The sequence below is a fragment of the Rattus norvegicus genome, chromosome 13 (assembly GCF_036323735.1).
Source record: "Rattus norvegicus strain BN/NHsdMcwi chromosome 13, GRCr8, whole genome shotgun sequence".
Taxonomy (NCBI): domain Eukaryota; kingdom Metazoa; phylum Chordata; class Mammalia; order Rodentia; family Muridae; genus Rattus; species Rattus norvegicus.
In genome coordinates, this window is record NC_086031.1 from 92,651,423 (window position 1) to 92,773,318 (window position 121,896).

The 121,896-nt window shown below is 43.3% G+C and overlaps 1 protein-coding gene and 1 pseudogene across 35 annotated transcripts; both read left to right on the forward strand.

Annotated features, from left to right (window-relative positions):
• Positions 1 to 18,734: 18,734 nt before the first annotated feature.
• Positions 18,735 to 18,831, forward strand: LOC120096462 (U6 spliceosomal RNA; annotated as a pseudogene).
• A 12,928-nt stretch (positions 18,832 to 31,759) lies between these two features.
• Positions 31,760 to 118,517, forward strand: Efcab2 (EF-hand calcium binding domain 2). 35 transcript variants are annotated; one of them, XM_063272146.1, is made up of 9 exons: positions 79,323 to 79,434; positions 81,599 to 81,797; positions 86,073 to 86,145; positions 109,949 to 110,028; positions 110,769 to 110,811; positions 110,907 to 110,973; positions 111,205 to 111,249; positions 111,706 to 111,733; positions 116,440 to 116,634. In XM_063272146.1, exons 1-8 carry the CDS (start codon positions 79,380 to 79,382, stop codon positions 111,729 to 111,731), a joined length of 588 nt encoding a protein of 195 aa, XP_063128216.1. In that variant the 5' UTR covers positions 79,323 to 79,379; the 3' UTR covers positions 111,732 to 111,733; positions 116,440 to 116,634. The 35 variants fall into 35 exon arrangements, with proteins under 35 accessions (XP_038946462.1, XP_038946473.1, XP_038946465.1 ...); XM_039090534.2 differs by lacking the exons at positions 79,323 to 79,434; positions 81,599 to 81,797; positions 111,706 to 111,733 and adding exons at positions 31,760 to 33,045; positions 64,819 to 64,903 and having other exon boundaries at positions 116,440 to 116,814; XM_039090545.2 differs by lacking the exons at positions 79,323 to 79,434; positions 81,599 to 81,797; positions 116,440 to 116,634 and adding exons at positions 31,760 to 33,045; positions 64,819 to 64,903 and having other exon boundaries at positions 111,706 to 112,148.
• Positions 118,518 to 121,896: the final 3,379 nt, after the last annotated feature.

The following is a 121,896-nucleotide window of genomic DNA, read 5'->3' on the forward strand; positions in this document are numbered from 1 at the left end:
CGTCCCAAAGTTCACAGCCCTCTCTGCTCGGCAGTTGCTGCTCCTTACCCCTCCTCCATGGCTTAGCACAGTGAGAGTGAAGGCCTGGGTTTACTTAACCGGATTATGGGCCATTTTCACCGTTCAGAAGTGTCTGGGTTGACACATGCCCATTGATGTCTAGTGACCTTTTTATTTAATCATTTGAGGGAGATGTACAAACTATTTTGAAGCCGTTATTTACATATGGAGGCTTAGATCCTGATTTATCTAAAGTTCTTATTATATTTACTTATTGGGGTCTGGAAGTCAGAGGACAACGTGCAGAAGTCTGTTCCCGCCCCGCCCCCCCATCACTCCAGTCTCAGGAGTTGAACTCTTACTTGACTGTCATGTACCTTCCCTGGCTAAAACCTCTCACTGGGGATTCTGACTTAACAGTTCAGCCACTTCAGAGGCCGCAGACTTCCTAGAGCATTAAAGACAGAGCCTATTCTATCTTTCCTCCCGTGATCCTAAGGTGGGTTCAGGTGTTGTCCACCTCGTATAGTCCTTTATAAGGTTGTCCGTTGGCCTCTTAACTGTGAATGTAGCCGTCGTTGACAATCTTTGCTAGAGGTTTTGTTTCATTAGCAGTTAAATAGCAGAACCACTTTTATCATCTCCTCTAAGGAGCAGGATCTTTCCTGGTGAGTTATGGCGTTACCCCGAGTTACAGTGCACCCCGGACTCACTGAATTGGAATGAAAAGTTGTATCCACACATCCTCCGGGGGTGACCAAGGGAGTTATTTCTGAATGCTTATGAAGATTGCCGTAACCGATGGGCCTCAGAATGCTGCAGTTCTTATTTCATTCATTCATTTGATGTTCAGGATGCCCTGCAGTACAGGCTGGCTCTGTGTGTCAACTTGACACAAGCTAGAGTCAGCAGAGAGAAAGCAGCCCCAGCTGAGGAAACGCCTCCACGAGATCCAGCTGTAAGGCATTTTCTCAATTAGTGATTAATAGGCGAGGCCCCACCCGTTGTGGATGGTGCCATCCTGAGATAGTAGTCCTGGGTTCTATAAGAGAGCAAGCAGAGCAAGCCAGGGGAAGCAACCCAGTAAGCAGCACCCTCCATGGCCTCTGCATCAGCTCTTGCCTCCAGGGTTCCTGCCCTGCTTGAGTTCCTGTCCTGCTTGAGTTCCTGTCCTGACAACCTCCAATAATGGCCTGGGATCTGGAAGTGTAAGCCAAATAAACCCTTTCCTCTGCAACTTGCTTTTGGGTCATGGTGTTATGGTTTTTGGTCATGGTTTATTGTAGCAATAAAACCCTAACTAAGACACCTCCCCTCAACCGTAATTTCTGTGTCCTTCTGCTACAGCCCCAGAAGACTCCATGATGCAATTCAGGGATCGGGGAAAGCAATTCACAAAATTTAAAATATAGGAAACTTAACGGGGGGGGGGCACACTTGAGTTCCTCAGCAATAAAATTCACAGAAGAGAAAGGACGTGAAACCTAGAGAGTCTAAGAAACAAGAGAGACTGTGAGTTCATGAAAGCCAGGAGCATTACACAGAGAAACCTGTCTCAAAAAGACAGACCCCTGCCCCCCAAAAGAACAACAACAACAACAAAACAAACCCCAGAGAGACATCACATGACTATGTCTAGATCTGGTTTGGACCCTTGTCTTTCTTTTCCTTAATTAATGGATTTGTTTATTTATTATTTTTTTGCAATGGTGTGGTACTTCACATGTTAGGGAAGTGCTGCACCCCTGAGCTGGGTCACCAACCCAGAGGATCTTTCTTTATTAACCTCCCCCCCGCCGCACCCCCACGCGCACTCTGCATAGGCCAACCAAATGGCTCAGGGGATAAAATTACTTGCTGCATAAACCTGACAATCAGAGTTTGATCCTTGGATCCCACAGAGAAAGCAAACCAACTTTCAGGAGTGCTCTTCTGACCTTCATATGTACACACCGTGGCCTATGCATCCCTGTACACATGCGCACATGAACACCCCCACAAAAAAGTAATGTGATCAAAAACTAACCTACAGGAGATGTCAAGGAGATCTCACAGCTGCCACTTCATTAAACAATTATTTTAGGTATGTTACTATGATGTAATAATGTGAAAAAAAAAGTCCTGGGGCTGGAGACGTGGCTCAGCTGTTTGAATCACTGGCTGCCCTCCCAGAGGACTCAGGTTTGATTTGAGCACCCAAATAGAAGCTCAACCATCTGTAACTCCAGTTCCAGGGGTTTCAATGCCCTCTTCTGACCTCCTGAGGGCACCAGGCACAGACATGGTGCACCTATGTACAGGCAGGCCAAACACTCACATAAAATAAAGACATTTGAAAAACAATTTTAGGAATTCCTCGTGAGGTTAAGGTTTATAGCTCAGTAGTACAAGGTAAGGCCTACCACGCTGCATTGGACCTTCTGTGATGCATACAGGTTGTTTTATTGTTGTGTTTTTAAGGACAGAATGTAGCCAGGATGACCTTGAACTTGTTATATAGTAGAACCTTGCCTTGAACTCCTGATCTTCCTGCCTCAGGTTCCTGAGTGCTGAGATTACAGTCATGCCCCACCACGCCCTACATGTTTCTAATAATTTAAAGACAAAAAGCTGAAATATCACAGATAAAATTATATCTGACTTTTTCCCCCTCAAAATAATGTAGTTAATGTGGATGCACAAAGCACATGGTGGAACCCCACCTGCTTCAAACGGACAACTATTGAAGGGGAGTAATGAGCCCAGGGAGGGGAGGCACTGGGATCCTTTCTCTCGTTTTATATTGCTTGAAAATTGCGAAAGTGGATAACATTTATTTTAAAGTGCAGAGTGCCTCAGAAGGAAGTCAGAGAGGAACTGATTGTGGCAGAGCCACACCGACTCCATAAATATAGTCTTGCCTAAATCAGAAATGTGTTAGCCACTGCCAGCTGCAGCGGGAGAGTCGGAGGGAGAGCCATGTGACTGAAGTGAGCCAGTGGTTGGGCTCCTCACAGCCCGTGCTGGGGGGCTATGCACACTTGTTCTTTCCATAGCTTGTGGAATTGGAATTGCCGTCCTAATACCCGATTTACAAAAGGAAGAGCTAAGAGCTGGAGACAATGCTCCTCCGATAAACTGAAGATTTATACCTCGAATGGACAGAATTCTGTCTGAAGCGCGTACATTTTTCTCCTTGCCGTGTGTGTGTGTGTGTGTGTGTGTGTGTGTGTGTGTGTTTGCATGTTCGAGCATGCACATTCTCAAGTGGGATGAAGATCACACCCAAAGCCTCCAGGAAGTTAGGTGCAGCCCCACTCACAGAATTCCTATTCTTGAATAAAGCAGCATAAATCTGTCTTAATACATGGCAGCACTGTCTGTCCATCCTCCTTAGAGTTCATCACAGTCATCCTGTGAGAGAGATACTACCACAAGCCCCATCTCACACATGAGAATGCTGAGATAGGGAATGACTTCAAGGTTATACAGCTAGCATGCTGCAGAGTCTGACTGCCAAGGGCAAGGTATTGCGGGGTGGGGGTGGAGAGATGGCTCAGCTAGTAAGAGCTCTTGTTCTTGCAGAGGACCTGGATTTGGTTCTCCCCGCTCTGGCAAGCTCACAATTGCCTGTATTCTAGTCCCAGGGCCTCTAATGCCCTCTTCTGGCCTCCAAGGGCACTTACACTGTGTTGTGTGCACACACACACAGCCAGGCCACACTCTCTTGGACTGCATTCTATTCTGTGGCCTCTCATAGTGTCTGTCACTCAGTCATATTGACACCTGTTACGTGTGTGTGTGTGTGTGTGTGTGTGTGTGTGTGTGTGTAAGTCAGAGGACAACCTGTGGGAATTAGTTCTCTCTTTCCACCACAGGGGGCCCTGGGCTCAAAGTCAGATTGTCAAGTTCAGTGTTAACTTTCTTTACCTGCTCAGCTATCTTGTGGACACTCATTCCAGAATACTTTAATCATCCCCAAACAAATTTGATATCCATGAGCTGTCAATTCTAATTTGTCCCTCCCTCAAGCTCCTAACAACTATTTTCTGTCTCTATGGCTTTGCTCTCTGGTACACATTTCATAATCATACCATCTGCCCCTCCATTAACTCTTCCTGCCCTGCTTATCAAGCCTTTAGTACAACAATGGCTGCTTTTATTGATTGGCTTCTTAACGTGTCCTCAGAGGACAACCTTCTCCAAGTACCACCCTCCAGCAGGCCTTTGGGTCAGACAGGAGCGAGAGGGCATAGTAGGCTGGGTGGATAGTTCTGAAGTAGCTGAGGAAGATAGAGGGAATGGCTCTTAACATTTCATTTGTTCTGTGAATGTTTCCCATGGGTGTGCGTCGGCACAGCACATGTGCAGTACCCAAGGAGGCCAGAAGAGGGCATCGGATCCCTTTGGACTGAAGTTACTGATGGTTGTGAGCCCCATCTAGGTGCTGGGAACTAAACCCCAGATCCTCTGGAAGGGCAGCCAGCGCCCTTAACCACTGAGCCATTTCTCCAGCCCAGAAATAGTTCTTTTTTTTGGGGGGGGGTTCTTTTTTTCAGAGCTGGGGACCGAACCCAGGGCCTTGCGCTTCCTAGGTAAGCGCTCTACCACTGAGCTAAATCCCCAGCCCCCAGAAATAGTTCTTAACTGAGACCAAAATTATAGATAGAAACAAATCAAGTATTATGCTTGTAAACGCAGTACACAGGAGGCTGACACAGGAGGATTGGTGTTTGAGGCCAGCCTGAAGTACCAGGCCAGGCAAAACTCCATAGCAAGGACATTTTCTCAAAAAAACAAAACAAAACCAACAAAACAACAACAAAAAGAAAGGATGAAAGAGGGTGTGAATGTAGCCAGTCAAGGGCTGGCCTGGCACGAGCAAGGAAAGCCTTAGTTTTATCCCCCATGCTGAGACAGCAGAAACAACAACAGAAGAGACACCATGATCACGGTAATGCTTATAAAGAAAATGTTTAACTGGGGCTGGCTTACAGTTTTAGAGTTTCAGTCCCTTATCATCATGGCAGGCGACATAGTGCTGGAGGACCCAAGTGTTCTACATCTCGACCAGAAGGCACCAGAAAGAGACTGAGTCACACTGGTGTAGTTTGAGTATAGGAGACCTCAAAATCTGCCCTCACAGTGACACACTTCCTCCAACAAGGCCACACCTTCTAGTAATGCCTCTCACGATGGCCAAGCATTCAAACAGGTAAGTCTATGTGGCCATACCTATTCAAACCACCATAGTCATCCTGAAAATTTTACCTGATGCATTTGATAACTGGAAAAGTCAAGATGTGGTTTGCATAAGTTAAAATTGTTTTGTTTTATTTTGTGTGTGTGGGTTTGTGTCTGTCTGTCTGTCTCTCTCTCTCTCTCTCTCTCTCTCTGTGTTTGTGTGATTTGTGTTATCTGTGTGTTTCTGTCTGTGTTTACATGTGTGAGTGTGTGTGTGTGTGTGTGTGTGTGTGTTTGTGTATACACCGTGGTATTTGTGGGGGGGGGGGGGACAGAGGACAACTTGAGGGAATGGTTCTCTCTTTCCATCATAGAGGTCCTGAACTGAAAAGTCAAGCTTTCCTTGCTCATCAGCCTCTCCAGCTCTCTGCAGTTTTTCAGAGGCAGTTATCTTCTAAGACTGGGGAAAAAGATGGGATGTTAACATTGTTGATCAGGGCAAAGCCTCAGCTTATAACACAGTAAACAAACCAGGAAGGGGCGGGCAGAGACGAATGAAATCAGGGGAGTTCTGTTGGCTGAGGAGGCTTAATGCTAACTTTAACTCTAGTTCTCCCAAGGCATCTCTTGGCCTTATCTCCTCTCTACCTGTCCTCCTGACCTCTGTGTCACCAGCACAGAGGCCATCACTTGATTCCTGGTAGGCCGTGGATGTCCCTGACATGAAGTGAGTGATAAACCTTAGTTCGGGGGCTGAAGAAATGGCTTAGTGGCTAAGAGTACAAACTGCTCTTGCAGAGATGACAAGTGTGGGTCCCAGCACCCATGTCAGCAGTTCAGAAATGCTGTAACAGGGAAAGCCAGGGAAGGTTGCTCTCTGTGGCTTCTGCAGGGCTCTGCTTACACATGCACAGGCCCACATGCACACATTCACACATGCACACAAACTCACACACACATATAAATGAAAAGTTAAAATAAATCTTTAAAAGTCACTATTTCTGGGCTTGGGGTTTTAGCTCAGTGGTAGAGCGCTTGCCTAGAAAGTGCAAGGCCCTGGGTTCGGTCCTCAGCTCAGAAAAAAAGAAAGAAAAAAAAGAAGTCACTAGTTCTGTGTAGAGATGGCACACCATCTACTTAGAACATCGTTTTTGTTCTAGCTATCTAGCGACCTTTGTTGTGGAAGGAATTCATATGCAGCTGATAACTGATAACTACAGCTGATAACCAATAATTACCCCCAGTATCTCAATACTCGTTATTTTTATTTAATTCTCAAAGTGTCTGAGTAGATTCTAGAAGCAACTTTTCCATGCTATCTAAGGTTTAAAATTACGTATTTTATTCTATTTACATGTATGCAAATGTGACTGTATGAGTGAATGTTATTTGTATGTGGGTGCCAGTGGAGTCCAGGAGAGGGCATCAGCTACCCCACTGGGTGGTTGCGAGCCTCCTGGTGTGGGTCGTGGATGCCAGTGCTTTTGACTGCTGAGCCATCTCTTCAGGGCCCAAAATTTTCTCTTTACTAAAAGATCGATTGATGAATAGTACGCAAAATGAAACAAAATAAAATCCAGCATGCTCAAACCATGAGGGAAACCCCTGTATTTCTATGGCTGGAAATACGGTTGAATTCTCTGTAGAATCTGTGATTCCCCTGAGGCTCTTTCTTGGACTATTTTAAAAAACCTTCTCTGGGCATCTATCTGTTTAAACTGTAAGGTCATTCAAGTCTTCTAGAGGACTGTGCAGGCAAATTCCAGTGTGAACACTTCCTTCATTATGCTGAACTGAAGGAGATACCCTAGGAGTGCTGTTGATCTCTTCTGGCAGACAAAAGGAGGACCACATACATGCCTTTGAAAACCTCCACAAGATGCATACATGTTCACAGGACCTCCAGCAAGACAAGCTTTCTGCTTCCTGTGGCACGGACATAGCATGAAAACGGACATCATCCGTTTCACTCTGCCTTGGAGCAAGAAGCCTGACTTACAGAGTGTGAAGGGTTGGATTGGGGGGTCACTGAGATTGTGCCACTATGTAAAGCTGTTACCTCCTTTCCATTTCAGCATGTTCATTAGAGTGTCTGACACTTTGCACAGGGGTCTCAGTTTACAGTAAGCAAACAGTTATTAGACATTATGGTCCAGCACCCCAACGGGCCCTTGACTATGAAGTGAATAAGATATATTCTCTACCCTGTAGTTATTCATGCCTAGTGGGGAAACATGCCATGTTACAAGCCAAGTGGAATGCAGAACAATGTGTACTTACTAGAGATGGACACAGCCTGCTACCCACACCCTGCTGGGGGAAGGAGTGCCTAGCTTTATCCATTTCAGCATGCAGATGGTTGCTTTTGAAACGTGGCCACTTTCTATAGCGCCCTAAGGCTGCCACTGACAGTTCTCTCCCTCTTACTGAAACGTAAAATAATAGTCTGTGTGTGCATGGGAATATTTGTGTGTGTGTGTGTGTGTGTGTGTGTGTGTGTGTGTGTGTGTGAGAGAGAGAGAGAGAGAGAGAGAGAGAGAGAGAGAGAGAGACCAGTGGATGCCAGGGATCTGCGTCTCTGTTTTTCCCAATGCTGGGATCCTAGGTTTTTATGTGAGTTCTGGAGATCCCATGCATCCTCAGCAAGCACTTTACTGACTGAGCCATCTCAGTAAAAAAGAGAATTATTTATTTTATGTATATGAGTACACACTGTAGCTGTCTTCAGACACACCAGAAGAGGGCATCAGATCCCATTACAGATGGTTGTGAGCCACCATGTGGTTGCTGGGAATTGAACTCAGGACCTCGGGAAGAACAGTCAGTGCTCTTAACCACTGAGCCATCTCTCGAGCCCCTGCTTCTTCTAATCAATTAAACACAATGGATGTTGACTGAAGTCATATGAGGACAAGGAAAGATGGTCGAGAAGGAAATCTTCCCCACTACCTTTTAAAAATGGTATTAAGCACATACTAAGTGTCTTAGTCACGGTTCTCTAGAGTCACAGAACTTAATGGACTGTCTCTCTATACTGAGGGAACTTATTATGGTGACTTACGGTCTGCAGTCCAACACTGGGCAGCTGTGGATGGGAAGACCAAGAGTCTACTAGTTGCTCAGTCCCATGAGGCTGGTTGTTTGAGCTGCTCTTCTGTAGAAGTGGGTTCCAACAGATGTGCTGGCAAGTAAGTGCAAGCAGGCGAAGAATAGTGAATCTTCCTTCTTCTAGCATCCTCATATAGGCCTCCAGCAGAAGGTATGGCCCAGATTAAAGGTGTGCACCACCATGCTTGGATCTGGGACTTGTTTTGTCCCAGGCTGACTTTGACCTCAGAGATCTGCTTGTCTCAGTCCCCTAGGACTAAAGTCGTGTGCTACCTTGCCTAGGCCTAAGCTTTTCATGGCCACTATACTTCAAGATCTCCATGCCAAGATCCAGGTCAGAAGCTTGTATCTCCCAGCCTCAAGATCTGGATCACAGGCGAACCCTTCAATTCTGGATTGTAGTTCATTCCAGAAGTAGTCAAGCTGACAATCAGGGATAGCCATTATACTAAGCAAATCTTTACCACTGAACTATACCCTAGCCTTTACTTTAAAAAAAAAAAAGATTTATTTATGTATTGTCTGTTTGTGAGTGCTCTATCTGCATGTATACCTGTATGCCAGGAAAGGGCATCAGATCCCAGGATAGATGGTTGTGAGCCACCATGTGGTTGCTGGGAGTTGAACTCAAGACCTCTGGAAGAGCAGACGGCGCTCTTAACCTCTGAGCCATCTTTTCCTGCTCCCATGACTTGACTTTTTATTTCACAATACTGTCCCACTAAATCACCCAGGCAGAACTCACTCAGTCACCCAGGCCAGTTTTGAATTTGTATCTCCATGCCTCGGCCTTTGAGGAGAAGGGATTGCAGGCCTGTACACACAGCCCAGCCGCAAGGTGATACCTGACTTGGGTCCCTCTCAAGTATATGAGCAGAGTTTCGGCAGCTGGAATAACAGTGGCTTTCCAGTCAGGATCAAAATCCTAACTTCAGACTCTGTGGGCTGTCTGTTACTTAACAGTTGGCATGTCCTGACAGCAAAGCACAGCTGACAGAAATGAACTTCATGGACAATAACATGTGCACTGCGTGCCTGCCAATAATCTAGAAGCTGTAAACCCCAAAAACAGCCCTGGAACATAGTTGCTGTCATTATCCTCATTTTAAAGGTAAGGAAAGAGAGGTTAAATTAATTGTCTAGCTGCAGAGATGGCTCAGTGGTTAGGAGCACTGCCTGCTCTTCCAGAGGTCCTGAGTTCAATTCCCCTGCAACCACATGGTGGCTCACAACCATCCGTAATGGGATTCCATGGAGTTTTACCCCGCCTGACTTTTCTCAGACGCCTCCGCAACTCCACCCTCCTCTGCAGGGCGTCAGATAATCTCCGCCTTTTGTGACAGGCATTGCGATTCAGAGAGAAAAGCTTCATTGTAAACAGTCACTTGAGAGCTTCCTGCCCAGCTAGGCTCCTGGGTTCTGGTTTGCCACTTATTTGCCATGGAACCTTAGGCAACCAATTTGTGTATATGAGTACACTGCAGCTATCTTCAGACACATACCAGAAGAGGGCATCGGATCTCATTACAGATGGTTATGAGCCACCATGTGGTTGCTGGGATTTGAACTCAGGACCTCTGGAAGAGCAGTCAGTGCTCTTAACCATGGAGCCATCTCTCCAGCCCGTTTTCTTTGTTTTGATATTGGTGCTGGCAGTCATCACATTGATCAGAGTCGCAGGCATTCACCTTCTCAGTGCTGGGATTAAAGGCATGAAACCACCATGCCTGGACCTCGCTCTTCCAAAGTAAAGAAATGTGTTTGAGATCTGATGCCTTTGTGAATCCCATTTGCTATTAAAGCACAAATTTCAATGGGAAAAAAAAAACCAAAAACCAAAAAACAAAAAACAAGCATGATGAAGATAGAAATAGTGTACACATCTAACTAATAATGTTGGGGTGGGAATTCTGAAGAGATGGCTCAGAAATTAAGATTAAGTACTTAGCTCTTGAAGAGGACCTGACTTCAGGTCCAACCACCCACATCTGGTGGCTCACATTCCCCGGAAAACTACAGTTTCAGGAGATCTGATCTCTGGAGGTACCCAAACACACACGTTATTAAAAATTAAAATAAAATTAATCTTTTAAAAAAACTTCCCGGGGCTGGGGATTTAGCTCAGTGGTTAGAGCGCTTACCTAGGAAGCGCAAGGCCCTGGGTTCGGTCCCCAGCTCCGAAAAAAAGAACCAAAAAAAAAAAAAAAAACTTCCCCAGGTAAGGGAATATAAAATAGTTGACTATAAGAAGATTATAAAACAAAGAGAAAGATGATCTGTTCTTCTTTATTTCTTTTGTTTCAATTTAAAATTTATTTAGGAGATAGGGTCTCACTGTGTAGACCAGGCTGGCCTTGAACTTGCTGAGACCTATCTTTCTCTGCCCATGGAGTACTGGGATTAAAGGCGTGTGCCACCATGCTCAGCTCCACAAAGGAAAAAATATTGTGAAATGAACGAAATGTCAAAGTCACAAAGTATGTTTCTGAGAAGAGGAGCGAATCATTTCCTGGTTCTGTGCTGACTCCCAAGGGACACTGTGGCTGGACTTTTACTATTTTGTGGTTCTTTTCCCCGCCCTTTATCCTTGAAAGTTTCAGTCCCTGTCACTGGATAGGAGAGAAAGAAGGATTGCGGGGGGGGGGGGGCAAAATGGGGGAAAGAAAGGTGGTGGGGACAGGGAGAGAGAGACAGGGGGAGAGAGAGAGAGAGAGAGAGAGAGAGAGAGAGAGAGAGAGAGAGAGAGAGAGAGAGAGAGATTGTTTCATCTTTGAGCATGGCTGCTGACAAACTGCGACCAATCCCCCTGAATGACCAGCAACCACTCTATCTACAGGCGACTAGCATTTATTTACCCTCTCTAAAACATTCCCAGAATCCCAAATGTCACATAATTGTAGAAACCGTCTGCAGCTGGCAAAACCACACCTCTGCTAGAGCACGAAGCAAATCCTAGTCAGCTGCTGGGAAGCAGCCATATATTTGTTGTTTTTGTTTTGTTTTGTTTTGTTTTTAAAGAAACGAAAATTCCCAGAATTCTCACTCCCAGACACAATGAGTTAACTTACCACCTTTCAACTAGAAGTTTACCCGCAAGGGGTAGAGGGGGGGGGGGCCCTGCTGCCAAACCTGACAGCCTGAGTTTGAGCTCTGGCCTCTGGGAGACATTTGACACCTAAACTACAGCCTGTGTCCATTGCTTGGGCTGGGAGAGTGACTAGCTGGACATCTGGCATCAGAGTGTAGGACACTTGGCCTCACCTTGTGACTCATTAAATGGATGGTGAGCCCTAATACGAAGGAATCCCAATGCTCCGTAGCCCGCACATTAGACGAATACCAGTTGTTCAGGCTGAGCTGGATTATTGGTTGGACCAGTTCAAGAAATGGGCACAGGCACACGGGCATCAGAGAGAGGTAGGTTTTCAAACACAAGGTGTGGTGGCTTGAATGACAAGTGCCCTCTATGAGCTGGGTTTGAACACTTGACCCGGGTTGGTGGGGCCGTTTGGGGAGATGCTGCAATCTTGCTGGAGCAAGTAGGTCAAGGTTGGGCTCTGAGAGTTCCTGGCCTTACCCGTTTTCGTTTGCTCTCTCAGCTTCATGTTCGTAGTTGGGGGCATCGCTTAGCATCCTGCTTCCGCCCACCTGCTGCTGTGCCTTTAGGCCATAATGGCTTCTTATACCAGAACTGTAAGCCAAAACCAAAAAGTCAAAACAAGAAACCAATGCTTTCTTCCATAAGTCACCTTTATGGTCATGGGATTTTATCACAGCCACAGAAAAGTAGCTTGATACATAAGGCAATCAAGAGTTTAGGCTCTCAGGACTGGAACTCACTCTGTAGACCAGGCTGGCTACTTTGTAGACCAGGCTAGCCTTGGACTCACAAACATCCATTTGCCACTGAGTGCTGGGACTAAAGGGTGTGCCAACCAGAGGAAGGTACTTTTTTTTCTCTGAGATAAGGCCTCATTGTGTAACCCAGACCGAGGTTTAACTAGTTATATTCCCTCCTCAGCCTCCTGAGAGCTCCTATTATAAACCTGACACACCAAACCCAGCCCCAAACATACCCAGGCCCTAATAAGAGTCTGCTTGTTTGTTTTAAGAATGTCTTTATTATCATTGTGTATATGTGTGAGATGGGCACCACTGCTTGTACCTGGAGGTGAGAACACAACTTAGTGGACTACATTTTATACATTTTACCCTTCTCCTCCCACCTTTATGTGGGTTCCAGGATCAAAGTCAGGGTGCCAGGTTTGCAGGGCAAGTGTCTTTTTTTTTTTTTTTAAACCTAGCAAGCCAAGTCACTGGTCCAAATGTTTAAGCTCTTTAACTTTTTTGTCTTTGTTATTTCTTCAGTCCTGAGACTTGAACCTGGGGCCCTGGGGCCACCAGGCAAGTGGCCCATCACTGAGCAGTTTTCCTCTCCATTTTTTTTTTCTTTTCTTTTTTTCAGAGCTGGGGATCGAACCCAGGGCCTTGTGTTTGCTAGGCAAGCGCTCTACCGCTGAGCTAAATCCCCAACCCCTTCCTCTCCATTTTTCACTTGTTTGTTTTGTTCTGAGACAGGATCTCCTGTGGCCTAGGCTGACTTCATGATTGTTACAGAACAGAGAATGACCTTGAACTTCTATCTTGCCTCCACCACCTGAGTGCCGGGATAATGAGAGAGAGAGAGAGAGAGAGAGAGAGAGAGAGAGAGAGAGAGAGAGATATCCAGTTTTGACATGTTAGACGACACTGCTGCAATTTTTATTGTCCCAGTCACTGCTATGATTTGGTCACTGTGACAGAGTCTGTGTGATGGGATTTATGAAATGCCAGAGGATGGAAGCTTGGGCTGAGTAGCTCAGTGGTAGAGCACTTGTCTTGCACTAAGAGGCCTCGGTTCTATCTCTGTTATCAGAAGTAAAAATTGAAAGCCCAAATCCTTGGAGAAAAGGGAGTCAGTAAACACTCAACAACTCGATGACTACTTGAGAGAGCCTATTCCAGAAATCTGAACTACGTTCTGCTAATACTAAGTATATTGTATAGTATAGTATACAATTGTATAGTAAAGGCATGGAATATGCCAGCGTCCGATGCAAGTTGGCTCATGCATTTTAAAGTGTGTTTGGAGAACCAATAGAAAATTACGCATTAATTGTCATGCACTATTTGTTTTATGATGTGAATGGGGATGGTGGGGGACAGGTCTGTGCACCCTCGCAAATGTGTGTGGAGGTCAGAGGAGATGCCGATGTCTTCCTCGATCCTTTCCTTTACGACATGGCCTTTTAGTGAACCGGAAGCTTATCTGGGGCAAGGTTGTGTGCCCAGTGAACTCCCAGGACCTACCTGTCTCTTCACCCAGTTCTGGGCTTCCAGCTGTGTCTGGCATTCAGTTCGCTTTTAGACTACATAGGATGTTTTCTGGGAAAACCACAGTGAGAAGGGAGGGGATTGCTTCTGACCTCACCTGGTACAACACAGTTTCTCCCTTGGGAAGTTTCTCAGGAAATGTAAGACTTTTTGCCTCCTTTCTCAGCAGCCTAAGCGGATAGCCAACATCTAATATGGCTATCCAAGAGCAACCTAAGTTGCTAAGAGTGTAGCAGGCTGGATGCCATTTCTGATGGGTTAACCAGACACAGACAGATGTAGCCAGGAGGGATTTTCTCTCAGGCCAGCAGCAGAAGCCACACCTGTCCTGTGAAATGACTACCAGCCTTCACACATGACACTCTGACAGCCGTCTGGGGGCTCTCTGGGGCAAAGGGACCTACTAGAGGAGCTGACAGTTGTCCAAATGCCACACGTGTGTGTTATTGCAGCAACCTCGGGGCCCTCAAGTTGAAATTGTCCGGAGTTCAAGGAGCTATGAAGAGGTCCATTATCTAACACGTGTCTCCAAAACTCTTTGAAAAAATTTCCCCAGGACGTAAAAAAGCAAACCAAACCACCACCAACAAAACCAATACCCTCACAAAAAACAACAACAACAAAAAAGAACAAAACAAAAAACAGAATAACAACAAAAACTAGTAATTTCTTTCTTTCTTTTTCTTTCTTTCTTTCCTTCTTTCTCTTGTTTTTTGAAAAAGAGTCTCAACTGGTCTGGCCCATCTGGAACTTTCTCTGAGACCAGGCTGGCCTCACACTCACAGAGATCTGCCTGCTTCCCAAAGGCCAGGATCAAAGGCATGGGCTACCACCCCTGTCAGCACCCACAGAGGCCAGAAGAGGATGTCAGATCCCCTGGAACTGGAGTTACAGACAGTTGTGAGCTGCCATGTGGGAACTGAATCTGGGTCCTCTGCAAGAGAAGCCAGTGTTCTTAGCCACTGAGCCATCCCACCAGCCCCAGAAATTGTTGCTGTTGCTGTTGTTGTTTAAATCACATTTGCTGTGGTGTGGTGGGCTACTTCCAATGACCTCATCTCAAAAACAAATACTTGAATAAGCCTTGGGGAAATGCACCTTTAGTTCCAGTATTCTCAGGCAGCAGAATCAGGTAGATCTCTGTGAGTTTGAGGCTAGCCTGGTCTACATAGTAAGTTCCAGGCCAGGCAGAGGGATATATATATATATATCAAGGCTTTGTCTCAAATTTAATAATATTTATTTGTCTATCTATATCTATCTCTATATATTTATAGCTTTTACTTATTATTTGAGGACGCATGTGGAGGTCAGAGGACACCTTTCAGAAGTCACTTGTTTCCATACAACTTGTGGGCAATGGGGATCAGGCTTGGCTGCAAGCATTCTTTTTTTTTTAATTGGATTTTTTAATTTACATTTCATTTCCCAGTTTCCTGGACATAAGCCCCCTATCCTCTCCCCCTCCCCTTCTTCTATAAGGGTGTTCCCCTCCCCCCAACATTCCCCTGCACTGGGAGAGGCGGGGTCCAGCCTTGGCAGGACCAAGGACTTCTCCTCCCATTGGTTCCCAACAAGGCCGTCCTCTGCTACATATGCAGCTGGAGCCATGGGTCAGTCCATGTGTACTCTTTGGGTAGTGGTTTAGTCTCTGGGAGCTCTGGCTGGTTGGCATTGTTGTTTTTATGGGGTTGCAAGCCCCTTCAGTTCTTTCAATCCTCTCTCTAATTCCTCCAACGGGGGTCCCTACTCAGTTCAGTGGTTTGCTGCTAGCATTCGCCTCTGTATTTGACATGCTCTGGCTGTGTCTTTCAGGAGAGATCTATATCCAGTTCCTGTCACCATGCCCTTCTTAGCTTCATTAATCTTATCTAGTCTTGGTAACTGTATATATATGGGCCACATGTGGGGCAGGCTCTGAATGGCTGTTCCTTCAGTCACTGCTCCAAACTCTGCCTCCATATCCCCTCCTATGAATATTTTTGTTCCCCCCTTTAAGAAGGACTGAAGCATCTTCACTTTGGTCTTCTTTCTTCTTGAGCTTCATGTGGTCTGTGGATTGTATCTTGGGTAATCTGAGCTTTTGAATTAATATCCACTTATCAGTGAGTGCATGCCATGTGTGTTTTTCTGTGATTGGGTTACTTCATTCAGGATGATATTTTCTAGTTTAATCCATTTGCCTATGAATTTCATAAAGTCATTGTTTTTGATAACTGAGTAATATTCCATTGTGTAGATGTACCACATTTTCTGTATCTATTCCTCTGTTGAAGGGCATCTGGGTTCTTTCCAGCTTCTGGCTATTATAAATAAGGCTGCTATGAACATAGTGGAGCATGTGTCTTTGTTATATGTTGGGGCATCATTTGGGTATATGCCCAGGAGTGGCATAGTTGGGTCCTCAGGTAGTGAAATGTCCAATTTTCTGGGGAACCTCCAGACTGATTTCCAGAGTGGTTGTACCAGTTGGCTGCAAGCACTGTTACCTGTGGAGTTATCCTACCCAGTTACTGGCTGCTTATTGTGTGGCTGCTTATGCCGGGCTCTGTAGAATGCCCAACACACTGGAAACTCAGAGGACGTTACAACCTGCAAGGAAGTATCATCCTCATTTTAACAGATGCAGAAGCTGATCGAAACTCAGAGGGGGCTAAATGACTTGCCCAAATTCATCTAGTCTACAAGAGGCAAGGATAGGACTTAAACTCGGGACTGGCTGTCATGCGTACCCACTGTGTTGTAATTTTATGCAAGGTTTTAATGGGGATGGCAAGACAAGAAGTCTATGCCGACACAGAATCATGTGTGAGGATTTACGGAGGAAACTTAGGCAAGTATACACATCCAGACACTTGGCAGTTAGGTAAGGATTATTTACTTACTTTTGAGATGCTCTTACAATGTCATTCTATCTGAAACTAGGACCAGGTTTGCCCAGCGGTTCCCCTTACCACCGTCTCTTTTTTTTTTTTTTTTGGTTCTTTTTTTCGGAGCTGGGGACCGAACCCAGGGCCTTGCGCTTCCTAGGCAAGCGCTCTACCACTGAGCTAAATCCCCAGCCCCACCACCGTCTCTTTAGTGCTGGGGGTTAAAGGCATGAATTGCCATGCCTGCCTAGTTGTTATTATTGTTATTAATATTGTTGTTATTATTAACCATTGCTTACAAAACTGGGCAATGGCAGTAGATTCCTAGTTTGGGGGATGGCGGTGTGGGGATCAGAAGTTCAAGTCCTTACCTACATAGCAAGTGCAGGGGCAGCTGGGATGCAGGAGACCATCACACAAACGACCCCTGAAACACGTGCAGTAAGGCGGGACGATGCTTTTCTCTTAGTGGGTGTCAAGGACCATTATTATTTATTTAGAAACAGCAGCACTCATGTGGCTCCCTAGTAAGTCAGTTGGCCGAGTTAAAAATAGGTTCTAAACACAGCAAGAGCAGAAACTCAATCTTTGATATCAAGTCATGGGAAGCCGGGGTAGTGGCTGCAGCTTCAAAAAGAGCCCGAGTGAATGGACTGTGCATTTGCATGAAACGAACTCACCTCCGGTTCAATTTCAGGCTGCCTTTCCCCACAGCAGGAAGAGCATGGCTACGCACAGGCATACAAATCACTGGGCTAAGATGATAAGTTACTATGTATCTGCACTAATGAATACCAACCTCTTAATGTTGAGGGTTGATACTAACACAGGCACGGAGCTGCAGTATTCAGGTCCTTGAATAATCTTTAGGTGGAGGACAAGGGACTTATTTATTTATGTAATTTAAAAAAGACTGGGTCTCAATATGGGGGGGAGTATGGTTTGGCCTGGAACTCGATGTATAGACCAGACTGGTGTCAAACTTACAGCAACGTTCGTGCCTCAGCCTCCCAAACGCTAGGATTATAAATGTGTGTCACCACACTCAACAACAACTACTGTCTAAAGTGTCTGAGGTGCAGATGCCCACAAGGCTAGGATTGGTAAGAAGCTAAAAGAGGAGAGCGATTCCCTATGTTCTCTGCCAGTCCCAGTGGTAGACTGGAGAGCTGGGTTAACACTTGTTCTGTCATTTGAAGCCCTGAGAGTTGGCATGGCAAGTAGGTGAGAATGATATCCACTGTGCCGGACACTCTCCAGAATCCCGCTGACTCTCAAAAACTGCCACTCGGTGGTCATAGTGATGCACACACACCTTTAACCCCAGCACTTAGGAGGCAGAGGCAGGCAGATCCTGTGAGGGAGAGGTCAGCCTGGTTTACATAATGAGTTTCAGGACAACCAGGAATACACACAACAATAACAACAACAAAACCAACAGCAGCAGCAGCAACAGCCCCCCCCCCAAAAGAACCCCTAAAAAAACAAAACCAACCAATCAAAAGCTGGAGCTCAAATTCTCAACCAGTCTCTTCCCTTATAAATGTGGTTTGGAACACTTGGTTCTTTTTCTGTCAGATCCTAGGGTACTTCAGCCGTGGACACACACATTTGATGAGAAAGCCATCAAATGTATATCCTTAGTCCACATAATCTTGTTCTATGGCCATCAAGAAGACATTGGCCAAGCCAGGTATGGGTACAATGGCACCTGCTGGTAAATCCCAGCACCTGGGAAATTGAGGGGGAATTGCTGTGGCCTCAGGGTTGGCTTTGGTCTACAGAGTGAGAACCTACCTTAAAACATCCTCCCCCGGGGTTGGGGATTTAGCTCAGTGGTAGAGCGCTTGCCTAGCAAGCACAAGGCCCTGGGTTCGTTCCCCAGCTCCGAAAAAAAGACAAAACAAAACAAAACAAACAAACAATCAAAAACATCATCCCCCAACACACCGACAGAGAGAGAGAGAGAGAGAGAGAGAGAGAGATTGTTATGATAGATGGGTGTGTGTTATAACTTAAATAAATAGCAATTAAAAAAAAAAACTTGTTCTGAACTAATTGAAGGCCTGCCTGATCTTCACAGTGAGTTCCAGGACAGTTTGAACTACACAGTAAGGCCCTGTCTAAAATAAAAAAAAAAAAAATCCTCCAATAAGAATACAGATAAAAACAGGAATGTATTTGTTGGGTTCCATAAAAAGAATATGAAGAAATATTTGAGAGATAGCGCATATTCTAAAATTGGAACAATACAGAGAAGATTAGCCTGGCCCTGTGCGAGGCTGACAAGCCAATTCATGAAGCATTCCATATTTAAAAAGAAAAATAGGAAGCCTTACAGAAGGACTAGGACAAAATTGATTTACAGATTCATGAACATTATTTTCTCCTAAAAAAAGAACTTGAAAAAGCCTTATACTTGTAGAGTCCTAAGGAAATTAAGAAAATTGAGAATACAATCGGGAGAGTGGGTGGCTAATAGTGTAAATTCAGTTTGCCTGCATTTGATCTTTGGAGGGGGGACCTCACTTCTCCACACAGTTTTCTGGATCCTTAAGTGGCAGGGACTTAATGTAGTCGTGAATGGTAAAAGTCCTTCCTGTATGTTACATATGGCCGGAACACACAGGACCCTAAATATTAGCTCTTACGACCTTCTGAAAGTAAGAGAGGTGGTAAGTACTGTTGAATGCCTGAGGCAGCGAAGAAAGAGGAAAGCCCCCGAAAGCCAGCGTTCCTTTTCTGCCTCCTTGTACAGGAATGGGGATACTCTCTCTGCTCTACCAGGCCGTCCCCATCAGAACCTACTGAACGCTCCGAAATTGTGGACCTAAAGGAATCGTTCCTCCTTAATGAAATATCCAAACGCTATTTGTTACAGCAATAAGGCAAGTAACTAAGGTGGGGTGTCACCTGAAACGGAGAATGGCTACAAAACGGGAAGCTCTCAGCCAGAACACACACGGAGTTTGGTCTCTGATGCCAGCATCATATACCACAGAAACAGTTGCTTAGATGATATTCCTTTGGTTCACTTCCTGAGAGAGTTGAGTAGGTAGTTCATAAGGTGTCTTGCTTTCTGTTGGGGATTGGTTTTAATGCTTTTTAATGGTTTTAAGAATCTGGCCCCCAAAATCAGTAATCTGTGTGTCCGGAGTGCTAAAGGTCCTTGTCCTCAATTGGTTTTTGATTGATCAACAAAGAGCCAATGGCCAATTGTTGGGTAGGTAGATTGAGGCAGGAATTGGGGATTTGCCCTGGAACTGGAAGAGAGGAAGAAAGGGAATAGATGTGATTCAGAGGGAGACAGATCAGATTTAGAGCTGCAGAAGGAAAATCATCCTAAATGTAGGTGAGAAGCAATGTGGCCCCCAGAATGGCCAAGACTAGGGGGGCTGCCCAGAAGGAGCCAGGGAAACAAAGATAAAATATAGAATTAGAGGGTGTTAAGCCAGGAGTGCAGGAAGGAAAAAGTGTGCTAGCGACAAGGAGGATTAGAACTACCCAACCTTTGAGCTAGTCAAGGCATATTTAACTGGTGTGTGTGTGTGTGTGTGTGTGTGTTTCATTTTTGAATCCGATAGCTCTTGGGCTGGTGTGCCCATGGAACCTGTTAGGAGCACAGAGCAGTTAGCCAACTACTCCTACGGTTTTCTATATGTATCTTTTTTAAAGTTTTATTTTGGGGTTGGGGATTTAGCTCAGTGGTAGAGCGCTTGCCTAGGAAGCGCAAGGCCCTGGGTTCGGTCCCCAGCTCCGAAAAAAAGAACAACAAAAAAAAAAGTTTTATTTTATGTGTATGAGTGTTTTGCCTAGCATGTGTGTGTACTGTGTGTGTGTCTGGTGTTGGCAGAGTCCAGAAGAGGGCATTGATCCCCTGGAACTGGAGTTACAGCTAAGGTTGTGAGCTGCCATGTGGTTCCTGGGAATTGAACCCAGGTCCTCTGGAAGAGCAGTCAGTGCTCTTAATGGTGGTTAGTTTCGTCAACTTGGCACAACCTAGGTCTCACTTCTAGTAGGTCTAAATCACCTATGGGTTTATTTGATTGTTTAATTAAGCTAAGACCCCCCACCCCTCTGAGGGCTACACCATTCAAATACTGATTTCTTTCTTTCTTTTTTTTAAAAAAAGATTTATTTATTTTATGTTTATGAGTACAATGTAGCTGTCACACCAGAAGAGGGCATCAGATCCCATTACAGATGGTTGTGAGTCACCATGTGGTTGCTGGGATTTGAACTCAGGACCTCTGGAAGAGCAGTCAGTGCTCTTAACCACTGAGCCATCTCTCCAGCCCCAAATGCTGATTTCTGTGTCCCTATAGCTGGTTGCAATCCTTATTCTAAGTATCTCCTGCCTCAATGTTGTGTAAATTTTGCTCCCCATTTATTCTCTGCTTTGTCAATAGAAGCTGATTAGCTAGTGACTGGGCAGGAGAGAGACTTCCAGCTAGGGGGAGGGAGGGAGGAGAAAGAGAAAGTGGGGATTAGTCATAGGGAGAGAGTCCAAGAGAGACCTTGAGAAAACACCTGTAGCCCAGAGAGCCAGATCAGTACTAAAATGCAAGAATCACTGGGATTTTGACTGGGAGGTAGCCATATTTGTTTAGAGGATTAAGATAGAGTAATACTGCTTGGTTGTTGTGCCCTTAAAGCTTGTTAAATAAGTCTAATGGTGCAGTCTCTATTATTTGGGAGCTAGCTGGGTTAAGAGGGAAAGAACGAACACTTATTAAAGAGCTACCTACAGCCCCGTGTAAAGCACATAAAGGATCTGGCAGGTGGGCATTTCTTCTTTCCGCTCTTGACTGTGGGTGTGACTTGCTGCCTCTGGTTCCTGTCGTCACTTTGATGCCTCCTCAGTGTTAGACTGCATCTACTGTAAGGAGAGCAAACCTTTTCTTCCCTAAAGTTGCTTTGCTTGGGTGTTTGATCGCAGCAACAGAAATGAGATTAAAACTGGTGGTGTATACGTGCCGTGCCAAACTTCTGGAGCTAAGGTAGGGAGACTCTCTCAAGTTTGAGGCCACCCTCTGTATTATAGCAAGTATAAAGCTCGCTAGAGGTATATGGCAAAGTCCCGTCTCAAGAAAAATAAATAAATACATAAATACATAAATAAATAAGCTGACTTAAGAGTGTCTTGAGATCATTTCATTTAAAATTAAGGAACACGGGCTGGAGGGATGGCTCAGCGCATAAGGACACTGGATGCTCTTGCAGAGGACCTGGGTTTGGTTCCCAGCTCCCACAGGGCAGCTCACAACCATCGGTAACTCAAGGAGATCCGAAGCTTCCTTCTGACCTCTGCAGGCATTGCATACATGTGGTGCACATACAAACATGCAGGCAAAACTCTCACAAGCATAAAATTAAAAAAAAAAGTTCTTTAAAAATAAGGAACACAAAGAGTTCACAATCTTTTTTTCTTTTTTTAAGAAAAAAGTCATTTAGAAGAAGATATTTATGGTCCTTCATTCTGCATAGGTATTTAAAGTCATTTAGGAAAGGTTTTCTAATTACGGGGACCTTAGCCTCTAAGTCACAGTTGCTATCCTCAACTGATTCCTATTTGCTAAGTGGCCATAATCCTAGGCTGGGCTCACACGGCCAAGATGAAGTACGGCACTAAGCCATTTCTCTGCTCACGTCTGAATCGGAAAGCGAGAGTTGGCTGTCTCTAGTCCAGAATACTGTAACAGATCTCCTTGTGAGTGAGACGATCTCAGTATGTGATCCAGGCTGCTCTCAAAGTTACAATGCTGTCCTCAAGTTTAAGATCCTGCCAGGGTGGCCATAGGCACTTTCAGTCCTAGCACTCTGCAGGGAGAGGCAGGCAGATCTCAGATTGGGCAACATATTGGGTTCCGGGCCAGCCTGGGGTACATAGTGAGAACCTGGCTTAAAACACAGACAATTAATTTATGATTCTCCTGCCCTTTGTACCCCCTCCCACTCCCCCATCCACCACCTGGAACCACAATGTTAGCAGAAATTCCATTTTTAGTACTCATGGTTTATTATACATAAATCAATTGAAGTTCAGTGTATGTGGGGTACCCCTGTAATCTCAGTACTTGGGAGGTGGAGGCAGAAGGAATTTCAGCCGTATATCAAATTGAAGGCCAGTCTGGACTGCATGAAGCCTTGTGTCCAAACAGCCCAACGACACAAATCTGTCTTTGGGAAGCAGTGGTGAGGGGCTCAGAAGTGGCATGCGTCGAATCTGTCCCCAGAACTACAAAACACTACTCATATGTCCGTCTCTCTATTACAACAGGCACATTACTTAACTCGAGAGACACAATCCCTCCTCATGGCATTGTGGTGTGAACAAGAAATCTGGTAAAGGTGTGACAACTGGGCTTTCACAGCATTGTGTGGAGGGTGCCTTACTCAGACCTTATTATAACACGGGCGTATTGCCTTTCTGTGGTGGAGAGAGAAGAAGACAAAGGAGGAAGAGGAGAGAAATTTTCTGTTGTGATCGACACCATAACTAAAGGCAGCTGACAGTTCCAGAGGGACGGAGCTTATCGTGACAAGACTAGACGTGGCAGTGAGGACTTGAAGCTGGCTGATTTTGTGTTCGTCCTCACACAGGATGTATAGATAACAGGAAATGGAGCCAGGCTATCACCTCCCAAAGCTTACCCTCACCATCCTGCTCCCTCCCTCAAGGTTATACCTCCTAAAGGTTGCACGACCTCCCCAGACAGCGCTCACCTGAGGAGCAAGTGTTCAAATCGATGAGTCAATGGAGGACACTCCTCATCCAAAACAGAAATTTCTTTTTATAAAGTTGGAGTTCAATGTAGAATAACAGTAAATACATCAACTAGTGATGTTTGCGTATTTGTATATTAGCAACTATTCTACAGGTATAAACAAGTATTATGTACTATGCACAATTGTTTCGTAATACCTTTGCCCTGCTGGCATGCTGTAGATTCACACAAGTACTATGATGTTATCATCATCATGGTGGGTGTATTACTCTTCACTCATCACGAGGCGACAGCAAATGCTCATCTCTGTGTTAGTCAGACTTCTCACTGACGTGACCAAAATCTCTCACGCACAAGTCTTTGGGGGGACACTTCCTATCCAAACCATAATGGACTGCATTATAATCTCATAGGATCTCGGTAACATATGGGCTCTGTCACTGTGCGGTGTATGCCTGTATGCTTCATTATCTAAAATTTTCTCCCTTTGTCCTGCAAGAGTCCCGTGCACTCTTATTATTTATTTCACAAACTTAGGGAAGAGAAATTAGTAGTAGTCCTAGCAGTCCTGAGCTAGTGGGGAGAGGAGCTGTATGAGAATGTACCCAGGACACCTTACCATCTCAGAGAGTCAAGAGCATTATGAGTCAGGGGCCATGCCTGGGGAAAATTTTCTAAGATTCCAGAGCTTTCTTAATGCCTGCTAGTCTTATCATACCAGTTCCTTTCTATAGACTAGCAGTGTCAATGCCTCCAAATGTTAGCAAACAGATACTTGGCTGTGGTTAAGGGCAGGAAGGAGAGTGGAGGTTAGAAAGGCTGGGATATTCTAGTCCCTTCAGAGCATCCCTCTTTATCTTGTGGGATGAATAATGCCTTCTCCTTGAGAGAGTAGTGAGCTAAGTCCCTAGGCTTGAAACATGGGGGATGGGGATGGGGATGGGGGGGGGGAGAATTCCAGTTTGAGATTTTGAGCAGAATTTCAGGAAAGGCTCCAGCGGTTGAATGGTAAACAGAGATGCTTTTCTTCTTGGAGAAGCCCCTTTGTGTCCTCTCTCTTCTGGTTTCCTCACCTGTAACTTAGAAGCCACCTTAATACAAGGAGTGTCTTATAGAGTTGTGATGAGGCAAGGCCATCCGTGTGAAACACTGGCCCAGTTCCTAGAACACTACGCATGCTCCAGAGAGTAGATTCCTGGGCCTGGAGTCATGTGAGGGTCACGTGGACAGAGTCCAAAGAAATTAAGCCCAGCTATATGTAAAGGGAGAGCTGTAGATTGCATCCATATTTGAAACTGAGGTTTTGGGTTGGAAAAGTTATATATCCAAAGTTTTACAGCTGGGCTAGGGGCATCGCTCACAGGCATAGCTCATTTTCCAGCAGTCTCTGGGTTCTGGGTTGGGTTCCTAGCATCGTGGAACCAACCAGCAAGCCAATAAAACCAAAGCGAAGTGATAATAGCCAGTGAGCAGAGTACTGGGATCCACCCTCAGATCCTTTTGCTCCATGAGATAAAATTTTTAGTTTTCCTTGGAGTGCTTGCCATCTCTCAATACAAACATTAACATGAACAAAACCTTATTTCAAAGATCCCAGTTCCGAGCTCGTCTTAGTTAACGTGTTCTATTGCTGTGAGAAGACACCATGACCGGGCCTTATAGAAGAAAGCATTTAATTGGGGTTTTGCTTACAGTTTCAGAGGTCGAGTTCGTGACCATCGTGGTGTGGAGCGTGGCAGCAGGCAGGCAGGCACGATGCTGGAGCAGTATCACAGAGCTTGTATCTGATCCAAAAGTTGGGAGTCAGAGCTCAAGAGACTGGGCCTGGCCTGGGCTTTTAAACCTCAAAGCTCACTTTGAGTGACACATCTCCTCCCACCAGGCCACACCTCCTAATTCTTCCTAAACAGTGCCACCAAGGAGGGACCTACCACTCAAACCTACGAGGCTTTGGAGGTGTCTTAGGATTCCAACTGCTGTAGAGAGACCCATGAACTAGGCAACTCCTACAAAGGACAGCATTTAATTGAGGCTGGCTCACAGTTTCAGAGATTCAGTCTACTATCATCACGGCGGGAAACATGGCGGGGTCAGGCAGGCACGGCGATAGAGGAGCTGAGAGTTCTACTTCTTGATCCAACTGCGGCCAGGAGAGGACTGTCTCCTCCACACTGGGTGGAGCTTCAAAGTGACACACTTCCTCCAACCAGGCCACACCTCCTAACAGTACCAGTCCCTATGGGGCCAGGCATATTCAGACGCCACAGGAGCCAGTCTCATTCCCGCCACCCAGGAGCTGCACGCAACAAAATAATAGTCAATTAGCAGTGTGGGTTTGCTTTACGCTTTCACGTCAGAGGGGGAAGCCATTGTGCAGGAGACATAGACATTTGTTCCACCTTTAGGTCAGCCACCACCCTTCATTTTTTTTATTATCTTTAATCCTTTTTTACAGTTCAGCCATCCTCCTCCTCCCTGTCTGCCCTCTGTCAGTTTCTTACTCTATTCCTCCTCCCCCCCCTCCAAGAGGATGTCCCCCCTCCCAAACCCCAGTCCACCAGCCTCCTCACTCCCTGGGTTCCAGTCTCTGGAGGTTAGGTGCATCGTCTCTCACTGAGGCCTGACCCGGCAGGTCCTCTGCTGTGTATGCATTGGGGGCCTCATATCACCTGGTGGACGCTGCCTGGCTGGTGTCTCAGTGTCTGAGAGATCTTGGGGGTCCAGGTTAGTAGAGACTCCTGGTCTTCCTATGGGGTAGCCCTCCTCCTCCTCACCTTCTTCCAGCCTTTCCCTAAATCAATCACAGGGGTCCATTGGTTGAGTGTAAGTACCTGCATCTAACTCTTTCAGCTGCTTGTTGGGCCTTTTGGAGGGCAGCCATGCCAGGCTCCTGTCTGCAAGCACACCATAGCATCAGTAAGAGTGTCAGACCCCGGGCCTCTCCTTGAGCTGGATCCCAAATTGGGCCTGACTGGACCTCCTTTCCCTCAGTCTCCCTCCTCCTCCCTCTCCCCCCCCTCTCCCTCTCCCCTCTTCTTCCTCCCCCCCTCCTCCTCTTCTTTTTTGTCCCTGCAGTTCTTTTAGACAGGAACAATTCTGGGTCAGAGTTTTTGACAACCACCCTTCATTTTTAAGGTCTGCTGCTAACTACTATACATTTTAAAACAGAAAATGTAGTGTGTGTGTGTGTGTGTGTGTGTGTGTGTGTGTGTGTGTGTGTGTTTACCAACAGAAGCTAGAAGAGCGCATCTGATCACTTGGAGCTGGAGTTACAGGTAGTTGTCAGCTGTCTGATGTGGCTGTTGGGGATCAAACTCAGGTCCTCTGGAGGAACTATAAGGGCTCCTAACTAGTGAGTCGTGGCTCCAGCCCAGAGTGGTCTTCCTCATCTTCTCTTCCTCCTCCCCTCCCCTTCCTCCTCTACCTCCCCTCCCCCTCCTCCTCTACCTCCTTCCCCCTCCTCCTCTTTCTTCTTCTTTGTTGATTCTTGGTGACTTCACATCTTGTATCCCATCTCACTCACCTCCTCATCCATTCATATCCACCCTTGTGGTGGTTTGAATATGTTTGGCCCAGGGAGCGGCACTGTTAGAAGGTGTGACCTTGTTGGAGGACGTGTGTCACTGTGGGGTGGGCTTGGAGACCCTCCTAGCTGCCTGGAGTCTTCTCCTATTTACCTTTGGAACAAGATGCAGACCTCTCAGCTCCTCCTACACCATGCCTGCCTGGATGCTGCCAAGCCCCCACCTTGATGATAATGGACTGAACCTCTGAACCTGTAAGCCATCCCCAACTAAATGATGTCCCTTGTAAGAGTTGCCTTGGTTATGGTTTCTCTTCACAGCAATGAAATCCTAAGACCACCTTCCTCTGCCCTTGTAACTTCTCTCCAAAAAGAAGATAAAAATAAATTAAAATTAAGAAACAACAAACCCCAAGAGACCCCCATCTCATCATGGAAGCTGTAGTGTGTCACAGTGTATCACACAGTATACCCTTTCACCCATCCATTTTTACTTGCTAATGTAATTGCAATGAATCATTGGTCTGTTACAAGGCCTCTGGATTCTGCTACACTATCTATACTGGATGCTCACCGGGACTCCTCTCAGACATTCTATTGTCCTGTGTTATGGCGATCCTGCAACTTTGGATCAGCAGGACCAACCTTTTCACAGGCTTCAGTAGATCATAGATGGAGTAGATATTGGGGTGGCCAACACAAAGCTCTGGATCTGGGTCTAGGAGGTACCTGAATTGATCAGCCCACCAGCTCACCTGCACCTGAAACCCCAGGATCATCTCTCCAGTACTGCCCCATCGAGCTCATTCAGTGCCGGAGGGGACAGGGCCAGGCCTCCTGCTCTCACATCCTTGGGCCGCTCACTCTTGCCTTTGGTACCAGGGCCCACCCTCCTGAGTGCTGCAACTGTGAGGGGCAGAGCCAGCACTCCTACTCTTATGATCTTGGGGATGCATCAAGAGGCAAGGGGAGCAGCTGTCCCTTGCCCATGCCACCCCACACCCAGAGGTCTTATTCATCTTCCTCTTCTTCCTCTTCATTGCTGTGCTGAGAATCAAATGCAAAGCATTGGGCAAGTGCTTTGCCACCGAGCCACAACCCAGACTTGTTACTACTTACAATAATTTCACGTATTTTTTTTTAATCGTGTGTAGTTGTTGGGTGTGTTTGCCGTGGCACTCCCGTAAAGGTCAGAGAACAACTTTGAGCAGGTGTTTCTCTTCTTTTGCTACCAAAGTTAATGGGAATCGAATTTAGGTCATCAGGCTTGGGAGCTTGTGCCTTTACCTTCTGATCTATCTTGCCAGACCCATTGTCACTGTTTCATAGTGCCCTGGTGTCTTTAATGAAGGGAGTGGGAAGCCATGCTGAGTTTTGGGGGAGGAAAGGAGCAGCGGAATCCCATGGATGTTTAACTCCTTGGGAACATCCTCCTCCACATCTCTCTGGGCTTCACCTGCTCAAGCTGTGAGAGCAGAACAGCAGGCTCTGGTAGACCAAAGAGTCTCATTCTCAGCACATAAAGGACAATCCTTGAAACATGTTGCTTAAGGACTAGGGCTGCATAAGCAATGAATTAAACAGCCATTTTCTATGCCTTCTCCTTGACAGGGGAAGAAAGGCTAGGGGCATAGCTGCTAGGGGCGTGCCTGTTCATGTAAGCCATGGTTTCTGCATGGCTTGCTTTCAAGGTGCCCACAACCTGGCTTTCTGTGTCCACTGTCTCAGAACACTGATGGTACTTCTGGTTCTGAAAATATTCTTGTCCAGGGCTATAACTTTTAGTCCTCCTTCACGACAGAGGCCTGCGATTTCAGTCAGCAGCAAGGTGGGGAGGAGAGAGGAGCCACAGTCTGACCAGGCCTTTGGTTTAAATGGTTGACTGTCCGGACAGGACAAGGAACACAGCTCTGTGTGCTTTCTTCAATGTTTCTGAGAGATTCTGCCAAATGTTCTCCATCATGTTTTGAAGCAGATTTTTAAAAGAAGAAGAAAAAAAACCACAAGGAGAGGTGACTAATTCTGTGGAGAATTTTTGCCTTTAATGTTCTCTAAGTATTCTGGTTACTAAGTTGGATCTCCCAATGGCACACATAAAGTAGAATCCAGATGAGCTGTAATTCATTCCAGACACATAGCTATCTACAATGCCATAGCACACCATTTATATAAATATATCTTTTTCCTCCCTAGATAGGATTTCTCTATGTAGTCCTGGCTGTCCTGACAACTCTCTCTCTGTAGACCAGGCTGGCCTCAAACTCAAGAGATCCTGTCTCTACCTCCCGAGTGCTGGGGTTAAAAGTGTGTGCCACCACTGCCTGGCTAAAACTCCTGTAAAACAGGAGTGTGAACAACCTCATAAAGATTACAAGACATTGTATACAAAGTATTCCACATAATTTACTTAGGAATCTTGACAGGGTCTCATACAGCCCAGGCTGGCCTTGAATTTTAAGGATGCTGACCTTGAACTCCTCACTCCCCTGCCTCTACCTTTCTAGTATTCATAGACCACCACAGCAGCTTTATAGGATGTTAGGGATTGAATTCAGAGCTTTGTCCGTGTTACATGGGCCGTCTACCAGCTTTGCTACATCTGCCAGCCTGAAAAGAACTATTTTTAACATATCGCTCTATCAGGAATCCAATCCTTACTGTGCTGACTTGAGTATGTGGTTCTGGGTGCAAACCCAGTATTTCGGCATGTTTAGCATTGGGTATATCACTCCTGAGTGATACTCCTAGCCTTCTCTGATACCATCTGACCGGACTTTGCTTTCCAGATCACAGAACCAGGCTACTGACTCTTCATAGGGGCGGGGTAAACATTCTTGATGTTAATTCCCAAGGAAGGGATTAGTGCCCACAGTTAGGAAGCTGGAATTACCTCAGGGTAGTATTTGCCCCTTTCTCACTGCCCTTTGCTGAAGCTCCAGGAATATGTGGAGGTCACATCTGCTTAGTGAGGATTGATTATGGTAAAGTAGGAACCAAGAAGGGCCAGCTGAAGGATGGTGAGCTGTGTTAAAGAAGATAGGCTGCACGCCCGCCATACGGGCAGCAGGTCATAGCAGTGATGGACACTGTGGGGCTAGCCCATTCCTTGTGTGCATTTGAAACACCGGAGGAGCAGACGCTTTTGAGTGGAAGATGAATCTCAGGAAAGAAATGGGGTTTGATCTTCCCATGTTCCTTCATATATGAAATCCACTTAAAACGGTGGATTTCTTTGCAAGCTTATTAAAACTTACTAGGTTTCCACCGTAGTCAGTGTTTTACTGCTGTGAAGAGACACCATGACTACAGTAACTCTAAGGAAAATAGTTAATTGGGGCTGGCTTACAGTTTCAGAGGCTTAGTCCGTTATCTTTATAGTGGGAAACATGGCTGCCTGAAGGTTCCAGACATGGTTCTGGAAAGGTAGCTGAGAGTTCTACATCCAGATTGTCAGGCAGCAGGAAAAAAGAGACACTGGGCCTAGTTTGGGGACTGGAAATCCCAAAGCAGACCCCCCTCCCCCCTGTGATACACTTTCTTCAACAAGACCACACCCTTTAATGCCTGTCATCTAGCAATCACTCCCTAATGACAAAGCATTCAAATATATGAGTCTGTGGGGACCATTCCTGTACAAACCAATGCACTGGTCTCATCTTTGCTGATCTTCACTTCGTTGTGAGAGGTATGGCAGAGAGCTTCTCCCGGAGTCCCTGTAACTCCCACTAACTTGTGCAGATTCGGAGGAGGCCTGACTGTGTCTGCTAGGGTGTGCCACCACTGCTGATTGTGTTTGTTATGCTGACACTACTGAACTGGACTGCTGGTGTATTCGTGAAGTGTTTTCGAGTGGATTGAGCTGCCACTGCTGACTCCTGTGAACTGAACTGCCGATTTCCTGACAACACAGATGGGATTCATTCCAAAGAACAATTTCTAAAGAGGTCCACTTCCCCCATATCCTAATAACCTTTCTTTCCACTACCTCTGGTGGGTGGCGGGCTAGAAAGGAAGTTAAAACATTTAAGCATCCATATTAAAAGTTGGTTTTGAAAAAAAAAATAAGCCTACATTAACCAAGTTGGAGATTATATTATCTAAAATATGCTCCAATGAGGTTAGGTACTGTGGATGTGGGGAAGCTCTCTCACTTGTCTTCAAAGTTGGAGGGGGAGTGTTAGCTAACATATTCTAATAGTTTAACTATCTCAGGTCCAAGCCTTTTTGTCCTAGTTTCCTTTTCCTGGTGCCGGGAATTGGACCTAGGGTTTATGAATGGTAAGCATGTTCCTCTTACCATTGAGTAAAATCTGCATCCTCACACTGACCTTGAACTCAGTCTTTATTTATTTCATGCATGTGAGTACACTGTCGCTGTCTGCAGACACTCCAGAAGAGGACTTCAGATCCCATCACAGATGGTTGTGAGCCACCCTGTGGTTGTTGGGAATTGAACTCAGGACCTCTGGAAGAGGAGTCAGTGCTCTTAACCGCTGAGCCATCTCTCCAGCCCTGACCTTAAACTCCTGATCCTCCTGCCTCCATCTCCTGACTATGAGTGTGATCTTTCACACACACACACACACACACACACACACACACACACACACACACACACACAACACACACACCTCTCACACACAATTCCGGTCAGAATGTCCCAGTGTATAGCACAACTTTACGGCTGGAAATGTATGTGGTAGAAACAAGTAAATAAAATACGATAAAAGCAGTATAAACCATTTTGAAAACTCTGACTATGGGCCCGCTGAGGAAGAGGTAGAGAAAGACTTTAGGGGCAGGCGAACTTCAGGATCATCTGCAAATCAGGAAGGGACAGTTCTCTTCCCACACTTGCTGCAAAGTCCTTCCTCTTCAGTGAGAGTAAAGGGAGAACACAGGCTGTAAATATTAATTTGGTGCTGATAACTCCGCCATATTTTGGGGTGATAAATTTACTATGCACATCTGAGTTCATCTTGGAAGTATTTCTTTTTTTTTTCTTTTTTTTTTTTTGGTTCTTTTTTTTCCGGAGCTGGGGACCGAACCCAGGGCCTTGCGCTTCCTAGGTAAGCGCTCTACCACTGAGCTAAATCCCCAGCCCCGGAAGTATTTCTTAATATGCACCATTTTCTGATTATTCAACTTTGTAGTTAGACACCTCATCAAATCGTTATTTTCTATAGAAAAAAAATGTTTTAATGAAGAATACAGTTGGCCTGCTCTGAGGGCTCATTCTGAGATTATAGAAACTCAATGACTAAGCACTAGTAATAAAAAAATTATTTTTATATGTAAAGTGAATAAAGAAATTAATAAAAAACAAGACAAAACAAAAATTAAATACTTACCTTGCATTTTAAAGGTCTCAACATTTAGTTACTTTTATAAAAAAATTAAACAAGTATACATATACAATGAAATATCATTAAAGATTAAAGCTAGATATTCATTTGAGTCACATTGCTAGGTATTTTAAAACTGTTTTTTTTTTTTAAAAGAATATATCCTAGTATTCTGAGCTTATCCATAAAATAACAAAACATGCTGTAGCCAAGTTTCTCAGGACTCAGAATTCTCACTGGAAGGTCATGCCAAATTGTACCATCAACACATCAATGTGTGCGACACCCGAGAGCGGACCGGCAATCTATTTGTTGCTATGAGAACACTATTTTGTATTAGAAATTGCAGCCTTGGCGACGCAGTGTTTGCGCCTATTTTGCACATGTTTTTCTACAAGTTCCCCCCCCCCCCCCCCCGCGATCCCGGGGAGAGGCTTGGCTTCCTCCAGCGCCCGGCCCACGTCCGTTTTCGCTCCAGTTCCCTGAGTCGCAGACTGGCTCTGCTTAGGAGAGGGTGACGCGGGAGAGCACAAGGCCTGGTGGGGTAGGGGTGGGCGGAGGCTTTTCGGGGAAGGACCGCGGAACGTGCAGGGGCCGCCAGGTCTGCACCGGGTTCTGAGGCGCACCTGACACGGCGAAAAAAAAGCTAAATAAAATAAGTAATTAAATAAGTGAATAAATAAACAAACAAGGCACCCTACGTCCTTGACAGTCGCAACCAGGCCAAGGCCGGCTCGGGGCCTTATTAATAAATGACTCCCCTAGGCCCAAAGAACGCCGGCCTCAGTTCTTGGGGGGTTGGGAGACGGCCACCGCGCGTCGAGGGGCTTCCTCCGCCTCGTCCCCCTCGCGCGGCCCGCAGGGTTTGTGATGGGATCTCCCAGGCGACGGGCTCCGCACCAAGATGGCGGAGGAAAAGGACCCGGAGAGTACAGGTAGGGTCCTGACTAGGGAGCCTGAGAAGCGCAGCCAGGTCTCCATCTTGAGCCCCTTGGCGGGCGGACGGTGGGTTGAGGAGCGGCGCCAGCCAGCGCCCCCGCTGTCGGCCCAGCCCCGCTCCTCCGCCCTCGGCCGCCCCGCCCTCCCTTCCCCTTGAGAGGTCTGCGCGGGTCTTGGCTGTGGCCCCCGCCCGGGAGGCTAATAATGGCGTCCTTGTCCCTGGTCCCTCCACGCCCCGTAAGGGCGCGGGCCGCGGTCTAGGCTGTGGGTACCCGGAGGGCGGCCTCATGGAGGACAGAAGTTGGCGCTAGAACCTGGCGGGATCCTTTGCGGCCGTGCAGAAACCCCGCCCAGCCCGGCCCCAGGCGCTGGCCGCCTCCATCTTGCCTCCTCCTCCGCCAGGCGGAGCGCGGCCTCTTGGTCAGATTGGGCCGTGGCTGCCTAGGTCGCGCTGGAGCGGTGCTTAAGAAACAAGTACCCACGAAATCACTTTAAAGGCAGAAAGAAAACCCAGCCGGGACCTCTCGGGTCGCTCAGACCTGCCGGGGACCCGCGAGGCCTCAGGGGACCCGAAAAACTAATGATCCACGTTGAACTCCGAAGACCTTTTGAGTTGTTGCTGACCCAGTAGAATGACTTAAAAATCGGATCCGTGGTTAGCCTCTAGTGACTCAACAGCCATTACGTGATAATTGACAAAATCACGGCTAAGTAAATAAATCAACCAAGCCCCAAAATAGAAAAGGGCAAACATTGCAAAAAGTGAAAGGAACAGTCCATCTTTGTTGCAGTTTTTGATCACCACACACCCTACCGGCCCTCCCCCCTTCTCCCTGTTTGGAACAAAGTAGTTAGGTTAACAGCTAATATTTACATGAGATGTTTAGTCCATCGTCATGGTGAATACAGAAAACCAGCAGGGAAAACATGAGACCCTGCTAGAGATCTGCTTATTGATAACCAGGAAACCTGCGATTTATAGATGGTAAAATTAATCTCAGAAGTCGGATTGTAGTTTCAAGTTTCAACTCCACTAAGGTATAACAATTTTGTGGTGCTGCTTTAGAAGTGGAAGGTTTCTTTTACTTTGTTGTTTTTTGCAAAGAATATGAAGTTAGAGGGCAGGGAGTATCCGGGAGGCGTTGGGGGAGGGGAAAGAAAATGATCAAAATATGTTGTATGAAAAATGTTTTAGATAAAAAAAAACTTCCCCATAAGGTATTTTTATTTAATTAAACTTTTATATACCCACCCCAAAGAAAGAAAAGGGGGAAAACATTAGGAGATAATTAGTTTTTTTAATTAATTTATTTTATGTGCATTGGTGCATTATTGCCTTCGTGTGTCTGTGTGAGGGTGTCAGATCCCCTGGAACTGGAGTTGCAGACAGTTGTGAACTGCCATGTGGGTTCTGGGAATTGATCCAGAGTCCTCTGGAAGAGTAGGTAGTGCTCTTATTAACCTCTGAGCTATCAGTTTTTTGTTTTTTGTTTTTTTTTTGTTTTTTTTTTTTGTTTGTTTTTTTTTGTTTGGTTTTTTAAACAAAATCTCAATCATTTGATTTTACCAATGAAAACCCAGGAGCCAGATGCTGTGGTGAAAGCTTGCTAGCTCAGAGAAGCAGAGAAAGCACCCAGCTTACCTTCCTCCTCAGCTAATGTCCTAGGCATTGTTTTTTTTCTTAATAATCCTGTGTTCACTCCCTGTCAATTGGTTGCTTGCTCTACCTCTTGACTTATGGTTGACTTTATTTAATCCTGTTAACAATATCCAAGCAGAAAGCTCTTAGATAAAGGTGTATGCTAAAGCTGATCCACACAACTAGAGACAGATTTTCCAGTAAATAACACAATAGGGATTCACAGTGTGAGCAAATATCCATCTCTTCAGCCCTCTATTTGCTTTTGTTTTTGTTTTTGTTTTTGTTTTTTGTTTTAGACTTATTTAGGGTAGCATTGGAGTATACTGTAGGTTTTTACAATTTAAAATTACATGCAGAGAGAGAGAGAGAGAGAGAGAGAGAGAGAGAGAGAGAGAGGCAGGCAGAGACAGACAGACAGCCAGACAGACAGCAGACAGGGTCTCACCTTGTAGCTCTGATTGTCTGGAACTCCTGGAGATCCACCTGACTCTGCATCTGAGTGAGTGCTAAAAATGTGTGTCACCATGCACAGTCTGTTTTTTTTTTTTTTTTTTACAATTTTTAAACTTAAAAGAGAGACTGAGACAGACAGAATTTCTGTTTCTTTAGTTTCCAAAACATATTTTCATGTTTAATGTAAGTTTAGGGGAAGAAACAATTCAGTCTGCAACTAACTGTGGAAGTAATGGCTGTTGAGAGCTGGCCTTCATATATTAAATTTCTTATATATTTAATGCTTGCTTCACGGAAAGTAGTCTGGTGAATGCTAAACCTGAAAATTGTGAGGTGAAAGGCAAAATCCATGGTTGTCTATTTGAGGCAAGTTTTATTAAGTACTGGCCAGAAGAGATGGCCACTGGCCCAGTCCAAGTATGGGATTCCCAAAGAAATGGTGATGATGGATTATGTCTGTCAGGTGCCTGCAAAGGCCCAACCCACCAGGTTCTGTACTTTCCACCTAGGTTCATTGGGGGCAAGCATACATCCTGACTAACTTCCTCTCTATCTCCTGCTGGGTCTGGTGAAGCATGTCCTGTGCAGTTGGGATAACAAACTTTGTTGAAGTGGAACAAGTGATTTGTTATTTTACAAGAACAGCAGCCCACGGCACTCCAGGTAGTTATCTGTCCTTGGGCACTCGGAATTAAAGTTTAACTTTAGCCCTCACACAAGGGCAAGATGAAGAAGGCATTGTCTTTGTCCTCCCCAAAAGTGCTATCAGTAAGGGAGATAAGAGAGGAAGAAACGGACAACAAGAAGCCAAGAGAAGGAATAGGAGGGAGGCAGGGCCCAAATAAGATCTCAGGGCCCATCCTCCAGTATCCTGCTTCCTCCAGGAGACCTCATTTCACAATTCTGAAGCTATCAGTGGACTAAAATGGCTTAGGTTGGTGCCCTCAGGATCCCAAAAAAACCCTCTGAAATACATCCAGAGGTATCCCAGCAGTGGATTGTGGGGATTAAGAATGGGCTGGGGCGGGGTTGGGGATTTAGCTCAGTGGTAGAGCGCTTGCCTAGCAAGCACAAGGCCCTGGGCTTGGTCCCCAGCTCTGGAAAAAAAGAAAAAAAGAAAAAAAGAAAAAAAGAAAAAAAGGAGAAAAGAAAAAAAGAAAAAAAGAAAAAAAGAAAAGAAGAAAAAAAGGAGAAAAGAAAAAAAGAAAAAAAGAAAAAAAGAAAAGAAGAAAAAAGAAGAAAAGAAAAAAAGAAAAAAAGAAAAAAAGAAAAAAGGAGAAAAGAAAAAGAAAAAAAGAAAAAAAGAAAAGAAGAAAAAAGAAGAAAAGAAAAAAAGAAAAAAAGAAAAAAAGAAAAAAAAGAAAAAAAGAATGGGCTGGGGCCTGGTGGTGAGAACAGGACTTTAATCCGAGCCATTGGGAGGCAGAGGCAGGCAGATCTCTGAGTTCGAGGAGAGCCTAGTCTACCAAGCTAGTTCCAGGACAGCCAGGACAACAAGGAGAAACCCTGTCTTAAAAACCAAAAAACTAAAAACTAAAAAACCAAAAAAAAAAAAAAAAAAAAAAAAAAAAAGAACAAAAGAAAAAAAGAATGATTTGGAATTCTCATGTACTTAAAAAATACTGTCTGTGTGGTTATTTATGTTGACATTATGCCTCTCTGTAGTTTCTTTTGTGTTTGAACAGCATAATTTTCTTTTTTCCTAGGTTAATTTTTTCTGTAATTAGCTAAAAAGCAAATTAATTAAAAAATTTAAAGCCAAGTTAATTTTAAGTCATTTATCTTTTTTTTTTTTTTGGTACTAAAAGAATGTTTAAAATGTGATAGAAAATTTCTTTTTGAAGTTTTATCATTTCTTTGGAGATTCCTCAGCATTTTTGTTTGAAGTGATTTTTTTTCCTTTCTGGTTGGCATTGTTTGTTTAAGTGGATAGTTGATGAAATTGTCAATTGGTTGGAGCTTTTAATCCCAATGTTCATGTCTCCTAGAGAATTTTGCACAGTACTAGAAGGCTCTTTTGTTTGTAATTGGAGTTAGGAAGCCAACTGCTTAGGTATAGAATTGTAACTTTTGGCAGATCAGAGAGATTTAGATGGATCCCCTTTCAAATTTATTTTTGTTTGTACTAAATTATCACTTGATATTTTGCACTCTTTGATATCATTACTTGGAAAAATGACTAGTCCAATTATAGAGGAGGTTTTTATATGTTTTGTGTGTTTTTAAAAAATTCTTTGTATGGTACCACTCTGAAACCAAAACATTTAGAAATCTAAATTAAGATGTTGGAGAGCGGGGTTGGGGATTTAGCTCAGTGGTAGAGCGCTTGCCTAGCAAGTGCAAGGCCCTGGGTTCAGTCCCCAGCTCCGAAAAAAAAAGAAAAGGAAAAAAAAAGATGTTGGAGAGCTAGCTTCGTAGGTAAGAGTGCTGACTGCACAAGCAGGAAGACCTGAGTTTGCATCTTACAGCCCATGTAAAAAGCAGGAAGGACATTGCTGCATGTGTGCGTCAAACCTCTACAATAGAGGGGCAGAGACAGGAGGATTCCTGGGCCTAGTTCCAGATTCAGTGAGGAACCCTGCCCTGTCTGAAAAGATTAAGACAGGGTGTGATATGGGAGGACACTAGTGTCTTCTCCTGTCTCTACATGTGCACATAGTTGTATACATATAATAACACACACACACACACACACACACACACACACACACACACACACACACACACGAGAAAGGCAAATTGAAATAGAGGAAATAGAGAAGTTAAAAGTGAATTTTTGGGGCTGGGGATTTAGCTCAGTGGTAGAGCGCTTACCTAGGAAGCGCAAGGCCCTGGGTTCGGTCCCCAGCTCCGAAAAAAAGAACCAAAAAAAAAAAAAAAAAGTGAATTTTTGTGTGTGTACTTTTTTCCTGTTGATTTTATGCTAAAGACTGAGGGATGGTACAATTAGCAAAGGTGAGCTTCGGGGGAGACCTGAATTTGTATGTTATCTTTCCCAAGCCACGGCCATCTGATCTCAGTCTGGGTGCTAAACCTAAGGAGCCTCAGACTCCTCAAATAGAAAGCAAAGGGAATTATACTTGTTTATGTTGTGGCGAGGATACTGTCTTCTCCTTTCTTCTTCCTGAGACAGTAGTCCCACCTGTTCTGGACCAGGCTAGCTTTGAGGACTTCACAGAGCTCTGCTTGCCTGCCTATGCCTTCCTAGTGCTGAGATTAAAGGTGTGCAGCATCACGTCTAGTGGATGGTGCCTTCTTAGTCCTTGTTATGGCTCCAGCACCCATGGTGCCTGGCGTGAAAATGCTGAGAAAGCAGGAAGCACTGCACTTTAGGGCCTGGTTACTTGCATGTGCTTGACATGAAATCTCAGGGCAAGAAAAACAAACCAAAGTCCAGTTGTTGATCATATGTAAAGCATCTGTGCATGTTTCTGAGGCCACTTAATAACCATTCTTTCTGTTTTAGTCAACTAAACAGAGAAGAACAAAACATTTATTTTAAAGGCTTACCCTTCTATACACTTCCAGTCTCTTTTATTTAGACAGGACTTGAAGTTAACCGTGGTTGGCATAGCTAATGGGAGAGGATGGTGGGCCACAGGGTGATTGTCTTCTCACAAACGGTAGATGGCACGTTCTGGGTTCAGTTTTGTCAGCTGTCAGTAATGTCTGTTTCTGTGGATAGCTTTTTTTTTTCTTTTTTTCGGAGCTGGGGACCAAACCCAGGGCCTTGTGCTTGCTAGGCAAGCGCTCTACCACTAAGCTAAATCCCCAACCCCTGTGGATAGCTTTCAGCTGAGATTCCCACATTGCATATGGCTGACTCTCTGGTTTCATTTGATCTAGAGTAGTATTTTTGGGTTTTGTTATATTGTCAACACTGATTGGTTCAGGAAGGGTTTGCATCATAAGGAATTTATAGCTTCCTTATACCTCGATGGTTCTCACCTCTATGTGGAGCCAGCTTCTTATATGGAAGAGAAATGAGAAGCCATAAGATGTGGAATACACTGGTCAGGCAGTCTGTCTGTCTCTCTTGTTCCCTGTCTTCTGAACTGGGTCTTATAGCCTAGGCTGGCCTTGATTTTGATGGGTGGCCAAGGGTGACCTTGATGCTCTCATGATCCTGATTCTGTCCCCTAAGTGCCAATATTTCGTGCACATTCCATGGTACATAATTTTAGTTTATGTAGTCCTGGGGGAAGCCAACCAGGACTTCCTGGACAGTAAGCAGATCCTCTACCAAGACAGCTACATCCTTAGCCCCTCAGTTTCTTGACACACTTCTCTGCATCTATTGGATTACTGCAAAAATCTCTAATTATAACCAATTTACTGGTTTTCATCTGGATATGAATTATTTACCTAAAACTCTTACTTGCATTGTTTAAGAATAGTCAGAACTCCCTAGCGAAGCAAACTAGGCAGTCCTTTTTCTTCTATTTTTTTTCTGGCTACATGGTTAATAGCACATTTCATGCGTGCTTCGTTATGGGGAGTGAATTATTTGCTAGTCTTATAAGCAACTTTCTAGCCTGGGCATGTATGATTTCTTCATCCTGCACTTAGTACATAATACTTGTTCATAGCTCAGAACACGAACTCTACAGTAAAATGTATGAGCTGGGAGCTCCAGTATTCTAACTTCTTCACATGTCAAGAGAGTGTATCAGGACTACTTCATTCAGTCACAGAACATGTAGCAAGAACTTCATGTGTCATTAGAGCTCTATAAATGCCCTTACTGTGTTAGCACTGTGCTCAGTGAGGTCTAAAAAGAGGTTGGCCTTGTCCTTTTTGAGCTTACTTACTGTTGAGAGAACCATTACAGAATTATGTAACTATTTAATTACATATAGGATAAATTATTAAAAAACCTCAAGGCTACAGTAAAGGAACATGGATGTAATTTTTCATTACTTCAGGAGCTTTGAATGTGACATTTCCATCTGCTGAAAAGCAGTTGGCTGAAATTCAAAAATTTGAAGCAAAACAAAAAACAAAACTCATAAAGAAGCCATAAGCCAGACAGGAAACTAACTGGCTTATGAGAGGAGCTAAGCAGGCTTGTGTGGCTGGAAGGGCAGGGGATGGTGAGAGGGGGGACAGGTGTGTAGCAGAGTCAGGGAAGCCCTCCTTGGAAACAGGCCATAGGAGGTAGATCTGGCTTAGATCAGTGGGGAGCCATTGGGGCAGTTAAAGCGGGGACCGTGCAGCTTTTGCCTTAAGAGGTCAGTTATATCCATCTGTTGCTGTGACCTCACGCCTGTCCTCTCAGCTCTTTGGAATACAGAGTTGATGCTGAGGTCAGTGCTCTGTGTGCTGGAACAGCAGTTTGTACCCGTGTAATGGTAGCTTAGTGTCCGTCGGTCAGTCCTCCTCAATCTTCCCCATTCTCTCTGAGAAAGCTTTATTATTTCACACAGTGTAATTCAGGTGTGTGTTTGACGAGACGCACGAAGTATGGGATGAATTTTGCATGTCTAGGGCTCAATATTGGTGAATCTATACATGTTGTATAGATGAATTTATCTTCACCCTTGGACTTTTTATTATATACACGTTTAGAAAACATCTTTTTAAAAGACGTGCTGACAAGTTTTTAGGTCAACTTGACACAGCTAACGTCATTTGGGAAGAGGGAACTTCAATTGAGAAAATGTCTCCACCAGATTGGCCTGTGGTTTTCTGCCTTGATGATGGATGGGGGAGGGCCCAGCTCACTGTGGGCGGGCTCTCCTGGACAGGTGGTGCTGAGCGCCCTAAGAAAGCAGGTGAGGAGCAAGCAGTAAGCAGTGTGCCTCTGTGGCGTCTGCTTCATTCGGCCCCTCCCCCAGGGCCCTGCCTCTCAGTGGACTGTGACCCCTGCTATGTAATCCAAATAAACCCTTTCCTCTCTGAGTTGCTTTGGTTGTGGTCTTTATCACAGCAGCAGAAACCAAAAAAGAACAGGTGCTAACAGAAATTAGCAGAGACTTTAGTCCATCTACATACTTGGAATTGGAGGAGGGGATTTGGAAGAGAGCTAGGGTGAGTTAACACCTCACTAGTATGAGTCAAACCTGTGGTCAGGTCTGAGGTGGAGGCTGCACGGATGTCTACAGAACCACTGACTCCTTGCTGGGTGTTAGCACTGACCTGTTATGGTTTATTGTAGCTGGTCTGTCTTCCTTTTAAATCAGACTGGACTCAGGGCGGCAAGCATGGCAGGCTTGTATTCTACCACGGAACTATATCTCAACCCTCAATAAACATATAAGCTTTCATATAAAAGCTCAGTGTATAAAACGAGATGATGATTGACTTATATTTTTGGTCAGATGTTTGTTAATATATTTTCCTTGAATAAAGTTATTCATAAAAGATGAATCACTAGGAACTTCCTCCTCCACACAGGCAAGAATTGATTCCATGGCTGTTTTTAAACACTGTGTCTGGAATAGATGTTGGCATTACTTGAGTCAAGCAGGACAATAATGTACTTTCCAGTTAATTAATCTTGAGGGCATTTCTCACCTTCTCCCTTGTATACTTTAAACAGTTCTCATGGTAAATGCTTCTCTTGGGACTTATTATCTTGTCTTCATTTCTTCAGGGTAGGGTTTTGAACATCTAGTTAAGTATTTGAACATGTACACAGACACCCCAGTATCAGAGAAATCTCAGCTGCGTTTTTATTTAAAACCCCCTTGTATCCTTTGGTGATGACTTCTGTTTGGTGAGGACTGCTTGCCCGTTCATTTCTTCCTTTGAAATTAAGCTTAGTTCTCCCTCCCCTGGTTTAACTTTAACCTCCCCTGGTTAGAATGCACTCTTTTAGTCTTCTTAGCTTTCTGATTGCCAAAAATTAAAATATTTCTATTCCTCAGCACTTATGAGGCCAAGTGTATGATTTTTCTATACCAAACAGCTCTCTAGTTCCTTGTGGACACCGGTGGGTGTCCTGACACTGCTGGAGTTGTGCAGACTATACTGGTGAAGTGCTAGCCCACAGCACTGTTCCCTTGGAAATATGCCAGGGGCAGGCGGGGCTACCCAGCCCTTGAGAGAGCTGGCTACAAGTTGGGCCTGCCTGCCATCCCTTTCTGAGGCTGCTGATTTGCTGTAGTCAATTGCAGAGCTGATGGAAACACTGATTATGTTTATAGAAGACACAAACAAAGAAGGCTGCTAAGGCTCTGAGCCCAGGATCTTCAGTCCCTGTACAATTGTGGTGCACTATCTTCTTGGTCAGTCCAGGAGTTGTGCAGAACGCTTTCCTTAGAGGTTTTATGGTGGGTCCATGGTGTAGTGTGGTTGAGTGTGGCTGCTCATGTGTGACTGACCCTCTTCCCCACCCCTCATCTCTCTTTGGAACTGAAGTTTTTAGCAGTTTCTTGTTTGAGTGTTAGACTTTCTGATTATTACTTTAGTCACACTCGCCAATGGCTTGTTTCCTATGGTCAGATTCTATATTAATTATTTAGTGGGCTTAATTTTATTTAATCTTCATAACAGCTCTATGGGATGCTGTTTTACTTTACAGGTGAAGAGTGGCTCAGTTAAAAGACTTGTTTGATTAAATGTATATTTAGTGTTGGAGGAATAGCTCAGTGGCAGAGTGCTTGCCTCCCAAAGCATGGTAGTTTGAATTTGTATTCCCAGTACTTGGGAAACTGAGGCAGAAGGATCCTAAGTTTAAGGCAAGCCTGGACTACACAGAGACTACACAGAGGGATCAGCCTGGCCTACATGGCAAGGCCCTATTTCAGTGAACAGATATATACGTGTGAATATGTAGTTAGTTGTAGAAGGACTTGTTTGGCAGCATCTTACTATTTCCTGTTTATTTATTTTATCATTATTTGGTGGTCAAGTTCTTTCTAAACAGCCTTGGCTAGACTGGAATTTACCGTGTGGCCTGGATTGCCCTCAGAACCACGATCTTCCTACTTTTGACTTCCCAAGTGTTGGGACTACAGGCATGCGCCACTATGCCTGGATGGATTTAATCGTTAAACAGACATCCATAAGGAACTATGTCTTTTTTTCTCCTCCTCTTCCTCCTCTTCCTCCTCCTCTTCCTCCTCTTCTTCTTCCTTCTCCTCCTCCTCTTCCTTCTCCTCCTCCTCTTCTTCCTCTTCCTCTTCTTCCTCCTCCTCCTCTTCCTCTTCCTCTTCTTTTCTTCCTTTTCTCCTCCTCCTCTTCTTCTTCCTTTTCTTCTTCTCCTCTTCCTTTTTCTCTTGAGACAGGGTTTCTCTGTGTAGTTCTGTTTGTCCTGGAACTCACTCTGTAGACCAGGCTGACAGTCTCAGATTTACAGAGCTCCACCTACCTCTGCCTCTCAGTGCTGGGATTAAAGGCGTGTGCCACCATTGCTCAACTCTGTGTTTTTTCTTGACATTCAATACCTTTCAAAATTTCATCTAGTGTTATTCTTTAAAGGAAGGTTTTGCTGAATTTCCTAGTATAGGATGTAAAGACAGCTGTTAAACTGACTTCTTGGAATGATTGAATCATAAAGAAATCAGTTAGATTGCAGAAGACCTTTAACATTTCATGACTGTTTTTACACCGTACTTAAAAAAAAATCCCTTGGAAATAGCTGACAGTGAGCTAAAACTGCAACAAGCTTCCCTCTAAAGTATGAAATACAGTTGACAGACATCTTTTTATAGACATGTCTGTGACTGTTTTTAGGCTTGATAAAATTTTCAGAAATGAAAATTCTTTCAAATTTATAAAAAGCTGTTTACAGTAAAATAGCACACTGTGACAAGATAAAAACCAGTCCTGCTCAGCTTGAGGCTCACTGGACCACATTTCTCTTAAGGTTGGATTGGCAGCAACAGTAGAACAACATATATTTTTTAATACTGTCAACAAAATAATTTTTCAAACTTCAAACTATTTATAAAATTAAAAACATGAAAAATCCAGATGAGACTGGTAACAGAAAGGACAGCTAATCAAATTTAGTAAAATACTATAAGCAACGAGTATGTTAGAAGTAAACAAATAAATTAGACATAGTCCTTGTATTAGCTAAGTATTAATGTGCAACTGGTTACTCCACACCAGCAGGCTCCGATCTGCAAACATTTTCTTCACACAACTTCTGAACATAGTTTTGCTGAGTGATTCTGGCGCTGACATTACTCAGATCACTGCATGCTGTTGGCAGGAGGCCTCACGCCCCCTCCCCCTTTTCTGACTTTTTTTTCTTTGAAGGAGCTAGACACTCGGTGAAAGCAGAGACGCCAGACTTTCATTCTGTTAGCTATTTGGTGAGCCCAGAGGAAGTGTCAGTGCTGCATTAAAAACAGCTCCAGCACCTGTTTCATGGCCTTCTTGAGCATCAGCTCAGAAGTGATCACGGTCAAGTCAGGTGTGAGGTTTCTTGTCACAGTTACTTAACAGCTCCTGGAGCACAGCTTTTCTCAAGTGTGAGGACCTAGACTCTTAAGAGACCAGTTATTTATTCTTTACCACCCCAGTATTTGATGGCAAAGATTATCACCCACAGAGACATCACCTCAATTAAAAAGGGGGGAAGGGACAGGCACCCAAGAGTTAATAGTTCATAAAACTGAGGTGGGCAAATGTTGGGAACTTTTTAAGCTTAGGATTCAAAGGGAAGACCAAGCTGCTTCCATTTTTTTCGTCTCTGGTCAGCTCCATTGTCTCCATTTCACTCTGCACAGCCCAGCCGTTTGTCACTTCATTTTTTCATCCTCCTACTGACTTCCCCCGAGCACTTTCATGGGCTCTTTGGGGCCTCAGACTTTTCCACCATAAATAAGCTTCTCTACAAACACCGTTTTATAAAATGTCCATGTCACTCCTGTGTTTGGACTCTAGCATTCTCCGTCAGGATCTTCAAGAAAGGCATTCATCCTCCTTTGTCTTCCTTAATTCAAGACCATAAGTTAGTCATTTTGCTTCCAATTAAAACATTTTTAATATTGTTTTTGAGCCAGGCTAAGTAATATAGACTAAGGAGAAACTTGCAATCCTCCTGCCTCTGCCTCCCCACTTCTGGGATTACACTTATGAACTACCATAATACAACTCAGTTAAAAGTTATTGCTCTTCACATCGTCATGGAAATTCTAATTTTATATTTGCAGATAGTTTACAAAATCCTGGGTTTCTTTATGATCTTTTTATAGGCACATCATTGAGTCTTGCTCATTTCTTCTCCCTCCATTCCCTGCTCCCATTCCCTTACCCACATAGTCCTCTTTCTGTTTTCATATCATACGTGTGGATATATGTAAATATATCCATGTAAATATATCGCATGACAGCAAACATTGATATCTATGCCACCTTAGTCACACTCTCCATTGTCGTATTTTTCACTGTCTCTCTAGCTTACTCCTGTTGACCAAAGACTGTCATTTCTTTGTTAGTTTTACTGTTCACTCAAATTTCTATCATCCTTTTGGGTGACTTCTGTAATCATTTCAGTAACCATATGGACTTTACCCAGGACACCTATTTCCTCCTCTTTCACTCTAGTGACTTCCACTTCCACTCTGCTTCTTTTCAGCACCTTTCTTTCTTTCTTTCTTTCTCTTTCTCTCTTTTTTCTCTCTTTCTTTCTTTCTCTCTTTCTTTCTTTTTTTTTGAGACAGTGTCTCTCTCTTTTTTTTAAAGATTTATTTATTTTATGTATGTGAGTACACAGTAGCTGTCTTCAGACACACCAGAAGAGGGCATCGAATCCCCTTTACAGATGGTTGTGAGCCACCATGAGGTTGCTGGGAATTGAACTCAGGACCTCTGGAAGAGCAGTCAGTGCTCTTAACCTCTGAGCCATCTCTTCAACCCGAGATAGGGTCTCTTTATGTGGACCAGGCTGTCCTAGAACTCTCTGTGTAGACTAAGCTTTCCTTGAACTCAGAGATTTGCCTGCCTCTTGACAGCCCCTGGCCCCCCAATCCCTTCAAGTGCTGAGATTAAGGGCATCCATCACTGTATCCTGGTTTAAAATTGTCCTTTAAAGACAGTCCTGACACAAAACATCTGTGTCACCCAGCTTAAGTCACATGCCTACTCTCTTGTCACCAGTGACCTGGGAGAGGACATATATACCTTATTTGTCTTAGCTGGTGAGAAGTAGACACTGTTTTCTGTCAGAGTTTTATATAATAAGGATTCCCTTCTAAATAGGAGGACTGTTCAGATTCTGGATGTTCAAAAAGAGTGAAAAAGAAAGGAGGAGGAGAAGGAAGAGGAAAAGAGGAAGGGTAGGGGAAGAGGAAGAGGTGACTACAAACCTGGAAGGTATCCATCCTATCCTTCTTTTGGTTTGGGAATGGCAGAAATATCTACCTTTAAGCCTCTGTTCCAACTTCAACTTTCTAATTCTCCTTGGGTGATGTCACTTTATGTTTTAAAAATGATAGCCATCAGGCTCGTGTGAGCACCACTGTTGCCTTCAAATCTATCTTCAATGACTGCTCTTTTTTTCCTACATTCCTTAAGGGAGGAAGGCTATTTAGTTTTGCTTTGGTAGTCCTAGGGATGGAGCCCAGAACCTTGAATGTGTTAGCCAGTGCTGTAGCACAGAACCATACCTCCACCCCTACCCTCCCATAGCCACTTGGTAGGAAATCTGTTCCTTCTGTTGTTCAGAGCTAACGACCCCATTCATATTTAGGCTCTCATCTACCTTGTCTTCTTTAGGACCTACCTTCATTAAATAATCATTCTTTTTAGATGATTTGTGAATTCTTCCTCTTATGTTGGATACTACTGAATACAGAAGATATAAAGATGGAATTTTAACGGCACTGAGGGGCTTAGTGTACAGTGGAGGTGAAATGTAAACAACTGGGTACCGGGTAAGGACTTGATCACATTCAGCTGTTTGTGTATTGTGTTTAGTGTCTGATTTTCCATTTGAATGATAACACGTGTCTGTGTACTTTTTTTGCTACTATCTTTAGTGTTTAGTACCTAGTAAGTCCTCACTTGAATTGGTGAATTCTAGAGGGCAGGTAATTGGCACATCCTGGAGAAGGAGGGAAGGAAGGAAGAGTGTGGTGCAAGTGGAGGCTTGCTGGGAGACGCTGCATTAATCGTGTGAGCTGCCAGGGGAGAAAATGAGGAATTACTACAGAATTCTTGGAGTAAGGAATAGTTTCCATTTTAGAAGAAAAGTTTTAGGATGTGAGTGAAGAGGGAGAACATTTGCCTCGCACACATGAGGCCCTGACCTTGGAGGAGATTCCCAGCGTGGAGGAGAAAGGCAAAACTCTGCAGTCCGTAGGGAAAATGAACTGCTCAAGTTCCCTTAGCCAGTGTTAGCCCGATCTACTGTGGGATCCTTCTGGCTGCAGTCTGATGTTCTTTTATGCTGTGGTATATTTACGGAATGGTTCCCAAACGTGGCTACTCATCAGAATCCCAGAGGAAGAGATTCTTGGACCCCTTCTCCCCACCCCCTCGCACCCACTGAACCAGAATTCTGTCCCAGGCAGAGCTGCTAGCCATCTGAAATTAGTTCCCGGGTTTCTCACAGGACTGGCCCAGCCGTGGTTTCCTTATCCTTAAGAGTCACCAGAGACGGCAGCAGGGATGGCGAGGCTCACTAGGCAGGAACTTCTCTTGGCTGTCCGCCATCTTTAGCCTGCAGCGACTAGGGAGTTGCCGAAGGCTGGAGAGTAGTATAACCAGATGGACACTTCATCATAACTCTCTTTTTTTCAATTCCAAGACTTTTGTACTTTTTTTTTCTTTTGTTTTCCTCCATTTTTATTAACTTTGGTATTTCTTTCATACATAACTCTTTAGCAGCAAAGCAAGAAGGGAGAAGAACGGATGGGATTGTATACCTTCAACTACTATGTTAGCCAATTTCTTTTTGCCCTCAAACATTCTTTAATCATCCTCTTTTTCTTCTTTTGTCAATAACCGTTCACATGTGTGAAGTTTTTTTTTTTTTTCCTAGTTAATTTCTTTAGAGAAACACTTGTATTCGATTCCAGTGTCAGCTCAAGAAACACTTCTTTTTGCTGGAGAGATGGCTCAGAGGTTAAGAGCCCTGACTGCTCTTCCAGAGGTCCTGAGTTCAATCCCCAGCAACCACATGGTGGCTCACAACCATCTGTAATGAGATCTGGTGCCCTCTTCTGGTGTGTCTGAAGACAGCAGCAGTGTACTTAAAAATAAGTAAGTCTTAAAAAATACTACTTTTCATTTCATCACTGCTGCCTTATCCGTACAGCAATTCCCCTGTGACCTGGGGACACAGGACAAAGCAGGGACAATGCATTTCTCACCTCTTCTCTTCACTGTCCTCAGGTCTCTCTGCCTCCAGCATTCGTCCAGCTCAGTTACCTCCTAGCACAGGAGTTATCTTAAGATGTTATGTTCTCAATACATATCTTTTAAATTTTATTTTTATTTCCTTTTTTAAAATGTGCATTGCTGTTTTGCCTGCATGTATGTCTGTGTGAGGGTGTTGGATCTCTTGGAAGTGGACTTATAGATAGTTGTGAGTTGCCATGTTGGTGCTGGGAATATAACCTGGGTCCTTTGGAAGAACAGCCAGTGATCCATCTCTTGAACCCCAGCTCAATAAACAATTTTATGAAAATTCTGTCTATATTGGGCTGCGTGTGTGTGTGTGTGTGTGTGTGTGTGTGTGTGTGCCCATGGGAACCAGAAGAGGGTGTCAGATCCCTTGGAGCTGGAGTCACAGGCAGTTGTGTTCTGGTTGTTGTAGGTGCTGGGATTTGAACTTGGGTCCTCTGGAAGAACAGCAAGTGTTAGCTGATCAACTGTCTCCTCAGCAAATCTTTTTCTTTAGTGTGCATACATGGGATCCATAGATACTCACTTAAAAACTCTCCAGCTGTTGTGCTGCTCTTAGGTAAACTCCAGCCTCCGTAAGGTGGCTGACTAAAAAGCCCAAGCTTGCCTGAGCATTGCTGGGATGCTCTCTTCCAGCAAAATCTCATTCTAGGGACAGTCAGGAGCCAAACAGCAAACTGTTCTCATGCTCAGTTCCTTTCTGAAACTGTGCCACACAATCACACTTTTTAATTCTTCTCTTGCTCCTTCATTCTTTCTTCCTCTCTCTTTAATTTTTCTTTCTTGGTGCTGCTGGAGAACAAACCAAAGCCTTGGCTATAGACAAGCACTCTACCACCGAGCTACCTCCCTACCCCATCCTTTTAAACAATATTCTGAATTATTTTGAAAAGAGAAAACATGCAAGTTAATCCAAAGGATAATCAGTCTGAAACACTCACATAAGAGCTAGTTTATAGCAAGCACCCCAACGAAAGCATGGGGGATGGGGAGTAGCAAGAACTGAGAACTGGCCTGTCTGCTGACATTTAAAAACACCAAGCTTCGGGCTGGAGAGATGGCTCAGCGGTTAAGAGCACCCGATTACTCTTCCAGAGGTCCTGAGTTCAATTCCCAGCAACCACATGGTGGCTCACAACCATCTGTAAAGAGATCTGATGCCCTCTTCTGGTATCTGAAGACAGCTACAGTGTGTACTTATATATAATAAATGAATAAATCTTAAAAAAAAAAAAACAAAAAAACCCCCCCACTAAGCTTCTTTCTTTATCAAGGTAGATACAGATTTACTCTTGGCCATAAACAGTGTACTAAGATGTATAAAGTAAAAAGCAGCCTGAAATAATGAACTGTATGCTGCCATAGTTACATTAACTGGGAGTTCTGGTATTAGCATCTGCCCGTCATACAATAGTGCTTATGTCCACACATACATGGGGATACATGCTCGCTCTCGCGCTCTCTCTCTCTCTCTCTCTCTCTCTCTCTCTCTCTCTCTCTGCTTTTAGTTTTTGGAAATGAACACTCTATGTAAAGTAACATTTACTAGAACATTTGCTGAACATGCCATTTATCTAAAAATAAATAAATGAATCAATTAATAAATAATTGTTACTATCATCCTTCAAGCTCAAAAAAATTACATAGAGTTTATTGAAAACTCAAGTACTATGGTTTTAACTTTTTTTAATTAACTTAATGTTTCTGGAATTAAATTAAGTATATTCATGAATTAATAGGTATAATTCTATTATGAACCAATTATGTTCTCATATATGCTAAAGTTATGGTTTAAACATTTTCTCTAGCAAGAAGTGGCATTTCTAGCAAACTTATGAATTATGGCATTGTTTATTGATGACTAATGAATTAAAATAAGATTTCGTGGGCAGGGGAGATAGCTGTCAGTAAGCTACTTGAAGGGACCAGAGTGTGATTCCTAATTCCTAGGATTCACAGTTTTAAAAAGCCAGGCTTCTTGGCCCAAGCTCATAATCTTAGCACTTGGGTAGTGTTGGAGATGGGGTCGGGGAGGCTAAGAGACATGGATCTCTGGGGTTCACTGGGCAGCTAGCCTAGCCTGCTTCTTGAGTCCCAGGATAGTCTGAGAAAAAACAAAACAAAACAAAAACAAAAGAGCCTGGAAAATCAATATCTCTCTCTCTCTCTCTCTCTCTCTCTCTCTCTCTCTCTCTCTCTCTCTCTCTCTCCAGCCCCCTTAGAGAGCATCAATCAGCTGGACAGTACCAATTTATTATGTTGCATTTACACAAATGTGAAGCAAGAAATATTTAAAACTTTAATTTTATTTGCATGTATCTGTGTATGTGAGTGTATGAGTGTATTTGCATGAATGTCTGAGAGTGCTCACACCTGTGACAGGTTTGTGGAGGCCAAAGGATGTTGTTGGGTATAACTTTAATTTTTCAAATTTTAATTTTTTCAAAGCCTATTTTTAATGATGGTTCTTAAATGCTTTAAGCTCCCTTCTAGCCCACCACCCACCAGAGGTAGTGGGAAAGAAAGGATATGAGGGAAGTGGACCTGTTTAGAAAAGTTCTTTGGAGCAATTCCGTCTGTGTTGTCTGGAAATTGGCAATTCAGTTCACAGGTTAGCAGTGGCAGCTCGATCCACTCACAGACACCTCACAGATACACCAGCCGTCCAGTTCAGTAAATGGAGGTCGCAAACTCGAATCAGCAGCAGTAGCATGACCTAGCAGAGACAGCCAGGCCTCGGCCTCAGAACAAGTTAGCAGGCGGGACCAGCGCAGAATGTCAGTAGTAAGTGACTGGGTGTCGTCTGTGCTGTTACTTGTCTGTGAGGCTGGGCTACTCAGGCTGAGGCAAGAGGGCTTGCTGAGCTGGCTGGTGAGTAGCCTGGGCAATACAGTGAGAAAATAAAACAGAAGGTAAAAATGCTCTTCCTTTTGGCTTCAGTGCTGTAAGCTCAGATCAGTTTATCCTTAGAGAGAACGTGAGGCTCTTACTCACAGCAGGTTGGTACACGAGAGATAGTTTATCCACACTAATTCTTGGGAATGCAGAATACCTTTCACTAGAAAGTCTGACGTCAGTTCTAGGGTTTTCATAAGGGCTCCTGTTGTGCTGAAGAATGCTAAGAAATTCTTAGTTTTCAGATTTTTTTAAATCACGAAAAGATGTTGAATATTGCGATACAACTCTAAAATGTGTTTTTCCTGTGTCCTCCTCCTTCTCTTCCTCTTCTTTTTCTTCTTTGAAAAATAATTTTATTTATTTATTTATTTATTTTTTTTTGGTTCTTTTTTTCGGAGCTGGGAACCGAACCCAGGGCCTTGCGCTTCCTAGGCAAGCGCTCTACCACTGAGCTAAATCCCCAACCCCGAAAAATAATTTTAATAGGCTGGAGAGATGGCTCAGAGGTTAAGAGCACTGGCTGCTCTTCTAGAGGACCCAGGCTCGATTCCCAGCACCCACATGGCAGCTCACAACTGTCTGTAACTGCAGTTCCAGGGGATCTGACACCATCACACAGACATATATGCAGACAAAACACTAACATACAAAACCAAATAGTTAAATTTTTTTTTCACAACAGAGTCTCGCTGTGTATCCTGGCTGTCCCAGAACTTACTCTGTAGACCAGGCTGGCCTCTAACTCAGCTATCCACCCCTGCCTCCTGAGTGCTAGGATTAAAACATGTTTGACTGTATACCATGTGAGTGCCTAATGTTTACAGGGGTCCATAGAGGGTGGTAGACCCTGGAATTGGAGTTACAAATGGTTTTGAGTCACTGTGGGAGTTCTAGGAACCAAAGTTCTAGTTCCCCAGTAAAAGTAACATGTGTTCCTAACCACTGAGCCAAACCACCGTTAGTGTTTTTGAAGGAATTTGGGACTCTGTAAGAAATAACTGGTCTGTAGCATTTCTTCTTTTGATTTTTCTTTTTTCTTTCTTTACTTTTTTCCTTTTCTTTCCTTTTTCCTTAAATCATTTTAGGCTAGATGTGCCTTGTATGCTCATGTACTTGATAAGATGGGAGCATCACGTGAGCCTAGGAGTTTGTGACCAACTTGGACCACATAGGGTGATCACATCTAAGAAAAGAGAAAGGGCTGGAGAGTTGGTTTAGTGGCTAAGAACACTGGCTGCTTTCCGAAGGACTCGGGTTCAATTCCCAGCACCCACACGCCAGCTCACAATTGTCTATACCTCCAGTCCAGAAGATTTGACACCGTCACATACATACAAGCAAGCAGGACACCAATGCACATAAAATAAAAATAAGTCATTTTAAAAAGAAAAGAGAAAAAAATGAAAAGGAAAAATGCTTAAATCAAGTCTGTTTTAGCCCTCATTGAGTGGGGAGGAGTTTCTGTAGATTCTGGTTTTGGAAGAGTTTATGAAGGTTTGGTGTTAGTTCTGTACCACATTCACTGTTGACAGTGCATCATACATGCTATGTTTTCCCTCATACATGCTCTTACCATGTTGCCTAGGCTAGCTTCTAACAGTGGACCCAAGCAATTCTGTCTCCAGCTTTTCTTCATAGGCTGTCTGGGAGAGTATGTATGCACTGTTAAGTGTAGATATGATTGTATGTTAAACTAAAGACCTTGGACATATGCAGTGGGGATTTGGCTGCTGTGTGGTGTGTGGCTTCTCTCCATGTTAGAAAGAAAGACCTGCTTCTTTCAGTTTACTGCTTAATTATAGATAGATAAGAACCCTGTCGTAGGCTGTTTGAATTATTTACTTTTGACTTATTTTTAAATGACTTATTCTTATTTGTGTGTATATGTCTTTGCAAGCATATGCCAGACCTGTGTGCATGCATGCTCTTGGAAGTCATGCACTTCCAAGTTTAATTAATGTATGTATGTCTGTGTGTGTGTGTGTGTGTGTGTGTGTGTGTGTGTGTGTGGTTGTGTGTGTTTATGTGTGTGGTTGTGTGTGTTTATGTGTGTGGTTGTGTGTGTGTGGCTGTGTGTGTGTGGTTGTGTGTGTGTGTGGTTGTGTGTGGCTGTCTGTGTGTGCATGTGTGTGTGTGTGGTTATGTGTGTGGTAATGTGTGTAGTTGTGTGTGGCTGTCTGTGTGTGCATGTGTGTGTGTGTGGTTATGTGTGTGGTAATGTGTGTGGTTGTGTGTGTGTGGTTGTGTGTGTGTGTCTGTATGTGTGTGGTTGTGTGTGTGTATGTGTGTGGCTGTCTGTGTGTGTGTGTGTGGTTGTGTGTGGCTGTCTGTGTGTGCATGTGTGTGTGTGTCTGTATGTGTGTGGTTGTGTGTGTGTATGTGTGGCTGTCTGTGTGTGTGTGTGGTTGTGTGTATGTGTGTGTGCATGTGTGTGGTTGTGTGTGTGTGTGCATGTGTGTGTGTGTCTGTATGTGTGTGTATGTGTGTGGCTGTGTGTGTGGTTGTGTGTATGTGTGTGTGTGTGTGAGTGTGTGTGGTTGTGTGTGTATAGGTGCCAGAGGAGCTGGAGGTGTAGGTGGTTGTGAGCCACCTATGTTCCCTTAACCACTGAGCCATCTCCCTCTTGTTAGACTGTCCTAAAGAAGATTTTTACCCATGGTTAATATTTTTAGCTTCATGGAAATTGCTAGCACAGGACAGACAGGTATGAAACAATGGCAACATGTCTAGACTAGGATACTTTTTACGTTTATTTGTTTGTGGAGTGGTCATGTAGCAGTTAGAGAACAACTTGCTGGAGTTCGTTGGTTCATGAGAGTCCTGGAAACAGGTTACGCTTGGCCACAGACACCCTTTACCTGATGCACCTCTCTCTGGCCCTGTACAAATGCTTTTAAAAAGTAGTTCTACCATTAATTACTGTCGTGCATACAGATTATCTGATCAATCATTATATAACCACTGAGAAAGGGACTTATCCTTGAGTTGGGAAGTTTTGGGCTAGAACTAATATTTTAAAGCAAACATTATTTTATTTCAGAATTTTAAGCAAACATTTTCATATTGGAATCACTTGGAGGGGAAGTAGATGTCAGGAAATTTACCCTTAGGCTGTTAAGATATTGCCAAAGAAAATCCCTTTTGTGAGGATACATGGGTTTGATGCTTGCCAGTACATATACTGCCACAATAAAATGGATTGCCTTAATTAAAATGTAAATCTATTGCTGGGGGTTTTCTAGGAGAAAAATTGCATTAAGTCGTTTGCATTTTTATTTTTAATTATTCATTTTTGTCTGTGTAAAACATGCTCTATTTATTAGAATAATAGAAACGCTTTCCTCTATATTTGTATTCTCTGTGAATCAAAGAATTACAATGTATCCTTCTTTCTCTTTTAAACAACAGTTTTACTAAGCTGCAGTCTCTTTAGCATTCAGTTCACTTCCTGAATTGCTTAATTCAGTTTTTTGTATATTCATAAGTATATACAGCTGTTATCACTGTCAGTTTTAGAATCTTTAGGAAATCACAATGGTTAATTCTTTTTAACCTTTATTTAAATTAGGCCCTTTCAAGCCATGCCACCTATTTCTAAGTATACAATTCGGTGTTACTAAATGCATTCAGAATGCTGTGCATCCTCACCCACTGTCCATTCTGTACACTTCCTCATCCCACCTAATCCCCATTTCTTCCTCTTCCAGCTCTGGTCAGCCATTGCTCTGTCTTCTGTCCTAGGAAGTTTGATAGACCTCCCGTAAGTCTCATACAGTACTATTGTCCTTTCCTGTTTAGCTTGTACCATCACTGAGAGTAATGGTTGTAAATGTAATTCTGGGGAAGTTTTCTTTGTCCCCTTTTCTATGCTCATTCTAGTCCACTTTAGCTTCCCAATAAATGAAAGGAGACCTAATACATTTATTAACAAGCTACAGGTACCATGCTGGACAGACACTCATCTACTGTAACCATCTCACTGCCTATTTTCCCAGCCATGTGGTCCTTTACCTGAATCTGAGTCTTTCCCTTGCTCTGTTCCATGTGTGTCCTCATGGCTGCTCTCTCATGCACACTCAAGGTAAATCCTCCTGGTCCGCCTCCTCTTCTCCACTCTTCTTCTCTCTTTTTTGCCAGTGACCCCTCCCCCACTACTGGGATTGGAAGTCCCGCCCTATTCTCTTCTGCCCAGCCATAGGCTGAATTAGTTCTTTATTAACCAATCAGAGGTGATGGAAAGTAACTTTTACACATCATTGATGCTCTAAATAGTTGACAGTGCCAATGTCAGGACTGTAACCAAACTCTCTGGGCACAGCAATTGACATCTCACTACACCACTACATGGTGCACAAAACCATCCCTCAACAAATGGTCTTCAAGGTTCAAAGCCTCCTCCCTTTTTAGACTGAATAATACTTCATTGTATGTGTATACCCCATTTTGTTTACACATTCGACTGAGTACTTGGATTGATTCTGTCTTTTCACTGTTGGAAATTCTAATCCCTGATTTTGACTCAGAATTGTTGGAGCAATGGAAGCAAAATGTTTACATTCTTGAGGAGTTGCCATATTGTTTTTATAAATAGTATCTGTACCATTTTATATTCCCGGAAGCATTCACAAGGATTTAATTGCCTACATCACATAGTCTATTTTATTTGTCTGTGCTCCTACAACAAAACACTGGCTACCTTATAAAGAACTGGAGTTTATTTCTGTCAGGATTGGATAGTTGAGGATCAAATGACCATGTGACAAAAGCCTTCTTGCTCTGCAGTCCATGATAGACAACAAGAAAGGAAGAAGAGGGGTTGGGGATTTAGCTCAGTGGTAGAGCGCTTGCCTAGCAAGCGCAAGGCCCTGGGTTCGGTCCCCAGCCCCGAAAAAAAGAAAAGAAAAAAAAAAGGAAGAAGAAAGGGATGAGAGAAAGAAGAGAAGGGAAGAAGGCTGTCTTAGTTAGGGTCACGGTTGCTGTGATTAAACATCGAGATCAAAAGTGGCTTGGGGAGGAAAGGGTTTACTTCACCTTCCATATCCCAGTCACAGTCCCCAAAGGGAAGTTAGGACAGAAATTCAAATAGGGCAGGAACCTGGAAACAGGAACTGACGCAGACACCATGGAGGGGCACTGTTTACTGGCTTGTTCAGCCTGCTTTCTTATGGACCCCAAGACCACCAGCCTAGGGACAGCACCACCTACAATATGCTGGGCCCTCCCACTTCAGTCATCCATCAAGAAAAAGTCCCACAGGTTTGTCTGCAGGTCAGTCTGGTGGCATTTTCTCACTTGAAGTTCCTGCTTCCCAAATGACACTAGTTTGTGTTATGTTGACATAAAACTAGCCAACAATTGACCCCTTGGTAACCTGACATAAATATACACCACTATTCAATCTTTCCCTTCCCATTTGTCCTTAAGAGAACGTGTTGATATTAACATAACAATATAAACCAGTCCAACTTTTAAAAGTTCGTTTTTAAAAAATTCAAATACTTAAAAATTAAGACTTTTTAAAAAAAGATTTATTAATTTATTACATATAAGTACACTGTCGCTGTCTTCAGACACACCAGAAGAGGGCATCAGATTCCATTACAGATGGTTGTGAGCTACTATGTGGTTGCTGGGATTTGAACTCAGGACCTCTAGGAAGAGCAGTCAGTGCTCTTAACCGCTGAGCCATCTCTCCAGCCCAATTAAGACTTTTTAAAATGTGGGAAAAAAAAATCTTTCAACTGCAATTGAGACTGCACCTTCACCAATGCCCCTCATCCCCCCACCCCCACCTCCCACAGTGACAAGACTCAGCTGCTCTCCTGCCTCCTTCTTGCTGTTTGTTTTGGAGACAGGGTTTCTTTGCTTAGCCCTGGCTGTCCTGAATCCTGAAGTAGCTTACTTCAGAGATCTGCCTGCTTCTGCCTCCTGAATGCTGGGATTAAAGTGTGTCCCTTTCCCTCCAAACAACAACCACAACAACAACGACAACAACAACAACAACACGACTTCACCCTGGAGCTTCACAAGCCAGGCCTCTGTTATGTACACAGCATTATCTTCTAAGTTCCCAAGAACAGCCTAGGTTCTGAGTATTCAGTGGGTTTCCAGCCCAAAGTCCACACACTACGTGGTCCTTCCCAGAACACATGGTCAGCCCTGTCACATGATACATCCCTGGGACTAATTTATGGCTTAGGGTTTCTGTTGCTGTGGTAAAACATGGCCAAAAGCAACTCAGGAGGAAAAGGTTTATTTCAGCTTACATGACTTGATCACAGTCCATCATGATGGAAAATCAGGACAGAAACTCAAGGCAGAAACCTGGAGGGACGGACGTAAAGAGAAGTCAAAGGTATGTTCCTCGTGGCTTGCTCAGCTAGCTTCCTTATAGCACCTAGAGCCGCTAGGGGTGGCACTGCCCACAGGTCAAGATGGGGGCATTTTCTCAATTGAAGTTCCCTCTCCCTATATGACTCAAACTTGTATTAACTTGATACAAAACTAGCCAGCATGGAGGCTGAATTCTCTCGGTTTCTGTAGTAAGTACACTGACTCATTCTGGAGAATACAGGCAAAATGGCTGGTCACCTCTTAAAGGTCCTGACTCTTAACACTAGCAGTAGCAGTTAACTTCCAACATGAATTTTAGAGGAGACCAGAGATCAAACATAGTAACTTGATTTTTTTATGGCATCCTAATTGGTGCGAAGTGCTCTCACCATACCTCTGATTAACATTTTCCTAATGGCCAACAGTATAGAGCACCTAAGCATGTTCTGATTAGTTATTTGTATTTTTTTTAGAAATATTTATTCAAGTCCATTGCCCATTTTAAGATCAGACTATTTTCATGTTGAATCGTAAGAGTTTAAAACAATGTATTCGGAAATTTGGGCATGGTGCACATACCTATAATCCCAGCATAGGAAGCTGAAACAGGAGGCTGTCCTGAGTTACATAATGAGTCTGAGAGCAGCCTGGGCTTTGTAAAGACTCTGCCTCAAAAATAAATTTAAAAAGGGAAATATATATATATATATATATATATATATATATATATATATATATATATGACAGACTGAGGCCTGGTTCATAAAGGCCTTTGTGTGTCCAGTTAAGGAGGCTTGCAGGGATGGGGTGAGGAGACTGTTGAAGGATTAGGAAGCAGAAGGCTGTAGGATTAAACGCACATTTTAGAAAGATCACCCTCGTGCTGGGGCTAGAGCTCTGTGGTAGAATGCATACACCGCTTGTACAAGGCTCCAGACTCTAGCTCCCTCACCAGAAAAACAAAACAAAACAAAACAAAAATACTTTTTCAAGTAGAAAAAAAAATCACCCAAGCAAAAAGTGAGTGTGGTTTGCAGAATGGAATAGGAAAGGAAGCTAAGGGCAGAGAGGCAGGAGATGACGTTCCTCCATTCAGAAGTGACGAGCCTACACCCAGACGGTGGCAGTGCAGAGGGAAGGGGAAGGCAGGCATTGTGGGTAGAACTTCTGACATGCCTGGTGCTGACCTGAGCCAGTTGGAGTGATACACTTGGTGGGGGGGTGGGGAAGGGGAGGAGGGAGGGAGGGAGGGAGGGAGAGAGAGAGAGAGACAGACAGACAGACAGACAGACAGACAGAGAGACCGAGAGAGACACAGAGAGAGGCAGAGAGAGGCAGAGAGAGACACAGAGAGATCAGGAATCATCTGACAGCAATGAGAAACTGTGGGTGGCATCCCTGAAAGGATGGACTTGTATGGGTCAGGAATGGAAGGAAAGCCACCAATCAGTGAAGTCCAGGTTACAAGGAACATTAAATAAGCCATTGTATAGAACATCTTGACAACACACATACATACACATTAAACAGAACATAAACTTTTATGAAATTTTAGGTGGAAGGAAGTGGCAAAGACATTTGGGGACAGATGGAGACATTTGAATATGGAACAGACACGAGATGATTGTAGTGAATTTGGTTATTTTTGAGGATATTAAAATAGCTTGAGATTATATAGGAGATTGTCCTTATTTTTAGGAGATGCATGTTACAGTATTCAGGGGTAGTGTCATTGTGCCTGCACTTACATAGGGAGGATAGAAAAGCATGCAGTCTGAACAGTCCTCTGTCCAGGTGCTGGGCACAGGGCTGCTACTGAGCTTTCAGCTTTCCTCTATGTCTGAGCTATGAGTAGGTGGTTACTAGTAGCACTGGGGAGCAGAATAGAGCTTGTAGTTATTTGAGGAGTAGCATGGGAAAGGCGACCACAGGTAAAAGGCCCGGAGGTGAGTCTGGAGTCCTGAGATAGTTGAGCCATAGGACAATGAAAAGTTTAAGGTGACCTCTGGGCCACGAATGGTTTATCACTCAAAGCATAATCGTGAAAAATGTATTGGATAGTATACCGGAATAATAGCTAGAAGAGGTTTGGAAAGTTAATAAGTGGCTCGATAACTTTTTGTGAAGTAGTGGTGGAGATAAACTTTCATTGCTTTGCATATGCTAGGCAAGCCTATTATCGCCCTGTCTTTATTGTCATTGTTATTATTATTGAGGTGTGTGCTATGGTATATGTGGAGAGGCTAGAAGACAACTCTGGGAGTCAGAACTCAGGCTGTCAGCCTTCCCTGGTAAGCACCTTCACCCACTGAGCTGTCCTACCAGCCCTCCTTAGTTATTGAGGCAGGGTTTCACAGCGTAGCTGAGACAGGCCTGGAATTAAGACCTCCCCATTGGCTACAACATCTAAAACATTGAACTCCTTTTACTTATATTTTAAAGTTTATTTTCTAGGCTAGAAAGATGGGTCAGTGATTAAGAGCATTTGCTGCTCTTTCAGAGGACCCGACTTTGATTACCAACACCCACTTTAGATCATTCACAACTATCTGTAACTTGAGCTCCAGATTAGAGACCTTCTGTGGTCACCTGTACTATATGTGTACATGTCCCCATACTTAATAAAAATAAAATAATTTTAACTACATTTTAAAAGATAAGCCCTCACTGTTCAGCTGAGGAGGACCTTGAACTCTTGTTCTCCTTGCATCCATGTCCTGAGTGCTGGGATAGGAATGTGTGCAACTACCCATGGTTGAAATCCGATTTTTTCCTCTTGGGACAAGGCTTATTTAGCCTTGGGTGTCCTGGAACTCACTTTGTAGAGCAGGCTGACTTCAAGTGGAGATCTGTCTGCCTCTGCCCCCCAAGTGCTGGGATTAAAGGGTGGACCATGCTACCTGGCTGGAGATTCAATTCTTGATAAATTTATTTGTATAGATCAGTTTTTGATAGTATTCTACTAATGAGAAACTTCACCTAAAAATGGAAGGCATTTTTGAAAACATTAAAGTAGCAATTATTAAAGTTATAAATTTGTAACTGACAACTATAACATAACATTTTTCTACTATTATAGTTTATTCACTCAGCTGAACTTTCTTATATTAAATACTTCACAAGAACGCCAAGGGTGGTGTGGTAGCCCCAGCCTGTAATCCTAGCAATCAGGAGACTGAGGCCAGTGGGGTTTGAGTACAGACCTCATGTGCCGTGTAATGAGGACTTGTCTGAAAACAATGCCTCCTATCAAAGTACTAATAAAGATTTAGTCTGGACACACGTCCATGCTATCAGAGCCACACAGCGAGCTTGGCCGCTGCTCAGAGGGCACTGCAGCTCCCCAGGGACAGAAGTGGCTGCTCTGTGTGATCATAAGTTACTACCTCAAAAGCCACCAGCCCCTCAGTCCCAACCGGTTGTTCTTTAAGATGAATGCCAGCCCTTTGGGTTTCTGGAACATCAGCCCATTTCTCCAGTAGCTTCCTGAGTTTCATCCAGCATGGCAAGGGTGTGCTCTCTCAGATTTCTCATGGTCATTACTGAAGTCATAGAAGCTTTCCTGGGGCTAGGGTTGAGGTTAGTTGGCAGAGTATGCACCTAGCATGCATGAAGTGCTGGAGCAGATACCTGTACTGTAGAAGCAGAGTGGTGGCACGTGCATCCACTCCCTGCACTCAGGAGGCGGTGGAAGGAGGATCAGAAGTTCAAAGTCATGCTCTGCTAGCCAGTCAGTTTCAGGTCACCGGGGACACACATGAGAGCTTGTTTAAGTAATAACACCTTTCTCATATTTTATGTAACTACACCAATTTCTCTCTCCCTTCTCCCTCCCTCCCTCCTCCCTTCCTCCTCCCTCCCTCCTCCCTCCCCCCTCCCTCCTTCCCTTCCCCCTCTCTTTCAGTGTGTGTGGGGTCATGAGTCAACATTAGGCGTCTTCCTCCATTGCTGTCCACTTTTTCTGAGCTTGTCGCTCACTGATGCAGCTAGACTGCTGGTGAGCAAGAATCCTTTCTCTGCCTCCACAGCCCTGAGAACAGAAGCACTGGTGACGGCCTGAGCTTTTATATGGGTTCTGGGGATAGAACTCAGGTCTTCAGTGAACACTTTCCAGTCTAAGTCATCCACCTCCCCAGCCTCCTCCACCATGGAATTCCACTGAGGTGGACTACAAATGCACAAAGTGAGCAGGACTAGAATGTTCACTAAAGATGTTATTCTAACAATGAAAGTCCTAAGACCCACAATTAGGGGGTGGGGGGTGGGTCTAACTAATTTTGCTAAAGACCTCTATTTGAATATCAAGCAGTCACAAAGATATATAATGTAATAACTTTTTTCTTTTTTTTTCTTTTAGAATTGTTTATTTTATGTATCTGAGTACACACTGTAGCTGTCCTCAGCCACACCAGAAGAGTGGTTCATTACAGATAGTTGTAACTCTCCATGTTGTTTCTGGAATTTGAACTCAGGACCTCTGGAAGAGCAATCAGTGCTCTTAACCACTGAGCCATTTCTCCAGCCCGTAATAACTTTGAGAAGGAAGGATACTTGCAAGTTACTTTTGAGTGAAAGGTTAAAGCCCAATGTCAAGAGTAACTAGTTCTGGGTAGAGAAGGTAGAGATTTTTAGGTGATTTTAAGCTAATTTAAACTCTCCCATATTCTTTGCCCTGCTTCTGGGTATGGACAGTTTTGATGTCCAGAAAGAGCATGTACTCCCGTTTTACAAAACCAAACTAAACAAGTGACCTTGAAGGTTGTTCGAAGCGCTTTTGACAGGGGCTGAGGTTGCTTTCCAAGGAGCTCACATAAACAATAAGCAATAATAGAAAATCCTGGTAGGGACTGAGTAAAGAACTCGATGATTAATAACTGAAAACAGGTGACAAACACATGGAGGGAGCATTAGTGAGCACAAGTAATCAGAGAAATGTAAATTTAAATAATGAAGCAACATTCATGTTTTGTTTATAAAATTACCAAGCTTTTTATTGCCATGTTATAGTAAAATTTAATTATATTAATAAATTCTGTTGTATTCCTCGTACGCTGCTAAAGATGGAAGATTATGCTAAAATCTGGCAAAGTGCATTTAACTGAAGGAACTACAGGTTATAGTTCTTATGTGTGAATGCTAATAGTCAGATGGGGTGAGATTGACAAGGAACAGGATTCGAGTTGGAAAGACCTGGGTTCCATCCAGCTCAGCCCCTTAATGAATTCTGACCTTGGGTGAGTTGCTCACTGAACCTTGGTTTCTCTGGTTCTAAGAATGAGCTGGAAACAGACACCACTACTTACCCAATGACACTCAGTGAATGAATGGTGAGGATGAAACGCCACGCACAAAAGGGCATGGACAAAGACAACCTGCAGGAAGATACGTCAGCAGGATTAGTGGTTGCATTAGAATAAGGAGAATGAGTATTAGAAACATCCCCACTTTCATTATACAGGAGTGCACTGTCTCTGTCTTCACACACACCAGCAGAGGGCATCAGATCCCATAACATGGTTGTGAGCCACCATGTGGTTGCTGGGAATTGAACTCAGGACCTCTGAAAGAGCAGTCAGTGCTCTTAACCGCTGAGCCATCTCTCCAGCCCACATTTCCCACTCTTTCTTTTGACTTTTAAATTATTATTCCTTCCTGTGGCCTCTACCTAAGGTGGGGTGGGGGGCTGGTATGAGGTCTCATCCCATATTTGGTGGTTTTATATTTGTGATAAACTATGTTCATACCTTAGTCTTCTCCTTTCTGGGTGTCCTGTTGTACGCATTGCTGTACAAACTGAGACCTAATTACATAGCTGTGTTAGTGTGAACACTTGAGACTTGATGATGCTCCCTTTGTGAGGGGCCTAGGCTCCGTTTGTCCTCTGTCACTGAGCTGTGTATCTAGTTGCCCCTTCGTTTACTCATCAAAACATTTTGAAGTCAGTCTTTCCCCGTCCCTGCTCCTAGTATCAATTCTGTCAGCACATCTTAGTGAAACTGCTGTCAGAGTGTTACCAAGACCTATCATTTCTTTCTATGTCCACCGTACCCCTTCTGGGCTCAGCCACTGCCCATAATTGAAAGAGATACTGCAGCCACCTCTGCACTTGTCTCTGTGAACTTTCCCTTTCCAGTGTCTTCTCAACACAGTGACAGGTGAAGAGAAGAGCAGGTTACCATAATGCCTGGAACCTTCCAGTCATTTTTCAGTGCATTCAGAGGAAAGTTCAAAATCCTTAAAGGATTCAGCACCCGACCCCACAGCTCACAACCGTCTGATCTTTAGCCTGTGTTCTGTGCTGTCTGTTCTTTCTGCCTGAAACTTTCTGGAGATATTTACAGATTGGCTCTTCCTGTCTGCCAGCTCTGTCTCTGTCACCTTGTCACTGAGATGAGCATTTTCATTGGGACTCTTCACATCTCTTACTCCCCCCTTCCCCCCCTGTGTTTAAGGTCATGTAACCTACTGTATATGTTGGCAAATATGTAGACATTTGTATCTCTTTCCAATAAAAATAGCTGTGAGGCAAGAATTTTATCTGTTTGGCTCTTAGCTATGACCTTGAATGTGTGGGGCCTAGTGAGTTCTCAGTAACCTGCTGCCTGCTCACCATTCCACAGAGGTGGGATTTAACCCACACTTGGTTAAAGCTCCCCAAAGGACGCACAGGGTGTTTATATGCCTCATACTCACGTTCACTCACGCCCCCCCCCATGGAAACTGAAGTAAATTTATTGTTATACCTCAGAAAAAAGTGTTCGGAGCCATGACTTCCTCAGCTCTGGGCTGTGCCAGCGCAGCCCTTCCACCCCTGACTTGCCTCTGTCAGATCTGTTCTTTGCACTTCCTCAGGGAGCTAACATGGCATATGCTTTATAAGGGAGACCAAGAACCACTCTTTCAGGTTCTTCCTCAGTTCGCTTTCTGCTTTAGCCCTGTATGATGGCGCGTGCCTAGAGTCTCGGCATTGAGCTTGAAAGACAGCTTGGTCTACATATGGAGATAGTGTGACCTGCCTCAAAATGGACAGATGGATGGATGGTCGGAGAAAACAACCAGGAAACCCCCAGAAGATTTCTAGTTAGGTTACTGAGATTTTCGTTTGTTTCAAGTGATTTTGTTTCTTTGTCTTTTGCAGAGGCAATAGTGGCAGAACTTCATAAGAAGATCAAAGAGGCGTTTGAAGTGTTTGACCATGAATCGAATAATACAGTAGATGTGAGGTTTGGAAACATTCACTGTTATGGTTCTAAATTGTGATACAGTTCATAAACAGAAGGGGTGTTCTCTCCTTTTTTTTTTTGCACTATACTAAGCTTAGTGTGGTATTTATTTATTTTCTTATACTCTGTGTTTATGCTAACTACCACTTCAAGATAAATTATGTTTCCTATTCTTTGTAGTCTAGTGGAGAGACTGTATTTTCATTGTCTAGTCCAACCCATACACTGTGAACTGAGTAAGATGAACTTCATTATAGCTTTAGTGATGCCACATGTTTGGTACTCAGTAAGTCTCTGTTTAGTGAGTGAATTGAGTGAGTGCATTTTAAAATATACAAATATGGGCTGGGGTGACGGCTCAGTTTGTCAGAGTGCTTGCCATACAGGCCTGAGAGCTCGTTTGGATCCATATTGCTGACGTAAAGCTGCATGATCACATACCCCCGACCCCAGCATTGGAGGGCAGAGACAGGCAGATCCCAGGAGTCCCTGGTCAGCCAGTCTAGCTGAACAGCAAGCTTCAGGCAACCCTGCATCAAGGGAATAAAGAAATCTAAGAAGAAGAGACCTGGGGCTGGAGAGATGGCTCAGCAGTTAAGAGCCCCAACTGCTCTTCCAGAGGTCCTGAGTTCAATTCCCAGCACCCGCATGGTGGCTCACAATCATCTGTAAAGAGATCTGATGCCCTCTTCTGGTGTGTCTGAAGACAGCTACAGTGTACCTATATATAATAAATGAATAAATCTTAAAAAAAAAAAAGGAGACCTGGTGTCTTCTCTTGACCCCTGACTGCATGTGCATTTGTACACACACACAGACACACCACAGATTCTACACATACACACACACAATTAAAAAACAATATCAAAGTACATAGATGTGTATTATCAAACTACATGTTACAAAGAATAGTTATGTTTATAAAATAACGTACTCCTCAAGTAAGCAAAAGTGGGCTAAACAGAGCATGAGCAGTGGAAAGACATGGTACCGTGGGCAGCCTGGGCAGAGTACAGGTGTGGCGCCCACCTGCAGGTCCGCACTTGGGCTAGAGCCAGGAAACGCATGAATTTGAAGGCAGCCTTGGCCATGTATTTTGGGGTTTGGGAAAGGTAGATGAACTCACAGAGGAGACTAATAGAAGCTGTGGAATTTGTGCCGAATACAGCACAGGAGAGCCAGGAGTCCATTCTCCCAGGCCAGGCGAAGTGAGGGTTATTTCATGGGTTCATAGTCTCAAGAGCTTCTGGTACTAAGGCCAGCAGAGCAGTGGGAGCAGTCTAAAGTACATCAAAGAACGTTTATAAACCAGGCCATCCGTCACTTCCTGTCCTAGCTGGGGCCCCAGTGCTTCAGACTTGAGCCAAACTGAATGAACAATATGAGAGCTTACTCAAAGGTTGTAACTATAGGCATCGTTTACTTTCTCATACCTGAGGGTCTGAGATGAGAGCAAGTTCATGACTTCATATTAACATAACAGGACATTGTGAAGTTTTGTTTCGTACTCTAGTTTTGTGTATAAACGTGTGGTGACAGACAAGGTGGAAGATAGAATTGAATTTGTCCTCTAGCCCTTGCTTGTAGTGGGCTGGTCTAGTTACTTGTCTTGCTGACACAGTACCTGACACAAGCTGCTCAGGAAAGGGAGGGGTTGTTTGCTTCAGAGTTGGAGAGTACAACCTGTCACAGCAGGGGTGTCATGGCAGCAAGAGCTTGAGGTAGCTGCTCACATTATATCCATAGTCAGGAAGCAGAGAGAGAAGTATGAAGCTCAGCTCACTTTCTGGCCAGTCCTGGAAGCCAGCCTGTAGAATTTCCCTGCCCCGGTTAGCCTTCACAGTCATGCCCAGAAGCTGACTTTATCTTATCCCACAGCATGCCCAGACCCTTGTCTCTTAGTTGATTCTAGATCCTATCAAGATGATAATTGAGGTTAACCATCGTGGGCAGAGTGAGTCCAGGTTCAGCCATTGCAGTGGGAGTGTGACGGGAACTTACAGGGTGGCAGGGCAGTACTGTGCTCCTCCCAGTAGCTCTGTCACAGTTCATTCTGTGGGAAGGACTCACCACAGAGTACTGAGCCTCATCTGTGTGTCCTTTGGGAAAATGAGTGGGCAGGCATGGTGCTGGTTCCAGGGTTTGGTGAGAGCGTGGAGCTCGCAGCAGGAGTTTGCAATTAGACAGACTAGATACATGATGGACAAGTTCTTGTCCACTGAGCTCTCCTCGAATCTGAATGGGTTCTCTTCTGGGCCAGGAGAGAAGTACTGTTAGAAAAGTCAGGGAGGGAGTAGCTTTACATGTGTCTGTTTGGTTGTGGTTTCTGGGGTTGGATTGTCCTGCTGAGTTACACCCCAGGCCTACCACAGCTTTGTGAGACAAAGGGGAAGAGAGAAAAGCACTTGCTTAAGTTTTGCTCTCTGGCAGTCCAGCTGTCCTGAGTTGACATCTGGGAGTTTTGTGTCCATCACCTCATGTTGATGCTTTTAGCAGTGTGAGAAGGTTTGGCATCTCTGGTTTTGAAGACAGGTGACAAGTCTATGCTTTGCTCAGTGCCACACCAGGGCTTTTCCAGCTCCAAGTCTCTGGCTGCGATTGGGAGCACGTCCTGTCCTCCCGTCCCAGCCCCCCACCGATCTCTGGGCTGGTCTCCTGCCTTCCGTTTTCTTGATAGTGAGAGTGAAAGGAGCCCCCACGTCCCATGCAGCAGGGATGCACCAGACCTTTTTGATAAGAGGGCCAATTTAGAAAGAAGAGATGTGTTTATGGGCTGCAACTTTTCCCCATTTAAAAATAAAATAATTTTACTGAGGCCCTGAGGGAAAAAGCATGATCTTATAATGTAGTCTACTTTATTAAACAAAGATGGTTACTAAGAGAATAGGCATTGTTTCTGGCACTAAAATATTAATGCTAAGCATATTTGAATAGTAACATGGATGACTGCAGCCTTTTAAACTTGATTCCTTATGCTAATTCTGTTTTTCATTTTGACACAGTCTTACTCTGTAGTGCAGGCTGTCCTTCAAGTAACCATGTAACTTAGGCTGGGCTCAAATTCACCTTAGTCTTCTTGACTCAGCCTCACAGTGCTGGGCTCCCAGGAGCGTATGTGGCTATGCCTGCCTCCTTATACAGAGTTACGTGGAGCTGTGTCCTCAGGCTGCTGGTGTCATTGAACTGACCTTTGTGAATTGGATGGGAAGAACAGAGACACAAAAAGCCTTTGCCCAGGGTTGCATAATGATGAGCAGTCAAGCTGGAAGATGGTTTTCACTGTTTGTTCAGCATTTTCCAAGTTGCCTGCACACCAGCCTCAAGGAAGGCCCTCGGAGTGCTGGGATGAGCAGGACCAACTCTCTCCATTTATAAATGCAGTTGATTGGTCTGGAATTTATTATAGCTTATTATTAAAAGGCAAAGTCTAGATAGATGCTTATTTTTAACCTACTAAACAGTTTATATTTACTATTCGAATTATTAGGCCTACTGTATAGCATGCTCACTTTTGTCTGGATCCAGTTTCGACTGGCTTCTGATCTATTGCATTATGTTGAAGCTCAATATTTCATTAAGAGCTATCAATTTATAAAATGCGTTATTACTCTTCAAACAGTTGAGGAGTGAAGGCAGTATTTTAGTAGACTGAAGGGTGTAGAGAAGTGGTTTATGCCCATAATCCCAGCCCTAGGGAGGCTGAGGCAGGAGGAAAACCACCAGTTCAAGACCAGCCTGGACAAGAAAGTAAGAACTTGGTTAAAACAAACAAACACAAAGAACACAAAAACCACTCCCCAAAACCCAAAAAAGTGTTTGTGTGGTAGTAAGAGGGCCTGCACAGTAAGAAAACTTTTCTCTAAGAGGAGGCCAGGGCATTGACTGCCACAGGGGAAGTATGGCTTCCCTCAGGACTGACCTAGGCTGCCTTGGATAGTGTTTTGGTGGCTTCTTTCCTTTCTTCTTCTCTCTGCTGTGCACTAATAGAAATATAGATTTCATTTTAATTTTTATCATAATGGATAGAAAAGAAGTCTGATACTGTGAGTGCTAAGCGAACAGTGGGTTCTTGTTACTATCTGAAACATTTTGAACTGGTCCCTTCTGCTTCCTCAGACTTAGGGATAAGCTTACTTCCTGGGCCTCAGGGCCGGCTTCATGATGGTGAGGAGCTTATGCTCTCCTTTTATTCGTCTTACAGGGCTGTTAGTATAAGAAGTTCTCCAAGTGGCCTGGAGATTTCCCCATATATCCCCCATACCCTACATGTGATTGTGAAGTCAAAACTATTTGCATTATTAAAGCAAAGATAGTTTAAGTTATATTTTTAAAGATTTCTCTAGTGTGTAGGTCCCTGAAGAGTCCAGAAGAAGGTGTTCCGTTCCCTGCAAGTCACAAGCCATTGCATGCTCCTCCTTCCATGTGGCTGCTTGAACCCAGGTCCTCTGCAAGAGCAGTCAATGCTCTTAACCAGCAAGGCATCTTTCCAGTCTCCGGTATCAAATATTTCCCCGCTATATGACATGCAACATTATTTTCTATATTTTTTGTCATTTATATTGACATATACTAGATTTCTAAATGAATTACTAGGGCTGGTAAGATGGATCTAAGTGGTTACCTGATAACCTGAGTTTGATCTCAAGGATTCATAGAAGAGAGCCAACATCTACAAGCTGTCACTTAACTTGCACGTGCACATATACAGACACAAACACACAGACATACAGACACACAGTCTCTCTCTCTCTCCCTCCCTCTCTCCCTCCTTCCCTCCCTCCCCCTTCTTCTCTTTCACTTTTAAATTAGGGTTTGAACTCTAGTTCCTTGAAAACTACTGGGCAGATTTATAATATCATTAACTAGAGGTGTTTTGATTTTGCTTCATATAAAACATAGATCATAGCATATTATCATTTATATGTAGCTTCTCAGTCTGTGTTTAGAAATTAATAAGATTGAAAGTTAAGTATTTGAATGGATGAAATGTTCATGGAGAAAATTCTAAAGGTACAGAGAATATTTCATTAGTCTCTTTATCTTTAACTCTGTGCAAATGTCTCTGATTCTTCTAGAGAGAGTGTGTGTGCATGTGTGTGTGTTTATGTGTGTGTGTGTACTACTACATGTACATGTGGGGAGCAGAGGACAGCTTTCAAGAGGTGGTTCTTCCTCCTTATTTCTTGGAGGCAAGAATTGAACTTATATTGGTCAGACTTTGGTAGTGAGCAGTCTTACCTGCTGAGCTGTCTCCCTGACCCTTCAGTTTGGTGGTTTGCTGGGTTGCATGGCGTGTATGTATTATTAACACAAATGAATAAGGTACTATTTAAACCATCTGTATACAGCTTTTTTGAATATCACTGTGTCTTTTATTATTATTTTAAGATTTATTTTATATAAGTGAGTACACTGTAGTTGTCGTCAGACACACCAGAAGAGGGCATTGGGTTCCATTACAGATGGTTGTGAGTCACCATGTGGTTGCTGGGAATTGAACTCAGGACCTCTGGAAGAGCAGTCAGTGCTCTTAACCACTGAGCCATCTCTCCAGCCCTTATTGTTATTTTTTTTAATTAAACAATTTTGAGACAGGGTCTCATTATGTGACCTTGGTAGACGACAGGAACTTTGGAGAGTTGTTAGAATAACTTTGGTTACCCTGACCAGAATTAATTATTAAAAATAAATAACAAAAACAAGAAATATATATGTTTTTTAAGGAATTGCTGAAAGGTCAAGAAAGTACTTTTTCTATATGGCTAGTTTACAAATTCAATTTGAAAAGAACTGTAATCAAGAAATTTCACTTTTTGCAATTTGTTCTTTTTTAATTTAATAGAATAAAAGTATGCTAGAAATCAGTATGTCATTGATTTTCAGAATTGTACTCTTTTTGATGGATTCATTTTCCTTATCTATTGAGTTGAAATAATGATTTCTGCCACACTTAAACAACAGGAGCATTACTGTCTAGTAAGAAACAGGAGTGAATTTTGATAGGTGTTATAAGATTGCATCAGATTGCAACACTTTAAACATACTTTGTTAAACCACTTTAAGAACAGTTGATTCTCCAGAATTTGGAGGCTAAGATAGGACATGCTCCCATAGTGGGAGCAAAGGGCTGATCTTTTCCCTTCTAGCCACACCCAGCTATTCTGGTTCTGTGCATCTGTGCCTCAGTAGCAAACTGGCTGCTCTTTTGCTATTACAGTTGATCTTATGTCAGCTCTTAGAGAAGTACGATCTTCTCTCATGGAAGGAGGGAGCAGGTCATGAGGCCTCTCCTAACCAGTTGTGTGTGGTTCTGCCCTAATTGCATATGCCCTTAGGGTTTCTGGGAAGGGCTAAAAGATATAGGTGAGGAAGTATTAGGGAGGGAACCCATCTACACAGCTGTGTGGGAGTCATCATCCATGCTGGGTGCAGACCTTCCAGTGTCGCTCCTTAAGGTCACCCATGCCTGTAACCCTTTGCCCATTGCTCTGTAAGCAAGACTGGTGAACTCATTGGTCCCTGAAGGACTCAAGACAACCCCAGCATGGCAGACATGGCTCTGGCAAACTTTGCCCTCTCTCCTGGATTCCCTCTGCCTTGCTGAAAACCGTTAGATCACATCCCTAAAGCTAGTCACCCAGGCCCATTCTCTTGTTGGTCACTTTCTCCTTTCTGACGCTGACCACCAAGGCCCAGCTATCAAATAGTTGGAAGTCCAGCGATCGGAGTCTCTCTTCTGCTCACCTAAGTGACATGTCCAGTTAAAATCTAACACTCATCCTGATATGGCGACTCCTCCTTTTGCATTTATAAACTGCCATTTGTCCACTGGCTATATCTGTCTCCTCTCTATCCAGTCCTTGTTCCACTCCTGGACAACTATTGCTTACCCCTTTCCCTTGTCCCTTTTCTTCCTCTCTCTTGTTCCTTCCCCTTCTCCCTTGTCCCCCATTTCCTGTCTTTGTCTCTCATTTCCTGGCCTCTCTCCCTCTGGGGCAAGTAAGTCTCTTCTATGCTGGAAACTTGGTTTTGGGGGTATCCCGAGCCGACTTTGAGGTTCCCTTTAGTCCTCCACAGTAAACTTGAGTAGAATTGTGCCTTAGTTTGTCACTGGGACTTAGGATGAGGAGTAGGCTAGAGGTGTATGATCATAAGAGCATGGTTTCTAAAAATAAAGACAACTCACTTGAGTAGGACGTGGCAGCTCACATCTGATCATAGCTAGCACTGGGAAGAAGGGAAAGGAAGGCTGGAGGGCCAGGAGTCCAAAGCCATCCTCAGCTAATACGTTCTAGACTAGCTTGGCTGCATAGGACCTTGTCTCAAAAACATGAATTAACAAAGAAAAAAATTAATTTCTATTGAAGAAATTATAGAGTCTCCAATGTTTGTCATATAAGCCATCACTAAGTTTAGAAAAGAAGATCTTAGGAGACTGTAGGCACATGAACTACTTCAAATATAGAAAGTGCCATTTAGCTTTTTACTACAAAAGATAAGGAAACCAATGTTTTAAAAATTCCTGGGGCTGGGGATTTAGCTCAGTGGTAGAGCGCTTACCTAGGAAGCACAAGGCCCTGGGTTCGGTCCCCAGCTCCGAAAAAGAGAACCAAAAAAAAAAAAAAAAAAAAAAAAAATTCCTTGTACTTCTCCAAGTTATCTTATGAATTATTTTTACCTACAAGATAGCCTATTCGCACTGTAGCATTCACTGTTAGTCTGTCTCTGTCTCTGTCTCTCTTTTATATATTCTCTCTCTCTCTCTCTCTTTCTCTCTCTCTCTCTTACACACACACACACACACACACACACACACGGAAGAAAATAAAAGGCTAACTCACTCACTTCAGTGGCACTTGAGCTTCATGGCCCCAGTTTGGTATCTGTTGCCTTTGAAAGGCTTTGGGACTCTGCATGTCATAATGTCATACCACTGTTGTGGCTGCACACAGGCTTTGTTCACCTACCGCGCTGGTGACAGCTCCTTCCCCTCTCTCTCTTCCAGGTTCTTCCCTGCTACTGCCAGGTCCCTGCTACCTGCCTCTTCACCCTTCTCTGGTGCACTCACTGGGGCCTCGGGACTCTCAGGACCTTGCTTACTGCCTTCTCTGCTACTCCTCTCCCAGGTGTAGCCCTCTGCTTGTCTTGTCTCAAAATTTCCAGGGAAGAAAAGGAAACACTACTTTGATCACTTATTAACATTCCGAAGAGGGTGCCTTTGTTGAGCACAGCTCATGCTAGACTTCAGAGGCCTCCCCTGAAGGCCATTAGAGACATGTGACCTCGGGGTTAAGTAGCCACCTCTGGTTCAATCAGTTGTGCCTGGGGAGACAGATCAAACATCACAAAATGCAGCAATCTATACAGGAAGAAATCATTAACAGAGGACCATGGATTTGACAGGGACCTGCTTCCTTTGTGATATTATTACCTCCCAAAATCCTGGCTCAGTAGTTAAGCCCTATAGGCATTCCGACCCCATTTCTAGACCAGCAGTTGGAACTTTGTGGTGAACCCTCTGGTTTCTTACTAATCCTTTCTGGTTGTGCTAGTGATTAATGCCTGAGCAGGTAGCCCTGCTCTAACTTTCAGACTCCCTCAGAGATAGATGGGTACTCAGGATTGTGAATCGTAGGTAAACACTGTGCCATTGAGTTCCAGCTCCTGTCCTTCCCAACCTTCCCCTTGAGCTGACAAGATGTTTCTGAAGCTTGTAGTTATCTGCAAAGGACTTGGTGTGACCTAAACAACCTTGGACATGGAAAAGAAGGTTGGTTACCTGCCATTCACAAGGCCTTCCATCAAATTCCTAGCCTAAAAGGAAAGGAGGGGATGAGGAGGGAAAGAAAGACTTGCTAATAACTCCACCTATTTGATGCCCACTTCCTGTTCTCAACATTTACCTCAGAGCTACATTAACTGAGGCCGTTCTTTATTTGATCTCCAGATGGAGCAAGGGTAACTGAACGGGACTCTTAAATACACGATGTTGGATCCCTCCGACACACCACACATAAAGACTAACTCCGAGGAAAAAAAGACCTAAAGTTATAAATGTGAGCGCTAAAGTTATAAATATGAGACATAAAGTTATAAAATTGGGGAAAGACATTGGTATAAACTTGTGGTTTGGGGTTGGATAGTTCCTCAGGGGGCAGAGGCAGCGAAGGGCACTAGCACAGTCTATAAGGGGGGATCCTTTGGACAATCCGGACAACTCAAAGGAGGACTCCTCATGCGTGCTGTGGGGGTTTGTGTTAAGTAGTGTATGGCTCTTGGGGGCAGTATTATCAGCCCACATGGGAAATTTTCATGTAAACTATGTATTTATATTCAGACACCAACTTACATGTATTTTAGGCATTTTTAGGTAGATACTAGTGTGATTGCTCATAACTTTTCAGACATCCTTACTGTTACTTTACTTCCTTTCCTCCTGAATTATCTTTTTCCTCCTTCCTTAAGTGAAGTTCTCTCACTTCTCATTTCCCTCGTCAGAGCACCTGCACCCTGCTAGCCGTTCTGTGTCACTCTCCTCCTACTCGCAGCAATGGTCACTTTTTACTTTCCTAGTTTGGAGACCAGTATAGGAAACCACAACTTGTCAAAATGAAGAGTTGTGGAACCCAGTCCCAACTGACACATTTATAACACAACTGCTCCACCCGAGGCTCAGGATCACTGGAGGAGGAGTCAGAAGAGCAGCAAGGCTGTCATGAGGCTGTGTCTCCTAGAAATGCCATAGAAGCTCCACCCATGGTTTCCTATCTATGGCTGCCTAAACATGACGGGAACAAGGACAGCAGCAACAGACGTGCTATCATGAAAGGGATGACACTCAAGAGACCTACCTCAGCCATAGGCAAAGAACCACAGCTGAGAGGATGCTAGAGTGGGAGAAACAGTCTTCCCCAGGGAGGAGCACACCGAATGGTTATTTAATACCAAATGGTCAGCCCTGAAAACCTGCATGCAAGCAACTAAATGGACTGAGCAGGTTGTATTTTTATATATTAGGAGTGTGTGTGTGTGTGTGTGTGTGTGTGTGTGTGTGTGTGTGTGTGTAGGAAAAAAGAGGACATGAATTTGAAAGAGAACAAGGGGTGAAGAAACAAGGGAGAAAAAATGTAATTATATTAAAATCTCAAAAACATATTTAAAAAGTAAGCTGAACGGGGCTGGAGAGGTGGCTCCGTGGTTAAGAGATTATGGTGTCCTCTCAGAAGACCCAGGTTCAGTTCCCAGCACCGCCTTGGTGGTGCACAACCACTTTAACTCCAGCTCCAGGGGACCCAACACCCTGTGCTGGCCTCCTCAGGCACCCACTCACACAAATACATATGCATAGAAGAATAAAATACATATTTAAGAAAGTCAATGAGGGGTTGGGGATTTAGCTCAGCGGTCCCTGAGTTTGGTCCTCAGCTCTGGAAAAAAAAAAGAAAGAAAAGAAAAGAAAGTCAATGAAAGTAAAAAGCCAACCAGACAGATCCTAGAAAATCTATCCATAGAGAATCTAGATGAACTTCTTTAGGTAGCCAGGTTTTCAAAGGGTTCTGCCGCCAAAAGACTTGAGGCCAGGCGGCTGCATCTTAAAACTTAAAATGTTGTCCTTGTGGAACTTAATGTCTTTCAGGAATGGGACCAAAGGAAAAAGTATTGAATTATTTTTCTGAAGTATATATAATTCCAACACAGAAAACCTAATAAAGAATGCATAAAACTGTAAAACACCTTTCTTATGCATAGCTGTGCAAAACTGCAAATAGAAGCAGCAAAATCTAGTAATGCAGACTGTGGTCTTCCTAGGAATGTGAAAGTATTGTTATGTTGGACATTTACTAATGTCGCACAGATTAGTGACCTAAGAATAAAAGTCATGGCCCATCCCTGTAGGAAGTTAAGAGGCATTTGACAGAATTCAGCACATGTTCATAATTTTAAAGTCTCAATAAAGTAGTCATTAGAGAATGTTTCCCAAACTAAGGTTCTTACTTAGTGAGGAGGTATGTGCACCATTTTGATTACAATTACAAACAAGATAAGAGCATCTACATTTGCCATTGTCAATTAATGTTAATGCCCAACATGATTGGGCAAGTGATAACAAGGACATAAACACTGTACGTGAAATGGCAGAAGGTAGAAAAGATAGGAGAAGGAAAACTATTTGTAGATATATGACCAAAAAAACCTAGAAAACTCAGGAGAACTGATAAGAAAACCATTGCAAAGAAAAATGAATTTTAGTAAAGTAGGAAGATTCTTATACAGAAGGCTGGTGACATGGTTTATCAGGGAGAGGCACTTGTGTGTAGCCCTGATAACCTGAGAGAAATCCCTGGGTCCCACAGGGTGGCCAAGAGATACCAGACTCCTGAGTCTGTCCTCTGACCTTCTCCTCCTCTCTATGGCACAGGTGATCCTGCACTCACCACCTCCCCCCTTACAAACGGAAATAAATTAATATACAGGGATCAGGAGCCAAATATTCTCTTTCTGAAAATGATTTATTTTATTTTTTTTCCTGTGGATTGTTGTTATGTCTGTGTGATATTCCCTGGAACTGGAGTTACAGACAGTTTTGAGCTGCCATGTGGGTGCTGGGAATTGAACCTAGGTCCTCTGGAAAAACAGTCAATGCTATTAACTGCTGAGCCATCTCACAAGCTCCAGTAGCTGTATATTCAATAAAGAGTGTCCAGTTAGAGGAGATAATGGAGGATAAGACCCATTTATAATAGCAATAAAATATAGAGCTTATAGAAAAAAATGCATCAAGAAATATATGAAAATCCACATGATATAAAAATAGAACAAATGGAAGAAATTGAGGGATAGAAAATTTGAAATAATAAAGGTTATCAACTTATCCTAAATTGACATAAATTCAGCACAAATGGAAATGAACATTTTCTGTAACTTGACAAGTGAATTTTATTGTACGTATGAAAAAATAAGTTAGAACAGCCAAGGGAACTCTCGAAAAAGAACCAGAAGCCAGTTTAGCTTTATTTGTTATCAACACATATTACACGAGCTGAGAGATGGCTCAGTGGTTAAGAACATTTGCTGCTCTCACAGAGGATCCCAGTGTACACCTTGGAGAGGAGGGGGACACAACCATCTCTTCTGCCTCTGAGGCAAAACCACTCATATTCACATGCACACTCACACACAAAAGAGGGAAGGAAGGGGAGAGGGGGAGGAGGGAGGGAGGAAGGGAGGGAAGGAGAGACTAGAAATAGTTATACGAAGAATTAGTGGGAAGGACATACTAAGGCCCTGTGGAGAGAAGTGGCCTGCTATGTTGGGAGAGCAGAGACAGAGTAGTTAGCATGCAGTTTGGAGCTCAGTTCCATCGTGCAGGTGGCTAGGCCTGCAGAGATCATTCTGGGCATGACAAGGAGTGCACGAGTGTCACCACTAGTGACACCGCTAGTGTCCACCGCTAGTGGACACTGGAGGGTTTTAAGTGAGCAGGGGTTTTAGTTCAGAAAAGTTTGCTGTGGCTGTGGTAAGGAGAGAGGGAAGGGTGCCTGACGAAAGGGATGCAGAATATCAGCCTGCAGGCTAGTGTAGTGGCCCAGGCAGGAGAATGGTAGTCAGTAGTGTGGTGGCAGCAGGGTATGAAAAGCCTCTTATTGCTATGGCTGCATTACTGTCCCTAAATTTCATGTTCTGAAATGCCCCTTTCTTTTAAATTGTTACATTTTTTGATAAATTGTATGTTTATAGTGTACACATGACATAATTGTAAACATGTACACAATGTGTATTGATCAATTGGGTAATTAACATTTTCATCTTACATACTGATCTTGTCTTTTAAATTGCTTTGTTCTAGATCTTACATGTAACATATAAAGGTCTTGTAAACTGTAGTCATGGTTCTGTGCTATAAGTTCAGAACCTCCTCTTCCTACCTTACTGTATGCCAGTGTCTGATTTCCAGACCCGCTACCACCTCCTTTCTTTGTATTCCTGTATATGTATTTCTTTGCCTGATTTGCTTTATTTAATGATCTTCAATTACATCTATTTTGCTGCTGCAAATGATAAATTCAACTTAAAAAATCAGCAAATAGTGTGTGTGTGTGTGTGTGTGTGTGTGTGTGTGTGTGTCCTTTAGCCATTCACCTGCTGACATACCATAGTTGATTCCCTATCTTGGCTGCTGTGTGTCATGCTGGAGTAAACAAGACTTTGCAGGTGTCTCCGCTTATTTATTTTCCTCAGCTAGGGAGCAGGAGCAGAATGGCTGAATCGTGTATATATAGCAGCAGACTTGGAGGGATGATCAGTGCTCTCCGTATGATCGCACTAATGTGCACCCATCTGTCAGGCTCCCACCCTCCCAGCACTGGGTACTTTTCAGTGTTTGTTAATTGCCATTCTGAGGGTGAGATGATACCTCACTGTGGTTTGGATTTACAGTCTCCGTAAGAAGTGACGTTGGACACATTTTCATACATTTGTTGACTCTGTAAATCTCATCTTAGAAAATGTCCGTTCAGATCATTGGCTATTTTTTTTTAATCCAGAGACGTTTTAGTTGTTCAAATTCATCGTATTTTCTAGATATTAATCTCTTTTCAATTATACAGTTTACAAATATTTCCCCTACTCTATACCTGTGTTTTCATCTGTTATCTTCTCCGTCGCTGGGGAGAGTCTCAGTTTGGTATAATTCCATTTGCCCATCACTGCTTTTGCTGGCTGTCCTTTTGAGATATTAACTACCACCACCAGTAACAGTAATAACAACAGTGGAGACACAAACCATTGCCTGTACTTGTCTCGAAGGATTTCAAAATCTTAATATCTGCTAGCTCAAATGTAGTTTATCTGCAGGTCAGGTGTTTACAGAGGTGTTTGGATTTAAAACCAGTGTTGTGAGGGAGGCCTAATTGCTCTCTCTGGTTCTCTCACCCTGTGCATGCCAGGCAGGTGGCTTACCACTGGCTTATACCAGGAGGGATGCCAGGGGGTCTGTGTTGAGAGGGATGCCCCCATGAGGACATAGCAAAGGCTCTCTCTGCAAGCTAAGCCAGGAAGGAGGCTTTGAGTGAAACCACAGCCCAGATTTCCAGCCCTCAGAGCAGTGAGAAAAGAAGTTGCTGACATTGTTTATACCTCCCCACCCCCACCCCATACCCTACCCCCACACCTCGAGGTAGCTTCAGCAAACTAACACGGGACAAAAGCAGCAGTGAGGATGCGATTTCTTCATAGCGCTTATCACTGGCTAAAATTAGCCTGTGCTCATTTATGTTTGTGCTCTGTTCTCTCGGTAGTAAGCTCCAAGGCGAGAACAGGGACTCGTCCTTCTCATTCCCCACAGCACTCACAACACTGAGCAAAAGTAGCTGTGTCATTAAGTTACTGAGTCTGTCTCTGTAATGTCTGCATTTTACAGAGCCCGGAGTTGTTCTTTCGGGGCTGTGACCTCTAGCAGAGACTAAGAAGAAATGGCATGGCGGCGAGTGAGAGCCAGAAACTCCTTGTCCCCTCTTTCACAGACTCTTCAGGTGATCAGGAGGTCTCTGAGGCCCGTTTGGAACAGAGAATTTGCCCTTGGTTTAGATTTTATTATTTATTTTCAAAATATCTTGGATCTAGGAAAAATGCCCTCGTAGGGGAAGACAGAGCAGGGTCTTTGTCTTGTTCTCTACTCTTTCCTAAGCACCCAGCACAGCAGGCTTCAGTGAATGGTAAATGAATGGAACCCACTTTCCAAAATTCTGCTTTGTTTTAGAAATTTCCAAATTGTGTTGTGCTTTCTGATACTCTGTGTAACAGCAGTTTTATTATGGAGGAGTAAACGGGTTTGCTGCCTTTCGCCCCTTAGAATTGCATCAGATGTCCTCAATATGTCTTCACTGGGGGTGCTTTTGACCTTGACTGCCCTTATGGATGACTCATATTCTAGCTCAGTGGCACTGGTGCCACCTTGTGTCGGCAGTGGGATACTACACCCATTGAATGTCTATCAAGCACCCATCCCATGCTTCTGTGGGGTTGCTCTTTATGACCTGTCTGTCTAAATGACATTGCTTTCTGTATGGTATAAATGCAGAAACAAATTGTTCTGTTTAAAAGTCTCTAGAGTTTGTTTGTATTTATCAATATAAGGAATCTATGTACTTCAATAAAAGACATGAACGTTTCCATATTTTAAAACATTTATATAAAATAGTTGTTTCATTTTGTCAGTTTATTAAAAATCCCATAAGAGATTTATAGAGAAGAAAATAATATTTTAAAAAATTTAAATAAGATTTGTGCTGATTTCTGCTTTATTTGCATAGTGGATTACTAAGTGAGTTGGTTCTAACCACTGTAGTCAGTGGAGGAAATGAACCTGTATAGGACAGGCTCCTGCATCAGCTGTTTGAATAGCAGTGGCCACAATATCAGTGACTGATGTGCATAAGCCAGTTTAGAAAAGTGTTCTGAGACCATTGTTAAAAGCTAGTTGATATTAAAAATCATTTAAACCTATTTTTAAAAAGGCTGTAGCGATGACGCAGCGGTTAAGAGCGTCCTGGGTTAGGTTGCCAGCACTCAGGTTGGACCACACTCCTATCGGACAAACACACACATTTAACCAACCACCTGAACTCCAACTCAGGGAATCTAATTTCCTCATCTGGCCTCCGTGTGTATCCACACGCATGTGACACACGTAATGACACAGTCATACCCAGAGACGCATAACAAGAAGTAAATAAATCTTTAAAAAAACCCAGACACATCAGGCATGGTGGTTCACATCTTTCATCCCAGCACTCAGGAGGCAGAGGCAAACAGATATCTGAGTTTGACTTTGGGGTCAACCTAGTCTACAGAGTGAGTTATAGGGCAGCCAGGGCTACACATCGAAACCTTGCCACAAACAAACAAACAAACAAACAAACAAACACACAAACAAAGGTGCTCGTTTCTACAGCATTTGTTGTTTATTTATTATTTTTTGGGACAGGGCCTCACTATGTAATCCTGGCTGACCTGAAACTCACTGTGTTGACTAGGCTGGTCTTGAACTCATGACAGTCCTCCTGTCTCCCCAGTGTTGGGATTACAGATATATGCTACTATACCTCTCGTAAGAAGTTTTAAATATCTCGCAGTGGTACATGTTTACAATCCTAGCACATAGGAGGCTGACACAGAGAATTGCTTTGAGTTCAGGGATAGCATAACAAGACTCTTTGAAAACACAAAATTTGAAAGTGCCTTATAGTTTTAATGATATTAAAAGGTTTGATTGGACCAGTGAGATGACTGGGTAGGAAAGTGCTTTCCTGAATGAGGGCCTAGGTTTGGATCCTTAGCACCCAAATAGAAGCTGGGTGTGGCAGTGACTGTTGTGATTCCAGGAGTCGGAGGCAGAGGCAAGAGGCTCTCTGGGCTTGCTGGCTAGTCAGGCTAGTCAGCTGGTGAGCTCCAGTTCACTGAGAGACCCTGTCTCAAAACATACGGCAGACAGCAGCTGAGGAAGCTATCTGGCATAGACCTCCGGCCTCCATGTATATGTGCACACACAAAAATAGGCTTATATTGTTGTTAGTTTGGTTTTTGATACCAGGTCTCATCAGGTAGCCTTGGATATTCCAAAGCTTGCTATGTAGACTAGGTTGGCTTTGAATTGTAGTAATCTTTTTTTTTTTTAAAGATTTATTTATTTTATAGAAGTATTCTGTAGCTGTCTTCAGACTCACCAGAAGAGGACATCAGATCCCATTACAGATGGTTGTGAGCTACCATGTAGTTGCTGGGAATTGAACTCAGGACCTCTGGAAGAGCAGTCTGTTCTCTTAACCACGGAACCATCCCTCCAGCCCGAAATAAGTAATTTTATATCTCAGCCTGCTGAGTGCTGCAATTATAGGTATGGATCACCATGTCCAGATCATTAAAAATAGGTTTAAGGAGCCAGGTCTACACCTGGCACTCGCCTTTAATCTTAGCACTTGGTGGGCAGAGGCAGACAGATCTCTATGAGTTCAAGCCAGCCTGGTCTACATAACTAAGCTCCAGAACAGCCAGACCTGTATAGTAAGACCCTGTCTCAAATTCTCTGCCCCCCAATAGATTTAAGTGGGTTCTTAAAACAATTTTCAGGGCCTGTAAGATGGCTCAGTGGATAAAGGTACTCGCTGTCAATATTGACTACCTAATTTCAATCTCCAGGACCAAATAGTGGACAGAAAGAACTGATTCCCATATTCGACTTCTAACTTCCACATGTAATAGTAGTATCATGCACTTCTAGCCTATATCCTGCCCTCTTTCCATCCCTCTGCCTAATATATCAATCAATAAATAAATATAAGAAAAAAAACAAAATAATTTTCAGTCAGTTTACTTGACCTAAAAATCTCACTTGTTAGAAATAGGCTTAACCAACTTTTAATATTTATATCATTCTATATATGGCTTTTATTTAGTAATTGATGTTTATTCTTTACACTATATTATTATTTTTTCTCATTCTCCAACTCTGTTCAGATTCTCACTGGAATTCCACTCCTTACCCCCTGTCTTTGTGCTCTCTCTCTCTCTTTTAAGAAAGAAAAAAAAAAGCCACAAAACAGAGTCTCATTTGTGTTAGCCACTACTGAGTATGGTCAATACTGGTTGATATGGTGTTTACTGGGTCTATCAGCATGTTCCATTGAAGAAAACTGACTTTCCCGCACCTAGAGGCTATCCTTTCTGAGTAGCTTCTTTGCTAAGAATGGCCCCTTGTGCCCACTTTCCCTCTTTGCGTTGGGATTTTTGTCAGGTTCGAGCTGTCCAAGTCTTGGAAATATCGTCAGTTTCTGTGAGTTCCCATGTGCATCTTTCCTATGTGTCTGAAAAATGCTATTTTTAAAACATTGTCCACACACCTCTTATGTTACTCTTTAGCCCCCACCCTTCTTTCTGCATGGATCCCTGAGCCTTGACAGAAGGGTGAGATAAAGATCCCATTTAAGACCGAGTTTCTCCAAAGTTTCTCACTCTCTGCATGTAGTCTTACTGTCTGTCTGTCTCTGCATTCATTACCATCTACTGCCAGACGCTACTGAGGGTGAGCAGTAGTTCACTGATCTGTGGTATAGTGGTCTGCATGGAAATGATTCCACACACTCATAAGGAGTGGCACTCTTGGGAGGTGTGACCTTGCTAGAGTAGGCGTGGCCCAGTTGGAGGAAGTGTGTGCCAAGCCAGGTCCAGTGGCATTCTTTCTTTCTGCTGTCTGCTAATCGAGGTATAGAACTCTCAACTGGTGCCTCTCCAGCGCCATGTCTGCCTGCATGCTACCACAGTGGGAATCAATTAAACCTCTAAGTATAAGCCAGCCTCAATTCAATGTTTTCCTTTATAAAAGTTGCTGTGGTCATGGTGTCTCTTCACAGCAATAGAATCCTAAGACATATGGATATGTAAATATATAATTTTCTTCCTATCACCATTTAGCAAAATAATAGAGGTAGGTTTTCCAGAGGGCCCATGACTTGAGTGGGTCTTAAACCTTCCCCTTCCCTCAAAAAGTGGTGGGTTAATCCCATAGCATCCATGCCACTGTTGACTCCCATAGCATCCATGCCACTGTTGAATCCCATAGCATCCATGCCACTGTTGACTCCCATAGCATCCATGCCACTGTTGAATCCCATAGCATCCATGCCACTGTGGACTCAGCTAGCATATCTTGTAGGCAGGTCACCACTAAAGCTCACAGGGCTTGTAACTGGGTGAGACAGCGTTCGATGACATCTCTCTTCTGGTACTGTGCCTGAGAGTCTTCTAGCACTATGAACTGTAGCCAATAGAGTCAATCTTCCAGTTGAGTACCACTTAGATTTCTCCATTTTCTATGACGTAAGTATGTGGTATCTTTAGAAATAACATTTTACCATCAAGTTGGAAATAGTCTGTAGGGCTTGGGGAGCCTGTAGGACCCCTTTGGCTAGTGACTCAGAAAGATGGAACCCATTCTTGCCACTGAAAGTTTATTTGGTGACATAATATCTACTTGTGGTATTGTCTCCCCATGATACAGTGACTCTATTTAAATTCTTTTATAAATATATATATTTTAGGAAGCTTCTACAGTAGTATATTTTCTAATAGCTTTTCAAAGGGTATTTATTATGTTAGTTGTTCACACCCATATTCCCACCTCTACTCTGTCCTCCCTTCCCCCACCCCATGCAATCCCCTTTATCCATTTATAGCACTATATTCTGTTTCCCTTCCTTGGAAGACCCTTCCACTCTGGCTTTCTTATCTCATAATTTTGTTTAATTTTCTACTCCCAACTCATTTCTTTTTATTACTTCTGAACTCTGTCCGTGTTGTTGACATTTCTGTTTGGTGTCTCCTGTTCGTTTTTGAGATAGGGTCTCATGTAGTCTAGGCTGGCTTTGAACTTGCTGTGTAGGAGAGGGCTTGCTCTCCTGTGATTCTCTTGCCTCTGTTTCCCAAATGCAGCGTGGATTGCAAGTGTGTCTGCTGTTTTCATCTCTTTTGGTGGTTTTCTACATTTCCCTTTCAATTTTCTTTCTTCCTAAGCCTCCTTCTCTTTCAGTGCAAAGGCCTGGCCCTTTTCTATCCTGTGTTCTCTTTTCTTTGTTTCCCATCACTGGGAGCATCACTGCTCCTAGGGCTGCAGCATCAGCAGCCTGATTTCCTCACAACAGCCAGCATCCTGGCCCATCTAGAAGCCAGCCATCTGGAGCTCTGTGGTGCCCACCTGGCCCCTTCTGCTGTGTTCCCATGTTGCTGGCACCAGTGCTGTGTGAGAGTAGCTTGGAGGATCGCTGAGTCTCTATGTATCCAGCCGCGTGTTTCCTTTAGGCTGTGGGAAACAAGTGAGGCTCTGAGTCATCAGGGTACCTGCTGATTGTCTTTTCTTCCCACCTCACAGACTTGGACTTTCCATCCCTGCTGGTGTTCAGATTTGAACCCAGAGCCTCACACATGGAGAGCTCTTGAAATAGACTCATTTCATTTCATTACTATCTAAATCCTGGCATTTAAATGCCACCTTGCTGTCCCTTCCTCACTTTCCCTTCTCTCTTCTATCAGCTGACCTCTGCATTGCCTTCATTGAATTGCCACTGAGTAACTCTGAGTGAGCTGCATTGTCTGGCCATATGTCCGTCTGCCATTTATCAGGGCATGCCGCTCATCTTCAGAGAGCCAGACACTTCTGCTTCTCGAGGCACAAGCCCAGTGCTCAACCAGTACAAACCTGGCTCTTACCATAGCAGAGGCAGTAGTTCCCATCGCTGCCTTCATAGAGGAAGAAAAGGGACTCCATTCTTTCCATACACTTTTCCCCTATCTTCAAGGAGTAATAGACTCATGTCCAGCCCCGTTTCCACTTTCACTTGACAGAACACTGTTGTAGATCTATCCAGAGCTTCCGAATTTTCAAGTGCAGTGAGCGTAGACCAAAGCTAGTGTTTTGCAAAGTCTGGTTCCATCCCATGGTTTCTTACAGGTTTTATAGTTTGAGCAACAATGTGGAGCTTCCTGCTTGCATGGACCTTGTGAGGGTTGTCTCTGGGTCTTATGACCATGAAAGGATGTTTCCATTGTAGTTTAAGTGTGTTTACAGAAGCAGATGTTGTGGGTAGCCATTGGGACATTCCTTCTTTAGCAAACACGGTCAACTATTTCTACAGATAGCTTTGTAAGCATTTGCTTTTTCAAGATAAGAGGACAGGATTCAACTGAGATGAGCAGGAGTGAAGTAAAATTTAACCCAGCCTGTCTCTTCTTCCTCCTGTAGCCCCCAGCTAGCACAGTGCAAGGCTACAGTTAGCTTGTGCTAACTAAATGATTAACATATATTCTCCATCTGAGTTGAACAGCATTTAAAACCAGCCTTCAAGTGGCAGACATTCCTTCTTCCTCCCCTCATCTTGTCCCCGTTCCTTCTCTGGGGCTTTGAGATTCTGAACCAGTCAGGGCTTGATTTGCTAGTTGTGAATCCTTGGGCTGCCTTGGCTCTTGCGTACCCTTTTCTTTTCCTAGGAAGTTTCTCGTGGAACTGTGAGCCAATACTTAAGTGAGGTGGTTGCCATGTTACCTGTGAGCTGAAATAATTTAGGTAATTATTTGATAATTCATACTACAGTTGCCTCTCCATTTCTCACCTTTTTCCTAGAGAGATTGGGACGATTATCAGGTCGTTAGGATGCAGCCCCACTGAAGGAGAACTGCACGATTTCATTGCTGAGGTGGGTACGCGGTGGAGGAGGTGTCACTCAGCTGCCCCCAGAACTGGTAATGAAAGAAACTTACCTCACACTGGAAATTCCCTAAATTACTGAGGGTGCTGTTTGAGAACAAGCCAATGGGACCTGAAAGCATTTTGATCAAGTCCCGAAGGCAACTGTTGATAGTTTTTAAGTTGGTTGAAGGTAAGCCAGTGAAGACTGACCAATAACAGATGTATTTAATAATAGTGTTGGTTCACAGGGTGTGCAGACAGACTATAGTTCTTATTTATTTCAGGAAATAAAACTAAGCTTCAGAACAAATAATAATAATAATAATAATAATAATAATAATAATAAAAATAATAAATAATGATAATAATAATGATAATAATAAATGGACTAAAGAATAGACCTAAATAGAAAAAAATGGAGTCACCCATGATAAAGTTAAATATTGCCAAACATAAATTTTCCAGGAAAGCCAGTTTTAATGGATATGATAATAAGGTCCTTCCATTTTAACTGGTTAATAAGAACATTAACCAGTCTAAAATTATAAAAATATTATTCATAATAATAACAACAAATTAACATTTTAGTTAAGAGATCTTGATTGGCTTTCTTTGTGGTTGTAGATTAATTGAAATGGGTAAGCATTTCTGACCAGAGGAGACTGAGGTTCTGCCCTCCTTACCCTAGGGAACAAAGATCTGATTGATGGAGTCGCTTTCCTTACAAGGCAGGGAAGAGAGGCTGAACAATAGGAGAATCACTGACAAGTTAACATCAAGTTTCTCCAGGCAAGTTCCCCTCCCCTCCCCCAAAAGATTAAAACAGAAGGATTTTGTTGTTGTGCCCATTGAAACTGGCTTTCCTGGGGAATTCTGTTTGGCTGTGCTTAACTTGATTATGGGTGACTATTTTTTTCTTTTTGAGTCTATTCTTTGGGACCTAGTGTAGGAGCTTAATCCAAAACAAAAGACTCTTGTAATCATTTCCAGTGTGAGCTGAGGCTAGGAGAAGGGAAGCATGGGTGAACAGTTTGTACCCAGGGAGCTTCATACTCCATTTTGCTTTCAGAAGGATTTCTGATTGAACATTAAGTGAAAGTCAAAGAGAAATCTTCAGGGAAAAAAAATCGGCCTGGACCACCAGCTGGAGAAACACCTAACAGAGTTGCTTTTCTTTGCTGGGGGGAGTGGGAGGCGTTTGGAGTATTAACAAGGCATGAGAAAGAAAGGCAAAAAAGTAGAACTTGTCCTGTCCCCCCTCTCCTCATGCTCGGTAGAGTCCTTGTTTATTGAATGCTGTGTTGAGGAAGGAGGTAGGGATTTAGGTCGATGCAGAGAAGTGTGAGGTGTTGAATCGACGCTGTACGGGAGTTACCCATGAACCATCTGAGGAAATAACGCAGTGCCCCCAGTATGACGGAAAAGATAAGTATATACTCACCAGACTTGTCTGAAATTGTAGGAATGAAAAACTTTTAGCATAATTGAAGTTTAGGGATGTTAAGTTTCTCCAGTGGCTGGAGAGATGGCTCTGCTCTTCCAGAGGTCCTGAGTTCAAATCCCAGCAACCACATGGTGGCTCACAACCATCTATAATGGGATCTGATGCCCTCTTTTGGTGTGTGTGAAGACAGAGCGCATATATATATATATATATATTGCATGTTAAAAGTTTATCCAAAGTTTGTTTACCAAGCTTGGCCTTCAGTTAGACTCTATTTCTTTCTTTCTTTTTTTTTTTTCTTTTCTTTTTTTCGGAGCTGGGGACCGAACCCAGGGCCTTGTGCTTGCTAGGCAAGCGCTCTACCACTGAGCTAAATCCCCAACCCCTAGACTCTATTTCTATAGCAAAAGGAGAAACTGACTTGGAACTGGCCAGTAGACTCATCCCCTATCAAAGAGGATAGTTCTAAGGGGCAGTGGCAAAGGGCCACAACCACCCTGCCATCAGACTCTGTGCTCTTATCAGGAAGACACAGCTCTGCCAGAAGGACAAGATGAGCCTGGGCAGCAGCTATGGGAAAAGAATGACCCTGATGAAAGGAATAGTAAGGCAGAATTCTGGGAATACCTTTGCCGTGTGAATCTCCCATCTGTCCACGTGGCCAGACTTGCATTCTTCTGTCTCTATTTAAATTGTTCAAAGTGGAACCTGGGGCCAGGACCTGAAAGAGGTTTAAGGCCAACAGCCTCTGTGAGCTGCAGAAGCGTTGTAAGGTCTGTGTAAGTTAGTCACATGGTCGGTTCAAAGCCAGATCCTTTTTGAGCATTAGCCGGAGCTGAGTGAGTGCTGTATTAGAAATGCTTTTCCTTTCTGACTCTCCAAGTGTGCAGAGTGATGGGGAAGTAGTTAATTCTAGAACAGGGCAAACCACTTCATTTCTATGACTATCAACCTCTCCATAGTAATGCCCGCCTCAGAGTTTCTCTTAAAGATACGTTATATAATATCTCACAAGCCAGTTTTAAATGGAAAACCACTGTAAACGTCAGTTAGTTTAAACTTAGGCCTGTAGCTCAGATAGCAGCACCTTGGCAACTCTTAGTTGTTTCACGTTGCTGTGACCACAATACCTGGCAGAGAGTGAGGGAGCAAGGACTTGTTTGGTGCATCATTTTAGAGCAGTGGTTCTCACCCTCCCTAATGCTGTGTCTGACCCTTTAATACAGTTCTTCATGTTTTAGTGACTCCCAACCATAAAATTATCTTCATTGCTACTTCATAACTGTACTTTTGCTACTGTTATGAATCATAGTGTAAATATGTTTTTGGAGTGAGAGGTTTACCAAAGGGGTAGCCACCCACAGGTTGAGAACCACTGTTTTAGAGGGTTCCAGTCCACTGTGGCCAAGAAAGCATGGTAGAGCCTCTCAGTTCATGGTGTACCAGAGAAAAACTGGAAGCAGGGGTGGTGGTGACCTTCAAGAGCCACCCCCTAGCCACCTACCAGGCTTCATTCTCTAAAGGTTCCATGGTCTTCCCCAAATAGTGCTACCAGTTGGGTAACAGGAATGAAAACCATGAGCCTGTGGAGAGATTGCAGACACAAGCCATAGTAGTAGTATCAGTTTCTCATTACTATTTTGAAATATCTAGTAAGAAATTCTAGGTTCTAAAAAACATTGTTTTTCTACTTTAGAATTTTAAAAGCTTTTGAATAAAAATGAGGAGAAAGGCCTGTTTTCCCTGTCAATCCACCTAGTCTCTCCCCTCCCCCCAAATTCTTGTTCCAGATGAGTGCTTTAAAACTTTTACTCATAAAGCTGAAACTGGTGCTGGGAAAGGCAGAGAAACACACTGGGAGGAAGATAGGAATTTAATCCCAGCACTCAGGAGGCAGAGACAGGCGTATCTCTGAGTGTGAGGAGATGTGACTTCAGTATGTATTAGGAGTCTGCAAAACCCTACCTAGATCATTAAAGCACCACACACACACACACACACACACACACACACACACACACACACACACACACACACACACACAAACACACACACACAATTAGTCTGTAAAAACGCTGAAAACTTTTATCTGGAAATTAAATTCTCTAGTTCTAATGTGTTTGAATTTTAGGGCAGATACATTTCTAACTTTTAAATTTCTCAGCTCTTTGCTTCCTGAAGATCAGAAATCAGTTTTAAAATTCCTCAACATTGATTCATCTGTTTAATATTCTAAGATTAGCAGCTTGCTTCATGCAATCCCTGTCTGAATAGGATGTTATAAAAGCCAGCAGCTGTGACAAGGAAGGGCTAGTGTGAATCTTACTGCACACAGGTTATCCAACAGCCCTGCCTTTGATATTAAGTCAGAGCTATCTAGGATCGTCAGTGCGTGGGAGCTGGGAGGGAAGAGACTATTTAAAGGTCTGTGTTCTTTGAATTCTAACTTGCATAGAATTATAGAGAATCTAAACTAATTACACAGGAAAGGTAAAAGATGTCTCAAAAAAATAAAAGCCCATGTTGATAGGATTATTGATTTAGGTTTCAGAACTAAGATAGGACTGTGATTTTTATTGGGGAGACATCCTCAGCCACCTTCTCCTCCATGTTTGCCTGTTGTGGGTGGAAAGCAGTACCTTTCTTGGCCCCTCTGTTTTGTTAATGTACTGTGCCCTCAAAAACATAGCTCATCTGCATCTTGTGTATTAGTCAGAGTTCTGTAGAGCAATGGAACTTATAGAATCTGTGTGTGTGTGTGTGTGTGTGTGTACATATGCATGTCTATACTATATACACATATATACATGTATATGATATATACTATATTCATATGCACATATACATATCACATATGTAAATATTAAACAATGCACGTATTTATTAAATAGATGAATTGATGTTGAGTAATTTCTGATCTTTAGGGAGCAGAGCTGAGAAATTTGAAAGTTAGAAATGTATCTGCCCTAAATTTCAAGCACACGAAATCTAGAGAATTTAATTTCCAGATTAAAGTTTCAGTGTTTTTACAGAATAATTCTCTGTGTGTGTAATATATATATATGTATATATATGTATATATATATATATCGTATGAATTTATTAGACTGGCTTACAGGCTGGGCTGTGGTCTAGCTAATCCAACAATGATTGCCTATGAATGGAACATCCAAGAATCCAGTAGGTGTCAGTCCATCAGGCTGGATGTCTCACTTGGTCTTCAGTCTATGCCAGGATCCCAAAGAAGTGGGCTCTAATGCCAGTAAAGGAATGGGCTTGCTGACAAGGTTGAGAGCAAGGAGGGAACAAGAGAGAGCTTCCTTCTCCCATGTCCCTTATATAGGCTGCCCAGCAGAACATGTGGTCTACATAAAGGTAGGTCTTCCCACCTCCAAAGATATGGATTTAAGTGCTATCTTCCTATTTCAAAGATCCAGATTAAAAGTGGATCTTCCCAGTTCAAATTAATCACAGATGTGCCCAGCCATTTGGGTTTTAGTTAATTCTGGGTCTAGTCAAGTTGGTAACCAAGAATAGCATCGTACTCCAGTTTTCTGTTTACTTTTACCCCAGTGCTGTGAGGTAAAGCTTCTGTGATTGAACAGCTTCATATGGTTTCCATAACTTGGGCTAGAGAGAGCTGGCTGGCACATCAGCCTGTAGACATTAACCAGACCAGGTTTGTGTAGCCAATGACCTAGTGAACCTTTCTGAAGTGGAAACTTACCGGTTCTTTGGAAAGTTGGTTGGATGGTGTGTTGCTGGGGCAAACATGTGAAGGAGCGTTTAGCTAAAGTGGGCACAGGTGAAAGACTAAGCAGACTTGTGAAGGAACGTTTAGCTGAAGCAGACTCAGGAGAAAGGGTGTTCTTCTAAAGTGAGCACATGAAAGGACATGTGATAAAGAATTTTTCGATAACGACGCACATGTATCGGTTCACCTTACATTGCCTAGTTGAGCTCCGTCTGTCAGGACTCCATAGAGAAAAACGCATCAAACACTTCTGGTGGTCTGCTGCGGCTTCTTGCTGCTTCCGGGGAATTGGGCTGATTGGCAGAGTGATGTCAGCTGAGACAGGCACACGTGCTGAGGCGAGACTCATGAAGATCACATGATGTTTGGAGGGTATAAATAGGACTCGTGACAGAGGTCGAGCTAGGCTTGCTTATAGAACTGGCTGTGCAGTGCTTGTGGGTCTCCCATCTTCGAGAAAGATGCAGCCAAGAACTTCTCCTGGCATTTCTGCTGGTCCCTCCTGTTGACTTGTGCCAAGGCTGAGGCCTGGCTGTCTCTGCTGGGTAGTGCCACTCTGCTGACTCATGTTTGCTAACCATACTCTACTGCACTGGACTGCTGGTGTGTCCATGAGCTGTCTGAGAGTGGATCGAGCCGCTGCTGACCTGTGAACTGAACGGCCGATTTCCAGACAACACAGAAGGGAGTTGTTCCAAAGAACCTTTCTAAACAGGTCCACTTTCCTGTATTCTTTCTTTCCCACCACTTCTGGTGGGTGGTGGGCTACAAGGGAGGTTAAAGCGTCTAAGAACTGTCATTAAAAATAGGTGCTTGAAAAAGTTAAAGTTATACCTCCCTGCCGAGGAGACCGTCTTGGACCCGAGTGGTGCTTAGGCTGCTTCAGCAGCCTGGCTTCGATACCCTCAGCGGACAGCGTGCTGTTCCTTCACCGTCGTCAAGGGACATACTCCTCTGTGGGCTTTCGGGCTATGTCTAATATATCTTATCCATTGGGTCCACGCTAAGGAGAAAATGGGCCTTTCTGCTTCATGTGCTGTTTAGTTAGTGTTATTTATTCCAGGTCCCTAAGAGCTACCCTGGTAGCAAGTCTTTCCCACCTGGGTTCCTTGACAGAGGGGAGGGCCCAGGGACACATGCACTGAGACAATTTTGTTTTCCCAGATTTGTATTTTTCTTTCTTCTCCTGATAGTCCCAGTGCCTCCTTATCTAGGTTATGCTGGGGTTTAACTCAAATTTTCAGTCTACCTTGTAGGAGAGATGTGGCAGTTCCTGAGGGGTGCCTGTTGCCCAGGGTGAGAGTCTTCTGCAGCACAACAGTGCCACCTGCTGTTGAAAAGGGATGGATGCAAGCATAGAGCCTCCAGAGAATTTGCCTAGTCAGTGTCCTGAGAGGGGCCTCAGTTTGGTTTCTCTAACATGTCAGCATGCCAGGCCTTTGCAACCTGGACTCTGACCTTAAGTACCTGTTTTGCCAGAGCATGTAAATACCTCTTTAACGGTTGCATCTTCTATTTCAAGGATGATAAACTGGAAGGCATATGCCTCTCCACAGCCTGGTTTTGTTGTTTGTATTTTGTTTTGTTTGTTTTTAAAGCCTGGGCTAAGGAAGGTCTATAAGTTACCTTTCTTCTTGCTGTGACAAATACCTAACAAGCACAGCCTGAGGAAGGACAGGATGCTTTGGTGCACAGTTGAAGTCCATCATGGTAAGGGATGAGGGTGGCAGGAACATGTGACAACTGGCCACATTGCACCTGCTGTTAGAAACCAGCTCCCTTTCTCCCTGTGATGCTGCCCGCCCTTAGGGTGGGTCTTCTTTCTTTGATTAACCCTGTTTGGAAACACTCTGATAAATACGCCCACAGGGGCATTTCCAAGACGATTTGTAATATTTGGTTATGAGCTGTTAATAGCAGAGCTGTCTCCTGTCTTCCAGTGTGATTCTCAATACAATCAAGGTGACTGTGAAGATAAGGCATCATGATGGTTTGATGTTTTTAAAATGTCCTAAAAAATAAAGAAAAAATGCATCAAAAATCTTATATATCCCACAGCACTAAAATATTACCCCTCTTTCATGGAATTATACCACTCCTGTTTAATTGATGTCTGACAGAGTGTGCCTCTCACTGAGAGAGACAAGTGCTTCTTTATAGGCTGCCAAGGAACCATGTGGTCTAAACATCTAGCAACTGCTTAACAAAGCCCCGGTTTCCCCTTGTCCCACAGGCTCAGTACAGCTTACAAATGCTGCTGCTTTATGACACTGTTCTTCCCTTCGTGTTAGGATGCAGTATCTGCAAGGATGATCCTCTTCTGCAGCTTGTTCTCAGTTACCTCTCATAAAAACTTTATCACTGGACTTCCAGAGACAGTAATCTATGTCCACAGCACTACATTGCCACTCTGGCCTGACTTAGAAGTCCGTCTCACTGCCTGTGTCCTTTGTGTCCCTTTTGATATCCCATGTGGTCCTGTAATACTCTAAGAAGCTAACACTAGGCCATAGGCATTCAAGAGACTTAGTGGGACCGTCAGGGCCAGAGGAGGTGAGCAAGTGTCAGAATGCAGGGCAGCTTGTCTGCTTGTATCTTCAGAAACAGAGGTTAAATAGAGGAACATTTCCACAGGAGCCAGCTCTGATGGTTTGAATGAGAATGGCCCAATGGGCTCGTTTATTTGAATGTCTGGGTCTCAGTTGGCAGACTACTTAGTAAAGTTAGGACGTATGTCCTTATTGGAAAAGATTTGTCACAGAGTGTGGAGTCAGCTTTGAAGCTTCAAAAGCCTGTGCTCAATCCAGTTTCTCTCCCTGCTTGCAATTGGGGATCAGATGTGAGCTCTTAGCTAGTGCTCCAGCTCCATGCCTCCTGCCTGCCACTGTATTCCCTGCCATGCTGATCATGGACTAGCCCTATGGAACTGTAAGCAAGCCTCCAATTAAATGCTTCCTTCTGTAAGTTACTTGGTCAAGGGGTCTCCTTGCAGCAATAGGATAGTAACTATGACACTACTGCTGTCACCCAGAGGAGCTATGGTAGGAACTGGGTGTCAAATGTGCAGAACAACATGATCAGGAGTTAGCCATGCTTAGTTTTTATTTCTAAGCTCACTTGGCCTTACTTCTAGATTTTAGGATTAGGTTAAAGTATGGCTACTTAGGAATCCAGTGAAGGCTGTGCTATCACCAGGGACAACCACAGGAGAGTGAGCAGAAGCTTCTCAGCATGTGTTAAAGTTGGGCCAGGCTTGTTCCAGAATCCTGTTCTTTGATAAAATGATGGTGTCATGGCAGGGGTTGTCATATTGATGGTCCTCAGTGCAGCCACGTCTTAGTGAAACCCTCCAGTGTGGGCGCTTAGCCTCTGCATGGCACACAGTTGTCAAGAGGATATCTCTAGGTACTGCTCTTCCCCTTCCAGATTCTGTATTGTTTTCCTTTCTTTCATATTTGGCACATTCTTTGATAACTTCTTGAGAAGGGGGTAACATTTTTTGAGACTTCTTTTTTTTAACTTTTATTGTTGGGAATAGAATTTTGTTAAGAGTTTGGAGCTAGTCTTGGTGGTGCAGGTCTGTAATCCCTGTTAATGAGGAGGCCGAGGCAGAGGGATTTTCAAATTTAAGGCTGCATGAATCACAGAGTGATTTTAGGGTCTTAAAAAATTATAAAAACTGAAACCAAGAAGGGCTTAAGATGTAGTCCAGAATTAAGTACCTGCAGAGTATATCTGGAGCTTTAGGTTTAATCCTCAGCACTGCAAACCAACCAAGCAACCAAGCAACCAGCCAACCAACCATCCAACCAGCCAACCAACCAACCAACCAATCATCCAACCAACCAACCAACCAACCATCCAACCAGCCAACCATCCAACCAACCAATCATCCATCCAACCAACCAACCAACCAGTCATCTAACCAACCAACCAACCAACCAATCAACCAACCAACCAACCAACCAATCAACCAACCAACCAACCAACCAACCAACCAACCAACCAACCAACCAACCAATCAACCAATCATCCATCCAACCATCCAACCATCCAACCATCCAACCAACCAACCAACCAACCAACCAGTCATCTAACCAACTAACTAACCAACTAACTAACCAACCAACCAACCAACCAACCAACCAGTCATCTAACCAACCAACCAACCAACCAACCAACCAACCAACCAACCAACCAACCAACCAAATGCCAATTTGACAGCAATGCTGTTGGGATAGTCTGGATCCATCCTTTGTATATGACTTCTTAATTAAAAGTTCCTCCTGAAGGACTACTTTTATTTTCTTTGTCTTTAGAGGTTAAAGTTTCATAATGCTTTGGATGTAGATCTACTTTCATTTTATTAAGGACCTGGTGGCCTTCAAACCAGTGAATTACATCCCTTTGCTCCAGAAAAAGGCCTTACAATTATGGTGTTGACTTTTATATACCTGTTTACTTTCTTGTTATCTCCTTTAGAATTCCTCAAACCATTCATGTGCTTACAGACTGTTCCTTCTCTGTCTTTTCTCTGTAGACTTCTTGAGCTTACTCTTGTAATGTTTTTACTGAGTTTCTTGTTTCACTGTCATGTATTCCTAGGAGCTTGATTTGTTCTTGGGTTCATGTTCTTCTTCCCTGTCTCCCAGAGTTTTCTGTTGCTATCCCAGAGTTTCTTCATGTTGCTATCTACGTCTGTTTTGCTTGTTCATTTTGTAAGATTTTCTGGAACATTAATGAACTAATGAGGTCATAGCTCAAACACAGTACTATTTTAAATACATTCTGATTATGGTTTTCCATCCCCCAATTCTTCCCACATCATAACCTCCCTTTATATTCAAAACTCACACTCTTTCTCTCTCTTCTTAAAAAAAGCAGACAGGCTTATACAATAAATAAAATAAACACACAGAAGAAAAAGACCCAAAGAAAAAGCACAAGAAACACCTATAGATGCAGAGACACACATGCTTTCACACAGAGGAATCCCAAAGCCATAAAATTGGAAGCCATAATATATACATAAAAGACTTGTAATGTAAAAGGAAGGAAGGGAGGGAGGGAGGGAGGAAGGAAGGAAGGAAGGAAGGAAGGAAGGAAGGAAGGCCCTAACAAAGCATTATGAGACAAAGGATGTCCAAAGATGCCACTGAGTTTGCTTGTGTTCTATGGCTGGGCATGGGGCCTGGCCTTAAGAGTGGTCCAATCCCCCAGACTCTTGCATCATAAAAACCGAACAAAGCAATAGCAAACAGGGACGAGGCAAGGCCACACTTCTGAAGAAGCAAGTTCATATGGTTAGTGAGGTATACCCATGCCTAGAGTTCCTATGTGGAGTCCTTTAAGAAGGGTGCCATTGCGTAGCATAGGAGTAGAAAGGCTTGCATTCTAGGTAACGTTACCATTATCATCAACTCTCAGGGTATCCTATCTCATAAAACTGTCACACCACTTCATCAGGTAGGCATTATTGTTCTCCTTGTGTCAGAATGAACACACAGAACCTAGAAGGGTTTGCTTTATTTTGCAGTGCTAGGGGCTGGACCCATGGTACATATATTGTTTATTTATTTTTATTTGGTGGTAAAAATTGGACCCAGAGCTATGCTAGACAAGCACTCTACCACCGATTATGATGTAATGAAAAAGGCAGTGTCTGCTTTTCAAAAAGACTCTAACCAATACAGGAAGAAGTCAAATGGATATTCCTAATATGAAACTCTTAAATAAATTTCACTTTATCTTGGTAATAATTGAGCTTTTTCCTGAAAAGTATAATACATCTCAACTGTCCTGTTTTTTCTTTTTTAAAAAATTGTTTTATTTTTTATGAAATTAATTTTTTTCCCTTTTCTTTTTTTCGGAGCTGGGGACCGAACCCAGGGCCTTGTGCTTGCTAGGCAAGTGCTCTACCACTGAGCTAAATCCCCAACCCCAAATTAATTTTTAAAATTATATCTGTTTTATCTGTATGTATGTGCACCACATGCATGCAGTGCCCTTAGAGGTCAGAAGAGGGTTTAAGTTCTCCTGGAACTGGGGTTATAAATGGTTGTGAGCTGGGTTGCTGTGTGGGTGCTGGGAACGGAACTGGGTCCTCTGCAAGAGCAACAAGCATTGTTACCCACTGAGCTGTCTCTGGCCTATCCTGTGTTTATTCTGTATCAACTCTGTAAAATAACTCATCGGAATTGTGAATATGTTTTGCCAGTTGCCAGTTGGTACATATTGGTATTTCTGCTTGAGTAGTAATTCATCCTCTTTGGATAAAAATATGCCATAGGTATTTAGCATATATAGAGCAGACCTTACATGTGTCTACTAGAGAGTCTGAACAATTAGACTTTATCAGTTAATTGTTCTGAGGACTGGTAACAGAGTTCTGTCTCAGGTCTTCTGTTTTCTCCCTTCTCCTTTGGTCCCTTCCTGCTGGGAGTTGAAGCCAGGGCCTTGAGAACACTAGGCAATGCTTTACCACTGAGCTCTAATCCCTCTTTCTTTTTATCTGAGTAGCTATCCTCATGTTTAGTGGCATGCTACCAATGGATGTGTCTGCATCCAAATTTCCTGTTTCCCTGTATGTTTGTATGTTCACATGTACAGGTTCACATATGTATTTAGGTGCATGCATGTGGAAGCCAAAGGCTGAACTAGTGTCTTCCTTAATTGCTCTCCACCTTACATGTTAAGGTCATTCTCTCACTTGAACCTGGAGGTTGCCTGTTGGCTAGTCTGCTATTATGGGGGTTCTAGTTCCTCATGGTTGCAGGACCAGGGCTCTATCTATTGAGCCATCATCCCCTTTGCCTCAATTTCTCCTTTTGGAAGGAGGAAGGATCTTGTTCTTCTTTTGCATTCTTTAAAAAGTATTTTTATTAATTCCTTGAAAATTTTCTTACAATGTATTCTGATGATATTTACCCCCAGCCTCTCCCTAAATGTTATGGATTGCCCTGGTGTTGTTTGTATTTTGAGGTAAAAATTCTGCTTCCTCAAGAGGGGCTGCTCCCAACGAGGAGGAGATCATATACTTAGGTGATTTTATGAACCTTCTCCCCATTCTAACTGATTAAATAAAGGCGAGAGCCTGGGCAGTGGAAGGGAAAGGTGGGACTGCAGGTCTCCAAGTGGGGGGGGGGAGGGAGGGAGGGAGGGGGAGAGAGAGAGAGAGAGAGAGAGAGAGAGAGAGAGAGAGAGAGAGAGAGAACACAGAACAGAGGAGAAAGAGGTGGTGGAAGCAGATATGGAGCAGAGCTATGTGGGCAGACAAAACCACAAGTAGGAAAGAGTCTCATAGCTGGGGAATAAGTTAGGATAGCAATAGATCTGCCCAATCTAGGCATGTTACTTATAATAACTGGAGTGTGTGTTTTATATGGGCTTATTGGGGTTGGAAATTACTGCAAGACCTAAGGTATCCCAGTACCACCCCTACACTCCTACCCTTTCAACTTCTGTGATTCAGAGTGGCCTGGAACTTGCTGTGTAGACCAAATTAGTCTTGAACTTAGGTCATTCCACCCACCTCAACCTCCCAAATGCTGGGATTGCAAATGTGAACCACCAATCCTGGCAATTTCCTCTTTGTGGGGCTACAATGGCTTCTTTATCTTTGTTTACCAGATCATAATAGTGAGCCCCAGTTAAATACATACCTTAAAGAAAAAAACCCATTTGTAGTATTTCTGAAAATGGAAAGAAATCAAAATCTCGGAATCACCTGCTCTTATAAAAACAACTCACAGTGAGCCAAATAAGATCTTAAGTGCTTCTGGTTTCTGCCTGCTCCTGACAGGTCCCACAGCTCTCTGTACCCAAATCCTGTGGGGGAAAGAGCTGGACTCTCAGAAGGCAGTCAATTTTGAGAGCTCAGAGGAGACAACTGTCTGCTCACATTCCTGGCTCAAGAGAAACCCATCTAGTACCCTCTGCCCTCAGGGCACATGTACCTAGGAGCAGTCAGGGGCAGGACCCTTCCGGTTTCTACCTGCGCCCAGAGCTGAAAGCCAGTTGTCAGAAGCTCCAACACATCTGAGAGAAGATGTTAGATCAACTCTTTTGCTCCAAGCAACCCACTGGGAGGCCTCAGGATACACAAACCCAGGAGCAGTCTGGGACAGAACCCTTCTGGTTTCTGCCTGGTCCCACTGTTCTCTGTACCCAGATCTGGCTAAAAGAAAACATGTCTACAGGATTGTTGACCCAGAGGCCTACAGGAGGGTCAAGCCACTGTCAGAGACAGCAAGACAAGCTAACACCAGAGACAGCCTGATGGCAAGAGGCAAGCACAGGAACCTAAGCAACAGAAACCAAGACTACTTGGCATCATCAGAGCCCAGTTCTCCCACCAAAGCAAATACTGGATATCCAAGAACACCGGAAAAGCAAGATTTGGATTTAAAATCACATCTCATGATGATGATAGAGAACTTTAAAAGGACATAAATAATTCCCTTAAAGAAATACAGTACAACACAGGTAAAGAAGTAGAAGCCCTTAAAGAGGAAACACAAAAATCCCTTAAAGAATTACAGGAAAACACAACCAAATAGGTGAAGGAATTGAACAATATCATTCAGGATTTAAAAATGGAAATAGAAACAATAAAGAAATCACAAAGGGAGACAACCCTGGACATAGGCAACCTATGAAAGAGATCAGGAGTGGAGACACAAGCACCACCAACAGAATACAAGATATAGAAGAGAGAATCTCAGGGGCAGAGGATACCATAGAAAACATTGACACAACTGTCAAAGATAATATAAAATACAAAATGCTCCTAACCCAAAACATCCAGGAAATCCAGGACACAATGAGAAGATCAAACCTAAGGACAATAGGTATAGAAAAGAGCAAAGACTCCCAATTTAAAGGGCCAGTAAATATCTTCAACAAAGTTATAGAAGAAAACTTCCCTGACCTAAAGAAAGAGAAGCCCATAAACATACAAGAAGCCTACAGAACTCCAAATAGATTGGACCAGAAAAGAAATTCCTCCCATCACATAATAGTCAAAACACCAAATGCACAAAACAAAGAAAGAATACTAAAAGCAGTAAGGGAAAAATGTCAAGTAACATATAAAGGCAGACCTATCAGAATTATACCAGACTTCTCACCAGAGACTATGAAAGCCAGAAGATCTTGGGCAGATGTCATACAGACCATAAACAAACACAAATGCCAGCCCAGGCTACTATATCCAATAAAACTCTCAATTAACATATGTGGAGCAACCAAGATATTCCATGACAAAACCAAATTTACACAATATCTTTCCACAAATCCATCCCTACAAAGGATAATAGATGGAAAACTCCAACATAAGGAGGGAAACTACACCCTAGAAAAAGCGAGAAAGTAATCTTGCAATGAACTCAAAAGAAGAGAGCCACACAAACATGATTACGCCACTAACAACAAAAATAACAGGAAACAACAATCACAATTTATATATCTCTTAACATCAATGAACTCAATTCCCCAATAAAAATCCATAGACTAACAGACTGGGTACATAAAGAGGACTCAGAATTTGCTGCATACAGGAAACACACCTCACTGACAAAGACAGACACTACCTCAGAGTAAAAGGCTGGAAAACAATTTTCCAAGCAAATGGTCCCAAGAAACAAGCTGGAGTAGCCATTCTAATATTGAATAAAATCGACTTTCAACCAAAAGTTATCAAAAAAGATAAGGAAGGACACTTCATATTCATCAAAGGAAAAATCCACCAGGATGAACTCTCAATCCTAAATATCTATGCTCCAAATGCAAGGACACCTACATTCATAAAAGAAAGCTCAAAGAAAAGAAAGCTCAAAGCACACATTGCACCTCACACAATAATAGTGGGAGATTTCAACATCCTACTCTCATCAATGGACAGATCATGGAAACAGAAACTAAACAGAGACCTAGAGAAACTATCAAGTTGTGAACCAAATGGATTTAACAAATATTTACAGAACATTTCATCCTAAAATAAGACAATATACCTTCTTCTCAGCAACTCAGGATATTCTCCAAAACTGACCATATAATTGGTCACAAAACAGGCCTCAACAGATACAAGAAGGTTGAAATAATCCCATGTATCTTATCAGATCACCACAGACTAAGGCTGGTCTTCAATAACAACAGAAAAAACAGAAAGCCCACATACACATGGAAGTTGAACAATGCTCTACTCAATGATAACCTGGTCAAGGAAGAAATAAAGAAATTAAAGACTTTTTAGAATTTAATGAAAATAAAGACACAACACACCCAAGCTTATGGAACACAATTAAAGCAGTGCTAAGTGGAAAACTCATAGATCTGAGTGCCTCCAAAAAGAAACTGGAGAAAGCATACATTAGCAGCTTGACAGCACACCTAAAAGCTCTAGAACAAAAAGAAGCCAATATACCCAAGAGGAGTACACAGCAGGAAATAATCAAACTCAGGGCTGAAATGAACCAAGTAGAAACAAAAAGAACTTTACAAGAATCAACAAAACCAGGAACTGGTTCTTTGAGAAAATCAACGAGATAGATAAACCCTTAACCAGACTAACCAGAGGGCACAGTGAGAGTATCCAAATTAACAAAATCAGAAATAAAAAGGGAGACATAACAACAGAATCCGAGGAAATTAAAAAAATCATCAGATCCTACTACAAAAGCCTATGTTCAACAAAACTAGAAAATCTGGAGGAAATGGACAATTTTCTAGACAGATAAGCAGGTACCAAAGTTAAATCAGGATCAGATAAACCATCTAGACATAACTCCTAATGAAATAGAAGCAGCTATTAAAAGTCTCCCAAACCAAAAAAGCCCAGGACCAGAATGGGTTCAGTGCAGAATTCTATCAGACCATCATAGAAGACCTAATACAATACTGTCCAAACTATTCCACAAAATAGAAACAGAAGCACTATCCAATTCTTTCTATAAAGCCACAATTATGCTTATACCTAAACTACACAAAGACCCAACAAAGAAAGAAAACTTCAGATCAATGTCCCTTATGAATATCAGTGCAAAAATACTCAATAAAATTCTCACAAACCGAATCCAAGAGCACATCAAAATGATCATCCATCATGATCAAGTAGGCTTCATTCCAGGAATGCAGGGATGGTACAATATATGGAAATCCATCAACATAATCCACTATGTAAACAAACTCAAAGAAAAAAACCACATGATCATCTCATTAGATGCTGAGAAAGCATTTGACAAAATTTAACACCCCTTCATGTTAAAAGTCTTGGAAAGATCAGGAATTCAAGGCCCATACCTAAGCATAGTAAAAGCAATATCCAGCAAACCAGTAGCCAACATCAAACTAAATGGAGAGAAACTTGAACCAATCCCACTAAAATCAGGGATTAGACAAAGCTGCCCACTCTCTCCCTACTTATTCAATATAGTACTCAAAGTTCTAGCCACAGCAATCAGACAACAAAAGGAGATCAAAGGGAGACAAATTGGAAAGGAAGAAGTCAAAATATCACTATTTGCAGATGTATGATAGTATACTTAAGTGACTCCAAAAGTTCCAGCAGAGAACTCCTAAGTCTGATAGACAACTTGAGCAAAGTGGCTGGATATAATATTAACTCAAACGAATCAGTAGCCTTCCTCTACTCAAAGTATAAACAGAAATTATGGAAATGACACCCTTCATAATAGTCACAGAAAACATAAAATATCTCAGCATGACTTTAACCAAGCAAGTGAAAGATCTGTATGACAAGAACTTCAAGTTTCTGAAGAAAGATATTGAAGATCTCAGAAGATGGAAAGACCTCCCATGCTCATGGAATGGCAGGATTGATATATTAAAAATGGCCAGTTTGCCAAAAGCAATCTACAGATTCAATCCCTATCAAAATTCCAACTCAATTCCTCATAGAGTTAGAAAGAGCAACTAGTAAATTCATCTGGAATAACAAAAAACCCAGGATAGTGAAAACTATCCTTAACAATAAAAGAACTTCTGGGGGAATCACCATCCCTGACTTCAAACTATGTTACAGAGCAATAGTGATAAAAACTGTAAGGTACTGGTACAGAGACAGGTAGGTAGATCAGTGGAATAGAATTGAAGACCCAGAAATGAACCCACACACTAATGGCCACTTGATCTTTGACAAAGGAGCTAAAACCATCCAGTGGAAAAAAGATAGCATTGTCAACAAATGGTGCTGGTCCAACTGGAGTTTAGCATGTAGAAGAATGCAAATTGATCCATTCTTATGGCCCTGTACAAAGCTTAAGTCCAAGTGGATCAAGGACCTCCACATAAAACCAGATACACTCAAACTAATAGAAGAGACAGTGGGGAAGAGCCTCGAACACATGGGCACTGGGGAACAAAACACCAATGGTTTATGATCTAAGATCAAGAATCAACAAATGGGACTTCATAAAACTGCAAAGCTTCTGTAAGGCAAAGGATACTGTCATTAGGACAAAATGGCAACCAACAGATTGGGAAAAGATCTTTACCAATCCTCCATCTGATAGATGGCTAATATCCAATATATACAAAGAACTCAAGTTACACTCCAGATAGCCAAATAACCCTATTAAAAATGGGGTACTGAGCTAAACAAAGAATTCTCAACCGAGGAATCTCGAATGCCTGAGAAGCATTTAAAGAAATGTTCAACATCTTTAGTCATCAGGGAAATGCAAATCAAAACAACACTGAGATTCCACCTCACTCCAGTCAGAATGGCTAAGATCAAAACCTCTGATAACAACAGATTCTGACGAGGATGTGGAGAAAGAGGAACACTCCTCCATTGGTGGTGGGATTGCAAGCTGGTACAACTATTCTGGAAATGTCTGGAAGCTTCCTCAGAAAATTGGACATTGTACTACCTGAGGACCCAGCCCTCCCACTCGTGGGCCTATACCCAAATGATGTTCCAACATACAACAAAAACATATGCTCTACTATGTTCATAACAGTCTTATTTATAATAGCCAGAAGCTGGAAAGAACCCAAATGCCCTTCAACAGAGGAATGGATACAGAAAATGTGGCATATTTACATAATGGAGTACTTACTACTCAGCTATCAAAAACAATGACTTAGTGTGAAATTCATAGGCAAATGGATGGAACTAGAAAATATCATCCTGAGTGAGGTAACCCAATCACAAAAAAAAAAAAATACATGGTATGCACTCACTGATAAGTCAATATTAACTCGAAAGCTTAAATTACTCAAGATATAATCCACATACCATATGAAGCTCAAGAAGAAGGATGACCTAAGTGTGGGTGCTTCAGACCTTCTTAAAAGAGGGAACAAAAATATTCATAGGAGGGGATATGGAGACAGTGTTTGGAGCAGAGCCTGAAGGAATGGCCATTCAGAGCCTGCCCACCTGGGGATCCAGCCTATGTATATACAGCCACCAAAACTAGACAATATTGATGAAGCCAAGAAGTGCATGCTGACAGGAGCCTGATATAGCCGTCTTCTGAGAGGCTCAGCCAGAGCATGACAAATACAGAGACGAATGCTAGCAGCAAACCACTGAAGTGAGAACAGGGTCCCCATTGGAGGAGTTAGAGAGGATTGAAGGAGCTGAAGGGGCTTGTAACCCCATAAGAACAACAATGCCAACCAACCAGAGCTCCCAGGGACTAAACCACTACCCAAAGAGTACACATGGATAGACCCATGGCTCCAGCTGCATATGTAGCAGAGGATGGCCTTGTTGGGCACCAGTGGGAGGAGAAGCCCTCGTACCTCCCAGTGTAGGGGAATGTCAGGGCAGGGAGGCAGGAAGTGGGTGTGGTTGGGGAGGGGCAACATTTTCATAGAAGGGGGATGGGGATGGGATAGGGGGCTTACGGATGGGAAGCCGGGAAAGGGAATAACATTTGAAATGTAAATAAAAATATCCAATTAGAAAACAGAAAAAGATTAATCTTAAGTGTTCTTGTTATTGACAAAAGGAAATCAGCAAGGTGATAGATATGTAAATTTCCTGAGTTGCAGTAATAATTTTACTTTATGTGGATATCAAAGCATCTATTTGTCTTTCACTCTCTATGTATAACATCAAAGTATTCATTAAATATTTATAATTTTAATTTGTCTATCTTGCCTCAATCAAACACCCAACAAATTTAAAGCAATAGGAGCAGGAGAAAATTCTTTCTTTAATCTGTGCAACTTTCTGTTAAAAACTACCCCAAAAGAAAACTAATTATTTGAATATAAAATCATTTATAATATAATAGTGCTTGCCACTCATTAAACATTCCATGAATGTCATGTTTTAAATGTCATTGCTTATGTATTTTTGGAGAAATATAGATATGGCCTCTAGAGGTCAGTGTTGGGTCATGGAAAGAATTTCACAGTTTCAAAATGGACTAAAAACATTTAAAATGGACTTAAAATTGTGTGCGTGTGCTCATGTGCATGTATGTGTGATGTGTTTGGGCACACACATGCATGTCATGGTGGACATGTGAAGGTCAGAGGACAACTTTGTAGAGTCTTTCTGCCTTTCCTTGGGTCCTGGGGCTGGACTTGGGCCACCAGCCTTGTGCAGCAAGCATTGTTGTATTGTCGCCCTCGGAGCCCTTTTCTCGTTAAACTGAGGAACATTTATGTTGGGGTTGATTACAAAACCTGATCTCGACACTACAGATGCTGGGGCAGGAGGATTAAGAGTTTTAAGGCCAACCTAGGTAACATAGCAAGACTCTACCTTAAAAAAAAAGTAAAGAAAAACTTTATATCTCTTTTTTGTTATTCTGATTGGTTACAGCTTGTCTGTAATATACACCACTAATGTGGTGGTTTGAATAAGAATGGTCCCAATAGTTTGATATATGTGAAATCTTAATTACTGGGTAGTGGAATTGTTTGAAAGAATTAGAAGGATTAGGAAGCATGGTCTTGGAGGAAGTATGCCTCTGAGGGTGACCTCCCTCCCTCCCTCCCTCCGTCCCCCCCTATCCTTCCCTCCCTCCCTTCCCCCTCTCCCACTGTCTTTGGATCATGGAGTAGCTCTCAGCTACTGATCCAGAATTTGCCTGCATAGTGCTATGCTCTCCACCATGATGATAATGGACTAACCTCTGAAACTGTAAGCAAGTCTCAACCGAATGCTTTCTTTTATAAGAGTTTCCATGGTCATGGTTTCTCTGCACAGCAGTAGAACAATAAGACAATTAAAAAACTGTTTTTTAAATTTCAGAGTTATCCGTGAGTCAAAAACCATCTGTAGATTTTTGACACTAATGTTCTGTTCCGGGCTTGTGAGTGATGAGGGGACTGGGGAGGTAGCACACGGCACATATTGTGTGCTATTTGTCAGTTCTAATATAATTCGAATGGAGCTACAAAGCTGAACGTTGGAATACTCAAGTCAGTAGTTGATGAAGGTCTTTTATAAGATGAGTGGACTTGACTTGGTAAAGGTAGATATTGCCTGCTCAATAGCTGTTTAGGAAACATAGACGTATTAAGGGACATGAAAGATGACTGTCCTACTCTGGAACATTTCTGAAGGAATACGAAGGGAAATCCAACCTTTTAACTTTACTATTTTCACCATGGGGTAATGAGGCGATGGCTCAGGGGATGAAGCTACCTACTGCCAAGCTCTCAAGCCAAGTTCTATTGTGGTGGAGTTCCAGATGGTGGAAGGAGGGGGCTGACTCCTGCCAGTTCTCTGACCTCCGTGTACTGTGGCACAGGCATGCCCACACTCACACATACACACGACAAGTAAACGTAAAAAAATCGCTCCTCTGTGAATGATCTTATGAGACTGCATCTTTTTTTTTGTTTGAGGTTATGATCACATCATTTCCCCTTCTTTCCTCTCTCTAACGAGGAAAGAAGAGTCTGAACATTCCATGTACCCAATCCCTTGCTCTTTTAAGTTTATGACCTCTTTGTCTTTTATTGCTTTTACACATACATGCTTTCCTAAATACATGAACACAGCCTGATCAGTGCATATAATGTTATTGCATTCATGTTTTCAGGACTGGCCATTTGGTACTGGATAACCGACTGGCATGCCCTTCCCCAGGGATGCCTCGTTCTCCCATCCTCAGCATTTCTCAGTTCCCTGACTCCTCTCAAATCCTCCCCACCTCCTCGTTTACCTAAACCCACACTCCTTTCTTTCTCTCTCTCCTTAGAAAACAAATAGGCATCTACAAATAATAATAAAAACAAAAATCAGAAATCATAATATATATGCAAAAGACTTGTAAGGTTTAAAATAAGAAAAAGAACCTCCAGAAATGGCATTGAGTTTGTTTTGTGTTGGCGATCTACTGCTGGGCATGGGGCCTGCCCTTAAGAGTGGTTTGTACCTCCACTGAGACTCCATTGAACAAAACTAATTTTCCATTTGTGAGTGGTTATCAGTTAGAGATAGTGTACAGGTTAGGGATGAGTGCTTGTGTTCACTTCCCCTCTGAGCACAAGACCCCATCTGGTTTCGATCCACGCAGGCCCTGTGCATGCAGCCATAGTCTCTGAGCTCACATGCGTGTCGGTCCTGCTGTGTTTAGAAGGCCTTGTTTCCCTGGTGTCTTCCATGCCTTGTGGCTCTTAAACTCTTTCTGCCTCCTCTTTAGGAGGGTTCCCTGGACCCTGAAGAGGGATTTGATGGAGCCTTTGCACTGAGGACTTTGTGTTCCAAGGTCTCTCACTGTCTGCACGTTGTCTAGTTATGGTTCGTCTGTTTGTTCCTATCTAGTGCAGAAGGGTGCTTCTCTGACGATGGCTGTGCAGGGCCCTGATCTGTGAGGATAGCGGAATGTCTTTGGTGCTTGTGGTGCTTTATCTCGGGTTGAGGCTTCTTTAGCTTCGTCTCTTGCGTGTTAGCATGTCCTTGTGCAGGTCAGTGTAGGCATGTTGGTGAGACTTCATGAGCAGAGCTTCTCTCAAGTTTCTAGGACACACAAGAGATTGATTTTTAAAAAGTCTGCTCCAAGGATTAAACCACAGAATCCGTAAGTACTCTACCATTGAGCCACACCTGTGCCAGATATTTAGTTTTTAAGTCTCTGTGTGCTGGTTTTCAGACTGTTTCCCAAGTACAATGCAGTTACACTGATGTGGATTGTCAAACTGCTCATGTCAGACCATAGAGGATTCTAAAGAAATTGTTCACATACTGATGGGTACAGAAATTATGAGACATGATGTCTCTTGATAGGTTTGATTCTCTCTGATAATGGAGTCTGAAGACTCTACTCACATGAGGTATGACTCTCAATATGAACATTAAAAAGAGTTGTCATTTGAACGGCAGTTCATCCCACTTAATAGCAACTTATAGATTTATTTTTTGTTGAAACAATAAATCTCTTAAAAGCTCATCTGTTGAATTGGTATCTATGAGCCTCTTAATAGGATTTTTGAAAGAGAGTGCAAGATTTATAGCTCCTTATGAATTGCCTGACATGGAAGTTAAGGTCAATAGAGTTTTGTTCAGTTTGTCTGTCATAGTTGAACTGTAGGTGAAAAGACCTGTTTTCCTTCTCATCTATAATGTTAGGTACCGAAAGCTCTCATTTTTAGAATAGTATTCTCCTACTTTAGGGCCGGCAGAACACAGTTCTACTACTCAGGTATTTCATAAATACAAGAACGACTAGAAATTATCTGATCTCATTCTTCATTTCAAAGAAAAACAGTCAGAACTGGGGGGTCATCCTAGACTTCTGTACCACCTTATCCATAACATGTGACTGTAGTCAGCCCTGTCAAGTCTTAAAGGTCTCCTGGATATCTACTCCCCTCATGGCTTCCACTCCTGTCTGCACAATCCTTCTATATCTGGAGAAGCCACCTCGCCTACAATAGTGACCTTTCTAACACACACCCATGAGACCCTCAGTGATTTTATATTGTTCTTGGGATAACATGGAGTGAGAATCCTGTGAATGGTAAGGCCTTATCTCTCTCCAGCATCACCTTGAAGAACTGAGCCTGTTGGGATCTATGCTCCAGCCCCACTCTTCGTGTTCTTGGAAACCAGATCAAACAGCCCTGTCTTCAGTGACTTCCATGATGCCCAGATTGGAGAACTTTCCTGTGTTCTGTGCTCCTCTAGACCCACTTCCTTCCTTATCATGCTTGCATGTATCTAGAATTAGACATCAAGCCAGGGATGGTGGCTCATGTCTGATGTGCCACCATTTGTGGGGCTGCAGGAGGATCACTACGAGTTTTAGGTTATCCTAAAGAGACAGGGTCTTTTATTCTATGAAACAGATTGGGCACTTGGTATTGTGCTCTGTGTGAACACGCATGCACACGCCAGAGGCTAGCTGTAAGTGACGATGCACTGTGCGGTTGCACACTTTACTTTTGTGGTTGGGACTGTGTTCAGATGCTTCTGGTTGCATGGCAAGCATAGAGCCGCCTGCCAGCAGCTAGTGTGGTGTTTGAATTATATGCGTCTCTCCTGGCAAAAACAAGCTCCCTGAGCAGGCTTTATGTCCACATCCCATCACATTCCATCATTTGGCTCAGTATTTGAAAAAAAAGTAGTTGCTCAATATATTTGTTGAATGAATAAAATAAATTTTATTTTTAACTGTTTAGGTAGAGGAAGAAGAACCCACTGGGTACATTCGATTTGAAAAATTTATTCCAGTGATGACCACAGTACTTCTAGAAAAAAGGTAAGGAAGTAAATCCAATTTTAAGGCAAGATAATGACTAGAATTACATTAATGTCAAAATATTTGACCTGGTCAGATGTGGTGCCCCGTGCCTGTGACTCTAGCATGTAAGGGGATGTAGCAGGATGGTGACAAGAACTTGAGGACAGCCTTAGTCACATAGCTTCAGGCCAGCCTGGACTACAGAGTAAGACCCTGCTGCAAAAGAAAAGAAAGAAAGAAAAGCACTTGCATTTTCCTATTTTATTTGCCCAGTATATGTCTTAGGGTGGCTTCCTCTAGCCTTTCAGTGTACTTCAGGCTGGTTTAGGGCTAAGCTTAGAAATATCTACCATGCTAGTATTTATTGATCTAAGCAGGACATAATTAAATAGCAAAGGCGCTACATAAAATGTAATGTTGTAGTTATATTTAATTGTGAATTATTGTTTTAAGATAAAAATTAACACCAGTTATTTTTCTAGCGTGAGTATAGCATTAGCACACCACAGTTGATGGAGTGCAGAGGTTTTGGCCCTAAACAAGTTTATTTTCATATCAGTGAAAAATTGCTAATAGGGAACACCAAACATTCCTGGGGAGGTAGGTACTGCTGATTGTCATATCTAGAAAGAACTTTCATTGAGGGAAATGTCATTAGCTTGGAATATCAGCAGCCTTTTGTTTTGTTTTATAGTCACTTATCATAGAGACTGAGGTAAATGTGCGGGCATTAACTGACTTTATGGTAAAAATCACAGATACAGACCAATTGCTGAAGATGTCCTTTTGCGAGCTTTCGAGGTGGGTGAGCTCTTCATTATTCGTGTGTATGTAATAAATTAATTCATCATAGAATTTATTCAACAAAGACAATATATGATATCTACTTTCCCCAGGTTTTGGATCCAACTAAACGTGGGTTTCTGACTAAGGATGAACTAGTCAAGTACATGACTGAGGAAGGTCAGAGGGCTTTATTTCTTGTAAGAGTAATTTATACAAAATTTATACAAAGTCGAAATGTTTATTTTGTTTTTTAACTCTCTCTCTCTCTCTCTCTCTCTCTCTCTCTCTCCCTCCCTCCCTCCCTCCCTCCCTTCCTCCCTCCTTCCTTCCCTCCCTGCCCCCCTCTGTCTCTCTCTCTGCCTCTCTGTGTATGTACGTGTGTGTCTGTCCTTGTGTGTCTGTGTGCAGGAGTGTTGTTCCCATGGAGGCTCCCTCTGGAGCTGGAGTTACATGGTAACTCAACTCATGGTCTTAATTTCTGAGCCATCCTTTCAGCCCCAATTATACACTTTTAACAATTATGCAAAATTTATAGGAGATGATACTTTAAAAACAATGATTTGATTAAATAGTTATTTCTATTATTTTGATTTGGCATTTGATTTTGTATAATAGAAGTAAAATGATTACTTGTATAAATTATGCTTACTTTATTTACTTAAAATATTTCCTGAATATGCCACTTAAAGAACATTAACTATCAATCATAAACTATGCCTTTTTGGATAGAAGATTTGAATTAAAGTATATACAATTTCTTTTAAATTTCTTTACCACTTTCTTAGGTGGCAAAGTTGCAAACAATATAGCCTAAATTGGATGTGATTTTACATAAAAACTATATTTTCTTATGATAGTGGGACCTCCTCCCCCAAATACTTATATATTTCCTTTCAACTCTCTCTCTAGGTCAGTCTATCCAAGTGTTTCCCTGACTGTAAGTGGCTTGGTGGGCAGTCATTACTGCCTGTGGGCACCCTGTCACTCTTGCAGTTAGAGAGGAGTTCTGCTTCCTCTGCTCAGCTCCCAGATGCTCAGCCAGATCTGTCACATGTCACCTGAGAACATGGGCATGGGTGGCATTTTGAGCCAGGGGAGCAGTATTGATGCTCTATGTATGCCTGCTTTGGCCATTTTGCCTCAGTTTACCTACAGGAAGGAGAGAAGGAGTAATATGACAGTCATGGCTGCCATCCAGGATGGCATACAGTGTTAACATCATCTAAGCAGCTAACTTCAGTGAGTGTGTTATGACTTCCAAATCCTAAGGATGAACAGAAGTAAGCCCTAAATTATATTGGGTCACATAAAATTAATAAAAACAGCCAAAGAGGCTCAGTCCTCCTACTGTGTGCCTGTTGTATGTTTAGTGTTGTTACAGCACAGTGGGTAGTAACGGTGCTGGAATCTGAGCCCTTTCTTGAGCATATTACCGTCCTGTTAGGGAAGCAAAGCTAATGTGAAACAGATCAGTCTCACATTAGGAAAAACACTCTCAGAAGATCAATGCAAGCTGAAACTCGTCTGAGAAGCTTAGCCTGGAAGGCCGGCAGAGAAAACAGCTTCCTTGAGAAGACAGATCTGGTTTTTGGTTTTAGTTTTAAGACAGGGTTGCATTCATAACTCAGGTGAATCTGGCATTTAGTATGTATCTCAGACTGGCAGTAGACTCACAGCAATCCTCCTGTTTCAACCCCCCAGATGGTATTGCAGATGGGAGCCACTGTGCTTTGCTTGAGATGGGCGAGCCATTGAGGGCACAATAAGAGTCTATGTTACATTTCCCTCACATGTCACAGGTAGCAACATATGGATCGTAGCGAATGAGCTGCAGACAGACCAGGGGGTGTCGAATGACGACAGATGGGGGCTGTTTGAGGGAAATGGATAAAGCAATAGGAACAAAATCTGGAAGAAAGGCAGCCAGGCATGTGCAAGAAGGTGAGCTCAGGCAGCCCTGGGGATCTTGTTGGCCAGCAATAGGAAAGGAATGGAGGTGGACGCCCTTGAGTTTGGGTCATCCCTGGGTGGTAGAGAAGAGTGGCTGGGCTGAGTCATCCAGTGTGGCAGTGCTGTGGAAAGGTGATTCTGGTGCTGGCCGGCTTATAACTGAGCAAGAAAGGTTCAGCTGGGGAGATGAGCTGGGGCTTCTTGAGCAATCCCAAGGCTCTCTGCTATGGACCTGGCCTGACCTGAGTGGAAAGAGGGAATCGATGCAGTAGGACTCTGTCACAGCACCCTGGACCATGGTGACCAACAGAGGGCAGGGGATAAAAACACGAGATGAGTATACAGTAACACCAAGATTTTCCATGGCCCATGGGTGTCATCATGATAGTAATGCTACTGACTGAAACAGTGAAATCAGGCGCTGGCTGCACTGTGTAGGGACAGCAAGCAAGGCTGTGTGGTTTACAGGAAGGTGCTTTGTGAGAATTTCCAGAAGATGTATGTCTTGGTAGGGGTTCTACTACTGTGAAGACACCATGATGGCAGCAACTCTTATAAAAGAAAACATTAAATTGGGTCTGGCCTACACTTCAGAGGCTTAGTTCATTATCATCATGGTGGGAAGCACGCAGCATGTGGGTAGACACGGTGCTGGAGAGGGAGCTGAGAGTTCTACATCTGGATCTGCAGACAGCAGGAAGAGAATGAGACACATTGGCCACACTTGCGCATCTGAGACCTCAGAGTCAGCCCCCAGGGACCCACTTCCTCCAATAAGGCCACACCTCCTGATAATGCCACTCCCTCTGACCACACTTTCAAACATGAGTCCATAGGGCCATTCCCAATCAACCTACCACAGCATACATTCAGAGTTCTTGTGCTTCCAGGGCAATTGTTGTATGTCCTAATAGATGGAGCCTACATCAGTTTTTTTTTTTTCCTCAGAGAAGGTCATAAATGGTTTCAGTTATTTATTCAACATTATTTAATTTCTTCCATGTTGTATTAGCCAGTATATCTGATAGGTGCATATAAGATGCACTGTGATATCTTTTTGTTAAAGATTTATTTATTTTATTTACATGAGTACATTGTAGCTATCTTCAGACACACCAGAAGAGGGCATCAGATCTCATTACAGATGGTTGTGAGCCACCATATGGTTGTTGGGAATAGAACTCAGGATCTCTGGAAGAGCAGTCAGTGCTCTTAACCGCTGAGCCGTCTCTGCAGCCCAGCACTGTGATATCTTAATGTATCATCATCACTGTATACAGCATGTTCTTCCTCTACGTGCAGTTGCAGTTGCCTAGTTCAGTAAAATGATTGATTGCTTAAGAAGAGATTTTTTGTTTGTTTGTTTTTGGAGACAGGGTTTCTCTGTATATCACTCTTTGTCCTGGAAGTCACTTTGTAGACCAGGTTGGCTTTGAACTCAGAGATCTACTTGCCTCTGCCTTCTGAGTATTGGGATTAAAGGTGTGTGCCACTAGGCCTGCCTGGCTAAGAAGTGATGTTTTTATTCTCACAATTCTAAATTGTTTTTAAGTATACACAAGCTTTGGGACTATAAAGTTACTTCTACAATCCTTTCATAGCATCTGCAGAACAGTCAGCACATCTTTAAGTTTGAGAATGTACTTTCTAAATGCCCAGGAGATTGTAAGATAAACACCATAAAGCATACTGAATCAAGTACCCACAAGACGGGATCCGTGTTAGTCCTGGGTGCACGTTGCATCAGATGGTATTTAGTAGCAGGAAAGATCTCAAGTCTTAAAAAAACAAATCACAGTGCGATGTGTCAGATGTTTTCAGAAATGCTATTTGAATAACACATTTAATCCTTAAACCAAGCCCATGGGTGGAGAGTGTTGTCTGTATTGTGTAGACAACACAAAGGTTAAGTAATCTGCCCAAGACCATTAAGCTAGTAAGAGAGCCTGGACTTGAATGAGTGAGGCTTGCCCGTCCAGCTTGTGCTTTGCAGTGTTAAGCAGGTTTTCCTGCTATCCCAAATCAAATACCGTATGTATAGCTCTTTTCCTTGCCCAGTGTAGCTGAGTGACTATTGTGAGCAAGGCTTAGTCTAAGCAGTGCTGTGGACTGCTTTAGCTAAGGCCAGTAAGCTGGCCTTCTCAGACTCAGTCCCCACTCACTTGCAAGGCAGGCTGCATGGTTCGTGCTATAAATGGAGATGGTAGTTCTTTTTGTGAGGTGGTTGGGAGGTTAACTTAATATATGTGCAACACTTAGACAGCAGTCTTGGCTGGTGGGTAATTCTCTGTCTCTCTCTCTCCTTTCTTTCCCTCTCCTTTTGTTCCTTTCCCTATCCCTTCCTTCTTTTCCCATCCCTCCCTCCCCCCTCCCATTCTGGGAATGCTCAGGACCTTACACATGGTAGACAATTCTGTCACTAATCTATCTGAGACCATGGTTATCTTTGTTTGTTTAAGACAAAGCTAAGTCTAACCTTAAGCTCACTATCTTCTTCAGCCTGGGTGCTGGGACTGTAGTGACACTCATTGCAGCATCCTTCTGAAACTTACATGCAGGTTCACTTGGCAGTGGATTTAGTGTCTGACAGGTAACATCCAGAATTTGCCACTTCAGCCTTTCAGGAATTCTCTCCTAGGAAGTGTCATGTTGCACAATTATGAACCTTTGCACTCCGAAGACTGAGGTTAGCGGAGTGTGAGTTTGAAGTTAGACTCTTGGACATGTCAGAACTCTGTCTCAAAACACAACAATAAGACAAAATAAATTTAAAAACAAAAACCACAGAGTCCCTGTCTGCATAAGTTCTGTAACTGGAAGCTGAATCTGACATAGAAAGTCCTGGGAGAGTGAGAAGAAGCCTAGGCTCATGAGGTAGATGACCGCCCTCAAGCCTTGGTGCTGTGGATAGTGAGAGTAAGACTCCCCCCACCCCTGAAAATCTGGTTATTGTCAGGACACCCTGTCTGTTTCCTCAACACTGAGCATAATTGTGTCTTAAGCAGTCTTCGGCCTTTTCAGCATTCTCCCAAGGTTTGGGTCCTACCTTGTGAAACTAGTTTCCAAGATGTCTTTCAGATGTTACCTGAGTCCAACTAAAGTCCAGATTCTCTCCCCAACTTTTGATTTCATCAACACAAGCCCAGCCTGAAAGGAGGAGGACTCTAGGATGCTTGATGAGCTCCATCCATGGCGGGGAAAAGCCCCGCTGGACTGTCAAGTGTCTGCTCTCTCTTCAGTAATAGATAACTTTTAATCATCTCTCTATAGTTTTAATAAAGATAATAATTGTGCTCACTCAAGACTTTAGCTTCCAGCAAATACTTTTGCAATTGCAATCATTTTAGTTTAAGTGAATTAAACAACTTCATTCACGGTGTTTTATATTGTCCTGCTGTTTTGACTACACGGATGTAGTCTGTAGGCCCCAGAGGGCAGCAAGCCTACAGCCCTGCAGGGGCGTGGCAGCCTTTTGAACTCTGGGTCTCAAGTGTTGCCGTGCAGCTCCAGTGAAGAGAAGACTGGACACAGTTGGGCCTGTGGACTCCATGGCAGTATGGCTGACTAGAGCCTGTGGACTCCATGGCAGTATGGCTGGCTAGAGCCTGTGGACTCCATGGCAGTATGGCTGGCTAGCGGAGAGAGAAAAACCTCCTGTCTGTAAAATGATGCTCTCCCTTCTTGTCTCTCTAGGCGAGCCTTTTTCCCAAGAGGAAATGGAAGAAATGTTGTCTGCTGCAATTGATCCTGAATCAAACACCATTAATTACAGAGACTACATAACAATGATGGTGATAGATGAAAATTAAATGCTCCAAAGACTTCTTTTTTCTCCTTTTAAGACAACTGTAAACATTCAATTTCTAATTGAAAAGATACTTTGAAAAATTGTCCTAATTTTTACATTTTATCTTAAAATTTCTATATTTAGTGTCTCATGATATAATTGTTTCAAGGTATTTTGTTTACTAGAGATGATCAATTTAAAACATAAATTTTTTAGATGACCAGCTTTATGGACAGACAAGTTGATTATTTAAAAGGAATTATACAGTATTTTAATGTTAAGTGCATCCTTGCTCATTTTTCCCAACGAGGCCAATGATACATTGAAATTAATTAGACAGAAAATAGAGATTGATCCTAACCCCCCAAGATTTGCCATAGAAAGCTTTTGCAGGGCAGGATGGCCACAGACTAGATGTGAGTGGCAGTGTGGTGATGGCTCCTTTCAGAGCAGCAGTAAACACTTCAGCAGGCAGAATATGGAGGGAGAGCAACTGGAATAACTATTAATAATTGATTTCTTATGAATGCCAATTACAAATCTCATTTGAGAGTCTAATAACTTGGGGTAAAATTGAAAATTGCTCATCCAGCATGTTGCCATTTATGGAGTAGTTGAAGGAGGTGAGGTAATTGAATCCAGAGAGAGGAAGACTGAATGGAAACAGAGAATGGCAACTCCTTTTTTGTTCTTTACAATTCTCACCTATTCAGAATATCTGTCTTGGGAGTATTGTCCTGGGTACTGAGTGTATTCATCTGTTGTTACCGGAATGTAGTATCTGAAAGGCACTGACTCCCAAAGAAAGCAGTTCAATTAGCTCCCAGTTATAGATGGTCAAGGTCCAGGCAGCATTGTGCAGGCTGAGCGAGGGCCACCCTTGCATGCACCTCACCAAGGTGCAGCTAGACAGACAGAAGCACGTGGTGGTGCAAGCAAGAGCAGGGAGGCTGGGAGGGAGGGCCAGGCCTGCTCCTTTTACAATGGTCCTCTCATAAGAATTACTTTTCAGGCTAGGGAGATGGCTCAAGGGATAACGTATTTGCTGAGTGTCATTAGATAACGTGCTGGAAGCTGGAGATGAGAGATGGATAAGCTTCTAATTAATCAAGGTCACAGTTTACTGAGGGAGGCTTGCAAGTCAATCAGCAACCACACATTCAGGGGACTGAAGGTTACACAAAAGAAGCAAGAGTCAGCCTGGTGGGGGTGAGGATGGGGGTGAGGGTGCTTTCTGGTGGGCAGACTCAAAGAGGTAGTAACACATGTCTTAGAAACTTAGTAGTTCTTAAGTTTTGACAGTCATTCTTTGAGCAGTTTACTTCAGAGCATGTCAGCAGCAGGACAGCAGATCAAACCCCCAGAGGTGTCATGAAACACAAGAATCTGGGAAATGAAAGTATGGTTCCTAGATATTTGGAACCTGATGAGAGATGAGAGGTCGGAGTGGGAGACAGCAACCATATGCTCAGAGATAATGGGCTAATTGGGGTTAAGGTTTCTGTGTTTGAACGTGAACTTGATTCTGAAAAATCAGAGAAAGGAGTTGGAGTTGTAAATAGTCTGAGAAATCCTGTGAAGGTCAAGACCAGAGGCGGGAGACCAGCTGGTAGGCGGCTTGGTTGGCAGTAAGAGCTGGGCTAGGGGAAGTCAAGCACAAGTCCTCCTAAGTTTCTGCCTGGAGCACTTGGTAAGTGATGGTGGCAGCCATTCGGATAAGATGCCCAAGGCTTGGGCTGCTAAGCTCGACTGTGGTCCTCTCTGGCTTAAGAACTGGTGGGAGGGGGCTGGGGATTTAGCTCAGTGGTAGAGCGCTTACCTAGGAAGCGCAAGGCCCTGGGTTCGGTCCCCAGCTCCGAAAAAAAGAACCAAAAAAAAAAAAAAAAAAAAAAGAACTGGTGGGAGATAGAAAGATCAACTGGATAAATAAGGGGACATCTGTGAGAGACATGGGCTTTGAAGTTGTCAGCATGTGGTGTCCTGGAAAGAAAAGAAAAAAATGACCAGGACAGAGCTGGGAGTTCAGAAGAGGAGCTGGCAGAGCATGGGAAGGAGAAGCTGGAAGGATGAAAAGCCAAAGAGAAGTCATGGCAGGAGAGCCTCTCGAGGAGGCAGGAACCAAGTCAGAAGTGGTGGGGTTGTGACATCATTGATGATGAAGAAACAGCCCTCAGTTTCAGCACCAACACATTCACTGAGCACCTCTCAGGCCGGTTTGTGAAGTGGCAGGTAGTAGAGGTCAGTGGCTTCAGGAATAAACAGATGTGAGAAAGTGTGGAGGTCATGCTCCTGGGCAGAGAGAAGGTAGAGGGAGGGGCTTGGAAAACATAAACTGTGCAAGAATGCTGCTGCAGAGGACACTTAGAGGGGCAGAGATCCTGGGCTACAAAGGTCTTGACCTTGGTCATGGACATGAACTAATGTGCATAGTCCCTGCCTAGTGGCCTCTAGCTCTACTGTCTTCTGTTGTTGTTAAGATAGGGTCTTATTGTGCTTACAACTTGTGACCCCTCTGCTTCTGCCTCCCTAGGGCTAGGATTCGAGACCTGAGCTACACTCAGCTGTCCTGTCCCTATGAATGAGAAGGAAAATAGTAGGTTAGAAAGCTAGAGGGGGTGATAGAAATCTGAAGGGCTTTGTGAGAAATGAGAGTTGGGGAATAGTCTACACAAGAATTTTCAAGGAACTCTGGAGGATTTTGTCCAGTAACCCAGACCCAGAAGCAAAATATGTAGAGTGTTGTAGAGAGTCAAGGTGGTAAAATGGACAGAAAGGTCAAGATTGCTGAGTCAGCAGAAACGAGTGACCTTGATGGTCTGTAGGCTAAGCGGGGAGGGAAATTCAGCTAGGAGAAGGCTTGCATGGAGGATTGTAAGACTTCAGAGGGCAAACAGCTGGTGTGTATGGTGAGATGGCTTGTCATTCCCGGGAACCATGCACTCTGCTTGTAGTTTGGCTTCACTGTACTGTTATAGAATATTTCTCTGTATTGTTATTACTTAGTAATAGTATACAGCACATATACATTTCTCACTGTGTCCATCACTGTTCTAAGTGTTCTACTTAGTCTACTCATTTAAACCTCGATGACCCAGTTGAGTAGTTACCATCTTTGCAAGTGAGTGACGAAGGCGTTACTCACATTAATCTGCCTTTATAGGTTAATGTGATGATGAATTTTCACCACGACAAAAGCCATTTTTCATATTTCATGTCAGCTGGGACTCCGCTTTGTGTGTCTTATTTTTCTTCACTTCTTCCGTAAGTAAGATGACTCTAAGTCCCTATTGCTCTGGGTGGACCAGCTTGCACCTGCTATCAAAGTACAGCCACTGACATTTCTGTTTTACTCTTAGAATGCCTTCATTTGTATGATTTACATGTGGGTACCCCTTTCAAAAATGGAAGAAAATGACAATGGAATCCCTCCTGGGGACTGGCAGATAGCTCATTGGGCAAAGGTGCTTGATAAACAAGCATGAGGGTGTGGGTTCAGTCTCCAGCACCCACATAAAAACTGGGGTGCTTATTATCTTATCACTGGGGAAGCAGATATAGGAAGACCCTTGGAACATACTGGCTAACCAGCCTAATTGGTGAACCCCAGTCCCAGTAAGAGACATTGTCTCAAAAACTGAGTGACTCCTGAGGAACACCTGAGGGTGACCTCTGGACAACACATGCGAATGCACACCCTTACAATATGACCATGTACACCAGCACATATCAATCAGTTCTGGAAAGTTCTATGAAAGCAACAGTGGTTGTGATGGAAAGTACCCCTTCCTTCAACAGTTTCACAAGACAAACTTTTCTAGAACACCTAAGGGCTTCTTCAGGTAAAGTCCAAGTGGAAAATTGACATGCCATTCATATAACCATGGATACTGAGGTCCCCACCTGCAGATGAAATGAAAGGGCCAGGGACTCAAGGAGGGTGTGGTAATTCACAGTCAGGCTTTGTAATGGCGACACATGACAGACATGAGAAATACTTGTCAGAGTGGAAGTCTCCCTAGGGGTGAATCATGGTGCAGGCCAATGTACCATGCAATCATAGAACTTGCACCAGTGCCTAATGCATGAGGTGTGGACTTGTCTGGATACCCAAGACGGCTCTGACAGTCTTGGTAGTGAAGAGTTTCCTCATTGTCTTGCTGCAAGGAAAGGCTCATATGCAGAAAGTAGTGAAGAAGATGCCTTAACATTGGATCCCTGACCCCACCTAGAATTTTTAAGACTTTAGATCGGTGTTTCACTCTACACCTTGTCTCCAGAGCACCCACTTTTGGAGCTGTAATTTTTGTTTTCAGCATCATTTTTTTTTTTTTACCATGTAGAGTATATTTATTTGTGGAGCTCCCAGCATTCACTCCTTATCCTAATCAGTACCGTGGCTTTCTTTTCTTGGGAAGACTTGCCTCTCTTATTCTATGTGTACCCTTTTATTAACTTGAGTATTTCTTATATACATTTCGAGTGTTATTCCCTTTCCCGGTTTCCGGGCAAACATCCCCCTCCCCCCTCCCCTTCCTTATGGGTGTTCCCTTCCCAACCCTCCCCCCATTGCCGCCCTCCCCCCATAGACTAGTTCACTGGGGGTTCAGTCTTAGCAGGACCCAGGGCTTCCCCTTCCACTGGTGCTCTTACTAGGATATTCATTGCTACCTATGGGGTCAGAGTCCAGGGTCAGTCCATGTATAGTCTTTAGGTAGTGGCTTAGTCCCTGGAAGCTCTGGTTGCTTGGCATTGTTGTACTTTTGGGGTCTCGAGCCCCTTCAAGCTCTTCCAGTTCTTTCTCTGATTCCTTCAATAGGGGACCTATTCTCAGTTCAGTGGTTTGCTGCTGGCATTCGCCTCTATATTTGCTGTATTCTGGCTGTGTCTCTCAGGAGCGATCTACATCCGGCTCCTGTCGGTCTGCACTTCTTTGCTTCATCCATCTTGTCTAATTGGGTGGCTGTATATGTATGGGCCACATGTGGGGCAGGCTCTGAATGGGTGTTCCTTCAGTCTCTGTTTTAATCTTTGCCTCTCCCTTCCCTGCCAAGGGTATTCTTTTTCCTCATTTAAAGAAGGAGTGAAGCATTCACATTTTGATCATCCGTCTTGAGTTTCGTTTGTTCTAGGGATCTAGGGTAATTCAAGCATTTGGGCTAATAGCCACTTATCAATGAGTGCATACCATGTATGTCTTTCTGTGATTGGGTTAGCTCACTCAGGATGATATTTTCCAGTTCCAACCATTTGCCTACGAATTTCATAAACTCGTTGTTTTTGATAGCTGAGTAATATTCCATTGTGTAGATGTACCACATTTTCTGTATCCATTCCTCTGTTGAAGGGCATCTGGGTTCTTTCCA

Excerpts from the sequence above, each read along its gene's own strand:
- Efcab2 (XM_063272139.1), top strand. The coding sequence starts at position 79,380 with ATGGCGGCGAGTGAGAGCCAGAAACTCCTTGTCCCCTCTTTCACAGAC. Across the intron at positions 79,435-81,598 it reads CTCTTTCACAGACTCTTCAG|AAGTATTCTGTAGCTGTCTT; the intron begins GTGATCAGGAGG and ends TTTATTTTATAG. Across the intron at positions 110,029-110,768 it reads ACAGTACTTCTAGAAAAAAG|ATACAGACCAATTGCTGAAG; the intron begins GTAAGGAAGTAA and ends TAAAAATCACAG.